Consider the following 144179-nt stretch of genomic DNA (forward strand, 5'->3'; position numbering starts at 1 on the left):
TTGAGTTTGGTCTCTCGGACGAGGTTCTAATCTCGTTCCTGTTACTTCATAGTACAAAACCATTACCTCATCCAATCTGGAATGCTCTTTAGGTTTTATCACCCAAAGACATCGTAAATCTCCTCTGTCAGTGCTATCTCATAGAGGCCCATCCTCAGTGGAACGCACACACAATACTCTATTCTGCCGAATAAAAAAACAATTACAATGCAATACAAACATTATAACATAATCAATTTTCCATGACAGTGTTCGTAGAGAGTGAACATTTCCACTATTTGTCCTGGTACACCTTGAGTGCAGTGAAGGCTCATAGCAATGGCTGGAATGGAGTCAATGGAGTGGAATCAACCACATGGAAACCATCACGTCTTTGATGTGTTTGATACCATTCCACTGATGCCATTCTAGCCATTATCATTAAGATGGTGCTGGAGAAGAAGGCTGACGTTTTATGTGTTCCAATCCAATTGTGTTTTTTTGTTCATTTCTTTGCCTTGTTTGTAACTTATTTTTTTACTTATTTTGTACAAAATGTTGCTCCTACCATCTCTTATGACTGAAAATAACTTCTGGACATCAGAACTGCGATTAATCACCACGAACTGGCAGAATCCTTTTTTCCTTTAACTAGTCTGATGAGCACAACGTGAATGACATTCTGCTTTCCCGGGAACAGACCCAGATCCCTGTCATTTGTGTGAAGAGAAGGTGGAGAGAAAGGTGCCGGAGGGCGAGCTGCCTTCTGAGAATTCGTAGGCTATCAAATAAACCCCCTCTGCCTTCCATTCTGGTAGCAAATATGCCATTTTTGGAGAATAAAATCGATGAGCTATGCGGAAGATTAAACTACCAACTGGACATTAAAAACTGTAACATCTTATGCTTCACGGAGTTGTGGCTGAACGACGACATTATCAACATACAGCTGGCTGGTTATACACTCTATCGGCAGGATAGAACAGTGGCGTCTGGTAAGATATGGGCGGTGGACTATGTATTTTTGGAAATAATAGCTGGTGCACGATGTCTAAGGAAGTCTCAAGGTTTTGCTTGCCTGAGGTAGAGTATCTCATGATAAGCTGTAGACCACACTATCTACCTAGAGAGTTTTCATTTGTATTTTTCGGAGCTGTCTACATACCACCACAGACTGAGGCTGGCACTAAGACCACACTCAATGAGCTGTATTCCGCCATAAGTAAACAGGAAAACACTCACCCAGAGGCTGCACTCCTAGTGGCTGGGGACTTTAATACAGGGAAACTTAAATCGGTCTTACCAAATTTCTATCAGCATGTTAAATGTGCAACCAGAAGGAAAAAAACTCTGGACCACCTTTACTCCACACACAGAGACGCATACAAAGCTCTCCCTCGCCCTCCATCTGGCAAATCTGACCATAATTCTATCCTCCTGATTCCTGCTAACAAGAAAAAATTAAAGCAGGAAGCACCAGTGACTCAATCAATAAAAAAGTGGTCAGATGAAGCAGATGCTTGTAGTATATGTAATCTATATCTGTTTATATGAGTTACTATGCTGTTACTAAGCAGTAATCTATTACGGCAATGTTACGTTACTACACCTAATAGGAAATGCACATGCACACTATTGGGCCCAGGGGCTGTAGAGCACGAGAGGTTTTGACTAAACGAAACTAACTGTACTCCCGGCTCCTGCCTGGTCATTTCTCCACAACACAAGTATTACAGCGGCGACGAGATCATTAAGCTTCTTAAACAGACATTGCTTGAAGGGAAGAATGTTGCGTGAATAATGGAACTCAAAATGATTTTGTAAATCGTCAGTTATTTATGCATTTCTTTCACAGTAGAAAAGGCTAAGCACTGCTAGTAGGTAGAGCGTTTAGGAGCTGCCAAGTAGCAAGCCTATTGGAGTCCAGACTAGTGTCACTGCCCTCTGGTGGTTAAATTAAAAACTGTCATTGAACCCATTGAAATTAGGCAATCTCAATGGAGAAATATTGTTAAAAAAAGGAAGAAGAAACTTAACACAGTGTGTACATTATTACAAATGACTGCAGTGAATTAAGTAATCGCAGAAACTTCTGAAATGAAGAAAGTGAAGAATTACATGAAAATTCAGAAAATTACAAGGAATGAGGATACTGAACAATTAATTGTGAAATTGGCAACCATTGGCCGAGTACCAGAGTTGGAGGCTACAAAAGAAGATTTTGATTCCTATTTAGAGCGTTTTGAGTGTTGGCTGGCTGCAAATGAAATCAAAGATGAAAGGAAAGCAGACATATTTCTCAGTGTTTTGGGTCCAACTGAGTATTGTAACGGTTTTCATATAGTGGTGATGAAGGAGAGTCGGACCAAACTGCAGCGTGTCGATTGCGATCCATGTTTAATATAAAAAAGAAACACGAACTTACAAAAAACAATAAACGAAACCGAAACAGCCTATCTGGTGCAAACTAACAGAGAGTACACATAGGACACTAAGGACAATCACCCACGACAAACTCAAAGAATATGGCTGCCTAAATATGGTTCCCAATCAGAGACAACGATAAGCACCTGCCTCTGATTGAGAACCACTCCAGACAGCCATAGACCTTGCTAGACAACCCACTAAGCTACAATCCCAATACCACCACCAAAACCCCAAGACAAACACACCACAATTACAAAAACCCCATGCCACACCCTGGCCTGACCAAATACATAAAGATAAACACAAAATACTTTGACCAGGGCGTGACAAGTATGGATTGCTGAAAGGTCTCATTGAACCAATAAAAGTAGTGGAGTTGACTGAAAAGCTTTCAAGGGATTTCAAGCATAAGCCAATTCTCATTGCAGAACATTTCAGATTTTACCAACGTCACCAGAGTCAAAGGGAAACCGTGGCTGACTACATCCTTGCTTTAAAAAGGCTGGCAAGTACATGTGAGTTTGCATTATTTCTTGATGACGCTCTCCGAGACAAGTTTGTATGTGGTCTCACAGGTTAAGCATATCACAGAAGGCTTCTGTCAGAGGAGGACCTTTAAGAAAGCCTGTGATATAGCACTTGGACTCGAGCTTGCCCACAGGGATACTATTGAGCTATTGGGACATGCAGAACGTCAGAAAGGTGTTCACAAGGTCAGTGATGCACGTGGTGGAAAAGGCTCACAAAAGTCACACTTTTCTCAGTCCCGTCCTCAAGGTTACACAAGAACAAAGCAGCCCACATCACAAAGGTCTACGTAAGGAACTGGTGGCAGTGAAGTCAGATGCAGGAGAGCAGAAATAGGTAATAGCCGGAGCAGTTTAATTTCAAAACCAACGGCAATAAAAAAATTACCTGAATGGGTACAAAACCCGATGCGCCCCAGTAACATACTGCACAAGCACTTACAAACAAACAATTCCACACAAGGACATGGAGGGGGGGGGGGGTACAAAGGGTTGAATACACAACACTTAATGAGGAAAATGGAAACCTGGTGTGTAGGAAAACAAGACAAAACAAATGGAACAAGAGGAAACAACTTCGGTGGAAGAAGTGACAGTACCCCCTCCCCCCCTTGACGCGCGGCTCCAGCAGCATGCCGACACTGGCCTTGGGGACGACCCGGAGGGCGAGGTGCAGGGCGATCTGGACGGAGACGTTGGAACTCCCGCAGCATTGAAGGGTCCAACACGTCCTCCACCGGAACCCAGCATCTCTCCTCCGGACCGTACCCCTCCCAGTCCACAAGGTACTGAAGGACCCTCGCCCGACGTCTCGAATCCAGTATGGATCGGACGGAGTACGCCGGGGCCCCCTCGACGTCTATAGAGGGAGCGGAGGAACCTCCCGCACCTTAGACTCCTGGAGCGGGCCGGCCAGCACCGGCCTGAGGAGAGACACATGGAACGAGGGGTTAATTCGGTAATCGGGGGGAAGTTGTAACCTGTAAAATCACGGACCCAGCTTCTGGCAGGGCAGGCGGAGGGGCAGGTTTCGGGTCAAGAGCCAGACCCAACACCGGGGCCTCACTGCGGTGACAGTCTGCGCCGGCTTTCTGGCTCAGCACAGCGCGCTGAAGGTGAACATGGGCGGCATCCCATGTTTCCTTCACGCGCCGAAAACAGTCGTCCACCGCAGGAGCCTCGGTCTGACTCTGATGCCAAGGAGCCAGAACCGGCTGATACCCCAGTATGCACTGGAAGGGGCAGAAGTTAGTGGAGGAGTGGCGGAGCGAGTTCTGGGCCATCTCTGCTCAGGACACGAACGTTGCCCACTCCCCTCAGCCGGTCTTGGCAATAAGACCTCAGAAACCTACCCACATCCTGGTTTACTCTCTCCACCTGCCCGTTACTCTCGGGGTGAAAACCCGAGGTAAGGCTGATCGAGAACCCCAGACGTTCCATGGACGCCCTCCAGACCCTCAAAGTGAACTGGGGACCCCGATCAGACACTATGTCCTCAGGCACCCCGTAGTGCCGGAAGACATGTGTCAACAAGGCCTCCGCAGTCTGTAGGGAGACTGGGCAGCGGGAGGAGACGGCAGGACTTAGAGAAACGATCCACAACGACCTGGATCGTGGTGTTTCCCTGTGATGGGGGAAGATCGGCAGGGAAATCGATCGACAGGTGTGATCATGGCCGCTGTGGAACGGGTAAGGGGTGTAGCTTACCTCTGGGCAGGTGCCTAGGAGCCTTACAATGGGCGCACACCGAGCAGGAGAAAACATAAACCCTCACGCCCTTAGCCAAAGTGGGCCACCAGTACTTCCCACTCAGACAGCGCACCCTCTGACTGATGCCTGGATGACCAGAGGAGGGTGACGTGTGGGCCCAATAGATCAGCCAGTCACGGACAGCAGGCGGAACGTACAGACGCCCAGCAGGACACTGGAGGGGAGCAGGATCTGCACGCAACACCTGCTCAATGTCCACGTCCAGCTCCAACACTACCGGCGCCACCAGGCATGAGGCCGGGAGTATGAGAGTGGGATCCATGGGCCGTTCCTCTGTGTCATACAGCCGGGACAGTGCGTCTGCCTTCACATTCTGGGAACCTGGTCTGTAAGAAAGGGTGAAAACAAAATGGGTGAAAAACATGGTCCACCTTGCCTGGCGAGGGTTCAGTCTCCTGGATGTACTCCAGATTGCGGTGGTCAGTCCAGATGAGAAAAGGGTGTTTAGCCCACTCAAACCAATGTCTCCACGCCTTCAAAGCCTTGACAACAGCCAACAGCTCCTGTAGTTTCGCTCCGCCGGGCTGAGCTTCCTCAGAAGAAGGCCCAGGGGCGGAGCTTCGGTGTACGGCTCCTATCCCAGCCTCGGACTCGCCCACCTCCACTATGACTGCAAAAGAGGGATCCGGATGGGCCAGCACAGGAGCCGAGGTAAACAGAGCCCTCAGGTGACCAAAAGCCCTGTCCGCCTCAGCCAACCACAGCAAACAAACCACGGCACCTCCTTTACCGTGGTGGGAGTCGGCCAATTACGCACGGCTGAGATGCGGTCACTCTCCATCTCCACATCTCCCTGAGGTGGAAATGCGGTACCATAGGAAGGAGACGGATACAGGTCATGCTCCAACAGTCGACCAAGCACCTTGCGCACCAGGGACACATGATCGGTGCGTGTAGCGGAGTATATCAGAATGTCATCAATATACACCACTACACTCTGCCCGTGCAGGTCCCTGAAAATCTCATCTACAAAGGCTTACTTTGTATAAGAATATTCTATTATATTCTAATGCTTTACAGAATTTGGGCTCTGATAACTTTTCCTCTAGTTGATTTTTGACTGACAAGTTCATGAAAACTGATCCACTCTTCACAAGAGATGGCATATCCCCAGGGAGTCAACCACATTATGTGCAGTGATCGGGCATGCCACAACACCTGAGCTTTGTATTGCTGTCACAATGAGGCTATTTGCATGGTTTGGACCATTGTGTTGTGCTTTTTTTCAATTTCAGCATAGAGAGAAAGATAATATCAATATTTAATAAAAGTAAAAAATAAGTTGTCTTCGGTGTTCTTTTGTATCATGTTTAATTGCATATAATTACATAGGTCAATCATTACCCATGTGACTGAGTTGACAGCCTATTGGTAATACAACTTAATGGCCTTAATTCCTAGCCACCGTGCTTCTACACCTGCATTGCTTGCTGTTTGGGGTTTTAGGCTGGGTTTCTGTACAGCACTTTGTGACATCAGGTGATGTAAGACAGCCTTTATAAATGGTTTTGATTGATTGATTGATTGATTGATTGATGACGATGTTTAACAACAATCAAGTTTGTTGCTGTTCCAAGATGACCCCTTTCATTGATGTAGATTTATTACAGTAAGTACTTTTCTGGTAAGTATGACCTAACTGTTACTTGTTATTTCCTTTGTCACTATCCCTTATGACACACACACACACACACACACACACACACACACACACACACACACACACACACACAGCATTTCTTCTGTTATATCCTATGAACTCCTATGACCCTCATCTCTCTCCTCTCCTCCCCAGTTATGACCGAGCCTATGAACAACAGTGAGACTGACTAACACAGGTTTGCAGCACTGGACACACTTGCAGGCGAAGGTAACAAAATACACTGTTTCAGCTGTTATACTGACATTTTCTGTTCGTGTGTATCAGATCAATGCTGTTTTTTAAATAACCAACTCTGTTAAGTTTATGTGAGTGACTGATTGACTGTACAATCTGTGCAAATGACTGGCCCAGTTTGGAGGGCTTGGCCTACTTAAAAGTGTCCAACAGTACCATCTGCTGTAGACATCTTACGCCAAACATCCAGACGTCAGAAATACCAACGTCAATATTTTGTATTATTTTTTAATTACTCACTCTCAAGATAAGAAAAGCCACATCTTATTTCATGTTATATGTTTATGCAACCATGATTTAATTGCTACATTGTGTTCCCAATATGATCAAAAAAGATAAACCCACAATTCAACGTTTTATTCTTGAGCATCACTTTGACAAATAAGTATGGAGTAAATCCTTCTATTGATCATTATGGTGACCACCTCAAAAACGATTAAATTCAAAATGATCTATTTCAATACCCTGGTAGGTAATATGCTGTACTGTTGTTGACTGTATGAAGTGGGCGGTTCTGTCCAATTCATGTAATTTCTTCCGGTTGGAAAGAATTTTCGGCTGTGCTGTGGTTCACAAAATCAAGACAGTCTGCAAAGGTCAGTTGTGTTATTTAAAGAAAGCGTATTTATTTTTTAGACCTGTTTTATTTTTTACACACAAACAGCTGTGTTGTGGAAAGTGAAAGCCTCGATGGCCTCCAGTTTGATGCAAAAAAAAGCTTCGTTTTTGTTTGTTAGCATTCGCGTTAGCTAGTTTTGCTGCCGAGTCCTTTCATTCAATAAAAAAAGGGAAGTGATGGTCGGCAACTGCTCTAAATCCGTTCTGAACAGATGGCTCGCTATCTGTCCAGCTAATGCACAGTATTTTGAGGCGAAAACTACATAATGTCATGCATTTTTACACAGCAAATAATCAGTATATGATAACTATCATAACCCAAATGGCAAATTGGTGCTGTTGCAATGAATGAACGAAGGAATTTGATTCTTTGTCATTCGCTTTTGTTGGCTCGTGAGATGGCTATGCACGTATGTTTGCATAATTATATTGGCAATATAAACAAATAAATGCCGATTTAACGTATATGTCATAAAACTTAAATTCACATCAAAAGCGACATAGGTAGTTAACTTTAGACCAAAGATATCTGGCTAGACCAGCTAGCTAGATAGCTGAACAACAATGGTCAGTAGACGGTTTTGGTTTATTAAGCCTGCCAGGCGAATCATATTGCTGACGTGGTATGTATTTCAGTAGCTAGCTAACGTTAGAGTTTTTAAATTAAGCCCGGTAATTTTGGTATTCTGAAGAAATGAGGTCACACACAAGTTGAAGTTTACAGTGTGGAAAGGAAACCCACTGTTTCTATGAAATCTGCTTGATCAGCATATAGTGCAATAAATTATAGTTAAATCTGCAGGTAGCATGTCTGCCTTCATTCAGTAGCTAACTAGCTATGTCAGGACAGAATTTGTAGCATTAGCAAATGCATTCCTCCTTCTAGCACTGAAACTGGTTGGGAAACTAGGCCTAATGAATTGTAAGCCTATACAGTAAACGCACCATCTCTCAAGTTCATGGTTCACAATATCTGACATTTACAGTGCATTCGGAAAGTATTCAGACCCCTTCAATTTTGTGACATTGTTACAGCCTTATTCTAAAATTGATTAAGTAAAACATTTTCCTCAATCTGCACACAATACCCCATAACGACAAAGCAAAATGTTTTTTTTTTCAAATTTAAAAAAGTGTGTATCTATCTACCTTAAGGTATTCAGACCCTTTGCTATGGGACTTGAAATTGAGCTCAACTGCATCCTGTTTCCATTGATCATCCTTGAGATGTTTCTACAACTTGATTAGTCCACCTGTTGTAAATTAAATTTATTGGACATAATTTGGAAAGGCACACACCTGTCTATATAAGGTCCCACAGTTGACAGTGCATGTCAGAGCAAAAACCAAGCCATGAAGTTGAAGGAATTGTCTGTAGACCTCCGAGACAGGGTTATGTCGAGGCACAGATCTGGGGTAGGGTACCCAAACAGTTCTGCAGCATTGAAGGTCTCTAAGAACACAGTGGCCTCAATCATTCTTCAATGGAAGAAGTTTTGAACCACCAAGACTTCCTACAGCTGGCCGCCCGGCCAAACTGAGCAGTCGGGGAGAAGGGCCTTGGTCAAAAGGTTATCAAGAACCCGATGGTCACTCTGACAGAGCTCTAGAGTTCCTTTGTGGAGATGGTTGTCCTTCTGGAAGGTTCTCCCGTCTCTGCAGCACTCCACCTATCAGGCCTTTATGGTCGTGGCCTGATGGAAGCCACTCCTCAGTAAAAGGCACATGACCGTCCGCTTGCAGTTTGCCAAAATGCACCTAAAGACTCTCAGACCATGAGAAACAAAATTCTCTGGTCTGATGTAACCAAGATTGAAAACTCTGGCCTGAATGCCAAGCGTCAAGTCTGGTGGAAACCTGGCGCCATCCCTACGGTGAAGCATGGTAGTGGCAGCATCCTGCTGTGGGGATGTTTTTCAGCAGCAGGGACTGGGAGACTAGTCAGGATCGAGTTAAAGATGAACAGAGAAAGAGAAACTTTCCAAATACAGGTGTGCCAAGCTTGTAGCGTCATACCCAAGAAGACTTGATGCTGCCACGGGTGCTTTAACAAAGTACAGAGTAAAGTGTCTGATTACTCTATAATTTATTAAAAATAAATGTAAAAAATAACACATTCTAAACCTGTTTTTGCTTTGTCATTATGGTGCATTGTGTATAGATTGAGGAAAAAATAACGTTTTAATTTTAGAATAAGGCTGTAATGTAACAATGTGGAAAAAGTCAAGGGGACTGAATACTTTCTGAAAGCACTGTATATTATATAGGATAGAAAGGCACTAAATATCTGGGATCATTATTTTGAATGCTCATACAACTCTGCTGAACTGACCCTGTTTTCTGTAATGGTGTACTATCTAATCGATACTGCCTGGAACCCCCTAGGGCCTGAACCACACCAGAGTCTTCCAGTCAAGAGGTTCACTCTGGTAACAGCTCTTATCTCGACACATCAGGCCTCTGAAGTGACTAAGCCAAACATATTACACACAGCTACACAGGGTCACCGGAGGTTTGTGGACATTATATTTGGAGTGTCCTTGACTGCCCCCCCCCACCCTTACTTTACAGCTGGATCCCTGTCAATATGAAAGCCTATTACTAGTTGAACTGATATGCCGAAAACAGTTAAACGGGTATATTTGTGACGCTAGCAATGATTTACTTGCAGTATAAGGACAAATATTTTCCTGTTGCTGCATGATTTTAGGTTAAATGGGCATGTCTGTGTATAGCACACTGGGGCACATTCTTATTGTATTAACTACAGAGTTGTGTGTAAAGATAGACCAGCTGAGGCAGTGGTATAGGGGCTTTTGTTTAGGAACAGAGTTGGGCATGCCACGATAGGTCAGTCTGTTTCTCTACTGTTCACAGTTCACTCTCTCACCGTCTTGCCCCCCTCTTCTCTTTCCCTTGTTGTGGTGTGTGTGTGTTTATAGGAGGAGGTCGATCCGGCTGCACTGCTCCTCCTTGTGTGTCTGCGATGGCGTCGAGCCTTCTGCGTGTGGTGGCTACCAGCTGCTCTGCTCCACTGTTCAGTGGGGTGGCCTGTGTTCCGCTGCAGGCTAGTGCCCGGTCAGTGAAGGCGCCATGCCTGCGCTTCTTCAGGACTCAGCAAGCTCTCACCCGCTGCGCCAGTCCAGGTAACTAGCATAACTACTCTCCCTCCGACAGCACCCAGCACTATGCTACTGTAACCCAGGTAACAGCTTGAGCACAATAGCAATTGCAATGCACATACACACCAATGTAAAACACAGGATTGCCTTCTCTTATGCTTAGTTGATCGTTGATCAAAATGTTATCCATAGATTTTGGACAAACATGTAGCCTATCATCCACAGTCGCCTGCTTACTCAGACAATGGCTGTCTTGGTAGTTGTCTGGAGAGGAAGCATGGCAGGGGCCATTTCTTTTGCCACCTCTTTTTTTGCTTTTGTTGCAACCAACCAAGGTCATATTATAGATACTACAGCGTACACTCACAGGTCTTCCTCTTCCCACCCCCTTCTCTCTTGACTGTGCGGCCAGCAAAACCTGCAATTCGAGTCAGAAATGTGATGGGGTGTGTGTCTGTATAGTCAGAATTTGCTGGCTGTTTGAATGTTCCATATATATATATATACACACACACGCACAGAGTGACAAAAAAGTATTTAATCCCCTGCTGATTTTGTACGTTTGCCCACTGACAAAGAAATGATCCGTCTATAATTTTAATGGTAGGTTTATTTGAACAGTGAGAGACAGAATAACAACAAAGATATCCAGAAAAACACATGTCAAAAATGTTACAAATTGATTAGCATTTTAATGAGGGAAATAAGTATTTGACCCCCTCTCAATCAGAAAGATTTCTGGCTCCCAGGTGTTTTTATACAGGTAACGAGCTGAGATTAGGAGCACACTCTTAAAGGGAGTGCTCCTAATCTCAGTTTGTTACCTGCATAAAAGTTACCTGTCCACAGAAGCAATCAATCCAAATTACAAACTCTCCACCATGGCCAAGACCGAAGAGCTCTCCAAGGATGTCAGGGTTGTAGTCCTGCAAGATTGTAGACCTACACAAGGCTGGAATGGGCTACAAGACCATCGCCAAGCAGCTTGGTGAGAAGGTGACAACAGTTGATGCGATTATTCGCAAATGGAAGAAACACAAAATAACTGTCATTTCCCTCTGCCTGGGGCTCCATGCAAGATCTCACCTTGTGAAGTTGCAATGATCATGAGAACGGTGAGGAATCAGCCCAGAACTACACGGGAGGATCTTGTCAATGATCTCAAGGCAGCTGGGACCATAGTCACCAAGAAAACAATTGGTAACACACTATGCTGTGAAGGACTGAAATCCTGCAGCGCCTGCAAGGTCCCCCTGCTCAAGAAAGCACATATACATGCCCGTCTGAAGTTGTCCTCTGAATCATTCAGATGTTCATTGGCAAACTGGGTGAAAGTGTTGTGGTCAGATGAGACCAAAATGGAGCTCTTTGGCCTCAACTCGCCGTGTTTGGAGGAGGAGGAATGTTGCCAATGACTCCAAGAACACCATCCTCACCGTCAAACATGGAGGTGGAAACATTATGCTTTGGGGTGTTTTTCTGCTAAGGGGACAGGACAACTTCACTGCATCAAAGGGACGATGGACGGGGCCATGTACTGTCAAATCTTGGGTGAGAACCTCCTTCCCTCAGCCAGGGCATTGAAAATGGGTCGTGGATGGGTATTCCAGCATGACAATGATCCAAAACACACGGCCAAGGCAACAAAGGAGTGGCTCAAGAAGAAGCACATTAAGGTCCTGGAGTGGCCTAGCCAGTCTCCAGACCTTAATCCCATAGAAAATCTGTGGAGGGAGCTGAAGGTCAGCCTCGAAACCTTAATGACTTGGAGAAGATCTGCAAAGTGGAGTGGGACAAAATCCCTCCTGAGATGTGTGCGAACCTGGTGGCCAACTACAAGAAACGTCTGAACTAGTTTTGGCAAGTCGGTTAGGACATCTACTTTGTGCATGACACAAGTAACTTTTCCAACAATTTTTTATAGACATATTATTTCACTAAAAATTCACTCACAATTCCAGTGGGTCAGAAGTTTCCATACACTAAGTTGACTGTGCCTTTAGACGGCTTGGAAAATTCCAGAAAATTATGTCATGGCTTTAGAAGCTTCTGATAGGCTAATTGACATCATTTGAGTCAATTGGAGGTGTACCTGTGGATGTATTGCAAGGCATACCTTCAAACTCTGTGCCTCTTTGCTAGACATCATGTGAAAATCAAAAGAAATCAGCCAAAACGTCAGAAAAAAAATGGTGGACCTCCAAGTCTGATTCATCTTTGGAAGTAATTTCCAAATGCCTGAAGGTACCACGTTCATCTGTACAAACAATAGTATGCAAGTATATACACCATGGGACCATGCAGCCGTCATATCTCTCAGGAAGGAGACGCGTTCTGTCTCCTAGAGATGAACGTACATTGGTGGGAAAAGTGAAAATCAATCCCAGAACAACAGCAAATGACCTTGTGAAGATGCTGGAGGAAATCGGTACAAAAGTATCTATATCCACAGTAAAATGAGTCCTATACAGATATAACCTGAAAGGCCGCTCAGCAAGGAAGAAGCCACTGCTCCAAAACTGCCATTAAAAAGCCAGACTGCACATGGAGACAAAGATCATACTTTTTGGAGAAATGTCCTCTGGTCTGATGAAACAAAAATATAACTGTTTGGCCATAATGACCATCGTTATGTTTGAAGGAAAAAGGGGGATGTTTGCAAGCTGAAGAACCACATCCCAACCGTGAAGCATGGGGGTGGCAGCTAAAGGTTGACCGATTTTATGATTTTTCAACGCCGATACCGATTTATTGGAGGACCAGAAAAAGCCCATTTCCGATTAATCAGCAGATAAAAAAAATAAAATGTTTTTTTAAATGTATTTGTAATAATGACAGTTACAACAATACTGAATGAACACTTATTTTAACTTAATATAATACATCAATAAAATCAATTTAGCCTCAAATAAATAATGAAACATGTTCAATTTGGTTTAAATAATGCAAAAACTGTGAAAAAAAAAGTGTTGGAGAAGAAAGTAAAAGTGCAATATGTGCCATGTAAGAAAGCTAACGTTTCAGTTCCTTGCTCAGAACATGAGAACATATGAAATCTGGTGGTTCCTTTTAACATCTTCAATATTCCCAGGGAAGAGGTTGTAGTTATTATAGGAATTATAGGACTATTTCTCTCTATACGATTTGTATTTCATATACCTTTTGACTATTGGATGTTCTTATTGGCACTTTAGTATTGCCAGTGTAACAGCATAGCTTCCGTTCCTCTCCTCGCTCCTACCTGGGCTCGAACCAGGAACACATCGACAACAGCCACCCTCGAAGCAGCGTTACCCATGCAGAGCAAGGGGAACAACTACTCCAAGTATCAGAGCGAGTGACGTTTGAAACGCTATTAGCGCGCACCCCGCTAACTAGCTAGCCATTTCACATCGGTTACACCAGCCTCATCTCGGGAGTTGATAGGCTTGAAGTCATAAACAGCGCAATGCTTGAAGCACAGCGACGAGCTGTTGGCAAAACACACGAAAGTGCTGTTTGAATGAATGCGTACGAGCTGGTGCCTACCATTGCTCAGTCAGACTGTATCAAATCATAGACTTAATTATAACATAATAACACACAAAAATACGAGCCTTGGGTCATTAATATGGTCGAATCCGGAAACTATCATTTCGAAAACAAAACGTTTATTATTTCAACGAAATACAGAACTGTTCAGTATTTTATCTTAGTCTAAATATTCCTGTTACATTGTACAACCTTCAATGTTATGTCATAATTACATAAAATCCTGGCTAATTAGTTCGCAACGAGCCAGGCTGCCCAAACTGTTGCATATACCCTGGCTCTGCGTGCACTGAACGCAAGAGAAGTGACACAATTTCACCTGGCCTGCTAACCTGGATTTCTTTTAGCTAAATATGCAGGTTTAAAAATATGGACTTCTGTGTATTGATTTTAAGAAAGGCATTGATGTTAATGGTTGGGTACACGTTGGAGCAACGACAGTCCTCTTTCGCGAATGCGCACGGCATCGATTATATGCAACGCAGGACACACTAGATAAGCTATTAACATCGTCAACCATATGTAGTTAACTAGTGATTATGATTGATTTGTTTTTTATAAGATAAGTTTAATGCTAGCTAGCAACTTACCGTGGCTTCTTACTGCATTCGCGTAACAGGCTCCTCGTGGAGTGCAATGAGAGGCAGGTGATTAGAGCGTTGGACTAGTTAACTGTATAAGGTTGCAAGATTGAATCCCGGAGCTGACAAGGTAAAAATCTGTCGTTCTACCACTGAACAGGCAGTTAAACCACTGTTCCTAGGCCGTCATAGAAAATAAGAATGTTTTCTTAACTGACTTTCCTAGTTAAATAAAGGTGTAAAAAATAAATCGGCCAAAATACCGATTTCCAATTGTTATGAAAACTTCAAATCGGCCCTAATTAATCGGCCATTCCAATTAACCGGTCAACCTCTAGTGGCAGCATCATGTTGTGGGGGTGCTTTGCAGCAGGAGGGACTGGTGCACTTCACAAAATAGATGGCATCATGAAGAAAATTACTTGCATATATTGAAGCAACATCTCAAGACATCAGTCAGGAAGTTAAAGCTTGGTAGCAAATGGGTCCTCCAAATGGTCAATGACCCCAAGCATACTTCCAAAGTTGTGGAAAAATGGCTTAAGGACAACAAAGGCTACTTGAAGCGTTTGACCCAAGTTAAACAATTTAAAGGCAATGCTACCAAATACTAATTGAGTGTATGTAAACTTCTGACCCACTGGGAATGTGATGAAAGAAACAAAAGCTGAAATAAATCATTCCCTACTATTATTCTGACATTTCACATTCTTAAAATAAATTAGATTTAGAATAGAATAGATTTTTACTAGGATTAAATGTCAGGAATTGTGAAACTGTGTTTTAAATGTATTTGGCTAAGGTGTATGTAAACTTCCGACTTCAGCTGTTCAATGGGTCTTTCTCCATTCTGATTGTTTTATACTGTTCAATTCAACTTCAGCCTAAAATAATTTCCTGCATTTCATCAATTTCTGCATTTCCTGCACTCATTTGAGATAATTTCGAAAATGTCATGTAGGGCTACTTGGGTGAACTGTCTGAATCATGGAAATATATGTTTATTCTAATTCTATTGTTAGACTATAAATAATAGTGGGCACTTTGAATACTGTGTTATTTGACACGACAACTAGTGAAAATACCAGGGAGGAGTTATTGTGACAGGGTTGGAACCAAAGTGATGGTCAGTGTTTCCTAGAGGACCATATAATCTTTGGCTACATTAAATGTTTCTTCATGTAGCCAACATATTCATGCTTAGCCTATTCCTCTTTGATTTAGAAGATACTGTTGCTCAAACAACATGCTGATTTAGGCCTACACCAACACTGGTATTAGCTAGCTACGTTTGCCCTGACTCAGTACATTTATTAGCTCGCTAGCTAACTAGCGATTCGCCTTAGCTAATCTACCTTATTTACTTAAGTATTCAGACCCTTTTCTATGATATTTGATATTGAGTTAAGGTGCATCCTGTTAACATTGAAATGATTTGGAAGGGCAAACACCTGTTGAAATAAGGTCCCACAGTCTACGGTGCATGTCAGAGCAATAAACCAGCCATGAGGTTGAAGGAATTGTCCGTAGAGCTACGAGACAGGATTGTGTCGGCACAGATCTGGGGAAGGGTACCAACAAATGTCTGCAGCATTGAAGGTCCCAAAGAACACAGTGGCCTCCATCATTCTTAAACAGAAGAACCACCAAGACTTCCTAGAGCGGGCTGCTCTGCTAAACTGAGCAATCAGGGGAGAAGGGCCTCACTCTGACAGAGCTCCATAGTTACTTTGTTGAAATGGGTGAACCAGAAGGACAACTATCTCTGCAGCACCCCACCAATCAGGCCTTTATGGTAGAGTTGCCAGACAGAAGCCACTCCTCAGTAAAAGGCACATGACAGCCCACTTGGAGTTTGCATAAAGGCACCTAAAGGACTCAGACCATGAGATACAAGATTCTCTGGTCTGATGATATCAAAATTCAACTCTTTGGCCTGAATGCCAAGCGTCATGTCTGGAGGAGACCTGGCACCATCCCTACGATGAAGCGTGGTGGCAGCATCATGCTGTGGGGATGTTTTTCAGCGTCAGGGACTGGGAGGCTAATCCTGATAGATGATTGGAGAGGTCCTTGATGAAAACCTGCTTCAGAGCACTCAGGACGTCAGACTTGGTCAAAGGTTCACCTCCCAACAGTACAACGACCCTAAGCCCCTAGCCAAGACAACGCAGGAGTGGCTTCGGGACAAGTCTCAATGTTCTTGAGTTTCCCAGCCAGAGCCCGGACTTTAACCCGATCGAACATCTCTAGAGAGACTTGAAAATAGCTGTGCAGCGACGCTCCCCATCCAACCTAACAGAGCTTGAAACGATCTGTAGAGAAGAATGGGAGAAACTCCCCAAATACAGGTGTGCCAAGATTGTAGCATCATACCCAAGAAGACTTGAAGCTGTAATCGCTGCCAAAGGCGCTTCAACAAAGTACTGAGTAAAGGGTCTGAATACTTATGTAAATGTGATATTTCAGTTTTGATTTTAAAATAAATACATTTGCTAACATTTCTAAAATCCTGTTTTTGCTTTGTCATTATGGGGTATTGATGAGGGGGGGGAACAATTTAATCCATTTTTAGGATAAGGTTGTAACGTAACAAAATGTGGAAAAAGTAAAGGGGTCTGAATACTTTACGAAAGCACTGTAGCTACTAGAACTAACATGTTAGTAACTCGCTACAATCGCATGGTACAGTGTAGTCAGAAAGCAGTTTAGCAGTTATACCGGCAGGCCCCGGTGGCATTAAATTAATAAAACCAAAAGCTTACCTTGCCTTGAAATAGTTCCAGTGTTGGACAGCCATAGCCACCTAGCTAACATAGCATCCCTCTTTGTTTGAGCCGGGTGTTTGAGTAGGCTAAACTAGCTAGTTGCATTCAGCTAGCAGAGTGAATACAACCAAATATAGCTAGCCACCTCTTGCCCTCTCGCTTTCAGTACTAGATTAATTTTCTGATCCTTTGATTGGATTGACATGTAAATTCATGCTACAAGAGCTCTGATAGGTTGGAGGACATCCTCCGGAAGTTGTCATAATTACTGTGTAAGTCTGTGGAATGTACCCAGAGGAGGACAGACGTTAGCTGTCCTCCGGTTACACCATGGTGCTACCCAACAGAGTGCTGTTGAGGCTACTGTAGACCTTCATTGCAAAACGGTGTGTTTTAATCAATTATTTGGTGACGTGAATGTATATAGTTTTATCTAAAAATGAGAACTTTTTAAAATGTTTCAATTTTTATCAAATTCACCTAGGATGGTCCTCTTCCTCTTTGGAGGAGCCTCCATTGCATGCCTTAGTGATCCTGTATGTGTAATTATGCGCTGATGTGCTCGTTTGGTGTGGTTGTAGCTGGACTCTGCAAGTCTTTTTGAGACAGGCCTGTCATGATGGACGTTCTTGGCACTCTGACTGCTGGCAGATGCTTTTCCTGGCAGAGTATCAACTGAAGGGGCCAGGGCGTAGCAGCTATCTGAGAAGACACGTCTGCTAAACACATCTTTACATTGTTGTCTCCATAACTGTCGCTTTCACCTATTGGTGAACCACATCAGCCTTATATCTCTGCCTCATTAACCAGTAGCAGCACTGCTTATCTGATACTTCAATGTCTGATTGATATATATACTGGAATGCACATTACTGCCAGCAAATCGTCATTTGCTTTCAGAAGAACAATTAGAGCCAAAACTCCTGTTCTTGGGGTCAGTCTTGTGGTTCACTCTGCTCTGAGTCAGTATAGGGTGGTGACAGCCAGACATTCCAATGCTGTTTATCTATAGACCAAGAGTGGAAATTTCCGAAGGGAGCATGTGATCTTTCTTACAATGAAGGCAGTAGACACCGTCACAGTAAACTCACTCTTGGTAGAATTGACAAATTGTAGCCTATAAAAAGGTGAAAATGTGATTTTGACCAATGCCCAATGAAGAGTATTATATTTATTTTTTTGTCGTAAGCAATGGGTCTTTCTTCTTGAGGTATCTATTTATGTTTTGCACTGATAGCAGAATGCATCTACCAGTATCCAAACATGGCCACACAGTTCAGATGGTAGAGGAGGAAGCTTATGTCTTATAAGGAGGATTTGTCACAGACAGTTGAGTGGTTTATTGTACACAGAAGTCTCAAAGTTCTCCAAAGTAGTGTAAAATGTCCCTCTGATTAGCAGCGATTGTTGTAAACTACTGTGCATCATATATCCTACCCCTCCCAATTCCACCTCATTCATGAGTGCAGAGTAACTGATAGGGCAGGGAATTGCCAGGGACCTCACTATGCAATATTATCTCAATGCTTAGGTGCCGATACGATATGTATCACGATTCTATATGTATTGCTATTCGATATACCAAACATTTCTCACCATATGTCTGCTGCAGAGGGACAAGATGGAGCCATGAGAACAAGTGTTTTCATCAATCGTGGAAATAAAAGTGCTCAAAACATATTGGCTCCCTAATTAAAAAGAAAAATGGACAACAAGCTGAGTTTTGGTGCGACCTTGTGAAAACTATACGATTTGATATGCCATTCAATAATATCCCAATATGTAACTATGTATCCCCCCCATCACTAGTAGTATATATTTAGTTTTAAATTGGTCAACTGTTTTATGAATGTTGAATGCTGTACATAATACGTTTTGAAACCCAAGGCTCCAACTTGATATCATCTTCAGCAAATTGGTAAATGTATTACAATACATGTCAACATATGAAAATGGCAACACAGCTTCTTAATATGGTATTTCTAGTTTTCTGAATGCGGATGTTTATGATTTACCTAGTTTTCTTCAACATATCTTTGCAGATTACTCTTTGCTGAATGGATAAAACTTACCTTAGAATTGTGTTACTGTTCTTCCAGGTATTCCCTATAAGCAGCTGACAGTGGGTGTACCGAAGGAGATCTTCCAGAATGAGCGTCGTGTGGCTCTGTCCCCGGCCGGAGTGCAGGCCCTTATCAAACAGGGCTTCAACGTGGTGGTGGAGTCTGGGGCAGGAGAGCCCTCCAAGTTCCATGATCAACACTACATCCAGGCTGGAGCCACCATCAAAGATGTCAAAGATGTTCTGGCCTCTGATGTTCTGGTCAAGGTAAGGGAAGAGGCTGTGTAAGTGATGAAAATAGGGTGGATAGTCATTCAACCCTAATTTGCTGCCATGGTAACTATTGTATCGCGCAAGGGATTTTACATCAAACGTCTCTATTGCTTGTCTCTGTCTGTGTTTGTCTGTCTCTCTCAGGTGCGTGCTCCCGTCTTCAACCCTGAGCTGGGAGCCCATGAGGTGGAGCTGATGAAGGAGGCAGCCACTCTGTTCAGCTTCATCTACCCGGCCCAGAACCCTGAGCTGATGGACATGCTGTCCCAGAGGAAGGCCACTGTGCTGGCCATGGACCAGGTGCCCCGCGTCACCATCGCACAGGGCTACGACGCTCTCAGCTCCATGGCTAACATTGCAGGGTGAAGACGGTATGGGTGGTGTGAGGGAAGGGAGGGTGGACTCCCAGAGCTGTGCCACTGGCCTTTTTCTTGCTAATGTGCTTTATTTGTGTAGCTTACAATTACAAATGGCTAAATGGTGAGACGATGCTGGAAGACTAGAGAGACAAGTAAAAGCTGAATCTTCAAAGTTACAAATTTATGTCCAAGACAAGTATTTTGAAATGCAACTAGAATGAACGAGCCTGTGTCTGAGGCAGTTTGTTTTAATGAGTGAGGTTGTCATGTCAATAAATGGAAAACATTTGTGTTGAATGCACTTCTCTTGGTCAGCTCACTACTGTGTCTGTCCAGCTGCATCATCGTGTGTGTGTGTGTGTGTGTGTGTGTGTGTGTGTGTGTGTGTGTGTGTGTGTGTGTGTGTGTGTGTGTGTGTGTGTGTGTGTGTGTGTGTGGTCCACTTGGCAGAGTAAATTGCTTGTGATGTATTTTGAGGCTGGGTAGATGTGCTCTGACAGTATTTGTAATTGGCAATTTTTCTGTCCCTGTGTTTCCAGATACAAAGCTGTGGTGCTGGCAGCCAACAGCTTCGGGCGCTTCTTCACTGGACAGATCACTGCTGCTGGGAAGGTCCCACCTGCTAAGGTGCTGATCATTGGAGGAGGAGTAGCAGGCCTGGCTGCTGCTGGTACTGCCAGATCCATGGGTGCTATCGTCAGGGGCTTTGACACTCGGTGAGTGGGACCACCCAACCCTGGATATTCAGTTATTACTTTACCAATGAAATCACTGGGACTCATTGGTTGGTTCATTATCACATTATAAAGCTGCCCCCATATTTGTTTTGAGATTTAAAAAAAATAAAATCCTATTTTATTTGTCACATGCTTCGTAAACAACAGGTGTGGACTAACAGTGAAATGCTTACTGACAGGTCCATCCCAATAAAGCACAGAGAAAAAGAAAGAAATAATAGGAAAATAATAACAGGAAAAATAAATCCACAATGAGTCACGATAACTTGGTTACATACACGTGATACCAGGACCGAGTGCAGGGGTACATGTAGGGATAAAGTGACTAGGCAACAGGATCGATGATAAACAGTAACAGCAGAGTCAAAAGAGTTGCTATTTGAAGGGTCAATGCAGGTAGTCCGGGTAGCTATTTGGTTAACTATTTATGGCTTGGGGGTACAAGCTGTTTTTAAAAAAAAAAAAACGGATAAAATGTTACAAATGATTTCTGACCAGATTCCTTCACCTTTGCTTTTATTTCAACTAACTCACCCCAGATTGGCTGCTGTCTAAGTCTCTTTAATGGATTTGAAAGTGTGATGTTGCTAATTCTCCAGTTGGTGGTAGTAGCTGCATTACATATGACAACTTGCAGCTCATTGTCTCTAGAAAACTGCAGATTGCTTCCACTTACTTTAAAGAGTGGAATAATGGGATAAACGCTGTTCTTTACTGTTTTTACTCTCCAGATTCAAGATTTGAATCTCCCCACCCCGACCATTGTGTAACATTGTTTACTACTTGGAGATTTTACAACAATCATAGACATAGCCTAAGCTCCTGCAGTGATGCTTTTGAATGTATCAGGGGCTTTCATTAAGCACCCCGTCCCTCTTGCCAGTGCCTTCCATGACATTCCCTGTGTTCCCTCCCCAGAGCGGCAGCCTTAGAGCAGTTCAAGTCTCTGGGAGCTGAGACTCTGGAGATGGACATTAAGGAGGCCGGCGACGGTCAGGGCGGCTACGCCAAGGAGATGTCCAAGGAGTTCATCGAGGCTGAGATGAAGCTGTTTGCTAAGCAGTGTCTGGAAGTAGACATCCTCATCAGCACGGCACTCATCCCCGGTTTGTACAGTGATCTAAGCAACCAAACCTCACTACCCCCATCTATCCCCTCCCACAGGGAGATGCCCCTCACTACCCCCATTTTTATGTATTTTTTTATTTCACCTTTATTTAACCAGGTAAGCTAGTTGAGAACAAGTTCTCATTTACAACTGCGACCTGGCCAAGATAAAGCAAAGCAGCGCGACACAAACAACAACAGTGTAGTTACACATGGAATAAACAAGCGTACAGTCAATAACACAATAGAATAAGGAAAGTCTATATACAGTGTGTGCAAATGGCGTGAGGAGGTAAGGCAATAAATAGGCCATAGTAGCAAAGTAACTACAGTTTAGCAAATTAACCCTGGAGTGATAGATGTGCAGATGATGATGATCAAGTAGAAATACTGGTGTGCAAAAGAGCAGAAATGTAAATACAAACAATATGGGGATGAGGTAGGTCGATGGGCTATTTACAGATGGGCTATGTACAGCTGCAGTGATCTGTTAGCTGCTCAGATAGCTGATGTTTAAAGTTAGTGAGGGAAATATAAGTCTCCACCTTCAGCGATTTTTGCAATTCGTTCCAGTCGTTGGGAGCAGAGAACTGGAAGGAAAGGCGACCAAAGGAGGTGTTGGCTTTGGGGATGACCAGTGAGAGATACCTGCTGGAACGCGTGCTACGGGTGGGTGTTGTTATTGTGAGTTGAGATAGTGAGCTTTACCTAGCAAAGATTTATAGATGACCTGGAGCCAGTGGGTCTGGCAATGAATATGTAGCGAGGGCCTGCCAACTAGAGCATACAGGTCGCAGTGGTGGGTGGTATATGGGGCTTTGGTGACAAAACGGATGGCACTGTGATAGACTGCATTCAATGTGCAGAGTAGAGTGTTAGAGGCTATTTTGTAAATGACCTCGCCGAAATCGAGGATCTGTAGGATAGTCAGTTTTACGAGGGTATGTTTGGCGGCGTGAGTGAATGAGGCTTTGTTGCGAAATAGTAATCCAACTCTAGATTTAATTTTGGATTGGAGATGCTTACTGTGAGCCTGGAAGGAGAGTTTACAGCCTAGCCAGACACCTAGGTGTTTGTAGTTGTCCACATATTCTAAGTCAGAACCGTCCAGAGTAGTGATGCTGGTCGGGGGTGCGGGCAGCGAACGGTTGAAATGCATGCATTTAGTTTTACTAGCATTTAAGAGCAGTTGGAAGCCACGGAAGGAGTGTTGTATGGCATTGAATCTCGTTTGGTTTAACACAGTGTCCAAAGAAGGGCCAGATGTATACAGAATGGTGTCATCTGTGTAGAGGTGGATCAGGGAATCACAATCAGCAAGAGCGACATCGTTGATATATACAGAGAAAAGAGTCGGCCTGAGAATTTAACCCTGTGATACCCCCATAGAGACTGCCAGAGGTCCGGACAACAGGCCCGCCGATCTGACTCACTGAACTCTGTCTGAGAAGTAGTTGGTGAACCAGTCGAGGCAGTCATTTGAGAAACCAAGGCTGTTGAGTCTGCCGATAAGAATACGGTGATTGACAGTCGAAAGCCTTTGCCAGGTCGATGAAGACGGCTACACAGTACAATCTCTTATCGATGGCGGTTATGATATCGTTTAGTACCTTGAGCGTGGCTGAGGTGCGCCATTGACCAGCTCGGAAACCGGATTGCACAGCGGAGAAGGTACGGTGGGATTCAAAATGGTCAGTGATCTGTTTATTAACATGGCTTTCGAAGACTTTAGAAAGGCAGGACAGATATAGGTCTATAACAGTTTGGGTCTAGAATGTCACCCCCTTTGAAGAGGGGGATGACCGCGTCAGCTTTCCAATCTTTAGGGATCTCGGACGATACGAAGGAGAGGTTGAACAGACTGGTAATAGGGGTTTTAACAATGGTGGCGGATAATTTTAGAAAGCAAGGGTCCAGGTTGTCTAGCCCAGCTTATTTGTACGGGTCTAGGTTTTGTAGCTCTTTCAGAACATCTGGATTAGGGTGAAGGAGAAGCTGGGGAGGCTTGGGCAAGTAGCTGTGGGGGGTGCGGAGCTTTTGGCCAGATTTTTTTATTTTTTTAACCTTTATTTAACCAGGCAAGTCAGTTAAGAACAAATTCTTATTTTCAATGACTGCCTAGGAACAGTGGGTTAACTGCCTGTTCAGGGGCAGAACGACAGATTTGAACTTGCAACCTTCCGGTTACTAGTCTAACACTCTAACCACTAGGCTACCCTGCCGCCCCAGTTGGGGTAGCCAGGAGGAAAGCATGGCCAGCCATAGAGAAATGCTTATTGTGGATTTATCGGTGGTGACAGTGTTACCTAGCCTCAGTGCAGTGGGAGCTGCTAGGAGGTGCTCTTGTTTTCCATGGACTTTAGTGTCCCAAAACTTTTTGGAGTTTGAGCTACAGGATGCAAATTTCTGTTTGAAAAAGTTAGCCTTTGCTTTCCTGACTGACTGCGTGTATTGGTTCCTGACGTCCCTGAACAGTTGCATATCGCGGGGACTATTCGATGCTATTGCAGTCCGCCACAGGATGTTTTTGTGCTAGTCGAGGGCAGTCAGGTCTGAAGTGAACCAAGGGCTACATCTGTTCTCCCGCAGGGAGACGCCCCTCACTACCCCTATCTCGTTGTCCTCTTAATCTACTGGCTTTACTTTCCCTTTACATCTTAAGCTGCACTGCAGTCCTCCTGGTCTGATCTGTTTGTGTTCTGGCCTACTCACACCATTGTCATCAAACAGTTTGGCTTCAGAGCAGGAGATCTGGCAACCAGGCTATTGTCACCCCTGATTTCACCCATTTGTTTTGTTCTACCTCAATCATGTATGAAATGCATGTATTGCTATGGTCAGCTCTCATCTGTCCAATCCTCTCAGACACTAAGCTGCTTTAAGGCTCCATCAGCTCAGTTACCTAGTGTAGTTAAGGTAGTGTTTAGGTCCTATTCATCTGGTTAACTCTGCCCCTCAAGGCTGAGTTGATATTATTCCGTTCCTGTAGCAGCCTATAACAGACCACAAAGACACCATAGAGATATTGCTATGATCAAATCAAGCTTTGTAAACAGCTCATTTCAGACATGGAATGCAACTCAATGTGATAAAAAAAAACATGATACAAAAGAATAGCAATAAAATCTGAACGACTAAAAAAAGCACACAAGGAAAAGCAAAACTCTACATTCTCATCCTTTGTTTACATTGGCTGACGGCTGTGATAAGATATGCAGCCGTACAGTGACTTGCAAAAGTATTCAACCCCCTTGGCATTTTTCCTATTTTTGTTGCATTACAACCTGTAATTTAAATGGATTATTATTTGGATTTCATGTGATGGACATATACAAAATAGTCCTAATTGTTGAAGTGAAATGAAAAAAAAAAAGACTTTTCAAAAAAAATCTAAAAAAGTGGTGTGTGTGGTTATCTATTCAACCCTTTGCTATGAAGCTCTAAATAAGATCTGGTGCAACCAATTACCTTCAGAAGTCACATTAGTTAGATTGCTCACAGGTGGACTTTATTTGTCACATGATCTCAGTATATATACACCTGTTACAAAAGGCCCCAGAGTCTGCAACACCACTAAGCAAGGGGCGCCACCAAGCAAGTGGCACCATGAAGACCAAGGAGCTCTCCAAACAGGTCAGAGACAAAGTTGTGGAGAAGTACAGATCAGGGTTGGGTTATAAAAAAATATCTGAAACTTTTAACATCCCACTGAGCACCACTTAAATCCATTATTTAAAAAATGGAAAGAATATGGCACCACAACAAACCTGCCAAGAGATGGCCGCCCACCAAAACTCACAGACCATGCAAGGAGGGCATTAATCAGAGGGAACAAAGAGACCAACGATAACCATGAAGGAGCTGCAAAGCTCCACAGCGGAGATTGGAGTATCTGTCCATAGGACCACTTTAAGCCGTACACTCCACAGCTGGGCTTTGGCCACAGAGCTGTGGCCAGGAAAAAAGTCTTCCAGAGATTTGAGACTGGGACGGAGGTTCACCTTCCAGCAGGACAATGACCCAAAGCATACTGCTAAATCATCACTCGAGTGGTTTAAGGGGAAACATTTAAATGGCACGGAATGGCCTAGTCAGAGCCCAGACCTCAATCCAATTGAGAATCTGTGGTATGACTTAAATATTGATGTACACCAGCAGAAGCCATCCAACTTGAAGGAGCTGGAGCAGTTTTGCCTTGAAGAATGGGCAAAAATCCCAGTGGCTAGATGTGCCAAGCTTATAGAGACATACCCCAAGAGACTTGCAGCTGTAGTTGCAAAATGTGGCTCTACAAAGTATTGGCTTTGGGGGGAGTGAATAGTTATGCATGCTCAAGTTTTCAGTTTCTTTTCTTTGTTTCACAAGAAAAAATATTTTTGCATCTTCAAAGTGGTAGGCATATTGTGTAAATCAAATGATACAACCCCCCCCACAAAATCCATTTTAATTCCAGGTTGTAAGGCAACAAAATAGGAAAAATGCCAAGAGGGGTGAATACTATAGTTATGAATGACATTCTCCTCTCCACAGACTTGACTTCATGTGCCCTAGGGCATGTTGTCCTGTCCCCTATACTAATGCTACTGTCCTGTTGGTTGGAGAGACCGACTCCTTTTGTCTGGTTGACACCAGCCTACCCTAGCCTGATCAGTACTGATGTCTTCTGTTCTGACCAGTTCGACATGATTTTGAAAGAGTTTCTCTGTGTTCTCATGAGATCTGTTGACTTGAAAGCTAGTGTAAACATCAGAAGAGACCTGAAAACATTGCCTAGCGTAAACCGAGAACAACAAACTGCAATTTGTTTATTTTCCAGGGTCAGATTCATTATCATTTAAATCCATATTTGAAGACTTTATTGTACAGAAGGCTGAATAGAGGTCAGCTGCTGATAGAGCACCCTGTTGGTACTGCAGACAAGACCCCTTTGTCACCATGGTGATGTGTCCTGTCGCCAGGTCGCAAGGCTCCCATCCTGATCACCAAGGATATGGTGGAGAGCATGAAGGATGGCTCTGTGGTGGTGGACCTGGCTGCTGAGGCTGGAGGAAACATTGAGACCACGGTGCCTGGAGAACTGTCTGTACACAAGGTCAGATGGGCCTGTCCACAGTCGCTAATCATTATTACCTTCAATTTCATTATCACTGTTTTCCCTTGTGATGTTGTGGTGAACCGGCTCCTTATTGTCAGTCATTTTGTTAGCTTCTGTGTTTGGTTTCCCTAGCATTGAAATCATACCACCAGGTCACCTTGTTGCAGTATTGTAATTCAGTCCCATTTTAACCGGTCAAAGTGAGAGTGCACAATTTTGGTCTTCAATAAAATAATGGCTTATGTGATTTGTTCTTAGGGTGTGACCCACATTGGTTTCACCGACCTTCCCAGCCGGCTGCCCACCCAGTCCAGCACCCTGTACTCAAACAACCTGACCAAACTCATCCGTGCCATCAGCCCATCTACTGAGAACTTCAACTATGAGGTCAAGGAGAAGTTTAACTACGGAACCATGGACCATGTCATCAGAGGATCTGTTGTCATGCAGGTGAATCATCTGGGTTAAATGGGTTTGGTTTCCTTGGTTATCTGTTTTTAGATAAGACTGGTTAATTAGATAATGGTGACGCTATACTCTCTAGTTCTACAGTTGACAAATTAAAATAGTCTTTGTTGATTGGTTTGTTTGGTGATAATGAAGTGTTTTGATAGTGTTTGGTGAAAATGAAACTTTGATCTCAAATGTACATCCATGCATGGTTGACTTTTGTTTGGTTGGCGTTCTCTATGATTTCCACCTTTCTATCTGGTGCAGAATGGAACCAACCTCTTCCCAGCTCCTCTGCCCGATAACATCCCAGTGGCAGCCCCTCCCAAACCCAAGAGCAAGCAGGAGCTGGCTAAGGAGAAGGCTGCTGCTGTGTCCCCCTTCAAGGCTACCCTAACCACCGCTGGCATGTACACTGGAGGTGAGACACACCATTACTGACTGCCTAGATGCTTCATTCATTTATACTTACAGTGCCTTTAGAAAGTATTCACACCCCTTGAATTGTTCCACATTTTGTTGTGTTACAGCCTGCATTTAAAATGGATTACATTTAGATGTTTTGGTCACTGGCCTACACACAATACCCAATAATGTCAAAGTGGGATTATGTTTTTCAAAATGTTTACAAATGAAAGGCTGATATGTCTTGAGTCAGTAAGGATTCAATACCTTTGTTAGGGCAAGCCTAAATAAGTTCAGGAGTTAACATTTGCTTAACAAGTCACACAATAAGTTACATGGACTCAATAATAGTGTTGAACACATATTTTAGAATGACTACCTATCCTCTGTACCCCACACATACAATTATCTGTAAGGTCTCTGTCGTGCAGTGAATTTCAAACACAGATTCAACCACGAACATCAGGGAGGTTTACTAATGCCTCGCAAAGGGCAGCTATTGGTAGATGGATAAAAATAAAAAGCAGACATTGAATATCTGTTTGAGCATGTTGAAGTTATTGATTAAATTATGGATGGTGTATCAATACACCCAGTCACTACAAAGATGCAAGCATCCTTACTAACTCGGTTACCGGAGAGGAAGGAAACAGCTTAGGGATTTAACCATTAGGCCAATGCAATCGTGACTTTAAAGCCGTTAGTTTAATGCCTGTGATAGTAAACTGTAGTTACTCCACAATACTAAGCTAACTGACAGAGTGAAAAGAAGGAAGCCTGTACAGAATACAACTATATTCCAAAACATGCATCCTGTTTGGCACTAAAGCCACTAAAGTAATACTGCAAAAAATGTGGCAAAGCAATTTAACTTTTTATCCTGAATACAAAGTTTTATGTTTGGGGCAAATCCAATACAACACATTTACTGAGTTCTACACTCCATATTTAAGCATAGTGGTGGCTGCATCATGTTATGGATAAGGACTGCTTGTAATCATTAAGGACTGGGGAGTTTTTCAGGATAAAAATAAACGTAATGGAGCAAAGAACAGGCAAGATGCTAGAGGAAAACCTGGTTGTCTGCTTTCCACCAGACAGCGGGAGATTAATTCACCTTTAAAGCAGGACAATAACCTTAGCACAAGGCCAATTCTACACTGGAATTTGCTTACCAAGATGACAGTGAATGTTCCTTAGTGGCCAAGTTACAGATTTGACTTAAATCTGCTTGAACATCTATGGCAAAACTTGTAAATGGTTGTCTAGCATTGATCAACAACCAATTTGACAGAGCTTGAAGAATTTTGAAAATAATAATGGGAAAATATTGTACAATCCAAGGGTGCAAAGCTCTTAGAGACTTACCCAGAAAGACTCACAGCTGCCAACGATGTATTGACTCAGGGATGTGAATACTTACGTAAATTAAGTCAGTTGTTTACTTAATTATAATGTAAGGGGATTAAAATGTCTGACATCGCAGAAAGCAGAGGATGCAGAACAACCCTGGCTGTCAGGATAATGGCCCCTAAACTGAGCGGTGTCACGAGTCTCTCTGAGCTCCTATGGTGGTCTCGCTCTCCTCACAACGACCTGGGTTAACAGGACTATGGCGGGGGGGTTAAAAGCAGCCCGTTAATGTTTTATTACCACATTCATTACATTGTTACGTTCTCTACTAACACACGCACAAGTCTTTCTGCATATCTGACTTATGTGGGAAAGGTGAGCTGTGACCCCATTCTGAGAGCAGCAACAGTCGTGATCAGACAAAAGCTACTCTGAACAGAAATCCCTGCAGATTATTTCTATTGGTTACAGACGAGGCAGGCAGGAACTGTCGTCTCTGTTCTGTTCTGGAATCACATCAAAGAGATCCAGAGAACACGTCCTCCTTCCCCAACAGTCAGATAAATGAGCCACAAACTGGGTTTACACGTAAATAAACACCCTGAGATTAACAAACGGGCACATTCATCTTCCTGTTCTTTCTTGAGTGAGTTTGCTCCGTATCTCCCTGCTGAAGCCAAGGAAGGTGCTGCTGGACCATCGTGATGTCCTGACCACCGGATCAGCCATGCGAGAAGCCAGAGAGGAGGAGATCTCTTTTGAAATTAGGATTGGTCACCTAATTAGAGCTCAACCTAACCTAACATGCCCCCTCCCTCCCTGTCTCTCAGTCCAAACCACCACCAGCAGCCCCTTAGTGCCAGGAAACTGGGACTAATAAAATGTGGGATGTCGAGCCCTCCCTCCGCCTGCTGTGTCTGTCTGAAGTAGTGCTGTAGCTGTTTCCCACAGACACTTGCTCTGGTAGTGGCGACTGGAGACAGCAGGCTGTGGTCGGCGCGTCGTGTACCACCACCATACTTGGGTTGCTGTCTAATTGCGCCTAGATAAATTGCTAACGGCAACGTCTGTCTCTTGTCCTCACTTAAGAAAATTAGTAGACATCAGAAAGAGTCAGCATTTCTACTTTATAATGTCTAGTGTGCCTCATAGGACATGGCCTAATTCAATTCAACACCTTATGACGATCAATGATTATCATTTTATTTGTTTTGCTTGCATTTGAATTGTTAAAAAGCCCTTATCTATATTACATATGGACATTAGATATGTAGCATGGGCTAGTGTAAAGTTATTTATTAACCCTTTGCCCCTCTCAGGTCTTGGCACCATGTTAGGCCTGGGCCTAGCTGCGCCCAATGCAGCCTTCACTCAGATGGTGACCATCTTCGGCCTGGCTACCATTGTGGGCTACCACACGGTGTGGGGGGTGAGCCCAGCCCTTCACTCCCCACTCATGTCCGTCACCAACGCCATCTCTGGTGAGTGTTTATGAAGACTTCTATTAATGAAATGGACACAGTGCAAAGACTACATTTTACATTTAAATTTTAGTCATTTAGCCAGAGCGACTTACAGTTAGGGCATTCATCTTAAGATAGCTAGGTGGGACAACAACACATCTGTCATAGAACACATTTTTCCTCCAAGTAGCTATCAGCAAAGTCAGTGCTAGTAGAAAAGAAGTATAAATAAATATGAAAGTTGGGTGTGAGTGTTAGTTCACGAAAGGCCAGACTAAACATAGGCAAGTCATTATTTTAGTATATTTAGTGATGTATTTATAGATATGAAGGGAGGTAAACCAACTGATAAAAATGCATATATGCCTACATTACTTGGGATTTGGCTTCAAATGAGAATAAATCCCGTTTTTAAACTCAGATGTTTTTAATTTGATTTACTAGTCCATAAAAAGCATGCTGTCCAGAGGAGATTCCCTTACAGACGTGGAGGTTAAATCTCCCTCTACCTCCACACCTGCAGGTCCTCTCTTCTCGGTGATGAGTAAGACCTGGAGGGAACAGGAAATTATTCATGATCCTTGTAGTCTGGATGATTTAAAACGCTTCTACTCCAGAGTTGAGATCCGCTTCAAGCAACTAAAAGCATAGGTCTCAGATTCCACTCTGAATATAGGCTAATAGATTATAGTAGATTAATCTGTAATTGAATATTTCTTTGTCTGTAAATAAAATAGAAACTGATTATTAGGCTGATAAAATGGTAACTCAATGCTTTGATAATGCTGACAAGACATTTGATCATTACTCTGTCCTAGATGAAGAAGACATTAATTTGCACGCTGATGTCTGTGGCGTTATTCAGGGACGCAAACTAGTCACCTTTCGGCGATATTCGCCGTTTCGAATCCAAAATGGGTGACCTACGTGATTCGTGTAGATCGGATGAGAACATTTTTTGTGAGCAAATGAGTGATGTGCGTTTGGCGCAATACTAGCTGCTGTATCCAAGGCTCAGCCAATTGTTTACATAACAGAATGCAGCGCAGCACACGATTGAAGAAGAGACAACCAACTTACTAGTTACAGCATCAGCGCACACTCTGGAACGCAGCTTGCCAGTTAACGAAGAGGTAGCGTTAGGTGAGAAGCCCGACCACGGAGACGGGGGTGAGAAGGTGATGAAGAATACTTCATGAGCTGTAACGGAAAAACTACTGGCATTTGTAAAGTTTGAGGTGATGGAGAAAGTGTGGTGGAACAAATATTAGCATTGTTAAACTTCTTAGGTATAGTCCTCTTTTAAAATTTTTTAAAATTTTTACATTTCGCCTAAATGACATTCCCAAAATCTAACTGCCTGTAGCTCAGGCTCTGAAGCATGGATATGCATATTCTTGGTACCATTTGAAAGGAAACACTGAGGTTTGTGGAAATGTGAATTGAATGTAGGAGAATATAACACAATAGATTTGATAGAAGAAAATACCAACCTGTCTTTTTCTACCACCATCTTTGAAATGCAAGAGAAAGGTCCCAGTTCTAGCCATCACTATGGATGTAATTATGATAGTGTCCACAAGATGGCAGGAGTGTATGTGTAAAGTTTCAGATGAATAACTTGAAAAATGAGTGAACAACAAGACTTTTAGTATGAAGTCCCCAGGTACATTTGTGCAAATCGTGAAGGAGACATTCATATTCCGTTTTTCTGCAAGAATATCGTCAAATCTGTATACTTGGACTTTGATTTAGCTTTCCAAGTATTAGTTACCGTATATATATATGTGTGTATGTGTGTATGTGTGTATGTGTGTATGTGTGTATGTATATGTATATATATGTATATGTATATATATATATATATATATATAAGTATATATATATACGTATGTGTATATATATACGTATATATATAAGTAAAAAATTTGCAAAACAACCAGACTTCATAACTCTGAATATCCTTATTTTTTCCATAATGAAAAGGCATGCTGTTGTACAAAGTTAGTAGCTACATTTGACTACTCCCGTAAAGCCCAGCTCATCTAGCTAGCGTTGTTTGACCCTGATTTGGTGCTTATTTGACAGATACAGTCGTTTGAGTGATGACCGCCCGCGTCATCGGCGTGCCATGGAGGCGTAGCTCTCTGACCAAATAAGTCTTGTTACCTTCTAGGTTGTCTGAGGAATAGATATGAACATGATTTGACTCGTTGAAACAACGTTTAGGGTGAGATTTTCAGATTCCTTTCTTTGTAAATTTAATGAGTACAAAATCGGTCGTGCATGCTCTCTGGAACTTTTTAGGATATGAAAAAAGGATTTTATCTAAAAAAGCATGTATCTAACACTTCATATTATCTCTGGAACCCTTTGGATGATAAATCAGAGCAAGATTTCAGAATGCAAGTACACATTTGACCTTCAGAGGTGGATTTATCAAACCTATCACGAAGAAAGTGTTTTGTTGTTAGGCGCTTTCAAACAATAGCATGGCATTTTTTTTACTGTAAATTAGACAGTGCAGTTATATTAACAAGAATTTAAGCTTTCAGCTGATATAAGACACTTATATCTACCGACATTTGTTGTTTCTCTAAAATTTGCGATCTTGAGTACGCCGATCCTTAAGAAGTAACGTTATCTTGCTAGCTGGATCAAATTCTGCGTAGCTAGCCAGAGAAATGTTGAGCAACATTAGCCAAATCTGATCAAATAATTGAGTTAATTAATGATGTGAAAATTAGTCAGACAGCTAATGTTAGCTAGCTAATGTTAGACAGCTAACGTTACAACATCAGATGAGCTAACATTAGTAACCTAACCACAACAAAAACAAAATCTTTGGGCTACACTGCACATTATTACATTGTACACTTTCTGCCTGTGAACATCGGTTCTACAATGTGCCAGCAAAAGTGAGAAAGAGGGAAGTGTGTTGTGTTCCTTACACCTCTATAGTGGCATCCAGTTCAGCCAGGCCCAGCTCCAGCTACACTTGATCCCTGAATCCACTTTTTTAACAAGCAACGCCTCATTTTCACCTAATTCTCTCATTCTGAAAATGAACCACAGACGGTAGAGGAAAAACATTAGTTCGTAAGCTAGTTAACATTTCACACAAATTGCCAGGGTCCAGTAAGAAACTAACGCGTTATAACTTGAGGAACGGTAAGGAGTCGTATACCAGTTAATACTAGAGCAAATTGTTGAACTTGACAGTAACACATGTTTTTTTACTCAGTGAACGTTATTTTTGTGCACTTGTTCAATGTCTGTAGTGGCCACTATATAATAGTGCAAAAATAGAATGCCTGTTTGTTTCATTCTATTTCTACTTTAAGATGTTTTTCCCCCAAGTGCAAAATGTATGTGTGTGGTCACAAGCTTTCTATTATGAAGGCTATCATGGCTAACTGCAATATTAGTGTATTGTTTTTTTTTCTCAAGACTAGAGTGTCATTTTGCAGTAAAGTCTAGGCTACAAATAACATTGGATTGCTTTCTTTATATTTTTTAGCTGTGAGTTAGGTTCCCATGAAGCACTTATTTTACACAGAGACTGATCATGTAGATCCTATTCTTTGTTTAATTAGTTAACCTGCATTTCTGCAATTCCCTAGCAGGAATTTCAGTGCAAACCAAAAAATAAGTGTCACCTTTTTGGGCCTTCCCCAGTTTGCATCCCTGGTTATGAGTTGCCCCTTAACCTCTTTCTCACCCTCCACAACTACCTCATTAACATGTGAAGGTGTTTGTTCCGTTTGCAGCATGTTGATTATTCTTGACAAGGGTGGAAGTGACAAGCTGGCTGTGGTATCTGGTACTCCGTTAAGCATTTCCTCGTTCTTCCCTTCGGCGGTAGGACAGTCGGTGACGACCAGGGTCTGGGTCCAGGAACCAGGAAAGACTTGGTTGTTAATGAGCCCATGGTGGCCCAACATTAAAGCCCCCTTCATGTCGCCACAGATGCCAACTTCAGAGAAGGCGTGATGGCGGCATCCAATGTAGCAATTATCTCCCTGGACCTACTGCACAGTTCCTGTCGACTGCTTTATTACGCCACACTCTGCATGTTATTGCTGGGAATTACCAGGGATCTCACGATAAGATAGTCTTTAAAAAAATATATTTCACCTTTATTTAACCAGGTAGTCCAGTTGAGAACAAGTTCTCATTTACAACTGCGACCTGGCCAAGATAATGCAAAGCAGTGCGACCAAAAACAACAACAGAATTACACATAAACAAACGTACAGTCAATAACACAATAGAAAAATCTATGTACAGTGTGTGCAAATGTAGGGAGGTAGGCAATAAATAGTCCATAGAGGCAAAATAATTACAATTTAGCATTAACACTGGAGTGATGTGGAGATGATGTGCTATTAGAGATACTGGGGTGCAAAAGAGCAAGAGGGTAAGTAATAATATGTGTGATGAGGTAGTTGGGTGTGCTATTTACAGATTGGCTGTGTATAGGTACAGTGATCAGTAAGCTGCTCTGACAGCTGATGCTTAAAGTTAGAGGGAGATAAGGCTTCAGTGATTTGTGCAATTCGTTCCAGTCATCGGCAGTAGAGAACTGGAAGGAAATGTGGCCAAAGTAAGTTTTGGCTTTGGGGATGACCAGTGAAATATACCTGCTGGAGTGTGTGCTATGGGTGGGTGTTGCTATGGTCACTAGTGAGTTGAGATAAGGCGGGGCTTTACCTAGCAAAGACTTATAGATGAGCTGGAGCCAATGGGCTTGGTGATGAATATGAAGCGAGGGCCAGCCAACGAGAGCCTACAGGTCGCAGTGGTGGGTAGTATATGGGGCTTTGGTGACAAAATGGATGGCACTGTGATAGACTACATCCAGTTTGCTGACTAGAGTGTTGGAGGCTATTTTGTAAATGACATTGACGAAGTCAAGGATCGGTAGGATAGTCAGTTTTACGAGGGTATGTTTGGCATGAGTGAATGAGGCTTTGTTGCGAAATAGGAAGCCGATTCTAGATTTAATTTTGGATTGGAGATGCTTAATGTGAGTCTGGAAGGGGAGAATACAGTCTAACCAGACACCTAGGTATTTGTAGTTGTCCACATATTCTAAGTCGGAACCATCCAGAGTAGTGATGCTGGTCGGGCGGGCGGGTGCGGGCAGCAATCGGTTGAAGAGCATGCACTTAGTTTTACTAGCATTTAAAAGCAGTTGGAGGCCACAGAAGAAGTGTTGTATGGCATTGAAGCTCGTTTGGAGGTTTGTTAGCACAGTGTCCAAGGAAGGGCCAGATGTATACAGAATGGTGTTGTAGAGGTGTTCACGATAATTAGATGCTGGTATGGTAGTATTGTGATTCTCACAATACTATATGTATTACTGCAATTGTATTGCGATTTGATGTTCCAAAGATATTGCTCACGGTGTCTGCCAGTGTTGTATTGCTCTAAACTGGTCAGTGAGAACTCGGAATTTCTTCCCGATACCAACGGAGTAAAAAAATCATACAGTAATTATCAGCTTCCATTCAGTCATTGCATAAAACCGCTGCGCCAGGCCAAATATATACACTCCTTTCATGAAACATCTTATCACCTATGGAATCTTGGGCCTCCTACTTTACTCATAACATTACTATAGCATTTCCTTGATTCCCTGGTAGGGAAGAGTGGGGGGAATTGTTTGAAAGTTGCATGCTCACTATTAGTAAGGGGAGACCGGGAGGAATTGTAACAGTCTTTATATTTATTATAGACTTGTTTTGTGCAGTGGCAAACTGTGGCTATTGGACCTAGGCCTTCAGTGGGGAAAACAATTCTTCCAACACGTTGTAGCAAACAGAAACACAGCATCACTTAATGCCCCCAAATGAATCAAACAGCCCTGAGGCTGATTTGAGCTTCAGGCTGCCACTCACACAGAGAGAACACCCACACAGATAATGCTGCCAACAACTACAATTGTACCGCTTACGCAACTTATGGTAGCCTAACGCCCTCACTATCACCAACAGTGACACGTCAAAGGATGCTGAAAGGACAGTGACCTTAATACCAGCGTTCTCAATGTAGGAGAGTGCACTTTTAGTGAGACACATAGGGCTGCTAGAAAGACATCAGTCACACACAGCATGAGGTTTAAGGATAAGCAGTCATTCACTCACATAAAAGGCCAGTAGGTCCCAATCCTAAGAATACAAAAACACAACCATTAGGCTAAGCATTTCCCAATCAAAATGGACAACTATTACTTCCCCTTGCAAAAAAACATTAATGTTCAGCACGCAAAGTAACCGGTGATCTAAAGTTTAATTTAAATGCAACAATGTTTCACACACAAGTTATTTTCAAAGAGATGGCTAACAACAGCAACCAAGCTGCAATAAACACAGTTTTCCTCATCAGATGATCATTTGAAACTGCAAACTAAGCTAAAACAAAAGCTAGCTAGACCGTGAGAACTACTGCTACACTATTGTGCAGTGACCTGTTGGCCTTGGAGAAGGCAGAAGGTTTTTGTAAAAACGGTGCCAACCATTACAAGTCAAAATGGGATTGGTTGATTCTGCTGTCACTCCAAAATTTGGCCCAAATACAGTTCAATGGCAGATGGCTTAGTCAATGGCTGATTTAGCTAGCTTGATTTATCTCCCCAGAGACCGCCAAAACAAATCCTGATTTGGATCTTTTTTTCTCCAGTGTTAGTTAACCCTTTCCAACAAAAACTGAAGGGATTAAAGCAGAACATCATTGAAATTATTATTATTATTATTGTATTATTTTATAAATCCTTAGCACTTCCCTGATGGGCTAGAAGGCCCTTGTTGTTCCCCACTGTGTTTGGGTTAGTAACAACTTGTAAAGTGGCTCTATTTGCCCTCAACATGCATTTTTTCACCATTCTGAATGTCTAAAGAATCCATATGTTCTCCTGAAATATGAACACAGAAATACTGGACATTTTGAACTCTTATGGTGGTGACTTGACAAAATTACAATCATGGTCTTGAATTGGACTCGCAATTTTCTGGTCGTGACTCTGTCTCAGACTCCTCGTCCCCCTCTCGGTCTTGACTCTGACTCGATTCGGTCTTTAATCGGTTTTGCGTATGGTGGTCTCGAACAAAACACTGATGTCTGCTGCAGAGAGATGAGAGAGCATGAGAACTAGTTTTGATAAGTCAGGGAAATAAAAGTGCTGAAAACACGTTGGCTAACTATTTTAAAAAGGAGAACAAGCTATACGATGAAAAATATCAGCGTTTTGGCACAACCAACTACCGCTAGGTAAGCTACCTACATTAGGGATGACTAAAAGGAGTCAAATACGCTATATTGTCGAAAAAGAATATTGCAATATGTAGCTGATTTTTTTTCTTCCTCCCATCACTACTACACACACACCCTCCCCACCCTAGTCAGTCTCTATCCTAACACACTCTTGGGTGTGTTCCCCGCATATTTGGCATTACCTAAACAATGCCTTTTATTTTGGTCATGCAAAGAAGTGGAAACTTTGAAGCCATTGGAATTCTTATTGTTGTGCCAAATGTAAAAAAGTTAAAAGAGCCCGAGACGTTAGTGAAGCATAATGGAATTTGGAATTTCGTATTCTCATGAGGGAAAGAGAAGTGGGGGTCACTCCGTCTAGAGCATTGGGTTACTTTTGATAGGGAACCTTTGGTTTTGCCCAATGGCAGTTATGGCGCCATCCTCCAGTCTCTTGACAGTCTCTTTAATCTACCTGAAACTATTGACTCACAATTGGAAAAAGTCTGTCCTTTCTGAAGCCTGCTCTAGGTGAGATGTTATGCACCTCCCATGGAAGCTCATCTCTATTGTGTGTGGGTTTATGTGATCAACATAGATATCACTGGCTGACTATCTAAGAGCTGTCTTGATAAGTCAGCAGGAGGTAGGTGGTATTGGTGTCTATTTGGTTAGGTAGCCTATGTCTGTGATCTCAATGGCCTGATTATGACGCCCCTTCCAAATGTAACCTCACATTGAGGGTGGAGTAAATCACCCTCTTTTTCAAGGGAGGGAAACTTTAGGTGGGTATCTGATGGCATAAAGGTTTCAAAGTTCACCTTGTAGGTGACGTGTCTAGGATAGTGTGAGTGAACAGCATGTCTCGCTTTTTGAGTGTGTAAATAGAATTTTCTAACCTAATTGCCTGCTGTATGCATTTCCTGTGACACTGAGGTAGTGTGCAATGCACCTTTTAATTCAACCCCTGGTCTGTCTGTCTGTGACTAATTGTTACTGTGTAGTTCCAGAAAGGGACAGTCAGGAAAATCTCACCCAGTCATTCAGAAACACAAACGCATGACTGTGAGCCTGCTGGCTCGGTCTCTGACGAGCCTGTCGTGGTGTTCACTACAGTATAGCAGGCAGCATTTGTAAGTCAATATAGGGCTGATAGTGATCAGGATTCCCTCTGTGCTCTGACAATTTCTACATTAAGCTGTACAGCTGTGCTCTAATGTGTAAAACATACCTGTCTTCACAGCACTTCAAATGTAATTAAGCTGTTTTTGTCTGACAAGGCAATTTGGTACATACAGTTGAAGTCAGAAGTTTACATACACTTAGGTTGGAATCATTAACTCGTTTTTCAACCATGCCACAAATTTCTTATTAAACAATCTATAGTTTTGGCAAGTCAGTTAGGACATCTACTTTGTGCATGACACAAGTAATTTTTCCAACAATTGTTTACAGACAGTGAATTATAAGTGAAATAATCCATCACAATTCCAGTGGGTCAGAAGTTTACATACACTAAGTTGACTGTGCCTTTTAAACAGCTTTGAAAATTCCAGCAAATTATGTCATGGCTTTAGAAGCTTCTGATAGGCTAATTGACATAATTTGAGTCAATTGGAGGTGTACCTGTGGATGTATTTCAAGGCCTACCTTCAAACTCAGTGCCTCTTTGCTTGACATCATGGGAAAATAAAACATTTCAGCCAAGACCCCAGACATTTTTTTGTAGACGTCCACAAGTCTGGTTCATCCTTGGGAGCCATTTCCAAATGCCTGAAGGTACCACGTTCATCTGTACAAATAATAGTATGCAAGTATAAACACCATGGGACCACGCAGCCGTCATACTGCTCAGGAAGGAGACGCTTTCTGTCTCCTAGAGATGAGCATACTTTGGTACGAAAAGTGCAAATCAGTCCCAGAACAACGAAGGACCTTGTGAAGATGCTAGAGGAAACGGGTACAAAAGTATCTATATCCACAGTAAAACAAGTCCTATATCGACAACCTGAGGCCGCTCAGCAAGGAAGAAGTCACTGCTCCAAAACCGCCATAAAAAAGCCAGACTACAATTTGCAACTGCACATGGGGACAAATATTGTACTTTTTGGAGAAATGTCCTCTGGTCTGATGAAACAAAAATAGAACTGTTTGGTCATAATGACCATCGTTATATTTGAAGGAAAAGGGGGAGGCTTGCAAGCCAAAGAACACCATCCCAACTGTGAAGCACGGGGGTGGCAGCATGATGTTGTGGGGGTGCTTTGCTGCAGGAGGGACTGGTGCACTTCACAAAATAAATGGCATCATGAGGAGGAAAATGATGTGGATATATTGAAGCAACATCTCAAGACATCAGTCAGGAAGTTAAAGCTTGATCGTAAATGGGTCTTCCAAATGGACAATGTCCCCAAGCATACTTCCAAAGTTGTGGCAAAATGGCTTAAGGACAACAAAGTCAAGGTATTAGTGTGGCCATCACAAAGCCCTGATCTCAATCCTATAGACAATTTGTGGGTATAACTGAAAAAGCGTGTGCAAGCAAGGAGGCCTACAAACCTGACTCGGTTACACCAGCTCTGTCAGGAGGAATGGGCCAAAATTCATGTGGAAGGTTACCTGAAAAGTTTGACCCAAGTTAAACAATTTGAAGGCAATACTCTCAATTAGTATTTGGTAGCATGTAAACATCTGACCCACTGGGAATGTGATGAAAGAAATAAAAGCTTAAATTAATCGTTTACTATTATTCTGACATTTTCACATTCTTAAAATAAAGTGGTGATCCTAACTGGCCTAAGACAGGGAATTATTACTCAAATTAAATGTCAGGAATTGTGAAACTCAAATTGTTTAAATGTATTTGTCTATGTAAATCAATAATTGTTTGTTTTGTACTGTTATTTTGTCATCAGTTCAACACATGTGGGTCTAAGGCTGTTTACACAGATAGCCCAATTCTGATCCTCCTTTTTTTGCCAATTGTGCAAAAGATCAGAATGGAAAGGGTTGCCATGTGATCTAAGCTTTTTTTCTTCTTTTTTTCCCAGGTCTGACAGCTGTGGGCGGTCTGTCTCTCATGGGGGGTGGCTACGCCCCCTCCTCCTCTGCCGAGACCCTGGCTGTCGCAGCTGCCTTCATCTCCTCAGTCAACATCGCTGGTGAGTGACTCTTTGGACTAAACCAGACAGTAACTGTGAAAAAAGACAGTGAATGGAGCAGACAAACTGAGCTTCAATTACCTCAACATTGTATCCCCTTCGCCCCCATATATAAGATCTTCGAATACGTTAGAGACAAGGATATCAGACCCTTTAGGGACATTTTATTTCATTTGACTATCTATTTAAAAAACTGGAAGAGTATCGTGCCAGGTGAAGTAAGGCTATTGCTCCACTGTGCCCTCTTCCTAACTTGTGACAGTTAACCTCTCTGGGATCGTTCGGGACGCTAGCGTCCCACCTCGCCAACAGCCAGTGAAATTGCAGGACGCCAAATTCAATTTCTTAAATTCATAATAAAAATTTCTCAACCATACAAGTATTTTACAAGTAAAGATACACTTCTCGTTAAGCCAACCACAGTGTCCGATTTCAAAAAGGCTTTTTGGCGAAAGCAGAACATATCATTATGTTAGGTCAGCAACTATTCACAGAAAGCATTCAGCCATTTTCCAACCAAAGAGGTCACAAAAAGCAGAAATATAGATAAAATGAATCACTAACCTTTGACGATCTTCATCAGATGACACTCCCAGGACTCAATGTTACACAATACATGTATGTTTTGTTCGATCAAGTTCATATTTATATCCAAAAACCGCCATGTTCAGAAATGCCTACAAAACATCCGGAGAAATTGCAGAGAGCCACATCAAATAACAGAAATAATCATCATAAACTTTGATGAACGATACATGTTTTAACATAGAATTAAAGATGAACTTGTTCTTAATGCAACCGCTGTGTCAGATTTCAAAAAAGCTTTATGGCAAAAGCACAATATTCAATAATCTGAGAACCAGTTCAGCCACAAAAGCAAGCCATACAGTTACCCGCCAAATGTGGAGTCAACAAAAGTCATAAATAGCATTATAAATCTTCACTTACCTTTGCTGATCTTCGTCGGAATGCACTCCCAGGACTCCCACAAGAAATGTTTTTGTTCGATTACGTCCATATTTATGTCCAAATACCTCTGTTTTGTTTGTACGTTTAGTTTACTTTTCCAAAGACACAATGCGCAAGTGCAAAATCCAGACGAAAATTCAAGAGTTCCATTACAGTTTGTAGAAACATGTCAAACGATGTTAACAATCAATCCTTAGGGTATTTTTGTAGTAAATCCTCAATAAGTGTATTCATTACAGAGGAAAAAGAAGGAATGGCACGCCCGCTCTTATTCGACAACCTTCCACAATAAAAGCCTCAATCAACTTTCTAAAGACTGTTGACATCTGCTGGAAGCCTTGGGAAGTGCAATCTGGCCCCATAGACACAGCATATTGGATAGGCAATCAAATGAAAGTACAAACTGCAGATTTCCAACTTCCTGGTTAGATTTGTCTCAGGTTTTCACCTGCCATATGAGTTCTGTTATACTCACAGACATCATTCAAACTGTTTTAGAAACTTCAGAGTGTTTTCTATCCAATACTAATAATAATATGCATATATTAGCATCTGGGATAGAGTAGCAGGCAGTTTACTCTGGGCACCTTATTCATCCAAGCTGCTCAATACTGCCCCCCTGTCACCAAGAAGTTAATTAGTCCATGGTTCAGGTGAGAGCACACGTTCCCTAACTCACTTCAGGTGGGGAATAAGGAATTCCTGAACTGGAAATAACTCCGTAATCTTCAAAAGAGCACCGTACATGCTATAAACCAGGCTTAGTCTGGCTCTGCTGAGAAGAAATGAGGGAATGTCACTAACGGTAGTTTCAGAAAAGTCGCATGATTCTAGACAGCCACTAAGGCAAAATCTGCAGAGGTCCAAAGGTCTCAGTGTGTGCGAGGGCCCTCTGATAGGTCAGATTACTTCGCAGGGTCAAAGGTCATGGCAGGGATTTAAAGCCCTGTTACTGGGGCATTATGGCAGATTTTTGCCATTTGCTGTAATAACCAGTTAATAACTCTCAGATCTCTTTTGTGCATGTGTTCCACCGTGCTTGAAGTCCAACTCTATCTATGTATGTATGTATGTATGTATGTATGTATGTATGTATGTATGTATGTATGTATTTTATTTAAAGAGCAGATGTTTAATTTCAGTTTAATGGTCCAGTTGGTTTCCATTCCACACGCAACATTTCTTAGTGGTCTACCGCACCACCCATAAACCCTAACTAACATCAAAACTGACATTCCACCGTCTGTTTTCCTACCCCTTCTTCTACAAGTTTTATATTGTCAAGTGAATACACAAAAAATGACCCTCCAATATTAGTTTCCATAAACTAGATCTGAAATTTATAGACTACATGCTCCTTATACGACAGGGGTCGAGGAATAGTTTTTTCTTCCTCTGTCTCTAGCCAGAGTCTTTTGTATTTCCATGTGTTTTTATAGTGGGAGCATGGAAAAATCCTGCGCTTGCTTTTCTTAAATACCTGCCCTTTTCATTCTTGAATCTGAATGTATTGACTCTAAGCCTTAGTCTGAATTTATTTTATTTTATTATTCGTGTGTTTAAGTGATTGAGGTCTGGGCTGGGCTAAAATTAGCCCATACAGCTGAAGTGGACAGATGTTAGCCAGTGTTTAACCTGTCTGGGTGTAGTGGGGTTGAAGAGAACTCAAACGAACGTAACGTGATCCGCCCCAACAGAATGAAGTGTTCCGTCTGGTCGCTTATATCGGGAGAGACCCCACCAAGAAAACCCCTGACCACTATATTAACCTTGTGTGTGCAGTTTTAATGACTTACTCAAATAAGAGTGCAATAAATAATATTTGAAATATTACGGTCTTCACCCTGTTATGCCTAAAGCATTCAAGTCAAATTGTATTTGTCACGTTCTTCGTAAACAACAGGTGTCGACTAACAGTGAAATGCTTATTAACGAGCCCTTTCCAAAAATAGAGAGAAAAAAATAGAGAAATAATAAAAAAGTAGAACACGTAGTAGTAAATACACAATGAGTACCGATAACTTGGTTATATACACAGGTTATTGTGCAGGGGTACGAGGTATTTGAGGTAGATATGTATGTTCACTGAGTGGACAAAACATGAACACCTGCTCTTTCCATGAGACTGACCAGATGAAAGATATGATCCCTTATTGATGTCTATTGTTAAATCCACTTCAATCAATGTAGATGAAGGGGAGGAGACAAGTTAATTAAGTATTTTCAAGCCTTAAGACAATTGACGCATGGATTGTGTGTGTGCCAGAGGGTGAATGGGCAAGACAAAAGATTTAACTACCTTTTGAATGGGGTATGGTAGTGGGTTCCAGGTGCACTGGTTTGAATTTGTCAAGTACTGCAACGCTGCTGGGTTTTTCACACAACAGATTTCTGTGTGAATCAAGAATGGTCCACCATCCAATCGACATCCAGCTAACTTGACACGACTATGGGAAGCATTGGGAGTCAACATGGGCCAGCATCCCTGTGGAACACTTTCGACACCTTGTAGAGTCCATGCCCTGATGAATTGAAGTCTTATGGCTGTTCTGTTAGGGCAGATTACAGTGCGGCAGCAGATTACAGTCTATGACTTTGGTAGCTGGAGTCTTTGAACATTTTTAGGGCCTTCCTCTGACACTGCGTGGTATAGAGGTCCTGGATGGCAGGGAGTTCGTACCCACTACCCGCTGTAATGCCTTGTGGTCAGATGCCAAGCGGTTGCAAAGAGCGCATGTGCAGACCGTTGTCTACCAGGTTGAGTTTGACGGGGTTTGTTATTTTTCTCTCTCAGGTGGTTTCCTGGTCACCAAGAAGATGTTGGACATGTTCAAGCGTCCCACTGACCCTCCAGAATACAACTATCTCTACTTACTGCCCACCGGGGTGTTCGTTGGGGGTTATGGAGTTGCCATGCAGGCTGGCTACAACATTGAACAGGTGAGCATCACCTAATCCCCAAACCAGTGGCGGGGTTAGTAGTTGTGTTCAGTAGGTTGTTAAAGCTGCAATATGTAACTTTCTGGGTGACCTGACCAAATAAACATAGAAATGTGTGTTATAGATCTGTCATTTTTATTGAAAGCAAGTCTAAGAAGCAATATATCTGTTCTTTGTGCGCTATTTCTAAGCTTCCGGTTCTAACATTTCTGCATAGTACACCTTTAAGTAGGCAGAAAACTAGAGTTAAACAGGCATGCATTACCTAGACTTGTCCAATTTAGAATTGCAAAATACTTGTTGCTATAGTATAGTGTGCCCTCCTGAACATGCAGCTGTGTGTTTATCCCTTTCTCTGTAGATGATGTACCTGGGCTCTGGTATGTGCTGTGTGGGAGCCCTGGCTGGTCTTTCTAACCAGTCCACTGCCCGTCTGGGTAATGCCCTGGGTATGATGGGGGTGGCAGGGGGCATCGCTGCCACCCTGGGCTTCCTGAAGCCCACCCCGGAACTCCTGGCACAGATGAGTGCCGCCATGGCTGTGGGTGGCACCGCTGGTAAGTGTGTGGCAGTAAATGAAATTTGTCTGCCATTTGTATGTTCTGTCTGAACATATTGTCTAACAGCAGGTGGCGGTCTGTAGTCCTCATGTGGTGGTCTGCTTCCAACTGCTGTACTACAGTGGTGCCAAGGTAATGGTCACCATTATGTCTGAATCACCAGTATTTCCCAGCAGACCTCTGGAGCTCTGCGTCCATCTTCATGGTAAATTTTTCCTGGAATCAAGCTGGAACCTAGACTAAACCATCGATTCAGACCCTAGCCCTGTTCCAGATGCTCTTGTTAACCCCTCCCATGTCTACAGGGCTTTAAGAAGAACACATACACACACACACACACACACACACACACTGAGGTGCACTCACAAACAAGGAATTTCCCCCAAACAACCCTCATCAGCAACACCTGTGCCTCAGGATGACCCATTTCCCAGCAATCCTTTAGTGTGTGTTGGCTCATGTGATTGCATGTGTTCAGGGTTTCCTTTAGCCGATAAATTAAATTGTTGCCGGCCAAATTGTCCGGGAGAAAAAAAATGCATTGCAAAATAATGCTTTTTATTCATTGATGGAAATACCAGTCGATTTTCTCCAACTTCAAAGGCAAATATGCTTCATAGGATAATAAATCCTCAAGATGCTTAGGTTTAGGTGTTTCTATTTTTACTCCCCATAAAGGACAGCAAAGATTGAGTTGATTATCCACATTTCTAATGTGCCTGCTGAGAGGGGATTCTTTCTCTAAAACAGAGTAAAGATGACCTCCAGATTACGCCTTATTGAGGGACAACGTAATGAGGCTAATGTGCATCGCAAGTTGATCCAGGGAGTTGGACAGTTTTGATTTAAATTTGAGCAGGCCAAGCAAGGTCTGCCGCAAATGCAAGTAAATTAGAGGCAAATTATTGTGTTCATCAGGCCCGGTCCTAACGATTTGCTGCTGCCTGAGGCAAGATCAACATAAGCTGCCCCCGTGTCAAATATAGTATAAAGATTTGTAATGGATTGATAGAGTAGAGTAATGATGTGTATCTTGCAGTGGTGATTTTAGCATGTAAATCTTGGTCGGGCAAATTCAACAATACATTAATTGCATTAGAACTGTGACAAATTGTGCCCACAAACTGTTAGGGCCTACATAAATCTGTCCCAACAGCAGAGCTTTCTTTTCAGCACCTTGGAGTGAATCCTTACCACTAGTAGTCCTGGCTATCAGCAGAGCCTTGTCTGGCAGCGAAACACTTCATTCAGCCTAATTTACTGCCTTAAAAAAAAACATAGCTGATATGGCTGACTTGCTTAAACAAATGTGGTTTCTACTGACAATTGAGATATACCTGTACAAACCTTTTGACGTAAGGGAACAATGAGCGGATAAGAGGCAATCCGTACTTTCAATGAAGACAATGAGTGAGTTAAGACGGACGTAGTCAGTATAACTATTTAGTCAGCACTTTTGAAATGAACTACTACAGTATTCTCCATGCACACCAAGTCAGAACTATAGGATAAATAAAGGTGGCATATACAGTGGCTGCGAAGTATTCACCCCCTTTGGCATTTTTCCTATTATGTTCCCTTACAACCTGGAATTAAAATAGATTTTTTGGGGGGGTTTGTATCATTTGATTTACACAACATGCCTACCACTTTTGAAGATGCAAAATATTTTTTGTTGTGAAGCACACAAAAAATCTGCATGGACCTGCCTTAGAAAGTAACAAAGAGACCATGTTTGTGTGTGGATTTATTAACTCAAAATTATTATTTTTATTTTTTTACATGGTTTGCAAACTGATATGTGACAGGTATTAATGCCAAAATAACAGAGGCAAAAAAGCTATTTTTATTTTATTTATTTATTTTAGCTAAACAGGTGGGGCTCAAAACAGATGGGGCTCTGACCCACCAGCCTTGAATGACGGGTCGCCACTGGTATCATGTGCAATTGGTTCATATCAGTTGAGCTTATTCAGTTGTTCTTGGAAATGAAACATTGTTAACTATTCAAATCAGAAAGTTACAATGTTGTAATCACTAGGCAGCCAACTGCCTATTAGTAGGAAAGTTATCAATAAGCCACGTAAATCGGACATGACATGAGCCACGACCCCACGATAGTTCAAATTGCTATCAAAATAAACATCACATGTATTAACAGTAGAACTGTAAAAAGAATGAGCTATAATTTGAGCTTTGGAAACATGCTTTCATAAATGCATGGTGGCGGGCCTCGTTTCACAGGAGCATTGTAAAATAAGCTTTCGCTCAATGAACCAGCCTTAACTAATTTTGTTTATATACATATCAAATTTGATTGTCCAACATCAGTTTTATAATTTCTTAATTTTGTGTTTGCCAAGTGTCCCCTTCCACTGCTGTGATTTTGATCACAGCAGGAATGGGGAGTGAAGCGAGCCGGCCCAGTCATGACTAGAAGGGATCCAGCTTTTGTCAAATTAATGTCAAAAGTAAAAACATTTGGCATTTTAGTTAACCATTTTCCTAACCTTAACCTAATTCTCCTAACCTGCTATGAAAAGTTAAATCTGACAAAAGTTGGATTCCTTCCCTTCTATATAACTTTTATTTCAGGGATGAAGACGCAACGGGCAATGTTGTGCTTTTCAATAAATCCTGTCATGTTGGTATAAGAACATCGTTCTACTTTATTTTATTAAAACTTTACAGGCTAATTTCTATGAATAAATTACAATAATCTATATGTGATTTCGAGCACTGTGGTTGGACCGCTCTAATGTGTTACGCACCCAATGATTATGAATATCTGGTAAATTCACATTGTCCACTGCCAAATGTTCCTAGTGGAAACCCTGCTGCGTGCGTGTGTTGACTGGTTGTCATCCTCTCTGCCCCCCAGGGTTGGGTATTGCTAGGAAGATCCAGATCACCGACCTCCCCCAACTGGTAGCTGCCTTCCACAGCCTGGTGGGTCTGGCTGCAGTGCTCACCTGCGTGGCAGAGTACATGATCGAGTACCCTCACTTTGCTACCGACCCGTCTGCCAACCTCACCAAGATCATCGCCTACCTGGGCACCTTCATCGGAGGGGTCACATTTAGTGGATCCCTGGTAGCTTATGGGAAACTGCAAGGTGAGTAAGGGCGATTTGGGAAGATGCATTACATTTAAAATTCTATGCCATTGGGGTGGTGGAAGCGGGATGGTGTTTTTGTTGGGAGCTGCTAGTGAAAAAGGGTAGGAATTTAGGCAGTCCTAGGCCAAGCATGCCATAAGTTAAGGTTCCAATTTTACCTAAGTTTCCTGTCAGCAAATGAGGCACTTAAAATCATACTTATATTTCTCATACATATTCAACATCATGGTTCATTGGTTTGATTCATTTGTCCATAATGTTAATATTCATATATATCACACACAGACATTTTCCTGAAGTTTTAGGAATTTGCTGCTCTTGGGCACCACATCTTATCCCAGGCAGCTGGGGTTTGATCCAGTACTACTAGTAGTAGACCAATAGTGGTCTGGGTCCTTCTGGTTGATACCTGAGGGCCTGTAAACCCACTCTGCATCAGTCCCCTGGCCCAGTTGTGCCACCCAGGCCCTCTTGCTCAAAGCTAGGCCAGGCGGAACCTCTCTGTTTGGCACTAATTAGCCCCTCCACCCACAGTCATTTTCCACTTGTTCCCGAAAGCTGGAACGCATTATCCCAGGGAGCGTTCCCACTCCAGTCTCACTGGAACCTGGAAAACCTGCTCTGATAAGATTAAAAGTGGCCATTTCATGCTATACTTTTTTTCTGGGGGGTACTTTTGAAAGGCATTCAAAACAAGAAGTAAATGAAACATTAAAATGTGGCCTGTATCACAGATGGCGGAATCCAGGTGCAAGCTTTGTTAATTTTATTGTCAACATGCATTGTTTTGAATTAGCATGAAACAGCCTCAGCTGCACACATTTTAGTCTCTGAAATCAAAATCTATTTAAAAACAGTAACTTTATTTCTCTGCTATATTTGTACCTGCCTGCCCAGGGCTGAATCATATCAGGGATTTAAAAAAAGCAACTCCCTTTTTAGTCCATACAGTATGTGTCTTGTGGTTGGGGGCTGAATACTTGTAAACAAAGTACATCATAAATTAAATGGATAGCACATAGTGAAATCCTGACATGCATTTAGCTCCATCTCCATGCCTACTGTGTTCCTCTCTCCAGGTGTGCTGAGCTCCGCCCCCCTCCATCTTCCCGGGCGCCATGCTATGAATGCTGGGCTTATGGCCTCCAGTGTGGGCCTGATGATCCCCTACATGCTGGACCCCAGCTACACCACAGGCATCACCTGTCTGGGCTCTGTGTCTGCACTCTCTGCCGTCATGGTATGATCTACACGCCTTCTCTGCTCTAAACATAGAAATAGAACGACTGGAATGGGCATCCCCCATTCAAATCAATGTTTGAAGTCATGATGGTACAGTGAAATTGTTGTGGTGTGAGGGCATTTCCTGTTCTACTAATTCTATATCTATGGCCCAGCTAATATCCACCAACCTGGATTGACCAGTGCTAAACAAAGGCCTTTGAACTGAACCTTTAGAAATAGGATGGAAGTCTTACCTATTTGTGCTATTGGGGTCCTGTGCTTTAGCCCATTTTAAGGTAGGCTTAGGTTCATTCAGCTATCCTTCAATAAAACGTGCTCTCCTCTCGATCCTGCTCAACTGTTGGCCCTGAAAGAGAGTTCATTGGAAGCATTACACATAGGATCAATCCATAATATGATGATAGATGGAAGGCTAACTAAGATGATTAGGTTTTGAAGCAGCGCTGCAAGAAGGTGGTTCTGGTTAAAACTGTTGTGAATGTTGGCTGCTCAGTCCTCCATGTGGTTTGTCAGTAACAAGGACATTTTGATGTTGAGTAAATCAGTGGATATTCATTTTTACGTATACAATATCGCATCACTCTGACTGATATTAAGGTGTAGCTAAACAATCACCTGTGCCTGAGCATGAATGTCTTTAAAAGGAAATCTGATACTGTTCAAGTCTTTTTTTTTTTTGATGGAGTGGATCATTACATAATGTTAGGTAGCTGGCTCTGGTTATAACTGTTCCCTGAGGTCTGTATCTTGGAGAGTAACACTAGGATGATATCATAGAGAGCCCTTGAAATGAAAACTCCATGTTTTGACAAATGCCTTATGAGTAGACTGAGGCCTACTGCAATCTGATAGGGGTTAAATACACAACATTTCTACTACCTGATCAGATTTCGCTATTTTCCGTTCAATAATACAGGGTGTTGTCTGTTTATGCCAAAATGATTCAGGAAAATGCTTACATGTGCGTTTATATATGGCCAGGCCTACTACTCACATGTGGAACATTATCTTTGTATACCTTCTTTTGAATGGGCAATATATTCAATTTAGCAACATATGAAGGAAAGTACGAATTGATATCTTGCTTTATTAACCCCAATGCCATATGAACCTTTAGTCTAACGGTGGTCTTGTTCTCATAGGGCCTGACTCTGACAGCAGCCATCGGGGGTGCAGACATGCCGGTGGTCATCACTGTGCTTAACAGCTACTCCGGCTGGGCCCTATGTGCCGAGGGTTTCCTGCTCAACAACAACCTGCTCACCATCGTAGGCGCCCTCATCGGCTCCTCAGGGGCCATTCTCTCATACATAATGTGTGTGGTAAGTAAGCATCCTCTGTAAGTTCTTCTGTATTTTAGAAGTATCACACAGACTCTATACTTTCATCATTCTATAGGATATCATCCTTCTGTCTGTATGTAGGATGTGTCACACATCAGATAGTATGAGGTGAATAGGGAGCATCAGGCCATGACTATACAGGTAAACCTTGAACATGCTGAAATATACAAGTGGCATTTTCTGTGCTTCCACCGTTTTCCACTAGGAGGAACTCTAACTGTACTTAAATGCCTTCCTGGCTGCATTGACTGCCTGAAGGAAACTGGGTTCATTGAAACTGCAGTTGACTCAAAAGAAATGAGCAGCTTTTTATTCTTTCCACCCCCTCTTCTCCTCTCTCCCACTGGCTAGGCCATGAACCGTTCCCTGGCCAATGTGATCCTGGGTGGGTACGGTACGTCATCCACTGGGTCAGGGAAGCCCATGGAGATCGTAGGAACACACACAGAGGTCAACGTGGACCAAACTGTTGAAATGATCAAAGACGCCCAAAACATCATCATCACTCCAGGTTAGAGGGCGACCAATTTATAATTTTTAAACGCTGATACCGATTATTGGAGGACCAAAAAAGCCAATACCGATTTAATTGTCCGATTTAAAATATATATATATATATATTTGTAATAATGACAATTACAACAATACTGAATGAACACTTATTTTAACTTTATAATTACATCAATAAAATCAATTTGGCCTCAAGTAAATAATGAAACATGTTCAATTTGGTTTAAATAATTCAAAAACAAAGTGTTGGCGCACGCTAACTAGCTAGCCATTTCACTTCGGTTACACCAGCCTCATCTCGGGAGTTGATAGGCTTGAAGTCATAAACAGCGCAATGCTTGACGCACAACGAAGAGCTGCTGGTAAAATGCACGAAAGTGCTGTTTGAATGAATGTTTACACGCCTGCTTCTGCCTAACACTGCACAGTCAGATACTTGTATGCTTGTATGCTCGTCAGATTATATGCAACGCAGGACATGCAAGATAATATCTAGTAATATCATCAACCATGTGTAGTTAACTAGTGATTATGATTGATTGTTTTTTATAAGATAAGTTTAATGCTAGCTACCAACTTACCTTGGCTTACTGCATTCACTCCTTGTGGAGTGCAACGAGAGAGAGGCAGGTCGTTATTGCGTTGGACTAGTTAACTGTAAGGTTGCAAGACTGGATCCCGCGAGCTGACAAGGTGAAAATCTGTCATTTTGCCCCTGAACAAGGCAGTTAACCCACCGTTCCTAGGCCGTCATTGAAAATAAGAATGTGTTCTTAATTGACTTGCCTAGTTAAATAAAGGTATAACAAAATTGGCAAATCGGCGCCCAAAAATACAGATTTCCGATTGTTATGAAAACTTGAAATCGGCCCTAATTAATCGGCCATTCCGATTGATCGGTCGACCTCTACTCCAGGTAGTCAAAACCTAAGCACCACACACATGTACACGTACACACAGCATGAACACGGTGATACTCAAAAATATGTGGACAAATTAGTGGATTCGGCTATTTCAGCCACACCCGTTGCTGACAGGTGTACACAATTGAGCACACAGCCATACAATCTCCATAGACAAACATTGGCAGTAGAATTGCACGTACTGAAGAGCTCCATGACTTTCAATGTGGCACCATTATAGGATGCCACCTTTACAACAAGTCAATTTGTCACATTTCTGCCCTGCTAGAGCTGCCCGGTCAACTGTTGTTGTGAAGAGGAAATGTCTAGGAGCAACAATGGCTCAGCCGTGAAGTGGTAGGCCACACAAGCTCACAGTACGGGACCGCCAAGGGCTGAAGCGCGTAGCGTGTAAAAATAGTCTGTCCTCGGTTGCAACACTCACTATCGAGTTCCAAACTGCCTCTTGGAAGCAACGTCAGCACAAGAACTGTTCGTCGGGAGCTTCATGAAATGGAAGCGAGTCACTGCAGCAATTTTACATCTAGTGGGAAAGCCTTCCCAGAATAGTGGAGGCTGTTATAGCAGTAAAAGGTGGGGGAAGCTCCATTTTTAATGACCATGATTTTGGAATGAGATACTTGCGAGCACTTTTGGCCATGTAGTGTACTTACACACACTGGGACACTGACAGTAGGTTAATGTAAACTAAACCACTCACGTACACAGGGTTCCTCTTGCAAATGTTTTTAAGACCTAGAGAGTAAGTGGGTTGTGGCCAAAGGTCTTGTGCAGAAAGTATAAAGCATGTCCTTTGCCATCCACATTTTTCAGATATTACAGAACTTTTTTCTTTATTTATCTTACCTCTGTTGACCTTGTTACATCACCAGCTAATTTGCTAACCCTCACTGTGGCACCTCTCCTGTAGGGCCCATCATCCATGCAGGCACATTCCATCCCAAGGTGGTCCAAGAGCCTGGGTCATGTTTTGGAATGGGACTTGAATCACCCTGAATGTAGTGGGTGACTCACTCTCAATGTTCATTCCAATTAGTGATTTCTGCTAGATGAGCTAGCTACAAAGTCAAAATTGGCTAAAGTCTATTGTAAAAATGAGCTTTTTGTTCTTAATTTAAGGGTTAGCAGTGTGGTTAAGGTGATCGTTAGGCTTAAAATCTAATTTCATGACTTCGTGGCAGTGGCAACTACTAACCTGCACCTCTTAAGGAGATAATCCGATTACATTTGTGTTATTCAAGGGTTAAGTTACTGATTACATTTTGGACAGGTAACTAACGGATTATATTAATAAATTAACCTACCCAACCCTGGTCCCAATTAGGGTTGCAAATGGAGGGTATATTACTGGAAACTTTCAAAGTTTACCAGTAAACTACCAGAATGTTGGTGTCTTTAATTATCTCTGGCCTTATCACATGTAAAATATATGAAATAATTAAAGATGAGGCCGGACAAAGTTGAATTACTGTTTAACTGATGCCCGACTCACTTTTCTCCAGACATCCCAAAAATATTTTAAAGATCTGATATTTTTTTGCCAATATATGCAGCTCTTTGTTTATAAAGTGCTGTCCGCTCTCCCTTGAGGCTTTCCCAAGTTGATCCCCAAGAGACCAAACAGCCTCAGGCCACGCGCTCAGATCATTTTCGAGCCTCGGATTGGACAGTGAAACACGCTCGCACCTGCAGGCGACGTGCAGATAATTAATTTCTCGCTCATACAGTCATGGCTGAAACCACTGTAAATTCCTACTATTTATATGTCCATGTTAAACGTGGGAGGTCCCTCACTATAAACAAAGTCAGTTAAATCCATGGTTATTGCATCATTTTCTGATGTATTAGAAGCGATTTTCTGATGTATTAGAAGCGATTTAATAGACGGAAAAACAATGTAATTTAAAAAATTGACTGGCCAGAGATCAGGGCATTCATCAGCAAAGACGCTGTGCAAGCTGATAGTATTTTTGCACAACCAAATTGAAGTCAAAATGATTGAAATCGAAATGTGTCATCTGTATGGTGATTTGCGATACACAACTTACATTTTACCAGTACTACCAGGTAGTAGTGGGCCAACTGGTAACACCACGACAGAATGCGTATGAAGTGATGATGCGGCGCCGAGAACAGCTAGCATGTCCAGCGAAGTACATCGCCAGTGGCACGCACACACTTCTTGCAGTTTTTGCACACTTCTTGTTTCCCCTTGTTGGAGGGGGGGAATGGGGGGGTGCAGTGGTTGGCAACCTCTCCCAAACCCTGATAACCAGTGTTTAAAGATGGATAAGCAACACTTTAGGCTAGAAACAAACTGTAAAAGTCTGACCATCAGAGTCTGAGCTAAGACTTTCAGAAGTCAATCAGTTAAAAAACAGTTTTGCTTTTAGTTAAAACTTTAATATGAATGGAAGTCCTACTTTACAATGTAAGACTCTGTTGCAGTCTAGTTTATTTAGAGGCAGCTTACCAGGGTTTAAACCAGCAACCCTTGCAGTAATGCAAGCACACCACCTGTGCCATTAAGGCCCAGACCTTTTCTCAGAGGCCGGATTGTAGGTTACAATAGCACTGCAAATGACAGTCATTTGGTTAGTCAAAGAATGTGGAAATGTATAATGGACCTTTAACAAAAATCACCTGTAAACTTTTTTTAAAGTGAGAAGTAGGCAATGGTCTGAAGCTGAAAAATAATGGAAATTCACATGAGCACCACAATACCTACCTCAACAAAGTTTTCCCAGCACACATCTTTGACCTTCTACAATGGCTGTGTTGGTCTATTGTACTATAAACAATGTGTCGGCAGGTTGCTTAGGATCCTTTTATTTATTTATTTATTTGTATATATATATATATATATATATATATATATATATATTTATTTTGTGTATGTATATATATATATATATATATATATATATATATATATATATATATATATATATATATATATATATATATATATATATATATATATATATATATATATATTTATGTATATGTATATATATATATATTTATGTATATATATATATATTTATGTATATATATATATATATATATATATTTATATATATTTATGTATATATATATATATATATATATATTTATGTATATATATATATATATATATTATATTTATATATATATTTATGTATATATATATATATATATATTTATGTATATATATATATATTTATGTATATATATATTTATGTATATATATATATATATATTTATGTATATATATATTTATGTATATATATATATATATATTTATGTATATATATATTTATGTATATATATATATATATATTTATGTATATATATATTTATGTATATATATATATATATATTTATGTATATATATATTTATGTATATATATATATATATATTTATGTATATATATATTTATATATATATATATATATATTTATGTATATATATATTTATATATATATATATATATATATATATATTTATGTATATATATATTTATGTATATATATATTTATGTATATATATATTTATGTATATATATATATATATATATATATATATATATATATATATATATTTATATATATATATATTTATGTATATATATATTTATGTATATATATATTTATGTATATATATATTTATGTATATATATATTTATGTATATATATATATATTATATTATGTATATATATATAATATATATATTATATATATATATTTATATATATATAATATATATATATAATATATTATATATATACTATATATATACTGCTCAAAAAAGTAAAGTGAACACTTAAACAACACAATGTAACTCCAAGTCAATCACACTTCTGTGAAATCAAACTGTCCACTTAGGAAGCAACACTGATTGACAATACATTTCACATGCTGTTGTGCAAATGGAATAGACAACAGATGGAAATTATAGGCAATTAGCAAGACACCCCCAATAAAGGAGTGGTTCTGCAGGTGGTGACCACAGACCACTTCTCAGTTCCTATGCTTCCTGGCTGATGTTTTGGTCACTTTTGAATGCTGGCGGTGCTTTCACTCTAGTGGTAGCATGAGACTGAGTCTACAACCAAAACAAGTGGCTCAGGTAGTGCAGATCATCCAGGATGGGACATCAACGCGAGCTGTGGCAAGAAGGTTTGCTGTGTCTGTCAGCGTAGTGTCCAGAGCATGGAGGCGCTACCAGGAGACAGGCCAGTACATCAGGTGACGTGGAGGAGGCCGTAGGAGGGCAACAACCCAGCAGCAGGACCGCTACCTCCGCCTTTGTGTAAGGAGGAGCAGGAGGAGCACTGCCAGAGCCCTGCAAAATGACCTCCAGCAGGCCACAAATGTGCATGCGTCTGCTCAAACGGTCAGAAACAGACTCCATGAGGGTGGTATGAGGGCCTGACGTCCACAGGTGGGGGTTGTGCTTACAGCCCAACACCGTGCAGGACGTTTGGCATTTGCCAGAGAACACCAAGATTGGCAAATTCGCCACTGGCGCCCTGTGCTCTTCACAGCTGAAAGCAGGTTCACACTGAGCACATGTGACAGAGTCTGGAGACGCCGTGGAGAACGTTCTGCTGCCTGCAACATCCTCCAGCATGACCGATTTGGCAGTGGGTCAGTCATGGTGTGGGGTGGCATTTCTTTGGGGGGCCGCACAGCCCTCCATGTGCTCGCCAGAGGTAGCCTGACTGCCATTAGGTATCGAGATGAGATCCTCAGACCCCTTGTGAGACCATATGCTGGTGCGGTTGGCCCTGGGTTCCTCCTAATGCAAGACGATGCTAGACCTCATTTGGCTGGAGTGTGTCAGCAGTTCCTGCAAGAGGAAGGCATTGATGCTATGGACTGGCCCGCCCGTTCCCCAGACCTGAATCCAATTGAGCACATCTGGGACATCATGTCTCGCTCCATCCACCAACGCCACGTTGCACCACAGACTCATCAGGAGCATGCCCAGGCGTTGTCGGGAGGTCATACAGGCACATGGAGGCCACACACACTACTGAGCCTAATTTTGACTTGTTTTAAGGACATTACATCAAAGTTGGATCAGCCTGTAGTGTGGTTTTCCACTTTAATTTTGAGTGTGACTCCAAATCCAGACCTCCATGGGTTGATAAATTTGATTTCCATTGATGTCAGCACATTCAACTATGTAAAGAAAAAAAGTATTTCATAAGAATATTTCATTCATTCAGATCTAGGATGTGTTATTTTAGTGTTCCCTTTATTTTTTTGAGCTATATATATATATATATATATATATAGTACCAGTCAAAAGTTTGGACACCTACTCATTCAAGTTTAAAAAAATATACATATATTTTCTACATTGTATAAAAATCGTGAAGGCATCAAAACTATGAAATAACACATATGGAATCATGTAGTAATCAAAAAAGTGTATAAATATTTTAGATTCCTCAAAGTAGCCACCCTTTGCCTTGACAGCTTTGCACATTCTTGTCATTCTCTCAACCAGCTTCACCTAGAATTATTTTCCAACAGTCTCGAAGGAGTTCCCACATATGCTGAGCACTTGTTGGCTACTTTTCCTTCACTCTGCAGTCCTACTGATCCCAAACCATGTCAATTGGGTTGAGGTCGGGTGATTGTGGAGGCCAGGTCATCTGATGCATCACTCCATCACTCTCCTTCTTGGTCAAATAGCCCTTACACAGCCTGGAGGTGTGTGTTGGGTCATTATCCTGTTGAAAAATCAAATGATAGTCCCGCTAAGCGTAAACCAGATGGGATGGCATATCGCTGCAGAATGCTGTGGTGGCCATGCTGGTTAAATAAATCACTGACAGTATCACCAGCAAAGCACCATCACACCACCACCTTCATGCTTCACGGTGGGAACCACACACGTGGAGATCATCCGTTCACCTACTCTGCGTCTCTCAAAGACTTGGCGGATGATAACAAAAATCTCACATTTGGACTCACTGAAACCAAAGGATAGATTTCCACCGTTGTAATGTCCATTTCTCGTGCTCCTTGGCCCAAGCAATTATTTTCTAATTATTGGTGTCCTTTAGTGGTCCTTTGTCCTTTGCAGCAATTGAAGGCCTGATTCACTGTGTCCTCTGAACAGTTGCTGTTCAGTTGTGTCTGTTACTTAATCTCTGTGAAGCATTTATTGGGCTGCAATTTCTGAGGCTGGTAACTCTCTAATTAACTTATGCTCTGCAGCAGAGGCAACTCTGGGTCTTCATTTCCTGTGGCGGTCCTCATGAGAGCCAGTTTCATCATAGCGCTTGATGGTTTTTGCGAGTGCAATTAAAGAAAGGTTCAAAGTAGAGATCGACCGATCAATCGGAATGGCCGATTTAATTAGGGCCGATGTTCTGAACACTTGAAATCGGACATCGGTATTTTTGTACACCGATTTCGCCGATTTGAAAAAAATAAAATATTTTTTTTTACACCTTTTTATTTAATCTTTATTTACCTTGGAAAGTCAGTTAAGAACACATTCTTATTTTCAATGACGGCCTAGGAATGGTGGGTTAACTGCCTAGTTCAGGGGCAGCACGACAGATTTTTACCTTGTCAGCTCGGGGGATTCAATCTTGCAACCTTACAGTTAACTAGTCCAACGCTCTAACCACCTGATTACGTTGCACTCCACGAGGAGACTGCCTGTTACGAGAATGCAGTAAGCCAAGGTAAGTTGCTAGCTAGCATTAAACTTATCTTATAAAAAAACAATCAATCATAATCACTAGTTAACTACACATGGTTGATGATATTACTAGTTTATCTAGCGTGTCCTGCGTTGCATATAATCAATGCGGTGCATATCATTTCTCCAATGTGTACCTAACCATAAACATCAATGCCTTTCTTAAAATCAATAAACAGAAGTATATATTTTTAAACCTTTAGCCAATAGAAATCCTGGTTAGCAGGCAATATTAACCAGGTGAAATTGTGTCACTTCTCTTGCGTTCATTGCATGCAGAGTCAGTGTTAATGCAACAGTTTGGGCCGCCTAATTTGCCAGAATTTTACGTAATTATGACACAAGGTTGTGCAATGTGACAGGAATATTTAGACTTATAGATGCCACCCCCGTTAGATAAAATACTGAAAGGTTCCGTATTTCACTGAAAGACTAAACGTCTTGTTTTCGAGATGATAGTTTTCGGATTCGGCCATATTAATGACTTAAGGCTCGTATTTCGTTATCATGTTATAACTAAGTCTATGATTTGATAGAGCAGTCTGAGCGATGGTAGGCAGCAGCAGGCTCATGAGCATTCATTCAAACATCACTCTTGTGCGTTTGCCAACAGCTGTTTATGACTTCAAGCCTTTCAACTCCCGAGACGAGGCTGGTGTAACCGAAGTGAAATGGCTAGCTCTGAGACGTAGAGTGGTTGTTTCCCTTGCTCTGCATGGGTAATGCTGCATCGAGGGTGGCTATTGTCTTCGTGTTCCTGGTTCGAGCCCAGGTAGGAGCGAGGTCAGGGACGTGCCTATAAAGTGCCTATAAGAACATCCAATAGTCAAAGGTTAATGAAATACAAATGGTATAGAGAGAAATAGTCCTATAATTCCTATAATAACTACAACCTAAAACTTCTTACCTGGGAATATTGAAGACTCATGTTAAAAGGTACTACCAGTTCCTTTTGTGTGTGTGCGTGCGTACGCACGCACGCACGCACACGGTTGGAAGTCGGAAGTTTACATACACCTTAGCCAACTACATTTAGACTCAGTTTTTCACTATTTCTGACATTTAATCTGTGTAGAAATGGCCTGTTTTAGGTCAGTTAGGATCACCACTTTATTTTTAAGAATGTGAAATGTCAGAATAATAGTAGAGAATTATTTCAGCTTTTATTTTTTCATCACATTCCAATTGGGTCAGAAGTTTACATGCACTCAGTTGGTATTTGGTAGCATTGCCTTTAAATTGTTTAACTTGGGTCAAACGTTCCCACAATAAATTGAGTGAATTTTGGCCCATTCCTTCTGACAGAGCTGGTGTAACGGAGTCAGATTTGTAGGCCTCCATGCTCGCACGCGCTTTTTCAGTTCTGCCCACACATTTTCTATGGGACTGAGGTCAGGGCTTTGTGATGGCCTCTCCAATACCTTGACATTTTGCCACAACTTTGGAAGTATGCTTGGGATCATTGTCTATTTAGAAGACCTGTTTGCGACCAAGCTTTAACTTTCTGACTGATGTCTTGAGATGTTGCTTCAAAATATCCACAAAAGGTTCCTTTCTCATGATGCCATCTATTTTGTGAAGTGCATCAGCCCCTCCTGCAGCAAAGCACCCCCACAACATGATGCTGCCACCCGCGTGCTTCGCGGTTGGGATGGTGTTCTTCGGCTTGCAAGCCTCCCCCTTTTTCCTCCAAACATAATGATGGTCATTATGGCCAAACAGTTCTATTTTTGTTGAGGACATTTCTCCAAAAAATGTACGATCTTTGTTCCCATGTGCAGTTGCAAACCGTAGTCTGGCTTTTTAATGATTGTTTTGGAGCAGTGGCTTCTTCCTTGCTGAGTGGCCTTTCAGGTTATGTCGACATAGGACTTGTTTTACTGTGGATATAGATACTTTCGTACCTGTTTCCTCTAGCATCTTAAGTTCCTTTGCTGTTGTTCTGGGATTGATTTGCACTTTTCGTACCAAAGTACGCTCATCTCTAGGAGACAGAACGCGTCTCCTTCCTGAGCGGTATGATGGCTGCGTAGTCCCATGGTGTTTATACTTGCATACTATTGTTTGTACAGAACGTGGTACCTTCAGGCGTTTGGAAATTGCTCCCAAGGATGAACCAGACTTGTGGTGGTCTACAAAAAATGGTCTTTGCTGATTTCTTTTGATTTTCCCATGTCAAGCAAAGAGGCACTGAGTTTGAAGATGGGCCTTGAAATGCATCCACAGGGACACCTCCAATTGACTCAAATGATGTCAATTAGCCTATCGGAAGCTTCTAAAGCCATGACATAATTTTCTGGAATTTTCCAAGCTGTTTAAAGGCAGAGCCAACTTGTTTTATGTAAACTTCAGACCAACTGGAATTGTGATACAGTGAATTATAAGTGAAATAATATGTCTGTAAACAATTGTTGGAAAAATTACTTGTCATGCACACAGTAGATGTCCTAACCGACTTGCCAAAACTATAGTTTGTTAACAAGAAATTTGTGGAGTGGTTGAACGAGTTTTAATGACTCCAACCTAAGTGTTTGTTAACTTCCTACTTCCACACACACAGTTCCAGTTGACAGACCTACACATTCAAGGGTTTTTCACGATTTTCTACATTGTAGAATGATAGTGAAGACATCAGAAATGATTTAAAGCAATAAATGTCCTCCTTTAGACTAGTTGAATATCTGCATTTGCTGGTTCGATTACAGGCTCAAAATGTCCAGAAACAAATACCTTTCTTCTGTAACTCGTCAGTCTATTCTTGTTCTGATAAATGAAGGCTATTCCATGTGAGAAATTGCCAGGAATCTGTGGTACTTGCATTGTGGTACTTGTGAATTTCCTTTATTTTTAAGCTTCAGACCAATGCCTACTTCTCACTTAATATGCAGAAATCGCCTTGCCATTTCCAGGTTGCAAAATGTGTAATAGTTAGCCTAATTCCACTGTATGTAACAAAGTTATTGTAGTGTAGAGAATCAGTGTGTGTAACAATACAATGTATAGTGTAGAGAATCAGTGTATGTAACAATACAATGTATAGTGTAGAGAGTCAGTGTATGTAACAATACAATGTATAGTGTAGAGAATCAGTGTATGTAACAATACAATGTATAGTGTAGAGAGTCAGTGTATGTAACAATACAATGTATAGTGTAGAGAGTCAGTGTATGTAACAATACAATGTATAGTGTAGAGAATCAGTGTATGTAACAATACAATGTATAGTGTAGAGAGTCAGTGTATGTAACAATACAATGTATAGTGTAGAGAATCAGTGTATGTAACAATACAATGTATAGTGTAGAGAGTCAGTGTATGTAACAATACAATGTATAGTGTAGAGAGTCAGTGTATGTAACAATACAATGTATAGTGTAGAGAGTCAGTGTATGTAACAATACAATGTATAGTGTATGTAACAATACAATGTATAGTGTAGAGAGTCAGTGTATGTAACAATACAATGTATAGTGTAGAGAGTCAGTGTATGTAACAATACAATGTATAGTGTAGAGAATCAGTGTATGTAACAATACAATGTATAGTGTGTCATGTATGTAACAATACAATGTATAGTGTAGAGAATCAGTGTATGTAACAATACAATGTATAGTGTAGAGAATCAGTGTATGTAACAATACAATGTATAGTGTAGAGAATCAGTGTATGTAACAATACAATGTATAGTGTAGAGAGTCAGTGTATGTAACAATACAATGTATAGTGTAGAGAATCAGTGTATGTAACAATACAATGTATAGTGTAGAGAGTCAGTGTATGTAACAATACAATGTATAGTGTAGAGAATCAGTGTATGTAACAATACAATGTATAGTGTAGAGAATCAGTGTATGTAACAATACAATGTATAGTGTAGAGAGTCAGTGTATGTAACAATACAATGTATAGTGTAGAGAATCAGTGTATGTAACAATACAATGTATAGTGTAGAGAGTCAGTGTATGTAACAATACAATGTATAGTGTAGAGAATCAGTGTATGTAACAATACAATGTATAGTGTAGAGAGTCAGTGTATGTAACAATACAATGTATAGTGTAGAGAGTCAGTGTATGTAACAATACAATGTATAGTGTAGAGAGTCATTGTACCACCTAAACCGCTGTGAAATATATTTTACATATCCAAGAATATTGTATTTTCAGCTGTTTGAAGCTGGTGTGCAAAACTGAAATTTAAAGACGCAAAAACTTAACTTAAGAATGGGAAGCATGGAACTAGTGCACAAAGAACATATCTACCAGACTTACTTTCAATGAGTGACAGATTTTCACTCATTTTATTCATCACCCCAGGACAGTTGGAGTGGCGATGAGATGTGGGAGGATAAATGTAGAGAAAGTAAATATAAACATGTGGCCACTCCAGAGTAAACAAGCATGTGGGGCCAAGCACAACACAATACCCCTGGTCTTCCAGCCGTCCAGCAAGGCTCAACCGTAGGGTGTCCTGACCCAGACGTTAGACCCTGTCTATCTAACATTGATCTAAACCACGGGCATCTGTAGACAGTGGTGGAGACTTAGGATCTATGTATCTATTGTGGAGGATGGTCTGAATCCTCAAAGTACACAGTGGTCTAACTGACTACTGCAAACCCAGACTTTTTTTGTACCTGAACAATATTTTCAAGCATCTTCTCCTAATTTCTCCAATTTACCTGGTGTTTATGTGCCAGCTAGTCCTGTCAGACTGAAAGGTGATCCTCAGCTTCTGAGGCCTGGTGTTATGGTGCACTGTTCCACTGTTGCTCAGTGTGTTGTGGTCTGTCAGTGGGTCCCAGGTTCTCCATCTGACTCCAGTGCACAAAACTACACCAGGCCCGAGCTGGAACCGGGGCAGTCTTGTTTTCCTGTTCACATTTCCTATAATTGGACCAGTTGCAGTTACTTTTCTTGATTGACATCTGTGGAAACGTTTAAGACTTTTTAAAAAAATTTATAAACATGGGTCTTGTCTGGACGGGCTTGTTTTCGTTAGGAGAAAGCCTTGTGTGTGAGTCCGTATTATTATAAAAATGTGTATATATATATATATATATATCATTAAGAACCAAGAATAGACCGTAGACAGACATGTTCAGTGCAACATGCTATGTTTAAAGCCGAGTATTTGACGGCTGTTGTGACAGGCCAATCAAACATTGTTAACAGCAATTGAGGCTTTAAATTGTCCATTTGCTTTGAATTATTGTTTCTCTCTTGGATGGTGCTAATTTCAGTGAGAGGTTTCTGAACTCTGCACGGGCCATATGACAGATGAGTGTCGATGGTCCGTATCATGTTTGACAGGCTTAGGTTGGCTTTGGAATGGTGAAGAACAGTGAGTAAAGACTTACTTGGTAAGTTAGAAATGTTCAGCCAACCACACTTACTGGAGCAATGCGTGTGCTCTTACAGCTTATAATGTACACATTCTGACAATATACAGTGCCTTCCGAAGGTATTCACACCCCTTGACTTTTTCCACATTTTGTTGTTACAGCCTGAATTTAAAATTGATTAAATTGAGATTTTGTGTCACTGGCCTACACACACCTCAATGTCAAAGTGGAATAATTTTTATTGACATTTTTACAAATTCATTAAAAATGAGATTCTTAATATTTCTTGACTACCTCATCCCAAACACTGATTCAACCATCAAGACCAGGGAGGTTTTCCAATGCCTTGCAAAGACCGCCACCTATTGGTAGATGTGTAAAAATAGAAAAACGCAAACATGAAATATCCATTTGAGCATGGTGAAGTTATTAATTACTATTTGGATGGTGTATCGATACACCCAGTCACTACAAAGATACAGGTGTCCTTTTTAACTCCGTTGCCGGAGATGAAGGATACCGCTCAGGGGTTTCACCATAAGGCCAATGGTGTCTTTAAATCAGAGTTGAATTGCTGTGATCGGAGACCTGAGGATGGATCATCAACATTTTAGTTACTCCACAATACTAACCTAAATGACAGCGTGAAGAGAAGGAAGCCTGTACAGAAGACAAATATGTAAAAACATGCATCCTGTTTGCAATAAAGTAAAAATACAAAAAATGTGGCAAAGAAATGAACTTTGTCCAGAATACAGTGTTTGGGAAGAATCCAACACAACACATCACTGACCACCACTTTTCATATTTTCAAGTATGTGGTGGCTGCATCATGTTATATGTATGCTTGTCATCCGCAAATAAGTTTTTGTGGGATAAAAACTGGAATAGAGCTAAGTACAGGCAAAATCCTAGAGGAAAACCTGGCTCAGTCTGCTTTGGACCAGACATTGGGAGCAAATACACCTTTCAGCAGGACAATAACCTAAAACAATAGGAGTTGGTTACCAAGACGACATTGAATGTTCCTGAGTGGCCTAGTTAGTTTTAACTTAAATCGTCTAGAAAATATATTGCAAGACTTGAAAATGGCTGTCAAGCAATGATCAGCAACCAACTTGACAAAGCTTGAAGAATTTTTAAAACTATAATGGGAAAATATTGTACAATCCAGGTCTTCTAGACTTAAGGGAAATACTCACAGCTGTAATCGCTGCCAAAGATGATTCTAACATGTATTGACTCCGGTGTGTGAATACTTAGTGCCTTGCAAAAGTATTCATTCCCCTTGGCGTTTTTCCTATTTTGTTGCATTACAACCTGTAATTTAAATGGATTTTTATTTGGATTTCATGTAATGGACATACATAAAATAGTCCAAATTGGTGAAGGGAAATTTTAAAAAAGAACTTTCAAAAAATAAAAATAGAAAATGTAATGGGAAAGTGGTGCGTGCATATGTATTCACTCCCTTTGCTATGAAGCCCATAAATAAGATATGGTGCAACCAATTACCTTCAGAAGTCACATAATTAGTTAGATTGCACAAAGGTGGGCTTGATTTAAGTGTCATATGATCTCAGTGTATATATACACCTGTTCCGAAAGGCCCCAGAGTCTGCAACACCACAAAGCAAGGGGCACCACCAAGCAAGCGGTACCATGAAGACCAAGGAGCTCTTCAAACAGGTCAGGGACAAAGTTGTGGAGATTTACAAATCAGGGTTGGGTTATAAAAAATATCAGAAACTTTGAACATCCCACTGAGCACCACTTAAATCCATTATTAAAAAATGGAAAGAATATGGCACCACAACAAACCTGCCACGAGAGGGCCGTCCACCAAAACTCATGGACCAGGCAAGGAGGGAATTAATCAGAGATCCAACAAAGAGACCAAAGATAACCCTGAAGGAGCTGCGAAGCTCCACAGCAGAGATTGGAATATCTGTCCATAGGACCACTTTAAGCCGTACACTCCACAGAACTGGGCTTTACGGAAGAGTGGCCAGAAAAAAGCATTGCTCAAAGAAAAAAATAAGCAAACACATTTGTTGTTCGCCAAAAGGCATGTGGGAGACACCCCAAACATATTGAAGAAGGTACTCAGGTCAGGTGAGACAAAAATGTAGCTTTTTGGCCATCAAGGAAAATGCTATGTCTGGCGCAAATCCAACACCTCTCATCACCCCGAGAACGCCATCCCCACAGGGGAAGCATGGTGGTGGCAGCATCATGCTGTGTGGATGTTTTTCATTGATGGAGGATGCTAAATACAGGGAAATTCCTGAAGGGGGGTGAACAGTAATGCACTCAAGTTTTCAGTTTTTTTGTCTTATTTCTTGTTTGTTTCACAATAAATAAATAAATATGTTGCATCTTCAAAGTGGTAGGCATGTTGTGTAAATCAAATGATACAAACCACCAAATTGTCCATTTTAATTCCAGGTTGTAAGGCAACAAAATAGGAAAAATGCCAAGGGAGGTGAACACTGTATGTAAATGAAAGATTTTGGTATTTAATTTTCGATAAATCTGCCCAGAAAATACATTTTCACTTTTTCATAATGGGGTATTGTGTGTAGATAGGTGATCATTTGTTTTTATTAAATCTATTTTGACTGCAGGCTGTAGCACAACAAAATGTGGAATAAGTGCAGGGGTATTAATACTTTCTGAACGCACCGTACCTCTATGAAAATCCCACTATCTTTGCTTTGCAAAATAAGTAATTTTCCATCAGTACTTTGATACCATCATCCTTACATGGGCAATCTGCAGATGGAAACTCATGTGGCATTTTATAAATGATATTCTTGAAGAATCAATGGCCATGTATCATCAATTTTAAAGTCCAAAATGGACATAGCAATCACAGATTACTCCTTTAAAAGTAACATAATTGATTTCTGTTTGCACTCCTCAAGAATCCTGCACATGCTCCCACTGAACTTCTTCAGATAAAGGGATTTGAAATCATTTCACAACTGATTTTTATTTTCAGCCTTGATGTCCATTCTGTTTATTTTACAGCGTTTGTTTATTGTTTTATAAAATAAAAGGCTCTGTTATTTTACCTCCGGTCTTGTTGAAATGAGAGGAAAGAGCTCCCCTTGTATGCAGGATTATTATCAAAACCATATTCTGCAATTTAAACCCAACCATGCAGATAAAGTAGGTTAGTAGACTTGTTTATGCCTGAGCCCTCAGACATCCTCTGTTCCTCTGGGTATCCGCTGGTCCTCTAAAATTATACTCAACAGAAAAAACTCCCTAATTCCCTATTGCTGGGATATGTTAGTTTGAATAACTTTGTTGTTATCACTGTTCTGGTTTGATCAGTTTCACGGTGCCCAAATACCTGTTGTCAAAACCAAAAACGGAGAAATAACATTTATTTCCGAAATGTTCAAACTGTTTATATTAGGATTCTTTTGAAGCAAGTTCGATAAGGATTTATGCCAGTGTGATTTAATCATCTACGATATCAATGTCCGGGTCAGAATCTCTGGGATTGCCTGAAATATGTTTGATATTTCTACAAGCATTTTTTAAATCACAATTCAGAGGTGGAAGTCAGTTTTTCATTTGGATTAAGACGTGCCTGTCAGTCAATGTAGACAGTTTTTCCCAAAGGTTTTTATTGTGTTCCTTCTGTTTTTCTAACAGCAGTTCACAGGTTTTCAAAGCAAATGTGAAAATGTTATTTTGAAAGCTGCTAGTTTTTACAGAAGACTGGGTTCCCTCACTGTCTGTGTTCCTGTCCTTCAGGTTATGGTCTGTGTGCTGCCAAGGCCCAGTACCCCATCGCTGAACTGGTCAAGATGCTGCAGGAGCAGGGCAAGAAAGTCAGGTGAGGGTCCAGGTAAAAGGATAATCAAAGCTATGGCCCTAACCCCTTCAGTACCCTGGTAAACAGATAACCAACCCTACGCTTGTTTTGAGATCTAAGTGAGAGCTGCATTTAGCCACCTGTGCACATTTGTTCATATTCTTTGCTAGTTAGTGCATTATTAGCACAGTTATAACTAATTTCTAGTCAACAGTGGGGGAGTGACTGCTTCCAACAAGAGCACAAAATGTGTGCATCTTTGAAAAGCGAGTCAGGTAAAGTGTTGTATTTTGAGACGGTCTTGAATAAGCTAAGTAGCCAATAGGCAGAGCATAGCATAATTTGTCTGATTCTCTGTAATAATGGTATGGGAATAATAACTACTTTTATTTTGTAAAGTGGTTACTTGCATCAAACATTTTCAGTCACCTTGTCTGAAAGACAAGTAGATTAGCAGGTTAATGTCAAGCCCTGCATGTATTATTATTATTATAATTTTTAAGTCTCATGGAATGTAAGCATTGAACACCACACATTGGCTGCTACTGTAGGCTGAATGATGGAACAACTATTTCCATGTTAAAATGTAATGATGCATTTTTCTCCATTGTTTTGGATGGCCACTCTGGTAGGCATACATTATGAGCCACTGTTAAAACTGTAAACTTAAAGCGGGTACAGCCTCAGTGTACACAGTAAATGCGCCGGAAGATGCAAAGAATTTTCACAACGTTCAAGTTTACGCTCAGCAGACCTGAAAAGTGCTCAGTGGTGGAAAAAAATAGAGGGAAATTGGCCCTAAACACCTTCATTACCCTGGTGAAAGTATTGAGACCCTTTGACTTTTTCCACATTTTATGTTACAACCTTATTCTAAAATGTATTTGTTTTTTTCTTATCAATCTACACACAATACCCCATGATGACAAAGCAAAAACAGTTTTGGAAATATCACATTTATACATAAGTATTCAGACCCTTTACTCAGTACTTTGTTGAAGCACCTTTGGCATAGATTACAGCCACGAGTCTTTCGTATGACGCTACAAGCTTGGCACACCTGCATTTGGGGAGTTTCTCCTATTCTCTGCAGATCCTCTCTAGCTCTGTCAGGTTGGATGGGAAGTGTCGCTGCACAGCTATTTTTAGGTCTCTTCGATCCGGTTCAAGTCCGGGCTCTGGCTGGGCCGCTCATGGACGTTCAGAGACTTGCCCCAGAGCCACTTCTGCGTTCTCTTGGCTGTGTGCTTAGGGTCGTTGTCCTGTTGGAAGGTGAACCTTCACCCCAGTCTGAGGTCCTGAGTTCTCTGGAGCAGGTTTTTATCAAGGATCTCTCTGTACTTTTCTCCGTTCATCTTTCCTCGATACTGATTAGTCTCACAGTCCCTGCTGCTGAAAAGCATCTCCACAGCTTGATGCTGCCACCACCGTGGTTCACCGTAGGGATGGTGCCAGGTTTCCTCCAGACCTGACTCTTGGCATTCAGGCCAAAGAGTTCAATCTTGGGTTCATCAGACCAGAGAATATTGTTTCTTGTAGGTGCATTTTGGCAACCTCCAAGCGGGCCTTCATGTGCCTTTTACTGAGGAGTGGCTTCTGTCTGGCCACTCTACTATAAAGGCCTGATTGGTGGAGTGCTGCAGAGATGGTTGCCCTTCTGGAAGGTTCTCCCATCCCCACAGAAGAATTCTGGAGCTCTGTCAGAGTGACCATCTGGTTCTTGGTCACCTCCCTGACCTAGGCTCTTCTCCCCTGTTTGCTCATTCTGGCCAGGGGCAAGCTCTAGGAAGAGTCTTGGTGGTTCCAAACTTCTTCCATTTTAAGAATGATGAAGGCCACTGTGTTCTTGTGAACCTTCATTGCTTCAGAAATGTTTTGGTACCCTACCCCAGACCTCTGCCTTGGCTCAATCCCGTCTCGTAGCTCTACAGACAATTCATTCGACCTACTGGCTTGGTTTTTGCTCTGACGTGCACTGTCATCTGTGGGACCTTTATATAGACAGGTGTGTGCATTTCCAAATCATGTCCAATCAATTGGATTTACCACAGGTTGTAGAAACATCTCATGGATGATCAATGGAAACAGGATTCTCCTGAGATTTATATTGAGTCTCATAGCAAAGGGTCTGAATACTTATGTAAATATTGGGGTTTTGTTTATTTTTAATACATCTGCAAAAATGTCTAAACCTGTTCACTTTGTCATTATGGGGAATTGTGTGTAGATTGATGAGGAAAACAAATATTCATTTTAGAAAATGCTGGATTGTAACAAAATGTGGAAAATTGTAAGGTGTCTGAATAATTTCAGAATGCACTGTAACCAAAGCTATCGCCTTGACCACTTCATTAGATATTTTGTGTGTACAGTGCCTTCGGAAAGTATTCAGACCCCTTGACTTTTTCCACATTTTGTTACGTTAGACTTATTCTAAAATTGATTAAATAAAAACAATTCCTCAGGAGAGGAAAGGACAGGGTTGAGGCTTACTGTAAAGAGGAGAGGAAGGTGAAAGGGAGGAGAGAGAAGGAGAGCAGCGCAAAAGGAGGAATGTGTACACCGGAGAGAGGAGAGGAGGGAAGGGGAAAGGCACACCGGAAGCTTTTGTAATTTTCTTTCATTCGTTTGATCTGAGGTTCCAGCAGCTGCTGCTACTTAGAGCATTTGCAGTTGATTAGAGGAGGAAGTGGGTGGCCAGAGTGGCCAGATTTTGTAGTCCCGTTCCTCCTCCCCTTCCCTCTCGGCTAGATAATTGGGTGGGGATGTTGGGCTGCTATGAGGGCGGGACATGGGGCTGCCACTGTTTGGAGCTCCAGAGATGGATATTGTTCCTAATGTATCAGTAATATAATGTAACTCACACAGTCTGATGTTGCTCTGATTAGCATTTCTTGTGAAAGCCAAGCCCCCTCCCATTTCAACACTGTAACATGTGCATTGCATTACATGATGTAGCTAACCGGGTTACTTAACTCCGCACACTGAATACCCTTGTGTGTAGCAAAGTTCCTAGTGTGTGTGTGTGTGTGTGTGTGTAAATCGGGGACTGATTGATAATGGCTGGAGATGAGTGTCTGGATAGAGCAGGAGAGGGGGAACGAGACGACTCAGGCAATAGGCCCTATAGGCCCTCAGGCAATAGGCCCTAAAATTGTCAGACTCCAGCCACCCTAGTCGTTGACTGTTCTTTGCTACCGCATGGCAAGCGGTACCGGAGCGCCAAGTATAGGTTCAAGAGGCTCCTAAACAGCTTCTACCTCCAAGCCATAAGACTCCTGAACATCTAATGAAATGGCTACCCAGACCATCCCTCCCCCCTCTTTTACACCGCTGCTACTCTGTTGTCATCTTCTATGCATAGTCTCTTGAATACCTCTATCTACATGTACATATTACCTCAACTAACCGCTACCCCCGCACATTGACTCTGTACCGGTACCCCCCTGTATATAGTCTCGCTATTGTTATTTTACTGCTGCTCTTTAATTACTTGTTACTTTTTAGTTCTTATTCATATTTATTTTTTAAAACTGCATTGTTAGTTAGGGGGTCGCAAGTAAGCGTTTCACTGTAAGTTCTGTTGTATTCAGTGCATGTGACTACTAAAATTTGATTTGATTTGAGTGAGTGGAGTGCAGCTGCTCTGATCTCTGCTTTTAATCTCTGGTCATAAACCTGCTGCTCCAGTGTCTATCCGTAGGGCCCTCTTATCCTCCATCCTCAACCCATTTCCCCTGCTTCTCAGGCCCTTAATGACCTCTGACATTAAAACAGGCCCTCAAACTCAAACCACCCCTCCACTAACATCATGGCCCCTCCATCCTGTACTTTGGGATTTTGGCACTGAAGCCCTTTATCTACTTCTCTAAAGTCAGATGACATCGTGGATTCCATTTTTATGTGTCTGGGTGCAGTTTGAAGGAAGTTGCTAACTAGTGTTAGCACAGTGACTGGAAGCATGCTAGCTGTTACCATAGACTTCCAGCCAGTGTGCTAACGCTACGTAGCAATGGCTCGCCGAACTGCCTCGAACATCTTTCATACTGGATGCAGAGACATAAAAATTAATCTGGCTTCATTGCCAAAATCCCGAAGTATCTCGAACTTTGGTCAATAGCCAAACTATTATAATACTTTCAGCTACAAGGGTTTCCTAACCCTTGTCCTTGCATTGCCACAAGCCCTGGAGGTGAATAAGATGGTGATCCTTCTCTCTTGCAGGTTTGGTATCCACCCCGTGGCTGGTCGTATGCCTGGGCAGCTCAACGTGCTATTGGCTGAGGCGGGCGTACCCTATGACATTGTGCTGGAGATGGAGGAGATCAACGAGGACTTTGCTGGTATATTTGCTTTCACCCTCATCTATCTCTTCACATGTTCATGTTTGAAATTACCCCATTGTCTCTGTGGTTTGCTGTGAACTAATTTGATTCTCTTTCCCTGTGTCTCAGAAACGGACCTGGTTCTGGTGATCGGCGCCAACGACACAGTGAACTCTGCAGCCCTGGAGGATCCCAACTCCATCATCGCTGGCATGCCTGTCCTGGAAGTGTGGAAGTCGAAACAGGTAAGAGGGAGGGGCCTGCATGGTCTAGAAAGAAGATCTACCATATTTCCTACACTAGTCCATTGGTTTCACACTTCAAAGTGTACACGCTTCAAAGTGGAAAAAGGGGTAGAGAATGGTACTGCAGCCCCGTCATATTCTGACTGTTACAGAATGGCTTGAGTGGATTTAATCTGGCTCTCTTCATGGTGAAAGTTTAGTTTTGGAGGTTCGCTAACTTCTCCTGGAGCGAATAACATTGGTTCAGAAAGAGGCTGTTCTTATTTTCTGTTCCAGTCTGTCCCAGACTTGGATGCACCCTTAGAGAGAAAGACAGGCCTCTTTTCACATGCAATCACACACATGCATCTCGTACTCTTTGTCACAGAGGCAATAGGCCCCTACCTAGGTGTAGCTCAAGCAGGCGCAGATCTCACACGGCTTCCATTAGTGGTGACTCGCTCCCTCTGGAATTATGACATTTTTAGAGCGTCCGAGTGAAACCTTCCCTAAAAGTGATGCCTCACCACCCTACTTTAAAACCCCTTCATTTCCAAAGGTTCCCTTGGGAAATCATAGAGCTTTAAGACTACCAGCATCCCACCCCTCTACTCTGAGCTGGAGTGACCTGTGTGTTTACATCCCCTGGACTCACTGCACTACTGTTGAAAATGTTATTTTCATTGTTCTTCAGTGACTCAGACACTTGAATTAATAACCTTCCACTTGTGGCTCATGTTTATATGATACTGTGTGGGGTCGGTCAGACTGTAGAGTGGGTGGGTGTGCTGGTCTAGGCTCTATGTGCAGTCTGGCTGTAGATGTAAACAAACTGGGCGGGGCTCCTCTATGCCACCATAGCCAAGCTTGGCAGAGCAGGCAGAGGGCATTCCTTTGGTACTGTACCCTCGCTGGCCTGGGAGTTAGGACTGGGAGGCCCTGCCTAGAGGCTGGCTAGGGTAGGCCTGCCTGGGTGTCCCAGATCCTTACTGTAATCCTGGCCTGAACCACTACCATAGTGGGATCCATATTTACAGTCCTCTCTCACAGGAGGGTGTTAGAGTGGGTGTTTGTGATTCAGTACATGCTTACTTGTGTTTTTGTATGAATGTGTTTAACTTAGAATGTGTAAGTGTTTGTTTTAGAGTAGGTTTTGTGGGTGGGACTGTGGCATGGGAACACTTCACTGTGTCTTGAGTCACCTGGCCACTACTGATCCTCCCCTGCCTCTGAGGGGTTTCCAACGTTCCTCCTGTTGATTTTTGTGTCTTGATATGCGGCGCTTCTGTTCCAAGTATCATTCAGCGTGTCAGATAGCAGGGAGTAAAAGGCTGAGAGTGTTGCTCTGGTTTTACTTATTCAATTATAATGCTGTGTTATGTGCCTCCAGGCACCAAAACACATGCCCACAATCACGGGATGCTCCAATCCATTTCCCAAGACCTGCTCTCTCTCTCTGCCTAGACTGCAACTTCAGACACTAATGATGCTTCATTTTCTAAATGGCCTCAATGGCCTTAAGTACCCCTTAGTTGTGAGACAAACACTCTTCTCCCCATTCTCCTCCAAATGGAACCCTTCCCCATCCATCTCCAACTTACAGGACATGCAGGTGCAACATTTGTACCCCTGTTAAGGGTTTGTTCTTAGATAAGTGTTTAACATCTGAAGTCTTTACCAAACTAGACAAGAGGTGGTATAGCAGTAATGACATTTGGAGCTCTAGCTAATTTGCCACATCATATGATTTTGAGTTTGAAGAGGGAAAACAACTGGGTGATTGCATTGCTTTTGATTATTTGTAAAAAAATATATATAAAAAATTTAACCTTTATTTTACTAGGCAAGTCAGTTAAGAACAAATTCTTATTTTCAATGACGGCCTAGGAACAGTGGGTTAACTGCCTGTTCAGGGGCAGAACGACAGATTTGTACCTTGTCAGCTCGGGGATTCGAACTTGCAACCTTTCGATTACTAGTCCAACGCTCTAACCACTAGGCTACCCTGTAAGATAGAACAGCGTATCAGGCGTTTTTTTTCTCAGTTGTGTAAATGTCTTAGCTGAGGCCGTGTGTGTGTCTCCCTGTCTCTTAGGTGGTTGTAATGAAGCGTTCTCTGGGAGTGGGCTATGCTGCCGTGGACAACCCCATCTTCTACAAGCCCAACACAGCCATGTTGCTTGGAGATGCCAAGAAGACCTGTGACGCACTGCAGGCTAAAGTCCGCGAGGCCAGCCAGTGAGCCGTGGCCGGTGCAGTAGGACCCTGGGCTCGTCACATCGAGGTCCAGGGCATCACACGTCCAGAGGGGGAGAGGAGTGGGCACAAACAAGCTAATAGTTAGACGTAGCATTAATGTTGTCGTTTCCTCTCCTGGCAAAAAGTTTTCCTCCCTTTTTTTCTGAACAGTTTTTTGCAATGGTGATGAGTAGGTGTTCTCTTCTTTCTCACCAGGAGCATTTTATTCTCACCCTCTTTTTCAAAGCAAGGAAAAAAGCAAAAGTGTCACCTTTTTGTACATTTTATTTTTAGATTTTTCAATGTTCGTTCATTTTCCAGTTTTATACTGTAGTTAGATTTTTTGTATTTGACCTGACCGAATCGTACCACAAGTGTCAAATTGATTTGCATTTAGCTCCTTGGCCTAGCAGCAACTGTTAACTTCAATGTAAAGCCATTGTCAGTAATAGTTACTCTAATCACTAACTGTATGGGTTGTTTTTTTTCTTGAATGCGTTTGGTGGACTGTGCTTAGTGTAATGACCAGCTTTGTGATGTAGTGGTAATGTGTTACATGTGATTAGACGCTTCAAGAAGAAAGATTTAGTGAATGTAGCTTCAGTTGGCCCTCTGCCACGCAGCTAAGTTTCCCCTTTTAACACTACAGAGATGTTGAAGGAACCATGTAGATTTAAGTTTAATAAAAGATGAGTATCATAATATGACTGTTAGAATTTATCATACATTGTGAGATTATGGCTTAATTTAGCATGGATACATTTATGAATTGCTGATTTGTCAAATGGTTAGTTAGAGTCCTGCCATGTCAAGCTCTTTCCTTATGCCTTCATCTAGACAGAATCACTGTCTGATGTTTCCTTACCGGGACCTTATACAATACAACTCTATAGAGAAACTGACCATGACAACATCCCTACCTCTGCATAGCTTCCTAAAGTGACCCCCTTCCATTCTCTTCTTCGTAAACCATTCTCTTCTTCCACTAATACAGTCTTTCCAGACTTGTATCTGTCTTGCTATATTTAGCTTTGCGTAGAAAGGTTAACATATGAAGGGTTGTTATTCACTTACACGTGGTGCCATAGCAGAGCTAGTTGGTGTTAAATTGTAATTTTCCCTATTTCTGTCCAGTTTTCAGTTATGAGGTAAAGTAAAGAACAACTCGAGGGAAGAAATTATTTTAGAAAATAATAGTTGTGAAGAAATGGCCAAAAAAATTCCCACATGTATTTTTGTATAGAGAAGAACCTATTTGTATAATTGTTAAGGCTTACGCAGGCTTTGCTGCACAACATTTTTCACATTTTCTAATGTTGGGGAGATGAATGAAATACTGTGAATGTTTTTCTCTCTGGTTTATCATCCCTAAATAAACCTTGATTTAATGGAACTTGGAAAGTCAAGACTCTACATTTTTGTTGATTTTTACCAATTTTATAGCTAGTTTCTAATGTATGGAGTAACAAGTTCTTAAAGCTGTAATAGACACTTAGAGAAATGGATGGTGGCAGTGGTGTGGCTGAGAGTGTATGTGTTGTGCTGAGAGTGTGTGACCAATACATGGGGTGTAGTTTCTGGCATGTAAGTGAAGATTTCACATGACTAGGATTGCATGCATTTGCCATGAGGGTTACTTCATCATGTAACAAGTAGCACTCAGACACCCTGCTCTCTCTGCTGATCCTCTTGACAGGCATGTGAGGGCGTTCGGGGGAAACCGCCTCTTGTTTGGGGAGAGGTGACGTAACTGAAATAAGGGTTAGGTGGCAGGCGTACTGTACCTTCTACTTAAAGCAGTCTTTTGTTCGGCCAGCAGCATTTTCCAGGGCCTAAGGATAGGAGGATAGCCAACATTAACATTTTCTGTAGTGACAATCAACCCTTATCCTCAAAATCCACTTGGGATTGCCTTTCGTTTCTGTTTCATTGAAAGCCAATTGATTTGTTTTCCTTGGCCTTGCATGCAATTTCTCCAGAGGGTATTGCTGTGTTAGTATGTTTTCACTGTATGATAAGCAAATGTTTATATAATATATATATATATTTTTTAATCTGAATTGCTATTTGGGACCTTCAATTTCAAGTCCAGTTCAATGATACCCCTTTCTCCCCAACATGCGTACACACTATAAGTCACACTCAGTTATGGCATGATTTCTCTCCTTCTCCCCAGAGCCAAGGATTCCTTTATCAGCACAAAGTAGCTCTCTGGTTCATTCTGCAATGACTCTTGCCAGCAGTCTACCTAAATTACTTCTCTCATATGCATTTGATTCCACTGAAAGCTACAGATGTAGGATCTTAATTTGATCAGCCTGTTGTGAAGAACTGTCCTGCAATGCAGTGTATTTGAGGGTTAAAAATGTTTCTGAAGTTAGTTATTTCCACTTTGACATTTCAGACTGGATTTTCCCTTACATTTTGTTGTATCAGCCCCTACAAAAATGTTCATTATAATCCACATAATTCAAATTTCCTGATGCTGCTCAAATAAATTGGCTCAAATTAAGATCCTGCATCTGTAACAGCCCCTAGCCTTGTATAGTTCCTTGTAAAATAATGAGACAACACCAGATGAAACTATGTGCGATTGGAGTGAAGCGTACATGGTTCCCTCACCACAAATGTGACTAGATTGCACTGTGGTTTGTCTCCGTGGACACAAAGGATGTGACTTCTCTCTGTTGGACCATGTTCCTCGACCAACCAGGGGCGGACTGGGACCAGAAATGGTCTCTGACATTTCTAACATACTGGACCATGTTTTTCATTGAGGCCCCCCACACACCAGCCCATTTTATTCCTTGTAGCCCCCAATTTTTGCCAGAAAAATATAATTTTGCTAAAACAATAGTAGTTAGGCCCAATAGGCAAAAAATGGAACAGCCCATCTGGCATTTGCTAGAAATGCCCTTGCAACCAACCATCAAACTGTGGGTGCATCATCATCCTTAGAACAGCTCTTTTCATATCATACAATGATCATACAATCTGCCATTAGTCCAAAGGATACATAGAATAGGTATTTGTATTCATTTGGCCTTAAATGCTACTGCCTCAAAGCTAGTTTTACTTCAGCATATCATAAAATCATCCCTTCAGGCCAAAGGATGAATTTAAATAAATTGGCCTACTTGTATACATTTGACCTAAAATGCTACTTCTACCAAGGTAAATTGTACTAAAGTATTTAATCTGTTTATTGGTCGCACTATACCTCCTCTCCTGGACGTACTTTAAAATGATATTATTGAGCCAACGTAAGCATGTGAAGCTCTACCGCTGGAGATATTCCTTTCATAATTGTTCTTATTTTCCTCCTCCTCTTGATGCCCAGCTATAATGATCTTGGACAGTATCTGATCTGAAAACGGCTTGTTTAAAGAATCTGTGTATTCAGGACTCTCTTAAAAGCCCCAGCCAAAGCGGTTTCACTGTGAAGATAAAGATAAATGAAGGCACGCTACAGATGTAGGATTTTAATTTGAGCCAGTTTACTAGCAGGAAAATAATGCTGCAGCAACAGGAACTGTGAATTATGTGGATTATAATCAATGGCCATTTTTTGTAGGGGTTGATGTATTTTTCGTTAGGGCAAATCAAGTCTGACATTTTAAAGTGGAAATTACAAACTTTAGAAGCCTTTCTAATTTTGAACACTACAAGTTTCCATTTCAAATTCTGAGCAACAAAAGTGCTCAAATTAAGATTCTACGTCTGTAGACCCCTGCTTTTACTGTTCAAATTCCTTAAGCTTGAAGTTTAGTAACAAAAATGTTTGAGTGTCCTTTTTAAGATACTTTTATTGACCATCTGCTCTGAATGTAAATGTTGTGCTCGGGGAATTAAGGGTGGTTAATGTATGAGATAAGCGGTTCTCTCTGAAGTATTGCAGGATGTAGTGGCTGCATACAGATGTAGGATCTTAATTTGATCACGCTGTTGCAGACAAACTTTCTTGCAATGCAAAACTTGAAGTGTATTTGAGTGTGCTTCTGAAGTTTAATTTCCACTTGATTTTTCCTCATAAATGTATTAACAGTCCTTGGTTCACCCCAGACCTGACTGCCCTCGACCAGCACAAAAACATCCTGTGGCGGACTGCAATAGCATCGAATAGTCCCCGTGATATGCAACTGTTCAGGGAAGTCCGGAACCAATACACGCAGTCAGTCAGGAAAGCTAAGGCCAGCTTCTTCAGGCAGAAGTTTGCATCCTGTAGCTTCAACTCCAAAAAGTTCTGGGACACTGTGAAGTCCATGGAGAACAAGAGCACCTCCTCCCAGCTGCCCACTGCACTGAGGCTAGGTAACACGGTCACCACCGATAAATCCATGATTATCGAAAACTTCAATAAGCATTTCTCAATGGCTGGCCATGCCTTCCGCCTGGCTACTCCAACCTCGGCCAACAGCTCCGCCCCCGGCAGCTCCTCGCCCAAGCCTCTCCAGGTTCTCCTTTACCCAAATCCAGATAGCAGATGTTCTGAATGAGCTGCAAAACCTGGACCCGTACAAATCAGCTGGGCTTGACAATCTGGACCCCTATTTCTGAAACTATCCGCCGCCATTGTCGCAACCCCTATTACCAGCCTGTTCAACCTCTCTTTCATATCGTCTGAGATCCCCAAGGATTGGAAAGCTGCCGCAGTCATCCCCCTCTTCAAAGGGGGAGACACCCTGGACCCAAACTGTTACAGACCTATATCCATCCTGCCCTGCCTATCTAAGGTCTTCGAAAGCCAAGTCAACAAACAGGTCACTGACCATCTCGAATCCCACCGTACCTTCTCCGCTGTGCAATCTGGTTTCCGAGCCGGTCACGGGTGCACCTCAGCCACACTCAAGGTACTAAACGATATCATAACCGCCATCGATAAAAGACAGTACTGTGCAGCCGTCTTCATTGACCTTGCCAAGGCTTTCGACTCTGTCAATCACCATATTCTTATCGGCAGACTCAGTAGCCTCGGTTTTTCGGATGACTGCCTTGCCTGGTTCACCAATTACTTTGCAGACAGAGTTCAGTGTGTCAAATCGGAGGGCATGCTGTCCGGTCGTCTGGCAGTCTCTATGGGGGTGCCACAGGGTTCAATTCTCGGGCCGACTCTTTTCTCTGTATATATCAATGATGTTGCTCTTGCTGCGGGCGATTCCCTGATCCACCTCTACGCAGACGACACCATTCTATATACTTTCGGCCCGTCATTGGACACTGTGCTATCTAACCTCCAAACAAGCTTCAATGCCATACAACACTCCTTCCGTGGCCTCCAACTACTCTTAAACGCTAGTAAAACCAAATGCATGCTTTTCAACCGATCGCTGCCTGCACCCGCATGCCCGACTAGCATCACCACCCTGGATGGTTCCGACCTTGAATATGTGGACATCTATAAGTACCTAGGTGTCTGGCTAGACTGCAAACTCTCCTTCCAGACTCATATCAAACATCTCAAATCGAAAATCAAATCAAGAGTCGGCTTTCTATTCTGCAACAAAGCCTCCTTCACTCACGCCGCCAAGCTTACCCTAGTAAAACTGACTATCCTACCGATCCTCGACTTCAGCGATGTCATCTACAAAATGGCTTCCAACACTCTACTCAGCAAACTGGATGCAGTCTATCACAGTGCCATCCGTTTTGTCACTAAAGCACCTTATACCACCCACCACTGCGACTTGTATGCTCTAGTCGGCTGGCCCTCGTTACATATTCGTCGCCAGACCCACTGGCTCCAGGTCATCTACAAGTCCATGCTAGGTAAAGCTCCGCCTTATCTCAGTTCACTGGTCACGATGGCAACACCCATCCGTAGCACGCGCTCCAGCAGGTGTATCTCACTGATCATCCCTAAAGCCAACACCTCATTTGGCCGCCTTTCGTTCCAGTACTCTGCTGCCTGTGACTGGAACGAATTGCAAAAATCGCTGAAGTTGGAGACTTTTATCTCCCTCACCAACTTCAAACATCAGCTATCTGAGCAGCTAACCGATCGCTGCAGCTGTACATAGTCTATTGGTAAATAGCCCACCCATTTTCACCTACCTCATCCCCATACTGTTTTTATTTATTTACTTTTCAGCTCTTTTGCACACCAATATCTCTACCTGTACATGACCATCTGATCATTTATCACTCCAGTGTTAATCTGCAAAATTGTAATTATTCGCCTACCTCCTCATGCCTTTTGCACACATTGTATATAGACTCCCCCCTTTGTTTTCTACTGTGTTATAGACTTGTTAATTGTTTATTCCATGTGTAACTCTGTGTTGTCTGCTCACACTGCTATGCTTTATCTTGGCCAGGTCGCAGTTGCAAATGAGAACTTGTTCTCAACTAGCCTACCTGGTTAAATAAAGGTGAAATTAAAAAATTTAAAAAATTAAGCACTACAGAACTGTCCATTTAATTATAATCCAATAATTCACATTTCATGTTGCCGCAGAAAACTGTCTCAAATGAAGATCCTACATCTCTTGAGTCTTAATGGCTGTAGTTGCTGCATAGATGCCTCAGTAAAGAGGCTGCCTTTAGTCATGTTAGAATCAAGGCAGTGGGATCACAGAGCTGAGTGAATGAGATACATAAACCACACCATAATTGATCTGTCTCCTTCCCCTGTGAGAACAGATACCACCTTTTATGAGTTTCAAGACTGGCAGATTATTGGCTTGTGGCAGAATGTCTCCAGCTAAGAGAGACGGGTGAACGGTGATGTGGCTAAGGAATGGTCTGACAAACACAATCCTTACCATGCCCGTAGGGCTCAGTATACAGTGCATTCGGAAAATATTCAGACCCCTTGACTTTTTCCACATTTTGTTATGTTACAGCCTTATTCTAAAATTGATTCAATTATTTTTTCCTCATCAATCTACACATAATACCCCATCTGACAAAGCAAAAACAGGTTTTTAGAAAAGTTTGCACATTTATTAAAAGTAAAACTATCACATTCACGTAAGTATTCAGTCCCTTTGCTCAGAACTTTGTTGAAGCACCTTCGGCAGCAGTCTCAAGTCTTCATAAGGTATGACGCTACAAACTTTCCACACCTGTATTTTGGCAGTTTCTCCCATTCCTCTCTTCAGATCCTTTCAAGCTCTGTCAGGTTGGATGGGGAGCGTCGCTGCACAGCTATTTTCAGGTATTTCCAGAGATGTTCGATCGGGTTCAAGTCCGGGCTCTGGATGGGGCACTCAAGGACATTGAGACTTGTCCCGAAGCCACTCCTGCGTTGTCTTGGCTGTGTGCTTAGGGTCATTGTCCTGTTGGAAGCTGAACTTTTGCCTCAGTCTGAGGTCCTGAGTGCTCTGGAACAGGTTTTCATCAAGGATATGTCTACTTTGCTCCATTCATCTTTCTCTCAATCCTGACAGGTCTCCCAGTCCCTGCTGCTGAAAAACATCCCCACAGCATGATGCTGCAACTACCATGTTTCACCGTAGGGATGGTATTGGCCAGATGATGAGCGGTGCCGGGTCTCCTCCAGACGTGACGCTTGGGATTCAGGCCAAATAGTCCAATCTTAGTTTCATCAGATCAGAGAACCTTGTTTCTCATGGTCTGAGAGTCCTTTAGGTGCCTTTTGACAAACTCCAAGCAGGCTGTCATGTGCTTTTTACTGAGGAGTGGCTTCCGTCTGGCCACTTTACCATAAAGGCCTGATTAGTGGAGTGCTGCAGAGATGGTTGTCCTTCTGGAAGGTTCTCTCATCTCCACAGAGGAATTCTGGACCTCTGTCAGACTGACACTCGGGTTCTTGGCCACCTCCCTAAGCCTTTCTCCCCCGATTGCTCAGTTTGGTGAGGCGACCGGCTCTAGGAGTCTTGGTGGTTCCAAACTTCTTCCATTTAAGTATAATGGAGGCCACTGTGTTCTTGAGGACCTTCAATGCTGCAGACATTGTTTTGGCACCCTTCCCCAGATCTGTGCCTTGACACAATCCTGTCTCGGGGGCTCTATGGACAAGTCACTCCACCTCGTGGCTTGATTTTTGCTGTGGGACCTTATATAGACAGGTGTGTGCCTTTCCAAATCATGTCCAATCAATTGAATTTACTACAGGTGGACTCCAATGAAGTTGCTGTTTTTTTCATACATTTTGCTAAAAACATGTAAACCTGTTTTTATTTAGTCATTATGGGTATTTTTGTAGATTGATGAGGACATTTTTTTATTTAATACATTCTAGAATAAGGCTGTAACATAACAAAATGTGGAAAAAGGGAAGGGCTCTGAATCCTTTCCGAATGCACTGTAGGTGGTATAGCTTTAATGGTTTCTTTAATACCAAAGAAGAAATGGCAGTGCTTTACGGGTATATTTAAACTAATAAAGACAACAAAATAAGCATCTGGATCATTTATTGGCATTTATCATTTAGGATTAAAGGGGTAATGCCATGAGTGGTGGCCTGGCTTTTCATGTTAAGTGTTCCCAACCACTCTTAGCTGTTGCATTCTTTGAGGTTGACCCAGGCAGGAACACAGGTGCATAACCCTAAGCCACAGTTTATGGGTCATGCATCAGATATACAGCTGAAGATGTGGACCCCTGCAGCAACCAAATGAATGACTCAGTTCAGTACATTGAGTCTGATTCATAGTCTGAACATGGAGGAGGACTTGCTTTCTAGGAAGTGAGAAGGCTGGTGTACTCAACTAAAGGCTGCTGTCGTCAACTAAAAACTGGTGTCCTCAACCCAGTGTTAACCCGGACCCTACATTAAGGCCTCAGAGCTTTCCCATCAACCCCTCATATTTGACCAACGTCAAATGATAAGCCCTTCAAATATGTGACTGGACAGCAAATAGAAAGCATCAACCGAATGTTAAATGTGCTTCCTGTCAGGTAATTTTCATTATCTGTAATGTCTACTTGTTGAATGTTTGTGAAGTCTTGATTGTGGTTGTTTGTAGTATGTTGTTAATTGGTGTTGGAAGATTAGCTAGCGTTACAGCGTTTTTATCCTAATAATATCCTAAAATGACTAATTAAATTCCACATCTCAGTGTGAATGGCCAGAGTGGTCATTTTTCGACACAATTTACTTGCTCCTTGCAAACTAACACATGACTCAATGGTGGAGAAACCTCAGGCTTGATGAATTGTAAGTGTTCAACAGTGCTCAGCTCTCTGTGAGGTGGTAGTTATGATGAGTCGTTAACTATAGGATAGCTAGGCTCATGTCCAGATCTCTCCCCTCCCTTGGACTGCCTATGTGTGTCTCTTCTGGGTGTGGATGGAACTGATGGCATGAGGATTCTCCTCAGACAGAGGGATTTAGACCTGTACTGGACAGTACTGAGGCAGAGTTCATGCCTGACTGTTGACTAGCATTGCACGGCCACAGAGGTCAAGGGTTTAGCATCGATCTCAGAACCAAGCCCCCAGCATTCTGAGCGAGCTCCAGGAGGAGTAAAATGCCTAATCTCAAAACATGTTTAGAGAATTAATGATGCTGAATAGTCTGACGTCGCTCTGTTCCTCCATAGTGGAAACGATAACATTCTTAGCTGCCTGTGGTATTATTGCATTGCTGGACCATGGCAAGAAGCCTGGTTGTTCTGAATGTGGATCGTTTGCAGATTTTTTGCATGCTCTAGGCCTATTGTCCATATTGAGGTCATCCTTAGTTATCTATTCAGTAGGTAAGAATTAAGTATAATCAGATGAATTGCCTACACAGCTAGTCACAGTTGAGAACGTTTACACATGTCAGGATTTTAAAAGAAAATCCATATATATTATTGTGGTTGATCTCCTGTGAGAAATATTGAAACTACTGTATGACAAGTACAGTGGGGCAAAAAAGTATTTAGTCAGCCTCCAATTGTGCAAGTTCTCCCACTTAAAAAGATGAGAGGCCTGTAATTTTCATCATAGGTACACTTCAACTATGACAGACAAAATGAGAAAATCACTGTAGAATTTTTAATGAATTTATTTGCAAATTATGGTGGAAAATAAGTATTTGGTCAATAACAAAAGTTTATCTCAATACTTTGTTATATACCCTTTGTTGGCAATGACAGAGGTCAAAAGTTTTCTGTAAGTCTTCACAAGGTTTTCACACACTGTTGCTGGTATTTTGGCCCATTCCCCCATGCAGATCTCCTCTAGAGCAATGATGTTTTGGGGCTGTTGCTGGGCAACACAGACTTTCAACTCCCTCCAAAGTGTTTTCTATGGGGTTGAGATCTGGAGACTGGCTAGGCCACTCCAGGACCTTGAAATGCTTCTTACAAAGCCACTCCTTTGTTGCCCGGGCAGTGTGTTTGGGATCATTGTCATGCTGGAAGACCCAGCCACGTTTCATCTTCAATGCCCTTGCTGATGGAAGGAGGTTTTCACTCAAAATCTCACGATACATGGCCCCATTCATTCTTTCCTTTACACGGATCAGTCATCCTGGTCCCTTTGCAGAAAAACAGCCCCAAAGCATGATGTTTCCACCCCCATGCTGCTATGGCGTTCTTTGGATGCAACTCAGCATTCTTTGTCCTCCAAACACGACGAGTTGAGTTTTTACCAAAAAGTTCTATTTTGGTTTCATCTGACCATATGACATTCTCCCAATCTTCTTCTAGATCATCCAAATGCTCTCTAGCAAACTTCAGACGGGCCTGGACATGTACTGGCTTAAGCAGGGGGACATGTCTGGCACTGCAGGATTTGAGTCCCTGGCGGCGTAGTGTGTTACTGATGGTAGGCTTTGTTACTTTGGTCCCAGCTCTCTGCAGGTCATTCACTAGGTCCCCCCCGTGTGGTTCTGGGATTTTTGCTCACCGTTCTTGTGATCAGCCAGAAATCTTGTTTGTAGGTGACCAAATACTTATTTTCCACCATAATTTGCAAATAAATTCATTAAAAATCCTACAATGTGATTTTCTGGATTTTTTTTTTCTCCATTTTGTCTGTCATAGTTGAAGTGTACCTATGATGAAAATTACAGGCCTCATTTTTTTAAGTCGGAGAACTTTTGAAGACTCAATTGGTGCCTGACGAAATACTTTTTTGCCCGACTGTATTTTTACACTTACTCTGTGTCTTCACAACTGTATTTACATTGCAGATGACAGAATTTACTGACAGTGCAAACTTTTATCAATTCATGCTAGGATGATATGTGAGGGGCATGACAGCTTATGCTGCATATTCTTTAAACATTAATATTTAGATTAAGATAATACATTATTTGAACACCACCTATTTTCATTCTCTGAACGTGTGTACATTTTTTCCCCCCTGACATGGTCAAATAACTCAAGCATAGATTGTCAACTTTTTTTCTAATTTGGCACACAGAAACTAGAGGCCATGAGTAACTTGATCAAAAAAGAATGGCCCCGATTGGCCTATAGGGGGCACTGTTATAAGCAGTCTTACTTAAACCCTCACATTTGGATGTAGGTGTCTTTCCTAATGCTGAACACATTTGACTTAAGGATCATCATGATAGATTTTCCTCCATCTTGGACATTTTGGAAAAACATATTCTCATGAACAACATGTCCAAATAACACCATTCAGTATGTAGGCCCATGGTACATCTCTTAACTTAGTTTGAGAAAAGTTAAGGGATTGGCTGAAGTATTGATCAATTAGGAAATCAGATTTTACGTGTCCCTTTAAATCCTTTGTAAATTCACTTCATATTGGCCTATCAACTTAACTTTTTGGGGTCATCAAACACATTCTCGTGATGAACCATGTTAAGTTTGGCATTGAAGTTTGGCATCTGAACCAATTCTATTAATTTGGGGACAGGTCGAACAGCATTAAACATTTATGGCAATTTAGCTAGCTAGCTTGCTGTTGCCATCTCATTTGTCCTCTGATATAAACATTGGGTTGTTATTTTACCTGAAATGCACAAGGTCCTCTACTCCAATTTTTTTAAATTTTAATTAATCGACAGATAAAACAGTAAACCAAATTCATTTCTAGTCATCTGTACGCCTTCCTTCAGCCTTCTTATTATTATTTTGGACTTTATATGGCCGTTGGCAACCAACTTTAGGTGCATTAACCCAACTGACTGGAGTGTGGACCTAAGTTCATCTTTCAATCACCCACCTGTGTATATGCTCCTAAAAACCAATGAGGAGATGGGAGAGGCTGGACGGGTAGCGCGTTGAGTGTCACAAATATAACCAATTTCTATTTTAGTGCCTGGCCAGGCAGACACTCTTTGACACGTGCAATGGTTGAATAACATGTATGTGTACATTTATTTTGCAATGCTTGCGCATGTGATGCTCTAAACCTTACCAAATTCACACTATAACACAGATTACTAACTACACAATGGTCATGCTCAAAGGGATAAAAAATATGAATGCTGAAAATATTTCACAAATCTTAACATAAATCAGTTGTCAAATTCACCTCAGAATTAGTATCTAAACTCAATACGTTAAGTAATGAATTTAAGAATGATTTTCTGCTGCATTCAAAGATAACAAAACTACAGGACTAGACAAAACTTAACTTGCGTCATCGTGTTATTGAGAGTTAAACATGGTAATGATAGTTCCTACATGATAGTGTGCTTGTTTTGTTATCCAACCGATCTTGGGTCCTTTCTGTCATCCTGTGAACCCCGTTCATTGCTGCTCGCAGTTATATTTAATAGTCTAATCTCTTGTGAGACTCGACTCATAAAATAATGATGGAAAATACCTGCAACCATTACCGTAAAACATTAAATAATATTACAAAGTCTTACACTACTTTGAATCTTTGACCTTTTAAATAAGGGAGAGAATGTTACTCCAGGTCAATACATAACACTGCAAATTCCATTTTAGTGACATTTATTAGACTCCGTTAAAAAAGTGAGAAGTTGTAGTGGTGTAAAACATCTGTGATCTGTTTAGGTCTTACCATAATGTTGCTTAACTATCCCCCCCCTCCCCCCTGGCCGTTATCTCCCCCATGACATTGCAGCCACTTTGAGTTGTCAGAAGAGGTGCCTCTTATCTGGGAGTTCTGACGATCTTCGTGATAATCCGCTAAGAACTTTCTCAAAGGAAGCTTTGGAATGGAGTTGAAATCCCACAGGAATGATTTGACAGTGGTATCCTGTATCTGGAGAGGCCTTTGTGTTGCCCACTGAGGTATGTGTGTGTGTGTGTGTCTGTCTGTCTAGAGTGTGGGTGTGTGTCTGTGTGTTTGAGAGAGACAGAGACACACAGAGAGACTATTCATAAAAAAATCTGAGAGTAAGAGTTAGGAACACACACTATGATCAGACTATCCACAGTTGTACCTGTCCAGAATGCCGTATGGCCTTTAAGAAAATTCTACCTGAGAGCTTGTTTTGCTGTGGAGGGGGCCTGGGACTTTGCATGGTGTTACCAGTTTGCTCTCTCCTCTCTCTGTCTCCGTCAGGGTAGGTAGCACATTGGTGATGAGCGAACAAAGGAGTGAGAGAGCACAGCTTCAATGGGAGTCGGGTATCAAGAGGATAACCACCACAGTGTCAAAGGGTCCCGCCACTGCCATACACAAAAGAACGACTGACACCATGAAAGAGGGATGCGGTTTCAGAGCCTGGGCATAAAAAGGAAAACATATTATTTCACTCACTTTCTTTCTCCTTTGTGTTTGAAAGTTGCAAAAACAACTCAGCCACTCATGTGGGCAACAATTGTGTCACCGCTGAAGGAATTTTAACTTCTGAAGATCCACAGGAGCACATACCTTTGCTGTACATTTCTTTGAACACTTTTCTCCTCCTAGAATGGCTCATTCAGTGATTAGATGCTCTTGCGAAGCAGCTTTTGATCATAGAAGTGGGGATTCGATGAAGCACGGGGGTCAAAGCTGAGTAAATGAAGAGAGATTAGTAAAAATTCAAATAAAAACACCTGTCCTGCTCTTATCGTGGTGGTATTCCCTTTGTGATTCGTGTACAGTGGAGGAATCCTCAAGGCCTGCTTGAAATCATGCCGGTCTTGTGTTGCCCTCATCGTCTTTGTGCGCAATGAGGTTATCTGTCGGGGCGTTTCAAAGTTGGGGGACAGACAATACCTTTTCGTGCCATGGGGGAGAGGGTGTAGGGTTCTACAGTACTCCCTGAGCGTGCGACGATGGGGTCAGGAACACGGGACAAAGAGACAGATTCTCCAACAACTGCAAACAGGATTAACACTCACAGTCAGACAGAGACTCATACAGACTGTGTTTGTTTATTATGTGTTTTCCCATGTTACCAGGGGAAGAAAATACCCTCCGCCGTCCCTGGACCCAAACCACAACCAAAACACAAATGCCAATCAGCTTTTTACACTGCAGAAGAGGCACACTCTGTTGTTTGATTTCTGTGGCTGCTTTATCAGTTCTCTCATAAAAAAAAGTTTAAATGTTTTACCTTTATCCGAGCATCTTAACATGGTTTTGTTGAATATAGCATCTAACTACTGAGCTATCAGGGAAAGGGACGATGGTCTGATGCAACCAAGGTGATGAAGGCCTATGATATAAATACAGCCCAGTCTAATCTCATTCCCCACTTGATGACTTATCTTCCCACTTTACGGTTAGAGAAGGCACAGCCAGAAGAGGACTGGCCACCCCTCAGAGCCTGGTTCTTCTCTAGGTTTTTTCCTAGGTTCCTGCCTTTCTAAGGAGTTTTCCCTAGCCACTGTTCTTCTAAATATGTATTGCTTGCTATTTGGGGTTTTAGGCTGAGTTTCTGTATAGCACTTTGTGACATCTGCTGGTGTAAAAAAGGCTTTTGAAATACATTTTGTTTGATTTGGAAATTGAGTTTATCTCTGGAATTTCTTAAAGATGAATCCCTTAGAATGGATGTTCTTTTCTGTAGGCCTAGTGACCATAGTGTTAATGAAATAAATTCTGTCCATCTGTCTCTGTCTTGCACTGGATTCAAAAGGCATTTCCATTTCCGGGACCTTAGGATAGGTTGAGCACTCCAACAAAAATACTGTACATTTCAACTGTAAACATTGAGTTGCATGAGACCATTTTTATTGACTGCAAACCCAAAGCCGCCAAAGTATTATAAAAACCTAACATCATATTGGACAAATGAGAGAGATCCTTCTCCATCTTAGTATAACAGACCAGCCCTAAAAACACAATCTGTCTATCTACAGGAAAAGACAGCTCAAGAAAAGGGAAATCCTCATTAGTTTGATTAACTAATGGCTTACCCCTGCTGGAACTGCAGTGTAAACCCAATTTAGTGGTTTGAGAAAAACATAGCATATGTCCAGCTCATACACTAGAGAAGGCAATGCCAAGAGCCCAATCCAGATTGAAAATCTAATTAATTACAGGTCATGACCTGATTCGTTCCTGTCATTCCCAGCCAGGCCTAGATGCAACTCAGCTGTTTGGTGGAGTTACTGGAGTATGGGAACTGTGTTTATTTGCAATGGAGAACTTTACAAGGGATTACAGCCAGAGCCGCATTTTGTCTTGGTTGTTGTTGTAGAGTTCACAATTTCCAAAATATAGTTGAGTAGGAGGATGGAAACTTGCAGAGAAATAGAAACTTGCATAGAGAACACCAATCAGCCTTAAATCGCACTGTCAATCATTAAATACATAGTTCACTGTCGGGAAGAAAATGTGTCATGATGTATTAGGATTTTTATGTCAAACACTAATTGGTAGATATATTTAATCAAAGTATGCATATTCTAGTATGTTCAATTATAAAAATGGCACACAACCTCACAAAGGTAGCCATAACAGCAACAAGAAACAAGAGCAAAAAATAAACAGTTGGCTCAGAAACTAGCCAAGATGGAACAGTCACATAAAATTGGATCAACACAGCAATCTCCAAAAACCAACCAACTCTGGGGCCTTTCTGATGCCAATATAATGTGTAAAGATTTGGAATATATTACATAGCAATTGTTTGAGTGTGGTATATTACCCCTCTAAAGAAGTTACAAGCAGAGTATGCACTCACAAGATATACCACAATGACCATATCCTTCATTACCAAAATATTTATTATATCTGGATATTTTATGAATGAAAACTGTCCTGACATAGAAATGTAAGTGTAGAACAATCTGTTTTCTGTACAATTATCTTTGTTATATCTCATTTTTTTGCTTGTGAGAATCGTGGTATTACAAAGCATTTGTAGGCCTTAGTAGCCATTTTGAGGTATTTATGAACCAAATAACAGTTTTAAACTCTTTATAAATCCTCCATAGCCTTAGCTTGATATAAAGTTATAAAGTTATAAGATATAAAGCATTGCACTGACTATTTATGTAATATGGATGTAAAATGATTAAATTACTTTGTGATAGACTCCAGCTCTCATCAGGGAGTATGATAGGTCTAATCTAGAGTTATTGGATGGGCCATTGAGCCAGAATGTACCACATGAAGTCAAAATCATATCAAACCAAATTGTATTTGTCACATGCACTGAATACAACCGGTGTAGACCTTACAGTGAAATGCTTACTTACTACAAGCCCTTAAACTTCTTATGGCTAGGGGTTCCGCTGAAAAGGCAGCGCGCGAAATTCAAACATATTTTTTAGAAATATGTAACGTTCATACATTAACAAGTGCAATACATTGAATGAAAGATAAACTTCTTGTTAACCTTTTTGGGATAGGGGGCAGCATTTTCACTTTTGGATGAATAGCGTGCCCAGAGTGAACTGCCTCCTACTCTGTCCCAGATGCTAATATATGCATATTATTAGTAGTACTGGATAGAAAACACTCTGAAGTTTTTAAAACAGTTTGAATGATGTCTGTGAGTATAACAGAACTCATATGGCAGGCGAAAACCTGAGAAAAATCCAACCAGGAAGTGGGAAATCTGCGGTTTGTAGTTTTTCAACTCTGCCCCCATTGAAGATACAGGGTGATATAAGTTATGTTTGAGGATGTTTGAGGATTTGAGGATTCTACTCTAAAGGAGGGGCTCATAAGAGCTCTTTGAGTGAGTGGTCTGGCAGAGTGCCACAGCCTCGGTCTGGCGCACTCACGTGAAAGGTAGCTACGTTCCACTTCATTTGTACAGACAAAGGAATTGTCCGGTTGGAACATTAATGAAGTTTTATGTTAAAAACATCCTAAAGATTGATTCCATACTTAGGTTGGCATGTTTCTACGGGCTGTAACGTAACTTTTTGAACTTTTCGTCCGACGTTAGGCGCGACCTGAATGCACTTTTGTATTTGTTTACCAAACGCCCTAACAAAAGAAGATATTTGGACATAACTGATGGACATTATGGAACAAATCAAAACATTTATGGTGGAACTGGGATTCCTGGGTGTGCATTCTGATGAAGATCATCTAAGGTAAGTGAAAATTTAAAATGCTATTTTTGAGTAATGTTGACTACCCAATATGGCGGGGCGGGTATCTTTTTGGCTGCTTTGTTGTCTAAAGGCTATACTCAGATTATTGCATGGTTTGCTTTCTCTGTAACGTTTAAAAAAAAAATCTGACACAGCGGTTGCATTAAGGAGAAGTGTATCTAAAGTTCCATGTATAATAGTCGTATCTTTATCAATGTTTATTATGAGTATTTCTGTAAATAGATGTGGCTCTCTGCAATATCTCCGCATGTTTTAGAACTACTGAACGTAACGCGCCAATGTAAACTCCGATTTTTTTATATAAATATGAACTTTATCAAGCAAATCATACATGAAACCTCCTTTTACTCTCTGTTCCAGACATTCTAGACGACCAATTCTTATTGCTTTTAGCCGCACCCTTATTCTACTCCTCCTATGTTCCTCTGGCGATGTAGAGGTGAATCCAGGCCCTGCAGTGCCTAGCTCCACTCCTATTCCCCAGGCGCTCTCTTTTGACGACTTCTGTAACCGTAATAGCCTTGGTTTCATGCATGTTAACATTAGAAGCCTCCTCCCTAAGTTTGTTCTATTCACTGCTTTAGCACACTCTGCCAACCCGGATGTTCTAGCTGTGTCTGAATCCTGGCTTAGGAAGACCACCAAAAATTCAGAAATTTTAATTCCAAACTACAACATTTTCAGACAAGATAGAACTGAATCTACCTCTCTAAAAACAAGTCTCTCACCGTTGCCGCCTGCTATAGACCACCCTCTGCCCCCAGCTGTGCTCTGGACACCATATGTGAACTGATTGCCCCCCATCTATCTTCAGAGCTCGTGCTGCTAGGCGACCTAAACTGGAACATGCTTAACACCCCAGCCATCCTACAATCTAAACTTGATGCCCTCAATCTCACACAAATTATCAATGAACCTACCAGGTACCTCCCCAAAGCCTTAAACACAGGCACCCTCATAGATATCATCCTAACCAACTTCCCCTCTAAATACACCTCTGCTGTCTTCAACCAAGATCTCAGCGATCACTGCCTCATTGCCTGCATCCGTAATGGGTCAGCGGTCAAACGACCTCCACTCATCACTGTAAAACGCTCCCTCAAACACTTCAGCAAGCAGGCCTTTCTAATCGACCTGGCCGGGGTATCCTGGAAGGATATTGATCTCATCCCATCAGTAGAGGATGCCTGGATATTTTTTTAAATGACTTCCTAACCATCTTAAATAAACATGCCCCATTCAAGAAATTTAGAACCAGGAACAGATATAGCCTTTGGTTCTCCCCAGACCTGACTGCCCTTAACCAACACAAAAACATCCTATGGCGTTCTGCATTAGCATCGAACAGCCCCCGTGATATGCAGCTGTTCAGGGAAGCTAGAAACCATTATACACAGGCAGTTAGAAAAGCCAAGGCTAGCTTTTTCAAGCAGAAATTTGCTTCCTGCAACACTAACTCAAAAAGTTCTGGGACACTGTAAAGTCCATGGAGAATAAGAACACCTCCTCCCAGCTGCCCACTGCACTGAAGATAGGAAACACTGTCACCACTGATAAATCCACCATAATTGAGAATTTCAATAAGCATTTTTCTATGGCTGGCCATGCTTTCCACCTGGCTACTCCTACCCGGTGAACAGCACTGCACCCCCAACAGCAACTCGCCCAAGCCTTCCCCATTTCTCCTTCTCCCAAATCCATTCAGCTAATGTTCTGAAAGAGCTGCAAAATCTGGACCCCTACAAATCAGCCGGGCTAGACAATCTGGACCCTTTCTTTCTAAAATTATCTGCCGAAATTGTTGCCCACCCCTATTACTAGCCTGTTCAACCTCTCTTTCGTGTCGTCTGAGATTCCCAAAGATTGGAAAGCAGCTGTGGTCATCCCCCTCTTCAAAGGGGGGGACACTCTTGACCCAAACTGCTACAGACCTATATCTATCCTACCATGCCTTTCTAAGGTCTTCGAAAGCCAAGACAACAAACAGATTACCGACCATTTCGAATCTCACCATACCTTCTCTGCTATGCAATCTGGTTTCAGAGCTGGTCATGGGTGCACCTCAGCCACGCTCAAGGTCCTAAACGATATCTTAACCGCCATCGATAAGAAACATTACTGTGCAGCCATATTCATTGATCTGGCCAAGGCTTTCGACTCTGTCAATCACCACATCCTCATCGGCAGACTCGACAGCCTTGGTTTCTCAAATGATTGCCTCGCCTGGTTCGCCAACTACTTCTTTGATAGAGTTCAGTGTGTCAAATCGGAGGGTCTGCTGTCCGGACCTCTGGCAGTCTCTATGGGGGTGCCACAGGGTTCAATTCTTGGACCGACTCTCTTCTCTGTATACATCAATGAGGTCGCTCTTGCTGCTGGTGAGTCTCTGATCCACCTCTACGCAGACGACACCATTCTGTATACTTCCGGCCCTTCTTTGGACACTGTGTTAACAACCCTCCAGGCAAGCTTCAATGCCATACACCTCTCCTTCCATGGCCTCCAATTGCTCTTAAATACAAGTCAAACTAAATGCATGCTCTTCAACCGATCGCTACCTGCACCTACCCGCCTGTCCAACATCACTACTCTGGATGGCTCTGACTTAGAATACGTGGACAACTACAAATACTTAGGTGTCTGGTTAGACTGTAAACTCTCCTTCCAGACCCATATCAAACATCTCCAATCCAAAGTTAAATCTAGAATTGGCTTCCTATTTCGCAACAAAGCATCCTTCACTCATGCTGCCAAACATACCCTTGTAAAACTGACCATCCTACCAATCCTCGACTTTGGCGATGTCATTTACAAAATAGCCTCCAATACCCTACTCAACAAATTGGATGCAGTCTATCACAGTGCAATCCGTTTTGTCACCAAAGCCCCATATACTACCCACCATTGCGACCTGTACGCTCTCGTTGGCTGGCCCTCGCTTCATACTCGTCGCCAAACCCACTGGCTCCATGTCATCTACAAGACCCTGCTAGGTAAAGTCCCCCTTATCTCAGCCCGCTGGTCACCATAGCATCTCCCACCTGTAGCACATGCTCCAGCAGGTATATCTCTCTAGTCACCCCCAAAACCAATTCTTTCTTTGGCCGCCTCTCCTTCCAGTTCTCTGCTGCCAATGACTGGAACGAACTACAAAAATCTCTGAAACTGGAAACACTTATCTCCCTCACTAGCTTTAAGCACCAACTGTCAGAGCAGCTCACAGATTACTGCACCTGTACATAGCCCACCTATAATTTAGCCCAAACAACTACCTCTTTCCCAACTGTATTTAATTTTTATTTATTTATTTATTTTGCTCTTTTGCACCCCATTATTTTTATTTCTACTTTGCACATTCTTCCATTGCAAAACTACCATTCTAGTGTTTTACTTGCTATATTGTATTTACTTTGCCACCATGGCCTTTTTGCCTTTACCTCCCTTCTCACCTCATTTGCTCACATTGTATATAGACTTGTTTATACTGTATTATTGACTGTATGTTTGTTTTACTCCATGTGTAACTCTGTGTCATTGTATCTGTCGAACTGCTTTGCTTTATCTTGGCCAGGTCGCAATTGTAAATGAGAACTTGTTCTCAACTTGCCTACCTGGTTAATTAAATAAAGGTAAAATAAATAAATAAATAAAATGTATTTGGTAACATGAAGTCCTATGAGTGTCATCTGATGAAGATCATCAAAGGTTAGTGATTCATTTTTTCTCTTTCTGCTTTTTGTGACTCCTCTCTTTGGCTGGAAAAAAATGGCTGTGTTTTTCTGTGGCTGGGTGGTGACCTAACAATCATTATATGCATATATTAGCAACTGGAACTGAGTAGCAGGCAGTTTACTCTGAGCACGCTTTTCATCCAAACGTGAAAATTCTGCCCCCTATCCCAAACAGGTTAACCAACAATGCAATTTTAAGAAAATACCCCCCCACACACACACACACACACACACACACAAAAGTAAGAGATAAGAGAAACAAATAATTCAGGAGCATCAGTAAATAACAATAGCGGGGCTATATACCGTGTGAACCTCATTATTAAATGCTTATTTTAGCAAACAAAAATAGTAATGTAAGTGGATATCTAAGTCATACATTGGCAATCATACATGCATTAATCTCAATCTTAGCAGAATGGGATTCCTCCCCTTTACGGACAAGACTCATTACAGTCTAATGCCAAATTACCATTTTCCTCTCATGTTGATTCTATCCTTTGTCAGGTGACTAAAGATGTGTGTTTTCCCCTCCTGTCTAGCCTGTAGCGTGTGGCCCGTATAAGACTACCTTATCCCCTGGCTCTGACCTCAGCTCTGTCTGTTTTGAAATGTAATCCTTTTGCACCCCTCCTAGAGCTCTGTGACCAGATCATGGGCAGTCAAGGAAAGGTAAATTAACCTAAGAGTAACTTTAGTTCCAGGTTGTTGTAATTATGCTGCAGGGTATTAAGTAACCAATGTTGCTATCTCTCTCCAGGCCTCGCTGGCTGTGATTCAAACTGCTCTCTAATATAGCAGCAAGTAAAGTTCATGTTTGTTCATCCAAAGTTTAAAATCCAATACAATTTTATTGGTAAAGATCTCTCTCAGGGGGCAAAGACAGATTAAACCATGCGTTTGGACTTGAAACATAGAGCAAAACATAAAGAGCAAAACATAAAAAGCAAGAACCTATGTTAGGCATTCTCTATATCTGTATAAGACATCTCCCACCAGTGTCTGTTTGTTTATTTGGATCCCCATTAGCTTTTGCAGAAGCAGTGGTTACTCTTTCTGGGGTCCACAAAAAACACAAAACATGACAAGTAACAAAATACTGATACAGTAGATAGGTTTGCATCCATTTTGTGACAGATTTTCATGCAAATACTCAAAAATAGGCATGAAATAATATGCATATTTTTCCACCAGTGATGTGTTAACAGTTTCTACCCCCAAGACATAAGACTGCTGAACAATTCATCAAATGGCCACCGGATTATTTACATTGTTTACATTATTTACACTCCTGCTGAATAGTCCAGAACAGAGCACACACATGTCTGATACAGTTTGGAATAACCAAGATCTTTGAGTGTTTTGGTATCACATTTCCAGTGGGTCAGAAGTTGACATACACTAAGTTGACTGTGCCTTTAAAGAGCTTGGAAAATTCCAGAAAATTATGTCATGGCTTTAGATGCTTCTGAAAGGCTAATTGATATAATTTCAATCAATTGGAGGTGTACCTGTGAATGTACACTGCTCAAAAAAATAAAGGGAACACTAAAATAACACATCCTAGATCTGAATGAAATATTCTTATTAAATACTTTTTTCTTTACATAGTTGAATGTGCTGACAACAAAATCACACAAAAATGATCAATGGAAATCAAATTTATCAACCCATGGAGGTCTGGATTTGGAGTCACACTCAAAATTAAAGTGGAAAACCACACTACAGGCTGATCCAACTTTGATGTAATGTCCTTAAAACAAGTCAAAATGAGGCTCAGTAGTGTGTGTGGCCTCCACGTGCCTATATGACCTCCCTACAATGCCTGGGCATGCTCCTGATGAGGTGGCGGATGGTCTCCTGAGGGATCTCCTCCCAGACCTGGACTAAAGCATCCGCCAACTCCTGGACAGTCTGTGGTGCAACGTGGTGTTGGTGGATGGAGCGAGGCATGATGTCCCAGATGTGCTCAATTGGATTCAGGTCTGGGGAACGGGGGGGCCAGTCCATAGCATCAATGCCTTCCTCTTGCTGGAACTGCTGACACACTCCAGCCCCATGAGGTCTAGCATTGTCTTGCATTAGGAGAAACCCAGGGCCAACCGCACCAGCATATGGTCTCACAAGGGGTCTATAGAAAATGTGTGTTCAGAACTGAAAAAGTGTGTGCGAGTAAGGAGGCCTACAAACCTGCAGGGGTGGCAGGGTAACCTAGTGGTCAGAGCGTTGGACTAGTAACCGGAAGGTTGCAAGTTCAAACCCCCGAGCTGACAAGGTACAAATCTGTCGTTCTGCCCCTGAACAGGCAGTTAACCCACTGTTCCTAGGCCGTCATTGAAAATAAGAATTTGTTCCTAACTGACTTGCCTGGTTAAATAAAGGTTAACATTTTTTTTTAAATGGTAGACAGCTAGTAACAGTAACAAAGTTCAGGACAGGGTCCTAGGTGGAGGCAGGTTAGTGGTGACTATTTAACAGTCTAATGGCCTGGAGATAGAATCTTTTTTCAGTCTCTTGGTCCCAGCTTTGATGCACCTGTACTTTCTTTGTGCTGTGTGTGTTTGTATGTGTGTGCCTGTGCGTGCACAGTGGTCTGTGTAAAGCAGGAAGTGCTGCTCTGTTTAGATTTGTGGTTTCCCTGGGTTTGCTACTGCTGCAGGTCTCCGGATGATTAAGGATACATTTGTGATGCATTAGGACTGCATTAGGACCATAGCTGCTGTGCTCCATAGATTACAGGGTCACCAACACTATGGAGACTGTACGTCAGTGGGAGAGCGGGACATTCTGTGTGAGAGCTAGCTCCAACTCACTGCTCATCTCATTCATGCATTTGTCTTATCTCCCAAATTCAGTGCAGCTGTGCATGGTTCTGATTTTTATTAATTATTATAACTACATAAGGTTGTAGAAATAGATTTATGATATGGTACTTTAGAAAATGACTCATGACTCATTCTCTCCTGAAGACATGTGTCTTACAAAACATGTTGTTTGGGCGTGAGTACCATTTCCCAGTAACAGTCTAGCAGCCTGTGGAAATACTGGGCCCTACATGTTAACATTCTCAGATTCATCCTGCTCTCACTGGTCGTCTGAGCGCAGAGCCTATTATAAATATTTGAGGGGAACTGTTGACATGAAGATAACACTGACAAATTGAGTTAACATTTTGGTCATAGATTAGTGCTTGTGTGCGGGGGCGTGAGGGTGTGAGGGCCTGAACCGCACCACAGGTCTCAGCAGCAGGAACATGTTCAGTCTTGTCCCATCCTGAGGTGCTTGGTATGGGGTGATATCAAATCTCCCTCTAGTCCCAACTTTAACAGATAACTTGAATTGTGTTAATTATAAATGTGATTGATGTAATATTTGAGCTATTTTGCAATATTTGTACAATTTCCAGAGCCTTTAAAGTATTTCTACCACCCACTGACGTCACATTTCAGCAAGTATTTAGATAATTACAAAGGTCATCATTGTCCGGTTGGAGTGTCATTAGTTGTGGTTTTGAGTCCCAATATAAAGCTCTATTCATTCAATAAATAGTGGAAACTGGGTTCCAGGCATGCGCCATGAACAGAATCCTATTTCAATGCAATAATACTTGAATAATTATGCAGCTGTCTTTCTTTTTATTTCATACAGTAACCATTGTTTGATTTGATATCAGGAATGCAAACAGGCTGCATTCTTTTATTCTCTGAGTCGGTGAGTCTTTGTTTGTACTCTCATCAGTCACATGTCCATCAGTCTATGCAGGGAATGCAGATCAATTGGGGAAAGCCAAAGATGCAAGATTACAGCGTTCTGTGAGCTTGCCGATGACACAACAGTGGTAGGCCTGATCACCGACAACGACGAGACAGCCTATAGGGAGGAGGTCAGAGACCTGACTGTGGTGCAAGGACAACAACCTCTCCCTCAATGTGATCAAGACATAGGAAATTATTGTGGACTACAGGAAAAGGAGGACCGAGCACGCCCCCACTCTCATCGACAAGGCAGTAGTGGAGCAGGTTGAGAGCATCAAGTTCCTTGGTGTCCACATCACCAACAAACTAACATGGTCCAAGCACACCAAGACAGTCGTGAAGAGGGCACGACAAAACCTATTCCCCCTCAGCAGACTGAAAAGATTTGGCATGGATCCTCCGATCCTCAAAAGGTTCCACAGCTGCACCATGAAGAGCATCCTGATGGGTTGCATCACTACCTGGTATGGCAACTGCTCGGCCTTTGACCGCAAGGCACTACAGAGGGTAGCGGGTACGGCCCAGTACTTCACTGGGGCCAAGCTTCATGCCATCCAGGACATCTATACCAGGTGGTGTCAGAGGAAGGCCCTACAAATTGGCAAGACTCCAGTCATCCTAGTCATAGACTGTCCTCTCTGCTACCGCACGGCATGCGGTACCGGAGCCCCAAGTCGATGTCCAAGAGGCTTCTAAACAGCTTCTACACCTCAAATGGCTACCCAGACTATTTCCACTGCCCCCCCCTCCTTTACGCTGCTACTCTCTGTTATTATATATGCATGGTCATTTTAATAACTCTACCAACATGTACATATTACCTCAGTTACCTTGACTAACCGGTGCCCCCACACATTGACTCTGTACAGGTAATCCATGTATATAGCATCACTACTGTTATTTTACTGCTGCTCTCTAATTATTTGTTACTTTTATTTATTTATTTTTTGTATTTTTCTTAACCCTCCTGCTGTGTTCCAGTCAAATTGGACCGATTTACAAGTTTTCGCTCTGAAAAATATAGTTAATTTAATCTGATTGTCATAAGGTTCCATGACTTTCTCCACACAGGTCATCTGAACACACAAATTACATTTGGATGATTTTCATTACATTTTGGGTGTATTATTTAACATTTGTACACCTGTGGTGTTCCCAGTGAAAAATGACCAGTCATTAGAAATTAATGGGTGACTACAATTACTGTATAAATTTGAGTTCAGGCACATGCTCATTCATCAGATGGACACACTAGGCCCCCACATGCATGTGTGTTTGAGCACACACACACACCTCACTCCCCTTCTTGGAACAGAGGGTTAAATACACGACAAGTAATGAGGGAATGTAAACCAGGTGTGTGGGAAAACAAGACAAAACAAATGGAAAATGAAAGGTGGATCAGCGATGGCTAGAAGACCGGAAGACCGCCGAATGCCGCCCGAAACAGGAGAGGAACCGACATCGGCGGAAGTCGTGACAAGTAAAAATTCCCTGTAGGATTGAGCTCAGGGCTTTGGGATCGTCCTCCAATACCTTGACTATGTTGTCCTTAAGCCGTTTTGCCACAACATTCGAAGAATGCTTGGAGTCATTTCCCATTTGCGACCAAGCTTTAACTTCCTGACTGATGTCTTGAGATGTTTCTTCAATATATCCTCATAATTTTCCTCCTCATGATGCCATCTATTTTGTGAAGTGCACCAGTCCCTCCTGCAGCAAAGTCCCCCCACAACATGATGTTGCCACCTCTGTGCTTCACGGTTGGGATGGTGTTCTTCGGCTTGCAAGTCTCCCCCTTCTTCCTCCAAACATAACGATGGTCATTATGGCCAAACAGTTCTATTTTTGTTTCATCAGACCAGAGGACATTTCTCCATAAAGTACAATCTTTGTCCCCAAGTGCAGTTGCAAACCGTAGTCTAGCTTTTTTATGGTGGTTTTGGAGCAGTGGCTTCTTCCTTGCTGAGTGGCCTTTCAGGTTATATCGATATAGGGCTCGTTTTACTGTGGATATAGATTATTTTGTACCTGTTTCCTCCAGCATCTTCACAAGCTCCTTTGTTGTTGTTCTGGGATTGATTTGCACTTTTCACACCAAAGTTCGTTCATCTCTAGGAGACAGAACGGGTCTCCTTCATGAGCGGACTGACGGCTGTGTGGTCCCATGGTGTTTATACTTGCAGACTATTGTTTGTACAGATGAACTTGGTACCTTCAGGCGTTTGGAAATTGCTGACTTGTGGAGGTCTACAATTTTTTTTTTGAGGTCTTGGCTGATTTCTTTTGATTTTCCCATGATGTCAAGCAAAGAGGCACTGAGTTTGAAGGTAGGCCTTGAAATACATCCACGGGTACACCTCCAATTGACTCAAATGATGTCAATTAACCTATCAGAAGCTTCTAAAGCCATGACAGAATTTTGGGGAATTTCCAAGCTGTTTAAAGGCACAGAACTTCGTGTATGTAAACTTCTGACCCACTGGAATTTTGATACGGTGAATTATAAGTGAAATAATCTGTCTGCAAACAATTGTTGGAAAAATTACTTATGTCATGCACGAAGTAGGTGACTCCAACCTAAGTGTATGTAAACTTCAGGCTTTAACTGTATATAAAGTGTTTTGAGGCCTTTGCTCACAATTCATTCTGTGGCACCACAATGACCAAACGATATACTGTATGTGAGGCTCTTAATTATATCTTTGATCATGACACTGGTGAGGAGGAGAGTCCTTGTTAAACATGGACACAAAAGTAGTCTGTGATAAATAGAACAATATGTTTCATCTGAGTATTTGTTATAGTCAAAATAATCCATACATTATGCTTTTTTTAAACTTAAAAACGAGTTGTATGAGCTCAGGTCAATGAGGCCTACAGGCCACAAATAGCAAATAGAAGTTCAAAACTTGTAATGTTCACAAGAACTTAAGTTGATAAAAAATATCCAACACAACATTAGGTGATAATATATGTATTATATGGATTTATAATCAGTTATAATGAGGTGGTCATTTTGGACCGGGAACACAGAATTAATTAACATGAAAATGAACACAACAGGATGGTTAAAACGTTGTAGTTGGTTAAGGGCTAGTAAGTAAGCATTTCACTGTAAGGTTTGATTTGATTTTCTCTCCAAACCTCCAATAGCAGCTGAACTGTATCTGTCACCCAGAGTGGAACTGGCCAAAGGTTACAGTGCGTTGAGTCCTCCATGTCATCCCCATGATGGAAAATGGGAAACATACTGTGAGCTCATTGTTAGGGTCATTTAAGGTCATTTGGCAGTGCACTGGTCAGTGGGTGTTAGAAATGATTTCATATTAGGCCAGTTGTATGCTAATGTCTCCATACAGTGCATTCGGAAAGTACGCAAACCACTTTACTTTTTCCACATTTTGTTACGTTAAAGCCTTATTCTACAATGGATATTTCCCATAAAGAAAAATAATAAACAGTTTTTTAGAATTTTTTTTCAAATCTATTTAAAATAAAAAACAGAAATACCTTAAGTACTCAGATCCTTTGATATGAGACCCGAAATTGAGCTCAGGTGCATCCTATTTCCATTGATCGTCCTTGAGATGTTTCTACAACTTGATTCCACCTGTGTTAAATTCAGTTGATTGGACATGATTTGGAAAGGCTCACACCTTTCTATACAGTAGCTGACAGCTATACAATTTATAACTTTACTAGTGTAGCATGTATGCTAACGTAACGTTAAATAAATGAGCCTCCACACAGTCAGTCAGTGCGGGAATGTGATCATTGCACCCAAGACTGAGCTGCAACTGGCTAGGCAGTTGGCAGCCTAAATCCTGCCTGATGTTACTGCTGTTCCTAAAACTATTGGCATATGTTAGCCTACTGTAACCACACAGAGTGTGTGTGTTAAGGTTGGGTGATTGTGTACAAGCCTACATCGCCCGATTGCGCCCCATAGCGATCCTCGATAATCTATCACAATTGGGGGGTCTTTATCATGGCTACCCATGTATTTTCAAAAAGTAATAAATATATAGATGTTTTTAAAAGCATTCATGATTTGCGTAAATGTAACACACTAACTATTACTCTTGTTAAAAATATGAAATGGTTTTACATTTGGTGAAGAGCATATTATGACATGTTTAGGACTCGAAACTCAAAGTTCAGGAGTTGAGACTTGACTTGAGACTTGACTCAGACTTGCCTGTCTTGAATTGGGACTTGACTTGGGACTTGAGTGCTAAGAGTTGAGACTTACTTGTGACTTGTAAAACAATGACTTGGTCCCATCTCTGTCCAGAGCACTCAGGACCTCAGACTGGGGCAAAGGTTGACCTTCCAACAGGACAACGACCCTAAGCACACAGCCAAGAGAATGCAGGAATGGCTTCGAGACAAGTCTCTGAATGTCCTTGAGTGGCCCAGCCAGAGCCCGGACTTGAACCTGATTGAACATCTCTGGAGAGACCTGAAAATAGCTGTGCAATGACCCTCCCCATCCAACCTGACAGAGCTTGAGAGGATCTGCAGAGAAGATTGGGGAAAAACTCTCCAAATACAGGTATGCGAAGCTAGCAGCGTCATACCAAGAAGACTGTAAATGCTGTAATCGCTTACAAACGTGCTTCAACAAAGTAAGAGTAAGCGTCTGAATACTTATGTAAATGTGATATTTCAATTTCTGTGGTTTAAAGCTCGCCACTAATTGAACTCTGGAACAGTGGAAACGCGTTCTCTGGAGTGATGAATCACACTTCACCATCTGGCAGTCCGACGGACGAATCTGTGTTTGGCGGATGCCAGGAGAACGCTATCTGCCCGAATGCATAGTGGGGGCTGTTTTACATGGTCCAGAGAAGGGAAATATTAATGCTACAGCATACAATGACATTCTAGATGATTCTGTGCTTCCAACTTTGTGGCAACAGTTTGGGGAAGGCCCTTTCCTGTTCCAGCACAGCAGTCCACAGAGCCCTCACCTCAACCCCATCGAATCCCTTTGGGATTAATTGCAACACCAACTGTGAGCCAGGCCTAATCACCCAACATCAGTGCCCAATCTCACTAATGTTCTTGTGGCTGAATGGAAGCAAGTTCCCGCAGAAATGCTCCAACATCTAGTGGAAAGACTTCCCAGAAGAGTGCAAGCTGTTATAGCAGCAAAGGGGGTACCAACTCAATATTAATGCCCATGATTTAGGAATGAGATGTTCGACGAGCATGTTTCCACCTACTTTTGGTCATGTAGTGTGTATATATATAAATCTTACAAAAGTACTTCACCGGGCTTTTACTAATCCTGTATTAGTGGACCGATATAGCCGTTTATAGCTCATCTCACCCATACCCCCAAATATTTTCCCGCGGCTATGATGGCAAACATAACAACTTTTATTCACCCAGTTAGCTCACTCTGGAAAAATACATTTGGTAACAACTATGCAGTACAATAACAATAACAGATCGAGAATAAAATGCCAAATACAAAAGTCCCAAAATAACAAGAAGTAATACAAATTTAAAAATAAATAAAACTAAAATGAGAAGTACGTATATAATAGAATATACAGTATCAAGTTAATTCATGAGCAGTTAAGAACAAATTGCCGTAACGGTACAGCCAAAACACAAATGCCAACGAAGGAATTCCAATAAGCCATGAAGAAAGGAAAAATAAATAAAATGGACAAGAAAAACCTTCACAGGAGGGTAAGAGGCCTGTTTTAATGAAGCACTCAGGCCTTATTTCCCATAAAACATCTGACACGGCAAACTGGCTTTGGTCTGGTGCTACAAATTATGTTTGAAGTGTTAAGAGATACCCAGAAAGTCCTGTGATTGGTCAACTGTCCTGTCACTTAGGTTGCTGTAACCAGCTGTAAATGTAACAGATTTGTTATATTAACACAATCATTTGGAATGTGTTCGGCCATTGCAAACTTCCATTACTTTACTTACTTTGGCATATGGCATAGGTATTGATAAACATTTTTGATCTCCAGAACAATCTTTGATTTTGTCTTATCAAAATCTGACTCAAATCCAGGAATGCAAAGATCTCCAGGGTTCCAGAAATCAAAGTGAAATTAAAGAAAATAGTGCTTTAGCTCCAGAGACCTTGCCCCAGAGAAGTACCCTTCCATCTCTCTCTCACACACTCTTTCTCTCTCTCTCTCTCTCTCTATTGATCTCTCAATTCAATTTCAATTGGCATAGGAAACATATGTTTACATTGCCAAAGCAAGTGAAATAGATAATAAACAAAAGTGAAATAAACAATAAAAAATGAACAGTTAACGTTACACTCACCAAAGTTTCAAAAAAATAAAGACATTTCAAATGTCATATTATGTCTATACACAGTTTTGTAACAATGCGTAAATAGTTTAAGTACAAAAGGGAAAATAAATAAACATAAATATCGGTTGTATTCACTGGGTGCCCTTTTCTTTTGGCAACAGGTCACAATTCTTGCTGCTGTGAATGCACAGTGTGGTATTTCACCCATTAGATATGGGATTTTATCAAAATTGGATTTGTTTTCAAATTCTTTGTGGGTCTGTGTAATCTGAAGGAAATATATGTATCTTATTTGGTCAGACATTTGGCAGGAGGTTAGGAAGTGCAGCTCAGTTTCCACCTCATTTTGTGGGCAATTTGCACATAGTGTAATGCGTCTGTGTGTAGCTGTTGAGATGAGTCAGGCGCAGGACAGCAGATATGAGTAATGAAAGCAATTTTACTCAATAATATAACAATACACGTTGTATAAATTCAAGGCCACAAATACAGACTCACAAACAAACATGGGGGAGCAGAGGGTTAAATAATGAACAAGTAATTGGGGAATTGAAACCAGGTGTGTAAGACAAAGACAAAACAAATGGAAAATGAAAAGTGGATCGGCGATGGCTAGAAGGCCGGTGACGTCGACCGCCAAACGCCACCCGAACAAGGAGAGGGACCGACTTCGGGGGAAGTCGTGACATTTAGCCTGTCTTTTCTTGAGAGCCAGGTCTGCCTACAGCGGCATTTTCTCAATAGCAAGGCAATGCTTACTGAGTCTGTACATAGTCAAAGCTTTACAAAGCTTTTTTTGTATTCTTTCCATTATGTCAAGTAATTATCTTCTTGTTATCTCATGATTTGGTTGGGTCTAATTGTGTCCTGGGGCTCTGTGGGGTCTTTTCGTGTTTGTGAACAGAGCCCCAGGACCAGCTTGCTTAGGGGACCCTTCTCCTGGTTCTTCTCTCTGTGGGTGATTGCTTCGTTATGGAAGGTTAAAGAATCACTTCCTTTTAGGTGGTTCTCGAATTTAACGTCTCTTTTCTGGATTTGAGTAATTAGTGAGTGTCAGCCTATCAGAGTCTCAATTTGGTGTTTTTTTCCATTTTCTGAATTCTTAGTTGGTGAGCGGACCCTAGACCTCACAACCATAGAGGTCAATGGGTTCTATAACTTATTCAAATACTTTTAGCCAGATCCTAATTGGTATGTCGAATTCTATGTTCCTTTTGATGGATAGAAGGCCCTTCTTGCCTTGTCTCTCAGATCGTTCACAGCTTTGTTGAAGTTACCTGTGGCACTGATGTTTAGGCCAAGGTCTGTATAGTTTTTTGTGTGCTCAAGGGCAACTGTGTCTCGATGGAATTTGTATTTATTTTAACCATTTGTGTTTGTGTACATGGATTTTATAATGTCGTATGCTTTTCCTCCATACCACTTCCCATCCATTTGTATAGCAGAACCTCATGCCAAATTGAGTCTAAAGCTTTTTTTGCAATCAACAAAGCATGAGAAGACTTTGTCTTTGTTTTGGTGATGGTGAAATTTGGTGAAATTTAATGATGGTGTTGGAGTCATGCCTGGCCATGAGCGAACAGGGAGTACAAGAGGGGAGGGAGTACAAGAGGGAACTGAGCACGCACCCCTGAGGGGCCCCTGGGTTGAGGATTAGTGTGGCGGATGTGTTGTTACCTACCCTTACTGTAGTATCTGGGATCTACATCTGTTTATATTAGTTACTGTGCTGTTACTAAGCAGTAATGCATTACGGCAGTGTTACGTTACTACACCTAATAGGAAATGCACATGCGCACTGGGGTGCCGGGAACTGTAGAGCACGAGGGGTTTTGACTAAACGAAAACTAACTGTACTCCCGTCTCCTGCCTGGTCATTTCTCCACAACACAAATATTACAGTGGCGACGAGGTGATTAAACTACATAAACGGACATTGCTTGAAGGCAAGAATGTTGCGTGAGTAATGAAACTCAAAATAATTATGTAATTCGTCAGTTATTTTTTTATTTTCTTTCGCCAGTATAAAAGGCTAACCACTGCTAGCACTGCTAGTACAGTATTCAGGAGCTGCCAAGTAGCAAGACTATTGGAGTCCAGAATAGCGACACTGCCCTCTGGTGGTTAAATAAAAAAAACTGTCTCATTGAACCCATTGAAATTAGGCGATCTCAGTGGAGAAATATTGTCAAGGGAGAAAAAAAAGGAAGAAGGAACGTAACACGGTGTGTACATTATTACAAATGAGTGCAGTGATTGAAGTAATTGGAGAAACTTCTGAAGTGAAGAATTAGATGAAAATTAAGGAATACAAGGAATAAGGAAACTGAACAATTAACTGTGAAAATGGCAACCATTGGTCGAGTACCAGAGTTTGAGGCTACAAAAGAGGATTTTGATTCCTATTTGGAGCGTTTTGAGTGTTGGCTGGCTGCAAATGAAATCAAAGACGGAAAGAAAGCAGACGTATTTCTCAGTGTTTTGGGTCCAACTGAGTATGGATTGCTGAAAGGTCTCATTGAACCAATGAAAGCAGTGGAGTTGAACTATGCAGAACTGACTGAAACTCTTTCAAGGTATTTCAAGCCTAAGCCAATTCTCATTGCAGAACGTTTCAGATTTTACCAACGTCACCAGAGTCAAGGGGAAACCGTGGCTGACTACATCCTTGCTTTGAAAAGGCTGGCAAGTACATGTGAGTTTGCACGATTTCTTGATGATGCTCTCCGAGACAAGTTTGTATGTGGTCTCACAGGTGAAGCATATCACAGAAGGCTCCTGTCAGAGAAGGACCTGACCTTTAAGAAAGCCTCTGATATAGCACTTGGACTCGAGCTTGCCCACAGAGATACTATTGAGCTATCGGGACATGCAGAATGTCAGAAAGGTGTTCACAAGGTCAGTGATGCACGTGGTGGAAAAAGCTCACAAAGGTCACACTTTTTTCAGTCCCGTCCTCAAGGTTACACAAGAACAAAGCAGCCCACATCTCAAAGGTCTAAGCCAAGTTGCTACAGATGTGGGGGAGATAATCATAAGCACAGTGAATGTCGATTCCATAATGAAAAGTGCCACAATTGTGGAAAGGTTGGACATTTACAGAGAGTGTGTAAAGCCTCGAAACGCACAGCAAGAGCGCACAAAGTGTCAGACGCAGCACAAGAAGAGGAAGGTACAACTGAAACAGTAGTGGAACTGTTCAGTGTACACAGCTCAACAACTAAAAGATGGAATCTATCTCAACATGGAGTTAGTGGGAAAACCAGTAAAAATGCAGCTGGACACCGGAGCGTCTGTATCTCTGGTTCCAGAGAGACTCTACAAAGAAAAACTGAAAGAGTGTCCTCTTCAGCCCGCGTCCATCCGCCTTTCTTCATACACTGGTGAAACTATTCCTGTGTTAGGGCAGATCCAGGTACCAGTCCGGTATGAGGGGAAGGAGTGGACGCTACCGCTTGTCATTGTTAAAGGAGAAAAATCAGCCTTGCTAGGCAGAAACTGGCTACAAAAGATCAAGTTGAACTGGGGAGAAATCTTTAGTCTCAGAAATGACAAACCAGTGAGTCAGGCTACACTCACTAACATGCTGGAGAAGCACAAAGAACTTTTCAAAGATGGCTACGGTGAAATACAAGACTTCACAGCAGAAGGCAGAGTGCAAGAAGGAACCAAGCCTATCTTTCACAAACCACGTCTGGTTCCCTATGCTCTTAAGGAAGCAGTAGAGAAGGAACTGGAACGCCTACAGAAGAATAACATAATCACAAAAGTATCGAGGAGCGACTGGGCCGCTCCGATTGTTGTAGTCCCAAAGAAAGACAAGACCGTCAGAATGTGCGGTGACTACAAGGTCACAGTAAATCGCTGCATACTACCAGAGGAATATCCACTACCAAACGCTGAAGATCTGTTTGCCACTCTAGCTTGTGGGAAGGTTTTCAGTAAGCTGGACCTGGCATTTGCTTATCAGCAACTGAAGCTGGATCCGGAGTCAGAACAGTATCTGACCATCAATACACACAAGGGGCTTTCAGATTCAGATTCAATCGCTTGGCCTATGGAATCTCCAGCGATATTCCAACAAACAATGGATCAGATCTTGGACGGTATAGACCATGTTGTGTGCTCCATAGATGACATCCTCGTGTCAGCACCAACCATTGGAGAGCACTGTAGTGCTGGACAAAGTGATGTCAAGACTGGAGAAATACGGAGTGAGAATGAAACGCAGCAAGTGTGAGTTCCTCCAGGACTCAGTGGAGTATCTCGGATACAAGATTGATGCACAAGGCCTGCACCCAACCAACAGCAAGGTGGAAGCAATCGTAAACGCACCAGCACCCACACATATCTCAGAGCTGAGGTCATTTTTGGGGCTCCTGAACTATTACGGAATGTTTGTGGTAAACTTGTCCACAATGTTGCATCCGCTTCACCAACTGCTGCAGGCCGATACAAAGTGGAATTGGTCCCCACAATGCGAAGAAGCATTCAAGACTTGCAAACAGCGTCTGCTAGAGAGCAAGTGGCTTGCCCAATATAACACAGAGATGAAGCTGAGACTTGCATGTGATGCATCTCCATACGGAGTAGGAGCCGTCATCTCACATGTTCTACCGTCAGGTGAAGAACACCCTATTGCATTTGCATCACGGACTCTGTCACCAAGTGAGAAAAATTATGCTCAAATTGAGAAGAAAGCCCTGAGCATAATATTCGGAGTGAACAAGTTTCACAAATACCTCTACGGAAGGAAGTTCCAACTGCTGACAGATCACAAGCCTCTGTTGGCCATCCTTGGACCAAAATCAGCTATACCAACCCTTGCTGCACTTCGAATGCAACGTTGGGACCAGTTGTCCACTGATCAAGGGTGTGTTCTGTGGGGATCAAGGGTGGTGGTACCTCACAAATTCCAGAGGAGACTGCTATCTGACCTGCATGAGGGACATCCAGGGATCACTCGAATGAAAGCACTCGCTCGCAGTTATCTGTGGTGGCCTGGACTGGATCAGGACATTCAACAGCATGTAGGCCACTGCTCACCTTGTGAAGCTGTTCGCAACAAGCCTGCTGCTGCGCCTCTTCATCCATGGTCCTGGGCTGCTACACCTTGGGAACGCATCCATGTGGATTACGCCAAAATTGACAAGCAACATTTCCTTGTTGTCGTTGATGTCCATTCCAAGTGGATGGAAGTGTTCCCTACTCAACTGACCACAGCTGAGAAGACCATCAATCTTCTCAGACACCTGTTTGCATCCTTTGGACTAGTCAAGGAGCTCGTATCGGACAATGGCCCTCCGTTCACGTCAAACGATTTTGAAATGTTTCTCAAGAACAATGGAGTAAGGCACATCCTGTCACCACCTTACCATCCGGCATCAAACGGAGCAGCGGAGAGAGCCGTGCAAACCTTTAAGAAGGCCTGGACTAGACTCAAGCTTCAGTCTGTGCCCAACCACCAAAGGATTCCGCGGTTCCTGTTTACTTACCGTATCACACCACACACAGTAACGGAATGTACACCAGCTGAACTGTTTCTGAAACGCCAACCACGTACCCGCCTGACATTGTTGAAACCAGACTTGTCAAGCACTGTGGCAAAGCACCAGCTACAGCAGAAGAAAGCTCATGACAGACACTCAAAGACTGTCAGAGAATTCAAAGAGGAAGAGAGGGTGATGGTACGTGATTTCAGACACCCCAAGCGCCTGTGGAACTCAGGTGTGATCTTGCAACGCAGAGGACCTTTGACTTACCAAGTCCAAATTGGTCATCGCCAGGTCAATGTTCATGTGGATCATCTGCTATGGTCCAACGCCCCAGCAGAGACACGCCGAGAGAACAAGAACAATAACGACCCCCAGGACTATTCTCCTGACTGTGGCCGTACGGGAGAGACCGAGCCTGACCTTCCACCCGAACCTGGCCCACCACAGGAAGCCCAGGAGGAGCGGAGATATCCTATTCGACAGCGAAGGGCACCTCAAAAGCTTGACCTGTGAGTTGAGCTGGTTAAGGAGGTAACGGACAGTAAAACAAACACTTTAATATGTCCTAGATAAAAGGAAAGAAAAAGGACATTACCTGGGTTAGTTATTAGGACACAAACTCCATCTTTGGGGCAGAATAATCCCCTGGATTTGTGCTGGGCTCTGAAAAGTCTGCTTCAACCCAGTAGTTGAAAAATGTTTAAGAATGCATTGTTCAGATATTGCATTAGTAGTTACCTAACATATTTACCTTGTTCTCTGGGAGTTAAACACTATGGGGGAGGAGTGTAGTATCTGGGATCTACATCTGTTTATATTAGTTACTGTGCTGTTACTAAGCAGTAATGCATTACGGCAGTGTTACGTTACTACACCTAATAGGAAATGCACATGCGCACTGGGATGCCGGGAACTGTAGAGCACGAGGGGTTTTGATGAAACGAAAACTAACTGTACTCCCGTCTCCTGCTTGGTCATTTCTCCACAACACAAATATTACACTTACCACCTAGGGGTGGCCTGTCAGGAAGAAGAGGATCCAGTTGCAGAGGAAGGTGTTTAGTCCCAGGGTCCTTAACTTATTGATGAGCTTTGAGGGCACTATGGTGTTGAACGCTGAGCTGTAGTCAATGAATAGCATTTTCACATAGGTTTTCCTTTTGTCCAGGTGGGAAGTGGCATTGTGGAGTGCAATAGAAATTGCACCATGTGTGGATCTGTTGGGGCAGTATGCAAATTGAAGTGGGTCTAGGGTTTCTGGGATAATGGTGTTGATGTGAGCCATGACCTGCCTTTCAAAGCACTTCATGGCTACAGACGTGAGTGCTACGGGTCGGTGGTCCTTTAGGCAAGTTACCTTAGTGTTCTTCGGCACAGGGACTATGGTGGTTTGCTTAAAACATGTTGGTATTACAGACTCAAACAGGGAGAGGTTGAAAATATCAGTGAAGACACTTGCCAGTTGGTCAGCGCATTTATTTTGATTTATTTTACTAGGCAAGTTGGTTAAGAACAAATTCTTACTTTCAATGACGGCCTAGGAACAGTGGGTTAACTGCCTGTTCAGGGGCAGAATGACAGATTTGTACCTTGTTAGCTCGGGGGTTTGAACTTGCAACCTTCCGGTTACTAGTCCAACACTCTAACTACTAGGCTACCCTGCCACAGTCCACGTCCTGGTAATCTGTCTGGCCCTGCAGCATTGTGAATTTTGACCTGTTTAAAGGTCTTACTCACATTGGCTGTGGAGAGCAGGATCACACAGTCGTCCGGAACAGCTGATGCTCTCATGCATGTTTCAGTGTTATTTGCCTCGAAGCGAGCTTTGAAGTAGTTTAGCTCATTAAAAAAATAAGTAGTTTAGCTCGTCCGGTAGGCTCACGTTACTGGGAGCTCTCGGCTGTGCTTGCCTTTGTAAGTCTGTAATTGTTTGTCCTATATTTGTATTTAATACATTTTTATTTTTAATCCCAGCCCCCGTCCCCACAGGAGGCCTGTTGCCTTTTGGTAGGCCGTCATTGTAAATAAAAATTTGTTCTTAACTGACTTGCCTAGTTAAATAAAGGTTTAAATATATCTTTTTTAATATAAATACCTTGTCACAACACAACTGATTGGCTCAGTCGCATTAAGAAGAAAATACATTACACAAATGAACTTTTAACAAGGCACACCTGTTAATTGAAATGATTTCCAGGTGACTACTTCATGAGCTGGTTGAGAGAATGCCAAGAGTGTGCAAAGTTGCCATCAAGGCAAAGTGTGGCTACTTTGAAGAATCTCAAATATAACATATATTTTGATTTGTTTAACTCTTTTTGGTTACTACATGATTCTATATGTGTTATTTCATAGTTTAGATGTCTTCACTATTATTCTTCAATGTAGAAAATAGTAAAACTTAAGAAAAACCCTTGAATGAGCAGGTGTGTCCACATTTTTGGACTGGTACTGTATATGTTTTTGCTGTTTGTTCTTTGTTACAGGGCCAAAAAGATTGGGTAAGTGGTTTATCCATAAATCTCTGTTTTGGACAGATAACTCTTTGTGTTGTTTGTGTTTTCCAATTTTCCCAGAAGTGGTTAGATTCTACGGATTATTAATTTACATTGGGCTGATTTCTGACGTGCTGTTCCTTCTTGTTCTGTGGTGTATTTCTGTATTGTTTTAGTGATTCACCATAGTGAAGGTGTAGGCTCAGGTTTTCTGGGTCTCTATGTTTTTGGTTGGATAGGTTTTTTAATTTCTTAGGGTTTTTTTGATAGGGAAGCTGAGATGTCAAATATACTGTTAGGTTTTCTACTGTCAATCTTGCACCATCCCTATTACAGTGAAAAAAAATTCTAAGAAGTTGTCTAATTGAATTGAATTTGATGTTGGCTAATTGTTTCTTGGTAGGTTTCCACACTACTTTCCTTCAATTTATAGAATTTCTTAATGTTATTCAGTTAATTTGGCTATGATGCCTCATGATTGAGTATTGCTCTGTTCAATAGGCTGTGATCTGATAGGGGTGTCAGTGGGCTGACTGTGAATGCTCTGAGAGACTGGGTTTAGGTCAGTGATCAAGTAGTCTACAGTACTACCCTCCAATTGTTATTATAACATTTTTAAATGTATCCTTTATTTAACTAGGCAAGTCAGTTAAGAACAAATAATTTTTTACAATGATGGCCTACTCCGGCCAAACCCGGACGACGTTGGGCCAATTGTGCGCAGCCCTATGGGACTCCCAATCACGGCCAGTTGTGATACAGCCTGAATTTGGACCAGGGACTGTAGTGACGCCTCTTGAACTGAGATGCAATGCCTTAGACCGCTGCGCCACTCGGATCCCCAAGAGATGTGCTATAGGTGTACCTACTGTACGAATCACCTCAAAGCCTACCATTGACTATGTACATACCCAACCCGACAGAGCTGCAGGAGTTGTGACCTGTTTTTGTTGTTTATGTGGTCGTAGTTCTGCCTAAGGGGGCATATGGGGGAGAGAATGCTGTCACCTCCAGGTAGGTGTTAGTCCCCCTGTGTGCTGAGGGTGTCAGGTTCTTGTTCAATTCTGGCATTTAGGTCGCCACAGACTAGTACATATCCCTGGGCCTGGAAATGATTGATTTCCCCCTCCAGGATGGAGAAGCTGTCTTCATTAAAGTATGGGGATTCTAGTGGGCGGATATAGGTAGCACATAGGAGGACATTTGTCTCTGTTAAAATAATTTCCTTTGAATTTCTAGCCAAATGTAAAATGTTCCTGTTTTGATGAATTTAATAGATAGAGTAAGTTAGGTCTGCTCTTTACCAAATTAGCATACCCCCTGAGCCCCTTCCCTGTTTCACACCTGGTAGTTTTGTGGATGGAGTTACAATCTCTCTGCAACCAGTGGGTTCTTCTCCTCTGTACTATGTTTCTTGTAGCATGACAAAATGTATGTATTTCTGATTTATTTGGTGAATTCCAGGTTCCTGCTCTTTAGGCCAAAGGCAGATGACCTCAGGCCTTGGATATTCCAGGATGAGATAGTGAAGACTTTGTGTTCCATAAATTGTCCAACGTTGTTAGTCGTGTGGTTTGGCCTCAGACCAGTAAGTGTGAGCAGAGCCTGCTGAGTATCTGGTACATGCCATTGGCTTGAGCTAGTGTAAGAGTGGGGGTTGGGTGTGTTTGCCTGCTCACAGCCTAGGCGTACAGTTGAAGTCAGAAGCTTACATACACTTAGGTTGGAGTCATTAAAACGCGGTATTCAACCACTCCACAAAACTATAGTTTTGGAAAGTCGGTCAGGACATCTACCTTGTGCATGACACAATCATTTTTTCCAACAATTGTTTAAAGACAGATTATTTCACTTATAATTCATTGTATCACAATTCCAGTGGATCAGAAGTTTACATACACTAAGTTGACTGTGCCTTTAAAAAGCTTGGAAAATTCCCCCAAATTATGTCATGGCTTTAGAAGCTTCTGATAGGGTAATTGACATCATTTGAGTCAATTGGAGGTGTACCCGTGGATGTATTTCAAGGCCTACCTTCAAACTCAGTGCCTCTTTGCTTGACATCATGGGAAAATCTAAATAAATAAGCCAAGACCTCAGAAAAATAAATTGTAGACCTTCACAAGGTGGTTCATCCTTGGGAGCAATTTCCAAATGTCTGAAGGTACCACATTCATCTGTACAAATAATAGTACGCAAGTATAAACACCATGGGACAATGCAGCCGTCATACCGCTCAGGAAAGAGACACGTTCTGTCTCCTAGAGATGAATGTACTTTGTTGCGAAAAAGTGCAAATCAATCCCAGAACAACAGCAAAGGAGCTTGTGAAGATGCTGGAGGAAACCAGTACAAAAGTATCTATATCCACAGTAAAACGAGCCCTATATTGACATAACCTGAAAGGCCACTCAGCAAGGAAGAAGCCACTGCTCCAAAACCGCCATAAAAAAGCCAGACTACAGTTTGCAACTGCACATGGGGACAAAGATCGTACTTTATGGAGAAATGTCCTCTGGTCTGATGAAACAAAAATAGAACTGTTTGGCCATAATGACCATCGTTATGTTTGGCGTAAGAAGGGGGAGACTTGCAAGGCGAAGAACACCATCCCAACCCGTGAAGCACGGGGGTGGCAGCATCATGTTGTGGTGGTGCTTTGCTGCAAGAGGGACTGGTGCACTTCACAAAATGGATGGCATCATGAGGAGGAAAATTATGAGGATATATTGAAGAAACATCTCAAGACATCAGTCAGGAAGTTAAAGCTTGGTCGCAAATGGGTCTTCCAAATGAACAATGACCCCAAGCATACTTCCAAAGTTGTGGCAAAACGGCTTAAGGACAACATAGTCAAGGTATTGGAGGACGATCACAAAGCCCTGCCTCAGTCTTATAGAAAATGTGTGGGCAGAACTGAAAAGCGTGTGCGAGCAAGGAGGCCTACAAACCTGACTCAGTTACACCAGCTCTGTCAGGAGGAATGGGACAAAATTCACCCAACTTATTGTGGGAAGCTTGTGGAAGGCTACCCGAAACGTTTGCCTCAAGTTAAACAATTCTTTGCGGGAGTGGGGGGCATGGGGTGGTCAGGAGGGGCATAGGTCTGATCTGAGGGGGCCTATATGGGGTGTGAGCATGGTCTCTCTCTCTTCATCTCTCACTCTCTCTCTCTCTCCCTAATCTCTCTCTCTCTCTCTCTCTCTCTCTCTCTCACTTACTCACACTCTCACTCTCACTCTCTTTATTTTTCCTTCTCTCTCTCTATCTATCTGTGTCCTGTTACTAACCTTGTCTGAGAGGTTATTACAGACAGAGCTGAGCAGACAGCTGTCAATTTAACATGTGTGTATGAGAGAATGTATGAGTGTGCAAGATTGTGTGGGTGTTTGAGATAACAAAAGGGGGAGAACGTTATTTATGTGTGTTGTGTGTGCGTGAATATAGTGTGTGTGTGTGTGTGTGTGTGTGTGTGATGTATGCTAGAGCTTGGTCAAGGTATATGTGTGTCATAAAGCCACAGCTGCAGACCAGATGATCAGGGCCACCTGCTTCCTTCATCATTTACACGTCTTGCAGACGTACAAACAATGGCAAATTAACAGAGCCCAGCAGCCTTGACTCAAGGCTTGGTGTGTGTGTGTGTGTGTGTGTGTGTGTGTGTGTGTGTGTGTGGTGTGTGTGTGTGTGTGTGTGTGTGTGTGTGTGTGTGTGTGTGTGTGTGTGTGTGTGTGTGTGTGTGTGTGTCGGGTGGGGGGGGCGTTTGAAAGAGAGCGAGACATACTGACTCAAGTTGAATCCATTTCCCAGTAGAATTATACAGCATAAAGGAAAGAAGCAATATTTTATTTGTAAATGTTTACTTTGCTCTTTAAATGACTCCATATTAGACAATCCTTGTGGTCTGCTTGGTCTCAATGTCCTCCCTCTCCTGTCACTGTGGGGGGTGCAGGACCACACCAGGTGGAAGCCAGTGATAATTTCAAAGGACCAAAGCAAATCTTGGAATAAATAATGGCAAAGATTTGGCTAATTTCTCCCGACCTTAATGGGGACAGAAATCTAAACAAGAAAATGTGGATATGTTCTGAGAACGCCGCATTCAGTTCCTTTTGGACCAGGTAATTACCCAACGTGCCACGCTACTTCCATTACCAAGAAGTTCATTCCAATTCCGGCTCTCTACATTCCTGGTAAATTGTATCTCCCACATGAGCCAATAATCAGCTCCTTCGCCTGCTCCTGAGGTTGGTAATAATATTCTAATAACTAGTCAATTGCTATTTGGGAGTTTGCTCTTACTCCTACAGCTCAAGTCACGATAATTAAACATCCTAACGATAGAGACCAGGGCCCACCAGTACCTCCCTCTTTCTGCTGAATAGAGAAGAGTGGGATAAAGAGCCCATTTTTTGCCCAAAGTCTAAAATTACCACACTGTCTATTTTGATGCGGGGAGCCACATCTTATTTCTGATCTACCTCCAGAGACCGCAGTCATGTCTTTTTTCTAGGCTGCGCTTAGCTCCTGTTCCACAATGTTCCATCAGTTCTGTTCCTGAGGGCCTGGAATGAAACAAAACAAACATACTCGAGATTCCATTGTGTGTGGTTTTTCTTGGCTTGCTTTGTTTCTGTTGTGACTCGAACTTGATGTAATACCCTTTCCCTCCCCTCAATAAATACCCATATGAAATAACATGGTTTACGGTGGCTTGAGGTGTAAGAGGTATTACCGTTGGCTATTTTCTGGGATTAGGAAAGGGCCAAGGGTATTTCTAGACACATTCAAATTTTACTACTCAGTATTAAATGCATTATGTTTTTTCTTGCCTCAAAACATCTACAATTGGTATTATCGTGTGGTTGTTGAGATGGAAACGTAGCTACGTGTTTAAAACATCTTCCGTTGCCATTCCATTGCCATTGCCTTTCATTGCCTGGCCTTTTGTAAAAGCCCTTTGTGTGAATAATACTTTCCAGTTCACTTATTATAAAGCTAGCATGTTTTTGTTGCTCATTCTTTGGAAGTCGATTGTGTTTTTTTCTCTCTGTGTGAACATTATTTCAGCTTATTTCAGCTTTCTCTCTGAGGAGATGTTGAACACCTTTGTGATTTTCCTCTTCGTAGCATGCCACCAATTTGTGGTGAAAAGTGATCCAGCCATGTGGGAGGGAATTTTTTAAATTTCAACAAAAAAATCCAATCCAACTCAAACAGGAGATGTGAGTTTATCAAATTTTAAGCTGAACACTTCAACATGATGATTGCATGTCTGACTGTTATCTTTTGGTAATTTCTTACCACCAAGACCATATCTGGAACATTTGATATCAACGTTTTGTCCTGAGTCAACACAGTTATCATAAAGATGACTTAGAGCTTGACATAAAATGTTATAGCAGTTTTTGGCCACTCATGGTTCATCACTGGTGTGACTTCTTGCATAAACTTGTTATGAAGTATGACACATTGATGCCTCACACTTTGCCAAACAGAGTAGATGCTTGTGATGCAGGATGTTGTCACTAACCATGTTTCCATCCACAGTTTTTATGTGAGTAAAGTCGTACCGTATATAAAAAAATCCTGACAGCTGTGGTGCCAACAGGAAGTTTCAGTACAATTTTATAAATGCCGACAGATAATTTGTTTGTTTGACATTATGGGATCTTTTTGTGTCTGTATAATTAATTATGCAAGAAATAGCGGGTGGAAACACCTTTATGCGCAAATATTGATATATTAACCATCATATCGAAGTAAACCTGGAGCCAAGCGATGATATGGTGTGTGGTCCTCCCACTACAACTCAGGAAACCATGCTGTTTATGAGGCCTCAGATGAAATAACTCATGACGAACTTCATAGGGTGGTGAAAGTGCACGGTGAACATGATGCTCCTTTCCAATACATACAGAGGGTCCTATTCTGGTGACATGATGGTCGATGCCTGACTGCTGTTTGACAAATATAAATATTCTCGCTCTTATCCACAATAATTCTCATAATGTAGACTAGCCTAGCCGCACAGCCTACCCCCAAGCTGGTGGCTAGAGCACACGTGCGAAGACCAGAGTATTTAATGCGACAGAGTCAGTAGAGTTGAATGCAGCAGAGTCAGTAGAGTTGAAGATGCATGGAACTTTCGATTTTTATTCGGTACATGGAACTTAAGCGAAAAAGTACATTTTGTGTGCACTACGTCATCACGCGCAGATTCTTATCTGCAACAAGTCCATTTGGTGGAGACACCACTGGTGGGAAAATGTGCATATTTTTGTTGATGCAAATTTTAGAATATTTGAATGACAATCTGTTTACAATTGGATGGAAAGCCTACTAGACAGCCAATCATTTAAAATTTTCAGTTTAAGTCAGCTTTTATTTTATTTTTTTATTTTTTATTTTATTTTTTATTTTGGGATATTTCCTACAAAAGTATTAATCTGACATGATTAATGCTCTTAATGGCAGTCAATGTGGTCTAGTAACATAAAATAATTAGCTCCCCAAGAAACAGATGGAAGCTACTTAGCCAGAAGTCTTCTGTTGAGATATTCGGTCCTACTTTCTTTTGTAGGCTGGCTAAATGAAGAGACAGGTGGGTGAAGCCAGGGATGGACTGGGAACAGAAATCGGTTCTGGCATTTCTAACACACCGGGCAATTTCTTTTCTTGAGGCCTCCAAAACATGCATTTTTTTCCCTTAAAGCCCCCACTCAGGCCCCTTTTAAAACATAAATGTTAGCCAAAAACAACAAATTTGGAGAGGCCCACTAAGCTAAAAATGGACCAGCTGGCCAGTCTACCCATGGGTGGAGCTTTGAGGTTGGGGTGCTCTCTCTGCATAAACCTATTCTCTACTCAGGTCACAATTACTCTTCTAAAAGGTAGTTTTACAGAAATAAAGATCAACTTGATTTATTCCAGAGATGAGCCATCAATTATTATTATTATGATTATGATGATGATTATTACAGTAATGATCATGACAATGATTATTATTATTGTTAATTATTGATACATTTCTATAACTATTTTAACAATCTGTTTACAGCTTGACAGAACGTGAGTTCTGTGTTACATACAGCCCAACCCTGTCTTGTTTTTTTGTTTGTTTTTACTCTTTAGCCAAGTTTCAAGTTTCAAGTTTTAATGTCACATGCACAACGACAGTGAAATGCCTTTCTTACCAACTTAAAACCCAACAATGCAATAATCAATAACAATGTATTACTAGAAAAAACACACAAGAAATAAGAAAAACGCAATAAAGTAAGTAAGTAAGAATACTATATACAGGGTGAGTTCCAATACCATATTTACAATGTGCAGGGATACTGGGGTGATAGAGGTAGATATGTATAGGGGTAAGGTGACTAGGCATAAGGATATAAGATAAACAGAGTAGCAGCAGCTTGTATGTGAGTCGGCAATTGTGTGTGTAGAGTCAGTAAGTGCATATTATGTGTTAGTGAGCAGATGATGGAGTGTGTGTGTGTGGGGGGGGTTTGAGTGTGCATAGAGACAGTGCAAAAGTACAAATAAAAGGTCAATAAAGATACAAGGTAAACTCAGATAGTCTGTGTATCTATTTTGTGAGCTATTTATCACTCTTATTGCTTGGGGATAGAAGCTGTTCAAGAGCCTGTTGGTGCCACACCTGATGTACCGGTACTGCTTGCCTTACGGAAGCAGAGAGAATAGTCTATGGCTTGGGTGGTTGTAGTCTTTGACGATTTTCCGGGCCTTTCTACCACACCCCCTGATATAGATGTCGTGGATGGTTGGCAGCTCAGCTCTAGTGATGTACTGGTCTGTCCGCACCACCCTCTGTAGCGCCATGCGGTCGAGGGCGGTGCTATTGCCATACCAGGCTGTGGTGCAGCCAACCGGGAAGAGGTGCTGTCGCGCCTTTTTCACGACTGTGTTTGGACCATTTTAAGTCTTGTGATTTGGACACAGAGGAACTTGAAGCTCTTGACCTGCTCCACTGCAGCCTCCCCTCCCCCTGTTTTACACAGTCTGGGTTTTGTGAAACATAAACTAGCAGGTGCTTTACATGCTTGGGTGTTGGTGCCAGCTATCCCAGGATTTCCATAACCCGCGGGTCCAGGTCTGCACTGCCAAAACGTTAATCACACATGTTTTCACCTCTTTACTGCAGCAACCAGATAATAACAACATAGAGAAGACGCAAGACCACAACAAATGAAGACAATGTGTACTGTTAAGTTACATATAGGCCTATATACACTAATCTGCTATCTGTTACAACACAATTCAATAAAATGAAGCTAAAACAAATAAGAAATGATTTCAACATCAACAGCAATCTGTTTACCCTGCTGTATGCCCCTTTATATCAGGTGGTACCAAAACCGTGTACTTTAAGTAGTTACATATAGGGTCGGTGTCATAACATTGTACAGTACAAATGTGATACACTTGCATTTGAGCAGTTACACATTGAACATTTTAATTATTTATCTGTATTCCTAGATTGCACGTTGTAATGAAGATTCTCTTTAGGCAATGCACCCGACTGAATGTTCTGCTTAATGCATTCTCAATTGGCACTGATGAATATTTTGTCTAAAGTACACTACAGTGGCTTAGAAACACAGAGACATTTTCAAAAGGAGGCAAATAATTAGTAGGAAAATCTTTTGTCATCGTTGGGATGTCCCCAGATTGACTTTAGATGCAGTTTAACTTTAGCTAGCTAGCATTTTTTAAACAAACTTTTCTAGGTAATGGCATCACTCTAAAGTCAATTTGACGACATTCATAATAATGCCAACGTTGTTTCCAATGAATTATTTGTCTACTTTAGCAATGTCATCGTACTAATAAGCTACAGTGCCTTCGGAAAGTATTCAGACCCCTTGAATTGTTACACGTTTTGTTACATTACAGCCTTATTCTAAAATGGATTAAATAATATAACAAAATACGATTTTAAGACTTTTTTTAAACATTTATTAAAAATTAAAACCAGAAATAACTTATTTACATAAGTATTCAGACTTTGTTATGAGACTCGAAATTGAGCTCAGGTGCATCCTGTTTCCATTGATCCTTCAGCTGTTTCTACAACTTCATTGAAGTCCACCTGTGATAAATGTGAAAGAAAATGTCTGCAGGTCTCCAAGAATACAGTTGCCTCCATCATTCTTAAATGGAAGAAGTTTGGAACCACCAAGACGCTTCCTAGAGTTGGACGCCCGGCCAAACTGAGCAATCAACGTAAATGGGCCTTGGTTAGAGACGTGACCATGAACCTGATGGTCACTCTGACAGAGCTCTAGAGTTCCTCTATGGAGATGGGAGAACTTCCAGAAGGACAACCATCTCTATAGCACTCCACCAATCAGGCCTTTATCTTAGAGTGACCAGACAGAAGCCACTCTTCAGTAAAAGGCATATGACAGCCCGCTTGGAGTTTGCCAAAAGGCACCTAAAGACTCCCAGACCATGAGAAATAAGATTCTCTGGTCTAAGGAAACCAAGATTGAACTCTTTGGCATGAATGCCAAGCATCACGTCTGGAGGAAACCTGGCACCATCCCTACGGTGAAGCATGGCAGCATCATGCCGTGGGGATGTTTTTCAGTGGCAGGGACTTGGAGACTGGTCAGAATCGAGGGAAAGATGAACAGAGCAAAGTACAGATAGATCTTTAATGAAAACCTGCAGGGTCGTTGTCCTGTTGGAAGGTGAACCTTCGCCCCAATCTGAGGTCCTGAGCTCAAATTGGGGTGAAGGTTCACCTTCCAACAGGACAACAACCCTAAGCACACAGCCAAGACAACGCAGGAGTGGCTTCGGAGCAGGTCTCTGAATGTCCTTGAGTGGCCCAGCCAGAGCCCGGACTTGAACCTGATCAAACATCTCTGGAGAGACCTGAAAATAGCTGTGCAGCAACGCCCCCCCATCCAACCTGACAAAGCTTGAGAGGATCTGCAAAGAAGAACGGAAGAAACTCCCCAAATACAGATGTGCCAAGCTTGTAGCATCATACCCAAGAATATGTGATGCTGTAATCACTGCCAAAGGTGCTTCAACAAAGTACTGAGTAAAAGGTCTGAATACTTATGTAAATGTGATATTTCAGGTTTTTTACTCTACATAAATTAGCAAAAAAAACAAAACAAAAAAACGTTTTTGCTGTGTCATTATGGGGTATTGTGTGTAGATTGAAAAAAAAATAATTTTGAAATGAATTTTATAATAAGACTGTAACCTAACAAAATGTGGAAAATGTCAAGGGGTCTGAATACTTTCCGAAGGCACTGTGGAATTGTTTTAAGATGGTCATACCGGGCCTCCCGTGTCGGGCAGCGGTCTAAGGCACTGCATCACAGTGCTTGAGGCATCACTATGAACCCGGGTTCGATCCCAGGCTATGTCACAACCAGCCGTGACCGGAAGTTCCATAGGGACGGCGCACAATTGGCCCAGCATTGTCCGGTTAGGGGAGGGTTTGACCGTTTGGCTCATCGTGCTCTAGCGACTCCTTGTGGCGGGCTGGGCGACTGCAGGCTGAATTCAGTCATCAGTTAAACAGTTTCCTCCGACACATTGGTGCGGCTAGCTTCCAGGTTAAGGTGTTAAGAAGCGCTGTTTGGCGCATGTTTCAGAGGATGCATGACTTTAACTGACTTTACCTTCACCTCTACCGAGCCCGTTGGGGAGTTGCAACGAAGATCGCATTGGATATCACGAAATTGTGGAGAAAAAGGGGGTCATTCCAAGGATCATTTCGCTATTTGATTTAGAATTTTAAGACCTGTTGAAGTAAAAAGAAAATCTATTTTAAAAAGTATTTGATGAAAAGTATTTTTGGCCATACTGCTGTTTGCCCATACAAACTAATTGAATAACAGATTCACTACATGGAAGAACAGATAGTCCACCCCCCCAAAAAATATCAAAAGGAAGTTTGTTCTACAGTGTCTGTACTATATCTGAGAGATATTGTATCTCTAGGTTAAACTGATGGATTTTTATGGGTATTTGGTTACTAGACTAATTCGATTTCCGTGGGGGCACAGACATCAACCTTAGGGGTTTAATGTCCATTCTAGAATGCCCTTCTAGCCAATCAGAATTACCTCCCAGGTTGGACAACCAAAGCCTTTTGAGCTGTTTGATGGTTGATTGTGAAATATTTAAAAAAAAATGTACAGTAGACTACCATCCTAATATAATTTAACAGAACGGTGCCCCTGGTCAACTGTACCCTGGCCCAAATAACCTGTTCCAACAGGAAATACCCTTACCCACTCCCTCTCCTCTCTGTCTGAGTCCCCCTGGCCCAGCTCTAATCAGAACCAGCTGTGCTAGGCTGCTCCTCGTCCTCTCCTTGCGTGACAGACCAAGACACCAAATAATTGGGAGGAGGAGGAGGACATGATGACCTACAAAACACAAAGCACAACAAAGTCATGTAACTGCTAACAGGTTCTCCCCAGTTTACATTGCACTATGCCATGTCCTGTCTGCCCAGACAGAAGGCATGTGTCCCCTCTTCTTCCCTCTCATGTACTGACTTGGTCACTAAGCAAGTGATTTCCACATGTGAGTCATTAAGAGTAGGTGTTTTATAGGTGTTGTTGTTTTCCACTAGTCTGTCAGCACAAAGCTACTCTGTCAGCATCTGTAATTGCTGCCTACCTGTAAGATTCCTGATTCCTTCTGTTTAAAAAGGTATTTTAACACACGTCTTTACCACCAAACATGTTTATAAGATCACATTTCAACCACACAAAATGACATCGACGGTATGCAGAAATTGGCAGTCATCGAGCAATATTTGCATGCAGACATGTAAGACTGCAAATGTGGAAAGCGTAGCCGGAACCTTTTTTAAGGGACAATGGATTTAGCATCATCCACTGACAGAGGTTTCTTTCTCTCTTTTCATGAGCACAATAGGAATTTCATCTTGGCTTGGACCCAGATAATGGTTGGAAATAATTGAGAACTTTACTAAACCACACAATTGTATATGTTTTTAAAACAGAGGAATGTGCCGAATGCTTGTATGAATTCCTCAGCAGCACAGTCTACCCTGAGCTAGACTAGTGTGGTACAGTATATGTGTTGAATACCTGCTGGCATTCACCACCAACCTGGAAATGTGCAATGACATCAACTATTAGAAACAAATTTTGTACATTTTGCATGTCCATCACTGAAAAGGGTAACAATAAACCACTCATTCTAGTTATAAAAATGCCATTAGAATATGGCCTTGAGTGAAATTTCGAAGAATGCTCATGGGATGCAGTGGACAATTTGAAATGAAAAAGGTTGCATAATGCTGCAGAGATAGCAATTGCTGAGTATCGTGTGTGTGAAATAGACTGAGTGTACGTGAAATAGACTGAATACCAAGGACTATGCTTGCCCCATGGTATCTCCCTGGGAATATTATTTGAATATACTGTACATAACATATTGCTACAGCATTTTCCAAACCTTTTATTAAAAATAATTTTTCTCTGTACTGTATTACTTGATATTACTGAAGAAAACTTTGGGCTTAAATCATGACTAGTGTTTGGCTCACTGATACATACAATTTATCATTAACCATGACGTTAGCCAAGCCCTCTTATGCATCTATATATCTAAATTACATTCTGATATGCTGCCAGGCAATATCTTTCTGTTCTACTTATGATACAATGTTTTGCCATATGCTGCCATAAAGTATTAGAGGAGACGTTGATCTTGACTGCTGGATCTCAAATGAGTCTTTTGGCCCTCTTTAGTGCTTTGGTGTAAAACCACAATTACTTAATACAGTAAATGTGAAACCTTGTTGGATGTGTTGAGGCTCATATTGGCCTATTGAGAAAACAACTGTTCATTTCCTGTTAAATGAACTGATAATGGCCTAGGCCTATCAATGTGTATTTATAAAAACCTTTAGCGCTGGTTACTGCTGTACCATCTTGTTAAATGTATTTGACAACTATGGGGTAATTCAATCAACTCCTGGAATCAGAGTGTTTAGACAGTAATGAATGAGGCTTAGGTCTACTCATGTGCTCGCCCAATCAGCAATCCCCTGCCTATGCAAACCCATATGACAAACTTGTGCATACTCACACCAGGTTACTGCCAGGGCACAGGGGACCACAGATAAACAAACTCGATTAAGCATATGCCAAGCTTCATACATCTAGAATGTCTGTGCCAGGATACATAATATACATTTTGATAGGATTTGCTCTGGGTAGAATTACAAACATTCTACCCTGGAATGAAAACCTTTACCTGTGATTTCAAAAGCAAATGATTGTGTATGTCGAAGGCCTTGGCCTCAACCTCTGTCTCTCTCCGTTTTGACTCTATTCAGACGTCTTTTGCTTTTGATGTTAGACACTCCACCGTGAGTCATTTACTCTTTTTTAAAATCTTGGTCGAGGATAAGTCCTTTAAAGCCAGACTGGCGAAAGTAAGATAAACTTCATTTGTGTTGTTTACATCTGGCTGAGAGTGCTTTTGGTACAGGAGACGGACCTGGAGCACTGAGACAGCATGATGAAGCATTGTCGTCCCAGCTTGAGAGATCTTATCAAACCACAAAATCATCAACTGTTAGAGGAGGACAGACCAACCTGCAGATCCACAGAAACATCAACTGTTAGAGAGGAGGACAGACCAACCTGCAGATCCACAAAAACATAAACTGTTAGAGAGGAGGACAGACCAACATCCACATCCACAAAAACATCAAATGTTAGAGAGGAGGACAGACCAACGTGCACATCCACAAAAACATCAACTGTTAGAGAGGAGGACAGACCATCACATCAAAAACATCAAATGTTAGAGAGGAGGACAGACCAATGTGCACATCCACAAAAACATCAACTGTTAGAGAGGAGGACAGAGATCCAAGAAACATCAACTGTTAGCAGACCATGCAGATCCACAAAAACATAAACTGTTAGAGAGGAGGACAGACCAACATCCACATCCACAAAAACATCAAATGTTAGAGAGGAGGACAGACCAACGTGCACATCCACAAAAACATCAACTGTTAGAGAGGAGGACAGACCAACGTGCACATCCACAAAAACATCAACTGTTAGAGAGGAGGACAGACCAATGTGCACATCCACAAAAACATCAACTGTTAGAGAGGAGGACATATCAACCTGCAGATCCACAAAACATCAACTGTTAGAGAGGAGGACAGACCAATGTGCACATCCACAAAAACATCAACTGTTAGAGAGGAGGACATATCAACCTGCAGATCCACAAAACATCAACTGTTAGAGAGGAGGACAGACCAACCTGCAGATCCACAGAAACATCAACTGTTAGAGAGGAGGACATATCAACCTGCAGATCCACAAAAACATCAACTGTTAGAGAGGAGGACAGACCAATGTGCACATCCACAAAACATCAACTGTTAGAGAGGAGGACAGACCAACGTGCACATACACAAAAACATCAACTGTTAGAGAGGAGGACAGACCAACGTGCACATCCACATAAACATCAACTGTTAGAGAGGAGGACGGACGAACCTGCAGATCCACAAAACATCAACTGTTAGAGAGGAGGACAGACCAACGTGCACATCCACATAAACATCAACTGTTAGAGAGGAGGACGGACGAACCTGCAGATCCATAAAACATCAACTGTTAGAGAGGAGGACAGACCAACATGCACAGAACAGGATCCAGTTGCAGAGAGAGCTGTTTAATCCCAGGGTCCTTAGCTTATTGATGAGCTTTGAGGGCACTATGGTGTTGAACGCTGAGCTGTAGTCAATGAATGGCATTCTCACATAGGTGTTCCTTTTGTGCAGGTGGGACAGGGCAGTGTGAAGTGCAATAGAGATTGCATCATCTGTGGATCTGTTGGGGCGGTATGCAAATTGGAGTGAATCTAGGGTTTCTGGGATGATTGTCACATTCTGACCTTAGTTCCTTTGTTTTTGTCTTTGTTTTAGTATGGTCAGGGCATGAGTTGGGGTGGGCAGTCTATGTTTGTTTTTCTATGTTGGTTTTTGAGTTTGGCCTCGTATGGTTCTCAATCAGAGGCAGCTGTCAATTGTTGTCCCTGATTGAGAATCATACTTAGGTAGCCTGGGTTTCACTTTTGGTTTGTGGGTGTTTGTTTCCGTGTCAGTGTTTGTCACCACACGCCACTGTCTGCTTAAAACATGTTGGATTATGATCTGTGCCAACAACAGGCGATTCTAAACTCTACCTGTATGCTTCACATAAAAACAATTGTCACGGGATGCTTTTTAAATCACCAGACATTGACATACACACCTTGGCTGCATATGGCAAGGGAAAACTGTCTTGTATGAAAGAGCACATGAAGAAGAATTTAGAGTAACCTGACAAATGGCTCGAAGGTTGTGGTTGGACTGCTAAGGTCATCCCCATGGTGCCACTAGGGTATTTTAAAATGCTGATGATAAATGAGTTCACAGAGATGTGCAATTGTTTGGATTAATTGATTTAATAACTTGCTTATGATGGCTATGATGTTGGTGTTGTTCTGGTGTAATGTACATGTTATTGTATCTTGTTATATTTTTTATCTTTTGCTTTGTGGTCTTATGGCACCATTGAAAATGAAACCCTGCTCCCCTGAATAAATACAAGTGAATAAAAAATCTAAATAAATGTACAGTTGATTAGGATAGCTCTATAGGACACTAATTTGAAACTGATTTGTTTTTATAAATAATGTTTGATAGAGTGGAGTGACTGTCTGTTGACCTCTGCTGATGACAGCGATTCAAACGATTCAATTAGGATTTTGTTTCTACTTCAGTGGAGGTGAATTGCTGTTGAAAACTCCAGATGATACTGGTAGGTCTTGTGTAGACCCAAGTACTCTACACTGGAGATGTTCTGGGTGACAACAAGTGGTGTCAGATTCAGCTTGGAATGTGTGTTGCGAAGAACCAAAAATATCTGCCTTAACCACTATTGTCGTCCTTGCCTTTGTATAATACAGACTTTGAGCGGTTTTCGGTCCCAGTCCAGTCTAGGGAAAGACTTGACTGACACTGTGGTCAGCTAACCTCGTTTCCATCTCTCTGAACCAGTGCTTTTCTCTAGTTGGGAAGTTGAGAGTTGCCAGGATCAGGCACTGCCAATGAATTTTCCAGCAATCTTTGGTTTCCATTAGAAGAACATCACAATGGCAATCAAGTGCAACTCAAAGTCTACTGAAACATTTCCATCTTTGTTTTTGTTCTAACACTTTAATTGTTGAAGTACTGTGCAATAATAGAGCAGACTGTGAAAACCACCATCTAAGGAGCCAGTCTAAGGCCTAAGGACACTGTCTGAAGCATGGATAGCTGTTGTTCACATGGATTTAGCTTGAGATGTAGTGGAGCGCAAACACATGTAAATGTTGTTTAACACACCCGTTTATATAGCGTGCCTTTCACAAACCTATTGCGCTAAATTAGCATTGTTAGCGTTAGCGTTTATGTTGACGGTTGTTCTTCATCTCTATCAACATTTATCATTAACCTTTTTATTTAGCTGAAGATCCATGGCCTGTGGATTAACATGTGAAGTCCCTGGACAAAAACTGGTTGAATCAATTCAATGTGATGACGTTGAATCAACGTGGGAAAATGATTCGATTTGAAAAAAGTAATCAATGTAAAGGAATTTCATATTTTTTTCACCCAACTTTTAACCTAAATCCAATGATATGGTGACATTTTTTGTTGATTTCACCTTGAATTCACATTAGTTGACAACTCAACCAAATGTAAATCTAACTAGACGTTGAATTGACGTCTGTGCCCAGTGGGAATGAGATGCTGAACTGTTGTCAGTTATTGTATTTTCTAATCTGATCTAATCTAATTCACTCTCACACATTTTAGTGTCCAAATGAAGTCATTAGCACAGTCCACATTTTCAGATAGGAGTGACAACCAACCCGTTTGAAGAGCAACCCAACTTCTAATAGGGATCATGCAGTTGACTACATTGAATAAGGAGACCAGTAGTGTCAATGTCAATGCTGGTGTTTCCCTGATATGATAGGCTACTTCTGGGATTTCAGACTTGCTAGGGCATATCTAATTCTACTTTATTGTTATTATATGGCAATGTAACAATCTCATTGCAACTTTTGACAGTTGGGTCATATAAAATCTATTATTAAATATTACTAGTATTACATTGAAGGTTTGCATATGATTTGAATGAAGTCTTCAACGCGTTTGAACCCACCTGACTCTTCTCACTCTTATAACCTTGGGCTACAAAGCCCTGCTGAATAATTACATGCAATAAATGTGTTTTGGGCAGTCATCATTGCTATTATCTACGCTTGTGTTGTGTGACGGCTGTAATTGGGGACAGAGGGCCAGAATATGTTTATTACTTACATATGTGGCAAGCATGTGGTTTACATTTTCCAGTACGTACACTTTGGGTATATTTACCATTGAGGCATCTCACTACGACCAGATTAACTGATCAAATCAAATCAAATATTATTGGTCACATACACATATTTAGCAGATGTTATTGCGGTGTAGCCGAAATGCTTGTGTTCCTAGCTCCATCAGTGCAGTAATATCTAACAATTCACAACAATATACACATCTAAAATTTAAAAAATGGAATGAAGAAATATCTAAATATTAGGACTAGCAATGTTGGAGTGGCATTGACTAAAATACAGTAGAATAGAATACGGTATGTACATATGAGATGAGTAAAGCAGTATGTAAACATTATTAAAGTGACTAGTGTTCCATTATTAATAAAGTGACCAGTGATTCCATGTCTATGTATATAGGGCAGCAGCCTCTAAGGTGCAGGGTTGAGTGACTGGGTGGTAGCCCGGTTACTCTGATGGCCTTGAGATAAAAGCTGTTTTTCAGCCTCTCGGTCCTAACTTTGATGCACCCGTACTGACGTCACCTTCTGGATGATAGTGGGGTGATAGGAACTAAAGCAAATGGAACTAAAGCGAAGAAAACAAATCTGGGGATGGGTACAAAACACTTCATAACAATGATACAGTTTGTTCTATATCACTGCAATGTAGTATGGCACGTGTGAGAGGTTTGACAGTTATGTATTGGATTAGTTTAATATCGTTATTCAGATGAGAAATTGGTCGATAAGATTATACAACTCCATATTCCATTTTTCCATTCTTTCTAGACTTACTATATGCTATAACTATCATTTTAAATGATCTAATTGTAATCTAATTGTAATTGTAATCACAAATGATCGATCATGTATAATTTGGCATTTTGGTATTTACTTAAACACAAACAAATCTCTTGATGGACATCAAGAGCCAAAACATTCCTTCCAATCCAAATAACATTATTCTTGCTCTTAGCATTTTGACCTATATTATTATGTTATTATGTGAATCAAGCCTATTCACATGAGGTAATAAGTGTACACCCATAATGGCTACAATCATTGCTTTTGTTTCATCGATTTTGATGAAAGGAAAAGTGGCGAGTGTTGAAACAGTCATCAGTGTTGCTGAGGGAGGGATGGAGGGAGGGCTCCAGCTCAACAGCTCCAGACAGGGATCTCTCTCTTTCTCTCTCTCTCTCTTTCCTCTCTCTCTCTCACTCTCTCTCTCTCTCTTTCTCTCTCTCTCTCTCTCTTTCTCTCTCTCTCTCTCTCTCTCTCTCTCTCTCTCCCATTAGAGAGCTCATCGTCCTCCTCATAGTCAGTCAGTGATTAGCCAAAGAGGGCTGAACAGCCTACGTCTGTGTGAGAGGAACCAGACTTGTTTTTCTGTGCCGAGAGCAGGTGATAAAAGGGAACTATCATGTCAAGGCCAGATGTGTCCTCGCTGGTGTTTGGTTATGATGCAATGCGGCCCTGAAGACGAGAGCTCCCAGAACCCCACTCTGCTGCAGAGTGAACCTATGCATGCATATCATTAGGAACCTTCTGACCCATTTTATATACTCTCTCTCTCTCTCTCTCTCTCTCACTCTCTCACTCTCTCACTCTCACTCACACACACATGGTGCATGGTACTGACCACATCAATGGCCGATCAAGTGGTGTTACAGCTGTGGGTATTGCTGGGTCGTCAGTGTCACTGTAAAGTGTATGATAGTGCCCATATTTGAAGTTGCAGATACGTCTTAACCACTGACAGATGGATTATGATCTCAAGGATACAGTTTCAGAATGTAAACCATAAACATGGCATTTTACCAAAATCCTACATTTTGTGCAATGCTGTGTATTTTATTAAGTTGTTTTCATCAGACAAAATAAAAGCAAAATAAAAACTGGCCAGCGACCATCTGTATTAAAATCAAGTCAATGTGATCTTTATTCAAGCTTAGAAGAGTGTAGCAACATATTAATTTTGAGCAAAGTAACAGCACAGGACTGGACTGGAAAAGCTTTCAGGTGCCAAAATTATTTTAATGACAGTTTGTTTGTGCTACGTGCCTAGCTATTACTCTATCACATAAGTAGCAATAATACTATTGAAGTACTACGTATAATACAAAGTCCGATATTTTGTTTGTTGAACTGGTGAGCTCTCTAAATATGATTCACATTCTTTTTTTCTAGTGAGGGGATGCAGAACTGTACTGGTGGACAAATTCCAGGGAGAAAACAGTGAAAAACACTGATTCAGACACAGAGGGGCAAGCAGAAAGTTGTTCTGCCAGGTTTACAAAATGTAGTGTTTGCCCTAGCACAAAGTTTGCACCTGTTGCTTTCCAGGATAAATAAATAATAACTTGTGAAACAAAAAGGTCTAGTTAGGTTTAGATATTATGGGGTTGTGCCTTCAACAAGGCTTCATTTTTTTAAACCATATAAGTTTATTGGAGAACTACCAAACTAGTGTAAGTCACATTACAGAATTAGAACTATTTCACAGAAGAGTGACATTGCAAAAGTCTCATAATGTTATACTTACATTAGAGACAAAGCTATATCGTGTGCTGTCCATGGTTCTGAAGCGACTATGTTCATCATCATCACTGAGATAAAACAGTTGTCAAATGAAACACCCAAAACATTGTACAGAAACATTGCAGCTCTATGTCAAACTAAGCAGGACATTTCATGGGGACTACATATTCTCCAAGGCAACAATGTAACCCCTATGTTTGATGTCTGCACCCCGAGGAAAACAAATTAGCATAATGAAAAAATCTCCATAAAAATAATTTAAGCTAGATATATCTGTTTTTTTTTGCATTAAAAAAAACAAAAAAATGTGTCTCAATCCACCATATCCGCCTATGTCGCACTTCCGCATCTGTGGTGAAAGGTAACAGAGCTGGAATGGTGTTTGTAAGACCATGAGACATCCCAAAAATCGGTCTTCTCACAAAATCGTCTGTAGTGTCCGAACGGTTTGGTCAACAAACTATGATGATGAGACTCTCACGAACACAAAGGTGGTTTCTCTACAACCTCCACGACCTCTACAATGCTGCCACGACAGTGCTTCACTGTAGGGATGGTGTAAGGTTTCCTCCAGATGTGACGCTTGTCATTCAGGGCAAAGAGTTCAATCTTGGTTCATTAGACCAGAATTTTTTTTTTCTCATGGTCTGAGAGTCCTTTAGGTGCCTTTTGGCAACCTCCAAGCGGGCTGTCATGTGCCTTTGACTGAGGAGTGGCTTCCGTCTACCCACTATACCATAAAGAGATGGTTGGCCTTCTGGAAGGTTCACCCATCTCCACAGAGTTCCAAACTTCTTCCATTTAAGAATGATGGAGCCCACTGTGTTCTTGGAGACCTTCAATGCTGCAGACATGTTTCGGTACCCTTCCCCAGATCTGTGCCTCGACACTATCCGGTCTTGGAGCAATAACGATAATTCCTTTGACCTCATGGCTTGGTTTTTGCTCTAACATGCACTGCAATCTACACACAATAACCCTTAATGGCAAAGTGAAAACAGGTTTTTCGAAATGTTTGCAAATTTATAAAAACATTTAACAGAAATACCTTATTTACATACATATTCAGACCCTTTGCTATGAGTCTCGAAATTGAGCTCAGGTGCATCCTGTTTCCATTGATCATCCTTGAGATGTTTCTACAACTTGATTGGAGTCCACCTTCGGTAAATTCAGAAAGGCACACACCTGGCAAACACAAATTTGGAAAGGCACACACCTGTCTATATAAGGTCCCACAGTTGATAGTGCATGTCAGGGCAAAAACCAAGCCATCAGGTCGAAGGAATTGTCTGTAGAGCACCGAGACAGGATTGTGTCAAGACACAGATCTGGGGAAGGGTACCCAAACATTTCTGCAGCGTTGAAGATCCCCAAGAACACAGTGGCCTCTATCATTCTTATATGGAAGAAGTTTGGAACCACTAAGATTCTTCCTAGAACTGGCCGCCCGGCCAAACTGACCAATCAGGGGGGAAGGGCCTTAGTCAGGGAGGTGACCAATAGTCCTGTGGTCACTCTGACAGAGCTCCAGAGTTCCTCTGTGGAGATGGGAGAACCTTCCAGAAGGACAACCATCTCTGCAGGACTCCACCAATCAGGCCTTTATGGTAGAGTGGCCAGACAGAAGTCATTCCTCAGTAAAAGGCACATAACAGCCAGCTTGCAGTTTGCCAAAAGGCACCTAAATGACTCTCAGACAGTGAAAAACAAGATTCTGTGGTATAATGAAACCAAGATTGAAATCTTTAGCCTGAATGCCAAGAGTAACGTCTGGAGGAAACCTGGCACCATCCCTACGGTGAAGCATGGTTGTGGCAGCATCATGCCGTGGGGATGTTTTTCAGCAGAAGGAACTGGAAGACTAGTCAGGATTGAGGGAAAGATGAATGGAGCAAAGTACAGAGAGATCCTTGATGAAAACCTGCTCCAGAGTGCTCAGGACCTCGTGAAGGGTGAAGGTTCACCATCCAACAGGACAACAACCCTAAGCGCACAGCCAAGACAATGCAGGAGTCTCTGAATGCCCTTGAGTGGCCCAGCCAGAGCCCGGACTTGAAGCCAATCAATCATCTCTGGAGAGACCTGAAAATAGCTGTGCAGCAATGCTCCCCGTCTAATGTGACAGAACGTTAGAGGATCTGCAGAGAAGAATGGGACAAAGTCCCCAAATACAGGTGTGCCGAGCTTGTAGCGTCATACCTAAGAAGACTTGAGGCTGTAATCGTTGCCAAAGGTGCTTCAACAAAGTAATTAGAAAGGGTCTGAATACTTATGTAAATGTGTTATTTCAGTTTCTGTGGTGAAAAAAAACAGTTTTTTCTTTGTCATTATGGCGTACTGTGTGTAGATTGATGAGGGGAAGAATTTTTCAAATCAATTTTAGAATAAGGCTGTAACCTAACAAAATGTGGAAAAACTCACGGGGGGGTCTGAATACTTTCCGATCGCACTGTACATAGGGCAGTAGCCTCTAAGGAGCAGGGTAGACTACCGGGTGATAGCTGGCTAGTGCTGACTTTTTAACAGTCTGATGGCCTGGAGATAGAAGCTGTTTTTCAGTCTCTCGGTCCCAACTTTGACGCACCTGTACTGTCTCCGCTTTCTAGATGGTAGCGGGGTGAATAGGACGTGGCACGGGTGGCTGAGGTCCATGACGATCTTCTTGGCCTTCCTGTGACACCGGGTGCTGTAGGCTGACATCAGCACCCTCTGGAGAGACCTGCCGTTGCAGACGGTGCATTTGTCGTATCAGGCAATGATAGGACAGGATGCTCTCAATGGTGCATCTGTAGAGGTTTGTTATGGTCGTGGTTTTGTTAGGGTCCTAGGGGCCAATTCTCTCTGCAAATACTCCTTCTGGGAAAATTATGTCGAACCTTTTGCATAACTTCAGTATCTTGCGATCAGTAGTTATATCACGGTTCCAGAAATGAAGCATTAAGGCAGGTCCATGTGTTTCCCTGGATGGTCTCTATTTACCTAGAGCTGCAGGACTAAACTGGGAGAAAGAGTCTGGTCATTCCAACAGCCAAGTTATTCTGCCATGTCACCAGCCATGTACAACGTCACACCATGAGGCACTGCTGAGAGTCAGTCAAATTACCTCGAAGCAGACCAATACTGACTTCTAATGAACACTGCATACAGAGAGTAATTAACACATTATTATGGCCCAAGCCAACGCAACCTTTCCTAAAGCAATTACAGTCTTTGGCACTTTAATCAGTCTAATGCACTCTTTTTCAAAAAGATTGTTAGTAAAGAAAAGCTATTATGTGGTTTACTGACACAAGTACCAAATATATTAGTGTACATTTGATCCAATGTCAATGCTAATGTTTGCCATGGTCACTCTACTGTAATTGCCTGTGATCAAGGATAATAGTCGGCATTTGTGCTTGTGCTTCCAGGGGGCGCAGGGTTTCTCTAAGAATCACGCCAGTGTCAGGGGTCCAAGAATAACAAATATATTTTCATTTAGACTTCAAGCACATTTCTCCTCCCTGTAGGATAGTGGACCAGGAAGGTCAGTGGGAGCCGGAGATCGCTAGGGCCTCTGCTCCGCTGGTCACAACAGTCATTGTTACTTATTAGAAAAACCTATTGGTTGGATGGGCCAAATATGACATGTTTTCAGAAAGGCTTGACACAGATCATACTGTATATTATCTGAACCTGCAAAACTCTCTCTCTCTCTCTCTCTCTCTCCATCCCCTCTTTCCCTCTCCTCCTCTCTCTAAATTGATAAACACATGCTTCATCTTAGTCAAGGCCAAGGCAAATGTTTGACACACCTGCTGAACCGAAATTGGAGCCCTCCGGAGATCCCGAAGGGGTCCAAGCCTCAGCCTGAACTGGCCCAAGCTTTAATATATGCCGTTAAATGCAGTAAAACATTCTCTATACATAGCCATCTAGCCGTTCTGCTGACATCAAGCAAGGCAGGAGGCTCTTCGGAGACCCAGAGACCCAATGCTCCTCACAGATGTTCCAGACTCACCTCTGTTCTTAGAACTCCCTGGGTTCGGACCAACGTCACTGTGTCCGACCTCTGAAAATACACCAGAACTGTGGCTCTCTGAGTTATTATTAACATCTACTGCCTTGTCCACCAGAGCATCAGAAAGTGAGCTCTCCAGGATAAAATATTCACAGCTGGTACTGTGGTTTGGTCCTGAAGCCGCAAATTCCTCTGAGCAAACAGAGAAGCTGTGAATGTGTGAAGCCATCGGTGTGGATTTCATTTGAGGTCCACACAGGTTTGTTAGAAATTATGTAGTCAAAACAGCAACGTTATACCGCATGCCCTTAAATCAACAAAACACTGATCTGTACCTTTTCCTGAAGACATCAGAAAACACATTTCTGGAAGTATATAGAAGTTCAAGTTATGTGAAAGATGAACTATGTAAAGTATAGTTTGAACCTAGTATTCAGACATATAGTCCTACACTTTAAGTTCAACAAACAAACACTTTGTCAGAATCATTTTATTTTTGTAATGGAAAAACAATTCTACTGGTGCCTTGAATACATTTCAGTCTAACTGTACATTATATATTTACAGAACACCCAAGTAATCATATAAACAAAGCTTGAGTGTTCTGTTAAGATTCAAGCAAATTTGAAGCTTGTTCAAATGCATCATACTTACTCACATTTTGACATGACTATTACACATTTTGGATTATTGAGGCCAACAAAAGAAGTCTGTTTATATCAAAACAACAGGATCAACAGAGAGATTGTGATTCCACTCAGAAATATCCTCAGAGAGTAACAGATGTTGGAGTATTGACAGTGATTGAACACACCCTTGGGTGGGGATGGTGGTAGTGTGTGTGTGTGTGTGTGTGTGTGTGTGTGTGTGTGTGTGTGTGTGTGTGTGTGTGTGTGTGTGTGTGTGTGTGTGTGTGTGTGTGTGTGTGTGTGTGTGTGCGTGTGTGTATGCGTGTGTGTATGCGTGTGTGTATGCGTGCATGCGTGTGTGTATGCGTGTGTGTATGCGTGCGTGCGTGTGTGTATGCGTGCGTGCGTGAGTGTATGCGTACGTGCGTGTGCGCATGTGTGCGTGCTTGCATGCCCGCATGTGTGTCTGTGTGTGTGTCCTGATGCCTGCCCTAGCTCTCTGTCTGAATCTGCTAATTGCTGGAACTGATCTGGAGGTTACGAGGAGAAAAAAGAAACCATTACATCATGCTTAATTAGAGTCAGCTCATGAACAACTTTCTAATATTTATGTTACACCATATGCCATCGCCTTGTATCTGACACTCACTGGACAGGCAGAGGGAAACATCCTGATTTAGATATCACAGGTCAAGGTGGAACGTGTTCAGCTGCTATGCCACCTCCAGAAAGCTTATTTTCTGCCCAAGTAGAGAGAGGCCACATTCATAGTCATACCTCCAAAAACAGGTTTCCTTTTGTTGGTAAGAGATTAAAGAATACATGTATCCTTTATGGAAAGATGGCGCTAATAGAGATGGCAGCTTCGCTTCAAGTCCTTAGAAAACTGCAGCATTTAGATTTTTATGTATTATTTCTTACATTGTTAGCCCAGAAAACCTTAAGCGTTATTACATACAGCCGGGAAGAACTATTGGATATCAGAGAGATGTCAACTTACCAGCACAACCAGCACTATGACCAGGAATACGACTTTCCCAAAGCATATCCTTTGAACTGATTCTAGAGGCCGACCGAAAACAACGCTGTCGGAGGAGAGGGTGCCGGAGTGGTCTCCTAGTGAAGCTTTGGATGCGCGGACACCACCCACCACTTCAGAGTATATTACTCGCTAATGTCCAGTCCCTAGTTAACATTGTTGACGAAATTAGGGCAAGAGTTGCTTTCCAAAGAGATATCCAGGATTGTAACATACTCTGTTTCACGGAGACATGGCTAGCTGGGGACATGCTGTCGGAGTCTGTACAGCCAACGGGACTTTCAGTGCATCGCACTGACAGGAACAAACATGTCTCTGGTAAGAAGAACGGCGGGTGTATGTTTCATGATTAACGATACAAGAACTCAAGTCAAGTCCTTTTGTTCGCCTGACGAATAATTCCTCACAATTAAATGCCGACCGTATTATCACCCAAGAGAACTCTCCCCAGTTATAGTCACGGCCGTGTATATACTCAAGGGGATACCAAGACGGCCATCAAAGAACTTCACAGGTCTATATGTAACTGGAAACCATACAGTTGAAGCCGGAAGGTTACATACACCTTAGCCAAATACATTTATACTCAGTCTTTCACAATTACTGACATTTTATCATAGTAAAAATTCCCTGTTTTAGGTCAATTAGGGTCACCACTTTATTTTAAGAATGTGAAATGTCAGAATAATAGTAGAGAGAATGATTTATTTTAGCTTTTATTTCTTTCATCACATTCCCAGTGGGTCAGAAGTTTACATACATTCAATTCATATTTGGTAGCATGGCCTTTACATTATTTAACTTGAGTCAAATGCTTTGGGTAGCCTTCCACAAGCTTACCACAATAAGTTGGGTGAATTTCAGCCCATTCCTCCTGACAGAGCTGGTGCAACTGAGTCAGGTTTGTAGGTCTCCTTGCTTGCACACACTTTTTCAGTTCTGCCCACAAATTTTCTATAAGATTGAGGTAAGGGCTTTGTGATGCCACAACTTTGGAAGTATGCTTGGGGTCATTGTCCATTTGGAAGACACATTTGCAACCATGCTTTAACTTCCTGACTGATGTCTAGAAATGTTGCTTCAATATATCCACATAATTTTCCTACCTCATGACGCCATCTATTTTGTGAAGTGCACCAGTCCCTCCTGCACCACTGCTACTCTACAGGAGGTTAGTCCCAACACTGTTACTTTAACTTTCACGATGCATACAAGGCCCCCCCCCCCCCCGCCCTCAGCGATGCATACAAGGCCCTCCCCCGCCCTCCTTTTGGCAAATCTGACCATTACTCCATCTTGTTGATCCCCTCCTATATGCAGAAACTAAATCAGGAAACGCCCGTGCTTAGGTATATCCAACGCTGGTCTGACCAAATGGATTCCACACTTCAAGATTGCTTCGATCACGTGGACTGGGATATGTTCCAGGTAGCCTCAGACAATAACGTTGACGTATATGTATACTAAGTGAGCGAGTTTATAAGGAAGTGTATATGAGATGTTGTAGCCACTATGACTATTAAAACCCTCCCTATCCAGAAACCATGGATTGATGGCAGCATTCGCGCAAATCTGAAAGCACGTACAAGCGCATTTAATCATGGCAAGGCGACTGGAAACATGACCGAATACAAACAGTGTAGTTATTCCCTCCGTAAGGCAATCAAACAAGCAAAGCATTAGTACAGAGACAAAGTGGAAGTGCAATTTAATAGCTCAAACACGAGACATATGTGGCAGGGTCTACAGACAATCACAGATTACAAAAAGAAAACCAGCCCTGTCGTGGACATTGACGTCTTACTCCCAGACGACAGCGCCACCGACATGGGACTGTGGGCTTTCCTTCTCCGTGGCCGACATGAGTAAAACATTTAAACGCGTTAACCGTCGCATGGCTGCCGGCCCAGACGGCATCCTAGCCGTGTCCTCAGAGCATGTGCAGACCAGCTGGCTGGTGTGTTTATGGACATATTCAATCAATCGCTATCCCAGTCTGCTGTCCCCACATGCTTCAAGATAGCCACCATTGTTCATGTTCCCAGGAAACCTAAGTTATCATAACGGCCATCGATAAAAGACAGTACTGTGCAGCCATCTTCATCGACCTGGCCAAGGCTTTCGACTCAGTCAATCACCCTATTCTTATCGGCAGACTCAGTAGTCTCGGTTTTTCTAATGACTGCCTTGCCTGGTTCACCAACTACTTTGCAGACAGAGTTCAATGTATCAAATCGGAGGGCATGTTGTCCGGTCCTCTGGCAGTCTCTATGGGGGTGCCACAGGGTTAAATTCTCGGGGCCGACTCTTTTCTCTGTATATATCAATGATGTTGCTCTTGCTGCGGGTGATTCCCTGATCCACCTCTACGCAGACGACACCATTCTGTATACTTCTGGCCCTTCCTTGGACACTGTGCTATCTAACCTCCAAACGAGCTTCAATGCCATACAACACTCCTTCCGTGGCCTCCAACTGCTCTTAAACGCTAGTAAAACCAAATGCATGCTTTTCAACCGTTCGCTGCCTGCACCCGCACGCCCGACTAGCATCACCACCCTGGATGGTTCCGACCTAGAATATGTGGACATCTATAAGTACCTAGGTGTCTGGCTAGACTGTAAACTCTCCTTCCAGACTCATAGCAAACATCTCCAATCTAAAATCAAATCTAGAGTTGGCTTTCTATTCCGCAACAAAGCCTCCTTCACTCACGCTGCCAAACTTACCCTAGTAAAACTGACTGTCCTACCGATCCTCGACTTCGGCGATGTCATCTACAAAATAGCTTCCAATACTCTACTCAGCAAACTGGATGCAGTTTATCACAGTGCCATCCATTTTGTTACTAAAGCACCTTATACCACCCACCACTGTGACCTGTATGCTCTAGTCGGCTGGCCCTCGCTACATATTCGTCGCCAGACCCATTGGCTCCAGGTCATCTACAAGTCCATGCTCGGTAAAGCTCCGCCTTATCTCAGTTCAGCCTTATCTCAGTTCACTGGTCACGATGGCAACACCCACCCGTAGCACACGCTCCAGCAGGTGTATCTCACTGATCATCCCTAAAGCCAACACCTCATTTGGCCGCCTTTCCTTCCAGTTCTCTGCTGCCTGTGACTGGAACGAATTGCAATAATCACTGAAGTTGGAGACTTTTATCTCCCTCACCAACCTCAAACATCTGCTTTCTGAGCAGCTAACTGATCGCTGCAGCTGTACATAGTCCATCAGTAAATAGCCCAACCAATTTACCTACCTCATCCCCAAACTGTTTATATTTATTTACTTTTCTGCTCTTTTGCACACCAGTATCTCTACCTGCACATGACCATCTGATCATTCATCACTCCAGTGTTAATCTGCAAAATTGTAATTATCCGCCTACCTGCTCATGCCTTTTGCACACAATGTATATAGACAATTTTTTTCTTTCTACTGTGGTATTGACTTGTTTATTGTTTACTCCATGTGTAACTCTGTGTTGTCTGTTCACACTGCTATGCTTTATCTTGGCCAGGTCGCAGTTGTAAATGAGAACTTGTTCTCAACTAGCCACCTGGTTAAATAAAACCTCCACCCTACCTGTTATCCTAAACCCACTCCAATTTGCTTCCCGCCCCAATAGGTCCACAGCCGATGCAATCACCATCACACTGCACACTGCCCTATCCCATCTGGACAAGAGGAATACCTATGTAAGAATGCTGTTCATTGACTACAGCTCAGCATTCAACACCATAGTACCCACCAAACTTCAAACTCCAATCATTAAGCTTGGGACCCTGGGTCTTGACCCTGCCCTATGTAACTGGGTCCTGGGCTTACTGACGGGCCGCCCCCAAGTGGTGAAGGCAGGAAACAACATCTCCACTCCGCTGATCCTCAACACTGGGGCCCCACAAGGGTGCATTCTCAGCCCTCTCCTGTACTCCCTGTTCACCCAGAACTGCGTGGCCATGCACGCCTCCAACTCAATCATCAAGTTTGCAGACGACACTACAGTGGTAGGCTTGATTACCAACAACGACGAGACAGCCTACAGGGAGGAGGTGAGGGCTCTCAGAGTGTGGTGTCAGGAACATAACCTCTCACTCAATGTCAGCAAAACAAAAGCGATGATCGTGGACTTCAGGAAACAGCAAAGAGGGCACCCCCCTATCCACATCGACGGGACAGCATTGGAGATGGTGGAAGGTT

General features: G+C 42.0%; 1 protein-coding gene across 4 annotated transcripts; it reads left to right on the forward strand.

Moving 5' to 3' along the window:
• Positions 1-6506: 6506 nt before the first annotated feature.
• On the forward strand, positions 6507-76613 carry nnt (nicotinamide nucleotide transhydrogenase). Of its 4 annotated transcripts, none has more exons than XM_024431130.2 (22): positions 7108-7196; positions 9604-9730; positions 10161-10364; positions 19320-19549; positions 19700-19917; positions 20454-20630; positions 21570-21757; positions 26717-26850; positions 27112-27303; positions 27571-27724; positions 30381-30542; positions 40829-40939; positions 44703-44848; positions 45210-45405; positions 48290-48523; positions 49606-49766; positions 50914-51093; positions 51466-51625; positions 68373-68454; positions 72658-72776; positions 72888-73003; positions 75078-76613. In XM_024431130.2, exons 3-22 carry the CDS (start codon positions 10205-10207, stop codon positions 75222-75224), a joined length of 3267 nt encoding a protein of 1088 aa, XP_024286898.1. In that variant the 5' UTR covers positions 7108-7196; positions 9604-9730; positions 10161-10204; the 3' UTR covers positions 75225-76613. The 4 variants fall into 4 exon arrangements, with proteins under 4 accessions (XP_024286900.1, XP_024286897.1, XP_024286898.1 ...); XM_024431131.2 differs by having other exon boundaries at positions 7163-7196; positions 9604-9647; XM_024431132.2 differs by lacking the exons at positions 7108-7196; positions 9604-9730 and adding an exon at positions 6507-6573.
• Positions 76614-144179: the final 67566 nt, after the last annotated feature.

Source organism: Oncorhynchus tshawytscha, linkage group LG09, assembly GCF_018296145.1.
Source record: "Oncorhynchus tshawytscha isolate Ot180627B linkage group LG09, Otsh_v2.0, whole genome shotgun sequence".
Classification (NCBI taxonomy): Eukaryota; Metazoa; Chordata; class Actinopteri; order Salmoniformes; family Salmonidae; genus Oncorhynchus; species Oncorhynchus tshawytscha.

Coding starts and splice junctions, on each gene's coding strand:
- nnt (XM_024431129.2), top strand. CDS start 7,100: ATGAAGTGGGCGGTTCTGTCCAATTCATGTAATTTCTTCCGGTTGGAA. Junction 21,758..26,716: donor CAGCACGGCACTCATCCCCG/GTTTGTACAGTG, acceptor TCCTGTCGCCAG/GTCGCAAGGCTCCCATCCTG. Junction 51,626..68,372: donor AAACATCATCATCACTCCAG/GTTAGAGGGCGA, acceptor CCTGTCCTTCAG/GTTATGGTCTGTGTGCTGCC.